The 142617-nt window shown below is 40.6% G+C and overlaps 1 protein-coding gene across 6 annotated transcripts; it reads left to right on the forward strand.

Annotated features, from left to right (window-relative positions):
- The first annotated feature begins 241 nt into the window (after window positions 1-241).
- On the forward strand, window positions 242-110648 carry arhgap12b (Rho GTPase activating protein 12b). Of its 6 annotated transcripts, XM_041814217.1 has the most exons (20): window positions 242-381; window positions 9455-10224; window positions 84478-84750; window positions 87535-87675; window positions 87801-87881; window positions 90437-90559; window positions 94045-94119; window positions 94537-94611; window positions 96749-96810; window positions 98667-98748; window positions 98905-99027; window positions 99546-99650; window positions 99740-99838; window positions 101733-101835; window positions 101921-102040; window positions 102178-102276; window positions 104282-104359; window positions 104474-104608; window positions 104759-104864; window positions 109157-110648. In XM_041814217.1, exons 2-20 carry the CDS (start codon window positions 9547-9549, stop codon window positions 109329-109331), a joined length of 2733 nt encoding a protein of 910 aa, XP_041670151.1. In that variant the 5' UTR covers window positions 242-381; window positions 9455-9546; the 3' UTR covers window positions 109332-110648. The 6 variants fall into 6 exon arrangements, with proteins under 6 accessions (XP_041670151.1, XP_041670153.1, XP_041670152.1 ...); XM_041814219.1 differs by lacking the exon at window positions 98905-99027 and having other exon boundaries at window positions 99549-99650; XM_041814218.1 differs by lacking the exon at window positions 94045-94119.
- Window positions 110649-142617: the final 31969 nt, after the last annotated feature.

Here is a 142617-nt window from a genome sequence, read left to right on the forward strand (position 1 = left end):
ACCAGAATCCCTCATGACCTGACTAAAAAGGCTATTATGAGCCGTGTTTAATGATTACATCAGTCAAACTTTGTCGATAAGCTTTATCTGGAAAATGCCTTAAAGAAATTCACTCTATGTGGTTAAAGATAACTTTAAAAAGTTGATTTAAAAATACGAAACCTGGTTTTATTTTGTAGGTCTTAAACGGATATGCCGTATGTCGCAAAGGCTAGCCTGACGTCGTGCGGAGAGGCGGGGGATTGCGAACAGACCGACTGACTGGAGGTCTGCTGCGGACTCAGGCGTAGCGGCAGACAGCAAAATAGGTGGGAAAAGTTGTTGCGAACTACCTCCACGGTTTACACGGAGCACAGAGCGGCAGCAGCTGAGTTTTAAAAGGTCAGTATGTTTTCTGTTACTCCGCGGCGTTTTCGTCCTCTGGTCAGCGCGAGGCGATTGGCTTCTGCCGGAGTTACTTTGTTGCTATGCACGCTGTTGCAGATCGGAGGGTTTGTGAACCTGCAGTGCTTTTGTCCAAGCGTGGAGCGGCTGGAAAATGTCACTGAAATCTTGAGAACTGGTCATTTAACGCAAACGCGGAGCTGCTTTGTATTAATGGTATTTTTACAGGTTGGAAAATTATCACTCCACGTGATAGCATCAGCTTGTATGGCAGACACCCGCAGATTTGGGGAGCTTATTTCCTGGCGGTGTGCTTGGCTATTTGTCCCTGTCAAAGGGGGGGTTTCTCCCCGGCAGGCACGATCCAGCCCCATCCCTCAGTCCTGCGAATTCTTGGTGATACCGAGCCAGATTCCTTTGTTATGAATGCACATGGATTTAACTCCTTTGTGTTGTTTTTCTGCAGTCCGTGGAGGGCTGGAAGGGACCCTGCCCCCCACCTATGCCCCCCTCATCAACACCACCCGCCCCAGGCATGCTTTGGACGTTCAGTGCACACAGTTTACAGACCCAGGCTGCTTGTTTTGAGTGCATGATTGCCGAAGAACGCTGTTTTCATGCTCTGCAGATGCACATATGCGGCATATAACCCGCAGAGATGGAGGGAAATGCAGCAGCAGCAGCAGCAGCAGCAGCACATGTTTGAGTGGATGCTGCTTGCCTGGCCACATCTGTTTTGAATGAAACACAGGGACAAAGGCAGTTCCAGTCTCAGGGTGTTTTGCTGCTTCAGTGGCTGCTCTGCAGATGTATGCAGAGAAAAGCCCAGGTCGTGATCTCTCTGCTGGTGCATACCATGAGTTTCAGCCAGTTGCAACCCAGCCGAGTGCTGATTTTAAATCGCATGCTGGAGTGTTTTACTAAAGTGCATGTTTAAATGACCCTGTTATCTACATATTTGTGTTATGCAACAGCAGCAGTTCACTATAGAGCTTTGCATGAAGGGGCACAAATATTGCCATGAAATTTCTACTGGTATATTCACATTTGATGTCAGTTTTTCTTAGGAAATCACATCCATTGTCATCATCTGTTTTTTCTATCAGTTGAGATTGTCCATATATCTAGTAATGTTCATATTTGTCTTGGAATGTGAATGTCTCATAGAAATGGGCCCTGCTGTGCTGCAGCAAATGTGCATATTAATTAAATGAGTGTATCCAGTAAGAATACATAAAAATGTATTAAAAGGCAAACTTTCTGGCACTGAAGTCTTATGAAAACCAATGATCAGATCCTGAAGAACTGTGGTGCTTTTGAGTCTTTCATACCCATTTTAGGTGTTGAATCACTGCTGCTGTTCCATCATGTTTCCTCACATTTGCGGCTGGCATTGTTTGGGCTCAGAGCAACAAGTTGGCCAGCGTACTCCCTCTGAGACTTCACTGTGCTCTGACACCATGCAGTGACTGGGATTCAGTTCCAGTGAAATTTACTCGGTCTGGTCCTCTGCCAAAACGCTCCAAGACACAGAGGTAGTCGAAAGAGAGAGGGGAGAGTGTGGTTGTAAATTTCTGCAGTATTGTGACTAAAGAGTCGGGTTGAATTTATGGTTAACAGTATGTTTTGTGGCACTGAGTCAGTTGTGAGGCCCTGCACAACCAGCTGGGCTTTTGAGGTTACTCAGGGTTTTACATGCCTCTAGTTACCCCACATTTGGTTTTCTATTTACACTCAACAAATCTTATTTTTCTGCCTTAACAATTATGACAGAATATGATGCATGTTTTTTTATGCATGCTTTCCTAAATAAAGCAATGTAAAATGGGTTTAATTTAACACATAATCCCAAAACAAAGCTTAGTTTGTTTTAGGGATGAGTTTAAAACATGTTTGATCATCACTTAATGATGCTGTGTTATGCTCCTCTGCTCACCTGTATGTTCTCTTCGCTCTCTATTATTAGTGTGAACACATCCATTCAGAAGTGGGTGACATGACCTTGAATTCATATGATGATATTTTTGAAAAGGATTGCACTAGCTGAGATTTAGCAGAGCTACAATCAACACAGAGTAAGGATTCACAATTAACGATGCCCTGTATTATTGGCATGATATCAGCATTGGCAGACTAGGAAATCCTGCCAATATTTACAGATGATAAAGAAGCTGTATAGATCATATATTGGCCTTTACTGTCGGCAAAATGTACAACACAAGGTGCAGATGACTTTTAATTTGTCCACCGACCTCTCTGTGAGGTTTTTATTGCGCAACAGAGCAGGCTTCTTTAACACAGCTTTTCCAAACAGTTTTATTTTGGGTGCTTATATTATTTTACTTTGCACACAGAAACAAAATTATATCACAAAACTACCAGGATCTAACTTTAGCCCCCCTGATGCTGGTAGTCAGTTGTATCTCCTTTTTGCTGGATAACAGCCTGCAGTTGATTGTTGTCGTTTTTAACAAGTCTCAGGCATATTTTCTGAGGAATCCCGCCCAATCCGTCTTTGGCAAATCTCTCCATCTCCTCTAGTTTTGATGGCCTTCTGGCATGGACCTTGGTCTTCAGTTCACTCCACAGATTTTAAATGAGATTTAAGTCAGAGTTTTGTGAAGACCACTCAATAACACTCACTTTGGTCTTCTGGAGGTAGTCCTTCACCAGGAGTGACGAATGTTTTAAGTTGTCATGTTTGAAGACAAGGCGACCACCCAGACCCAGCTTAGCTGTTGTCGGCTTGAAGCTTTCTTTCAAAATCTTCACATATCCTTCTTTTTTCATGATTCCTTCCACCTTTACGAGATTCCCAGTTCCAGACGCACTGAAGCATCCCAGCTGCATACTCCCACTGCCATGTTTCACTGTGGGGACAGTCTTCTTTGGGTTATATGTCTCTCCTTTCTTTCTCCAAACAGAAGTAATGTCTCAGGCTAAAGAACTCTAGTTTAGTCTCATCTGACCAAAGGACATGCTTCCAGTATCTTTCTTCAGGTTGTCCTTAGCAGATTTCAGTCTGCAGAAGTAGACTTGCTCTTGGTCCATTCCTGTTCAGGGCTCTAGTGATGGTCTTCTTTGAGACTACAATCCCTGACTTGGCTAAGTCCTTCACTAGTGTCTTGGCAGTTGTTCTGGGTTCTCTCACTAGTTTTCTTTCCAGAGCCTTTGAAATCTTCCTACATCTGCCAGGCTTGTTCTGGACTAGGGATGGGAACAATTAACTGATGATCAATTAATTGGTCGTTAAGAATTTGGTCAATCACAGGGAATTTAGTCGATCTGATGTTGGCATTTAATAAAGACTCAACACGTCTTACTCTGCACTGCACAACAATATCTACTGTCATGACATTGTGAGTGGGTTTTGTTTTTGTTTTTTGTTTTTTTTAATGAGGCCCACTCTCTGTTATATGATTGGCTATTCACTTTAGATTCCTTCTAACTTTATTTTGTGAAAAAAATGGCAGCCAACTAAGGCTCTTGTTTGTTGTGGTTGTTTTGGGGTTTGAATAATTTTTTGAGATGCTTTCATACTTTTTTACGCATCCCCGCAATGGGAAATACAATAGACCATGCCTTATATTTAAGAGCCCTAGCCTTTCGAAGGGTGAAAATAAATAAATCATTGAGAAACACAGTCGTTAGTTACCTGTTTTTGTTATATTGGAAAATGTTGTGTGTATATACATATATATATATATATATATATATATATATATATGTACACAAACATACATACATATATGCCCATGTATGTATGTTTTTATACATACATAACGATTAATCAATAAATTGATCGTTAACATTATAAATGCTCGAGTTGGCAGGTTTCTTCCAAACGCCCATCCCTATTCTGGACTGTGTGGCTCTCACACTTACACAGCCTTTATTTTACTATGGTACAGAAGAAGAGGCTGACCCGGTCGCTGTCATGCAACATCCTTTACAGTGCTGTTATCATGTGCGTGACTTGGTGCTCTGACAGACGCCTGACTACATCGCTGGCACCTCAGCTGATGGTGTGAACTGTAGATAGTGTGTGAGTGGCGTTAGAGGTCGGGTTACATGAGGATTGTGCTAACACTCATTCAAACAGAATGCGTCTGTTTCTTGAGACTCGGTCATTCATAAAGGCTTGGATTTGTGAGTGTGACATCATGGCTGGAGCTCGTACTGGGACAGGCCTGGACTAGGCTGCTGTCACTAAAAGCTCTGGTATGATGTAACGCTGTGAGTGTGCGTGATGGTGCTGTACAGATGAAACCATTTTAGCTCATAATGAACACGTCCATCCATGTCTCATGGGGTTCTACTCCGGCCCAGACAGCTCTCAGCACCGTAAATCTATTCTGGGTGCATATCTGTCAGTCTGAGCGTCACAGTCTGTGTACATATTCCTTTACATAAGCACAGACCCCTTATAGGCCCAGCCTCGTGCTCTCACGCCTCACTAAAAGCACCTGCTACTGCCGGAGCTACCAGGATGTCAGAGCGAGGCGACTGCTATTTTAGGGAGGAAGAAGGAGAATTTGATATGAGGGGAGCAGCGGCTCAGTAGCCGCTTTTCTGCTGTGGGACCGCTCCTGTTATTTATTTAGGTTGACCGATGCAGGGAGACTCTCTGACGGACAGATCAATGACATGCCTCATCCCAAAACAAACCGTGCAGGAGAGGAGAGGGCCCAGCTGTCCTCTGGCTCACACTCTGACTGTGTTTGATATATCTAGAACATCCCCTCGAGCTTTTAAAGATTTCTGACGCTGTTTTGTAAGAGCTTTTTTTTTTTTTTGGCTTTAGTGACGCTTGGTGATGGAATACAAACGTAATCGTTCCTGTGGATCATAACACAAGCAGTGTCAATTTTGACACAATTTTCACATCAGAGGTCGTGGTGCAGTTCGTACCTCAGTTTTGGGGGCGTGGTTCAGCAACAAGAAGAAAGCCAACCAGAAGTCCTGGTTGCATATTTCTAAGTTTCTCTTGTTTATTATTTTGAACTGGCATTAGGGACACTTACATAACCATGACATCCAAACCGTGATGTTTTGAATCATCACTACAAGTATGCTTCAGAAAACTTGTTGACAGAGTTTGTGGCTGTATGAGCTTCACTGTAGATATCTGGAGTTCTGATGTTACCACATATCTAAAGGCCTAAAGGCAAAAAACCTTCCACAGACGAAACACCACCAACCTGATTTCAGGTGCCATCAAGGGAAAGGCTTTTTCAATAAACTAAATTGTGCAAATTTTAAAAGATGATGCTCTATTGACTCATTGCAACTGGGATATTATCATTAGTGTGGACCTTGTAGCCTATCATATCCTCAAGTTTCATATGCTTAAGTGCTGTATTGTATCACCACACACAGATGTGTCCAGGAAATGGGCTACAAGTGTCGTGCTCCCAGTGTCAATCCACTCTTGAACCACAGACACATGATAAGCTTCTCACCTGGGCTATGGAGAAAAAACTAGAACATTGCTCGCTGGTCTAAAGTCCTGTTTTCAGATGAAAGTAAATTTTAAATTTCATTTGTAAATCTAGGTCCCAGAGTCCTGAGGTGCTTGAAGTTCAGTGTCTTCAGTTTCCACAGTCGGCGACTGTTTAAGGTTAATGTCATCTGCTGCTGTTGGTCCACCGGTCTTTATCAAGTCCAGAGTCAACTCTGTCAGCCGTCTACCAGGTGCTTTTTAGAGACCTTCATGCTTCCATCTGTTGAGAACCTTTATGGAGATTCTGATTTCCTTTTCCAGCAGGACTTGGCACCTGTCCACAGAGAATCCAAAACTACCAGAAACTGTTTTACTGACCATGATAGTACTGTTTTTGATTGACCAGCCAACTGGTCTGACCTGAACCCCGGAGAGAATCTCTGGAGTATTATGAAGAGGAACAAAGATTGACATCTGAGACCCTCACACATCTAAAGACAATTTGTCAGTAAGCTGTTGAGTTTTTAGTCTCAGACTGAGATTTTGCAAAGACTGGTGGTCGCTAACTACAAGACTAGACTGCGATCCCTTTTGAGATTATTTCCCATCATGCATCTGGTGGAAATTCACAACAATTTTTGAGTAGAGAACAAGATGTAGAAGGAGATGGAGATCGCATTTGAGTTAATATCTCTTATAATTCGATGTTTTGAAATCATTTACACAGAGTAGAAATGAAAGTAAAGTTAAACACCAAAGCAACTTTGCATTTTCCTGCAACAACTGAGGAACCGTGTCACTGAGAAACAACAAAAGACTGAAGAAAGACCGCCTTAAAACTGCTAAAATCAAGTCTTATGACCACCTTACATGTAACGACAGAGACAATGGGAGCGAGCTGCGACTTTAGCAAGACTCCCATGATGTTACTCCGACTTTGGAATTTTGTCTGTGACTTTGAAAAGTTGTCAGGTGTAAGGTCGCCTTTATGCTAACAAATTTAAACAGTAACACTAATACAGGAAGTAAAGGCTGTGAAACAGTTTCCTGGTGGAGATTGGTTTTAGCTAAAGTCAGAAAAACATCTTTATTGTCAGATCAGACAAGAAAAAACTGAAAACTGCAATCAGGCAGTCAGATTTTAATCAGAACACATCTAGTTTAATTACTACAAGAAAACTGTTTAAAGATAAAATTTCCACGGATTAAGCCTCTTTATTTTCCTCTAAATGCACAGTATTAGTGTATTTTATTTTAAAATTTCACAATTTTTCTCCTAGGGGAGCATGCCCTGGAGAAGGTTCAGGTTGCCCCAACAGTAGTCCCCTAAAGTCCTCTGAGAATCTCTGTATGGTATTACCATACTACCACCCAATCCTATTGTACATTTTCTTTGGTATTGTTTTGGATTCTTTAGTATCATATCTTATCATATTTTATCCTTTGGCATCTAATTTGATCATTTAGTTATGTATCGTATTGTGTCCTTAAATATTGTTTCCTTTTGTATCACTTTTATTGTATTGTATCTTATTGTATCCTCCTTTTATATCCTACAAGCTTTATCTCTAATCTTTTAGCCATTTTCATTATCTTAAAAATACTACGCTACCCAAATCTTGATATGTACTGAAACTAACAGTCGGTCTAGTCACTGTATGAATGTGTAGTGAGTCTAGAGAGCAGAGCAGATCTATATATAATGAAAGAACTGTATTTTAGGGTGCAGTCTCTGAGGTAATATGAGCTCCAGGGAATTGTTGTAGTCACTGGATCGCCTGCAGGATGAGTGTGTGTGGGGTCATGTTGTCATCACCCTTAGCTCTGCAGAGGACGGTTGGGTTACCAGGCTGGATATCCTGAGCGGTGGTGTCGGTTAGCAGAGCAATCAGTGTAGACTGTCTGTTGTGGTTTTTGATGATCAGAGGGAGGAGATGGCCTGTGGTGTTTACTCCACTCACCAATGGAGTATGTCTGGAAGTAGCTTCTGTCAGAATATGACTGTGTTACAGCGGTAGCACTTTGTGGTTTTGGTAATCAGGTGAGTAATAAGGCAGGTTATGACAGGGTTGGAGGTTTGTACAATGTCATGTTAGCATGTTTGTGTGGTTTGCTGGGTATATTTTCATTTCCTGCACATTTATAATATGCCGTTTATGCCTCTCTTCTCTTTTGAATCCATATTTAATAAGGCTTAAGCTGCTTTCACACTTGAACAAAGTCTTGAAGTTTAAGGGATGAGCTATTTTTATGAAAGCAGACAGCCACGTTTCTTAGGAATGCATGATATTTAATTGTTTTCTGTATCTGATATGCTTTTCTGCTTCTGCGGAGCCGGGATTCATGGCTGAAAATAAAACTGAAACATAAGTCCTGAAGAAGAACTCTAACTGGCCTATATGGAACTGCTTTGATTTTTTTCTAAACTGTCAGGTTGCAGTTATTTTGATCTGCACAAAGTTTGAGGATCTCAAAAGATCCTTAGCTAGTGCTTTCAGACAGACACGGTTCTGGTTCTGGCTCTGGATCCATTCTGGAGTCTCAGAACCTTGTTGCTTTCTGGCAAACCAGCCTGCCTTCACACCAGTTTAAGCAGAACCAAAAGCTGCAGGACATGATGGACATGTATCACCACATCCTGCTCCCCTTTTTGCCCCAAGTCTTTCTTGCTGTTCAGTATTCCTTCTTCAGTTTCTTGAGCTAATTAAGCATTTGGCCTGGTGTTCAGATGAACCCAGCCTTCGCTATCTCTTCCGCAAGTTCACAAGTGTGCTGCTCTCGAGCTTCCAGTATGCAAAAACTTTCTCCAGGTTGTCCTTAGCAGACTTCAGTCTGCAGAAGTGGACTTTTTCTTGTTCCATTCCTGTTCAGGGCTCTTGTGGTGGTTTTTCTTTGAGACTACAACCCCTGACTTGGCTAAGGCCTTCACTAGTGTCTTTGAAAACCTTTAATTATACTTCTCACTCCAGCTCTTGACACTTGGAAACACTGTGATAACTTTGTATGTCCTAACCCTGCCTTGTGAGCATCAACAATTCTTTTTTTCCAGTCTAAACTAATTTCTTTTGATTTTGCTATGATGCTTTCTGAGTGACAGCTCAAGCCCGTACATAAGTTTTTATTCTGAGTGTAAATGTGTACATAACTCAGTTTTAACTTGATTTTACAAGCTCTGAGCGTTACAAAGTTAAAGCACATCAACAGTGGTTTGTGCTGTGGCTCAACAAAAAGGCCCATACTAAAGGGGGCTAATAATTTTGACCCTGATAGTTTTTTTTTTTTTTTTTTTTTAATGGTTGTGTCTCTCTGTGCACAGTACAATAATGTAAGCATCCAAAATAAAACTAGGATGTTTGGAAAATCTGTGTTAACAATTCCTTGATCTGTTTAACAGCATTTAGGAACTACTTGGGAAAACTGACATTTTCATAGGGGGGCTAGTTATTTTGTCCTCATTTGTATTTACTTACATGCTACTTGAAATCATCCCAGTCTAAAACAGCATCTCTGTCAGCTCTTCTGTTGATTTTACTGACAGATTCTGGTTTGAACTTGTGGAAGGTTTTGTATCTTAAATTGTACCTTGTGACATTTAACAGAAAAATCTCTCTGCGTTTCCTCCTGTAGGTCAAACGTTCCTGCAGTCAGACATGAGGAGCCCTCCAGGCCTGTGTTGTTGAGCTGCTGAGGTCAGAGATCAAGCACTTGTTCCGGCAGTCATGGCTGACAAAGAGGGGCTACCCGTCGCCCCAGGCCAGGTCTACATTGAGGTGGAGTACGACTATGAGTACAAAGCCAAAGACAAGATGGTAACCATCCGCCAGGGGGAGTGGTACATGCTGGTTAAGAAGACCAACGAGGATTGGTGGCAGGTGAGGAAGGAGGAGGGCACAAAGGCATTTTATGTGCCGGCACAGTATGTTAGGGAGGTACGCCGGGCACTCATGCCCCCTCAGAAGCCCGCTGTGAGGGCCAAGCCTACTGTTCTGGATATCTGCCGTGCGTCTAATGAAAACCTTAACAGACCCCAGCCGGAAATGTCCAGCTTTGGGCGTCCGTCACCCTCCTCCACCCCGTCCCCATCCTCTGATCGGGTCACTCCACCAGCTTTGCCAAAGGATTCTAACCAGAACCTGGGGAGTCCTCTTCACTGCAAGGTGGTGGCCGAACTGGTGCTTCTTCACAACAACAACAACCATCACCACGCTAACAACTCGACTTTACCAAGGACAAGGGCAGACTCGCCTCCGCTTAAAGTGGGGAACAACCACAGCAAAAGTCCAGACAGTGATAAGGCGTCTTCACCAAGCGAGCTGGTGGGAGACGGGCTGAACAAGCTCCACAATGACTCTGAGTCTGGAGATGAGCTCAGCAGCAGCTCAACCGAACAAATGCAGGTAAGATGCTGTTGTACGGTTTGGAGAGATGGCTCAGGTTTCTTTTATTGGTTGTGTCGAGTTTTTTGCTTTGCTTTTAAGTGACCTAAAGTCAGTCTCTATACTTTGGGTCCTTCTCTGCTGCCATGCAAACAGGAAATTTGAAGTACTGACTCCCATGAGAAGGCTTGGTTTTGTCCATCTTTGTAATCTCAATCATGTCTTCAGTTCCTCTCTTTGTCTCTTCCACTGTATTCAGTTTATTTCTCTCCCTGTGCTCATTTTGCTCCCCTGGGCTGGCTGCAGATAACCGCCCTCGTCCCCATCAGATTCTGAGATATTGGCTGTTCAGAGATTGCATGTTCGTCATCTCCCGTCCCTCGCAGAGCCACATTCATCCATCAGCCCCTACACTGCTCCACCTCAAACAATTTTGTGCCTCATTTACCAGATTTGAAGAAAGCAGCAACAGTTGCAGGTGCTTATTAAATCTTCTGCTGTTGCCTCAGGACTGCAATTTGTCTGGATTGTACAGATGTGCTTTTTTGGTTGGCGGCTGCTGCAATTGGGTCATTAGAGACTAAATGGTACATTCACAGCTCACTGTTTAATAGAGGGCTTTGTAATTGAGAACCATTAGCCACATTTAATACAAGCAAATGCCAAAAACAACTCATTGGTTATGTGCTTTTCTTGTGTTGCTGCCACTTTTGCTTTTTGGGTTTTAAAACATAATGTAATGCTTTATTGCAGAAAATGTTGAAGGAGTGTGCCCTCCAACACAGGCATAGAATAAGTTCAGTCAAAGGGCTGCATGTGAACTAATATTCCTTCTGACATTGGCATTTACATTTGTCATGCATGTTAAACCAGGTGCACATAGATAAGGCGTTGGATGTATAAACTTGAAACTCCAATTCCAAAAAGTTGGAACGTTGTGCAAAATGTGAATAAAATGTACTCCTTTTTACTTATGATTAGCTATTTCCCCCACAATGAAAACATATTCAATGTTCAGTCTGATCGACTTTTTTGTTTTTTGGATATATATAGGTTATATGAAATTGATAGTGAAATTGAGTTGAAGTTCAATGCATTTCAAAAAAGATGGGACAGGATGCAGGAGCATGTTTGCCACTTTCCAATCCTGTTTGATGTGCATCTTAAGTTGCTCAACAGCGCAGGGCTTCTGTTACGGTATTTTGTGCTTCATACATCTTCAATAGAAGACAGCCCCACCCCTGGCACTATACTGGCTTTGAACTTTGCATTGATAACAATCTGGATGGAGCTTTTCCTTTTTTAGGCCAAAAGACTCGACTGCTGTTATTTCTAAGACACAATGTGTAATATGGACTTGTCAGACCACAGTGCACCACTGAATCCTCTTGTGATACTATAGACTATAGGTGATGAAATATCTAAATCCTTTGCAGCTGTATGTTGAGGCACGTTGTTATTAAATTGTTGGACTATTTGTCAATGAAAGTGGTGAACCCGCACTATCTTTGATTGTAAATTACAGTCTTTGCCAAAGACCATATTTTGTCTTTAACATGTCCCAACTTTTTTGGAATTGGTGTTGCTTGAGTAACAGCTCCCCTAATGCCCTTTGAAGTATTATAAAATGTAAAAGTTGCCCCTTCAGAAAGAGCAAACAGAGGCTTCAAGGACATAAAATCATGCTTATCAAGTAGAGCTAACAGCTGCGAGTCAAGGCTGATGTCCTTTGTTTTCATACTCATGAAGAGCCATGTGATAAGGGCCAGACGAATCAGGGAACACTTTGTGACTATCCAAGCAAACCAAGGAAACGTGGAAATAATCAGTGTTGTTTCCAGAAACTTGTTTTCCCTCTAAAAGAAGGTCAGCAGTACCTTTTTACCTTGCCATTTCAGGGGCCTTAAAAAATGCTAATAAGGGTGAAAGTGAGGTGCTTAACCAAAACAGTAGTTGTGGGCTGTAAAACAAAACTTAGTAGTATTGATGTTGCCCCGCCCTGTCCCTACACATCTAGTATTGATAACTAAGGCCTCCTCCCACCTCCATCGTATTTGTCTGAGCCAGGAGAACAGGAGAGTGAGAGGAAGGCAGCAGGAACTGGGACGCATCCTCCCTCGTCTGCAGCGGAGGAAGATCAAACAGAAAAAGGAGGAGATTTCCAGACAGTGGGAGTCCGAGCTGCACCGCTCTTCTGAGCCATTTTTGGGGGTGGCTGTATCCAGGCAGGGTCAGCTTGTTTGAAGGCTCCAAGTGCTGCTTGTGTTCTTTGTTCCACAGGCTGCAGCAGCCTCCTCCACCGTGGAGCGAACAAAGAGATGGGCTTGAATGGAAAGTAGGTCATATCTGCTGAGGATCAGTCTGTTGCCCCCAGTCGCCCCGCCGTGGGGACCACGCTGTGAGGAAGCGTGAATGCCATGTGTGATGCGCCAAGTGAAGGAAGGGAAAGTGAGAATGGACTTATGCTAACACGGTTTACAACTTCAGAGCCTCACAAGCAGGACAGCTAAATGGTTTGTAGGTTAGAACTGACGTACCTTCAAAAAGCCCCCATCAAGGCGAGAAAAACGGTTGTTTTCTGTGTTAGCGCCTGCCTTCGCCAACCTTTTTGAATTCATTTCACGCTTGTCAAACCACGCAGGCCAAAATAAACGAACATTTCACTCTCAGCCATTTACATTTGCATGGACAGCTCTTTGCAGTGTTTTGTGACAGGCTACAGTATGCTGTAGGGGTGGATAAGAAGCAGACAGCCAGCAGGATTCAGGGAAACCTACCAGTGAAGTCTGTGGTCGCCGGGGCAGGTGGACACCCACTCCCCTCGCTTTTTGTGCCTTTGTGGTGTTGTTTTAGTATGTCCTGTTTGGCCTGTTGCCAGGCAAATGAATGACCCTAGAAAAACCCAATTCTTTCAACTCCTGTACTTCCACAGCTTCCTGTCAGTGCTGAGCTGCTGACAAGCTGAGCCTGCATGGAGACAGAAAACAAGGGGATCAATTGTGACGTGCTGTAGTGAGCAAACAGGTTTCTGAAACTTACTTTTACAAGAATCTGGATGACGCTTAAATCATTTGATAACCAGGGCTTTTAGGATTAATTGCATCAATTGCAATTAAGGTCCACAATTAGTGCACACATTTTAAAAAAAATCGTGACTACTCACATGCTTTAGGGTCCATGACATTTTCGGTGGTAGCAAAATACTGCCAAGAAGATTCCCAAATTTTGGTGATAAATGGTTGCAAACTAAAAAATTATTAAACCAGGGTATGACAATGTCACTGCTGTAAGAATCAAATTAGAGCTGCTTGATAGGAGAGGAGCAGGAAGTAACAGTGATGTTCAGGACAGCAGAATGGAACAACAGAAGCATGATGCATAGCTGCACCCACATCTCTGCTTGACACTGCAGTGCTCTCAACACTGACCAGTGTTATCAACTGAAGTAATTCTCGAACAGACCAGGGCATCACATGTTTTTATGTGAAAATACAAACATTTTAGTGTTTAATTCAGCTCATCCAAACAAAATACACTGATTACATGTTGTATGTTATTGCTGCCTGTGTGTTTAGGGATGTCATGATAGCAGAATTTAAAACTTTAAGTCTGATAGTAAGAATGATACTAAGCAAGAAGTTTGTCACAACTAGGACTCTTCCAAGAGTTGGTTGCCCAGCCAAACTGAGCAATCAGAGGAGAAGGGCCTTAGTAAGAGCCGACCAAGAACCTGATTGTCACTCTGATCCGGGCTTTATGGCAGAGTGGCTAGACAGAAGCCTCTTCTTACATGAAAGCATGCTTGGAGGTTGCAAAAATCTTCATGTGAAAGCCGGGCATGCTTTCATGCATTCTAAAAAAATTGAAGGGGGTCATGAATAATTTCTGAATGCACTGAATATCCAAAGAAACCTAGCTCCTCCCTGTATTTTCATGTCACCTTGTTTCCAGGTCTTTTATAGTGTAAGCCCTGTGAAATTATCAAAACATGTGATTTGTCGATGAGCATTTACTCTTTCTTTCTTCACTGCTGCACATTTCCCATCTTCTCTTTCTCTCTCTCTCCCTGGGTTAAAGTTTTATCAATGAGATTTTGATCAGATGAGAGCTCATCAGTGAGCTAATCTTCAGACTGACTGGAGGTTGCCAGCCCTGTAATAGACTGTTATATTATTATATTATTAAAGCCAATTAATTTGAAAGAAGAGATTTCACTCCTTAACAGGCAAATCAGATTTAAAACTTTTCTTTTGACTTGTATTAGCAAAGTGTCATACATGTGCTGTCCTTAAGAAATGAAAAATATGATAAAAACATGTATTGCAAAGACACCAGAATTTCAAAATTTGATGGAGTAAATCAACAATAATATAGACATCTGTTGTGGATAATTAACATTTGTACTTAAATTTTTCTTGCAATTCTAACACACTATTCATGCTGCAAAGATACATCACATCATCAATGCATTTGTGCAATTTTAGCATCACTTAGGAGCTTTTTTTTTTTTTTTTTTTTGACGCACATAGTCTTTCTTAAGAAAAAGGGTCAGAGTATCAGAGTATTTGACAGGCAAAATTATAATTTCTGTATGTTGTATAGCATTCAAAACAAAAGTTAGGAGTCACTGCACATTCAAATGTCCTCTCTGGAACAGCTTTTTGTAGAACACTAGAACCTGGACTGTGTTCTCTGTGACCAACAACCAGACTAGATGTGTGCAAATCATTCAATAATACGATAAATCACAGTGCTGTTTCATGTTTCCTGTATGCTTCTTGGACCAAAACATTGGCCCCTCTCTTCCTTCTTACACAAGAAGCTCCTGGATGAATGGACCGACAGCCGGATTGATGGATTTGTTGCTGTCATGCCTCCGCTCGAGTGCCAGCTGGCCACCTCTAATTGATTAGATTTGATCTCTGGGTGACGATTAACGCCTCTGTGTGTCTGCATGCTTTCCATATGTAATTTGCTTATCTCTGGGACTCTGGCAGCAGCAGATTGCCATGGCCCACTCCCCTCCTCTCCTCCTCAGCACCATGAGAGGTAACTGGAGTCTGCTGACACCCCTCCCCGCTAAAAGCACAGCTCCTATGCTCTTAAGGGATTGGCAAAATAAACCTCTTTCCACACTTCTCAAGACCCTGGCAGAGGGATTCAGTGTTTATTTTCTAAAAGAATGTGGAAAACCATATGATTTAAGCCTGTTTTTCACGTAAACATTCTGGGTTTCTCTATGCAGATTCTCTTTTAGAGAGATGTTTTCCCTTTTTTTTTAAATTCAACACTCCGGTAAAAACAAGCCCACACAGAGACCTAATCCTTACAAAGAAAGTTAGTCTGAATTGTGCTATTTTGAAATCCATTTACTCATATCTACTGGTGGGAAAAGACCTTTTGAAATGGCTCCATTTCTTTCCAAAACACAGGGACTTAATGAGTGGCTCCTCTTTGGGGTTGTTGTTTTTTTCTCCTGAGATGTGTCACAGTGGGGGAAGATGCGGTGGCCCGGGATGTGTTTGTGTCTGTGGCTTTTCACTGTGGAGCCATGCGGGCTGCCCTGCACTTGCTCACTGTCTGATTAGATGGACCTTGAGAGGCCCCCACATCCCTGCTTTTATACCACACACTCTAAACAAGGCATCCTTCACTGACGGCCCTCCCTTTCTTTCACAACTCTGTCACATTTAGCTGTTAAGAAACGCCCCCAAGTCTGTCATGTGAAGCACTACCAGTGCTAATTTTGACAGCTCTTTTAAAATGTGGTCTAAATTTATAGATTGGAAAGCCTTTTAGTCTTAGTTGACATGTTGTCGTTTCTACTCTTGATAGTTTTAGATCATTAGAGGTCCTTACATTTTAGTCTTTACTTGTAGTCATTAACATTTATTGTCTTTGCATGACTGTGGTGCATATCATACTTGTGGGATTTAAAAGGTACTGCATATCTGGCACTGATGTATTTTGAGCACATGAATTGATTAGCCTTTGGCCAAAGGGCTTCTTAGTTCTACTCGTCCATGCTCTGAACCCCGACAGACCGGGATAGTGGGTGTTGTAGGTGAGAGCAGAGCAGAGAGACAGTGATGTCTCCTCCTCCCTGAAATTTGTATTTATGTCCCCGGTTGCCCTGTGGACATTTTTTCCCATTCACCACAATAAACAAATCTACAGTTACCAATAATACTGGTAACTGTTCTGTCTCTAGTTTATAGGAAAACCAGGGATTTCCATAGAGTTTAAACCCTAAATTCAGCCATCTACCTGTAAGGTATTTCATGCTTCTCAGAAATCTCCTGCCTATAACTGCAGTGACATAACTGGCCTGTAAACGTATCTGGACTGAATCTCAAAGGGCTTCAAAACAAAAGGAAACAGCTGAGTGGAGGCCAGAGTGTGTCTGAGCCTGCTGTGTGGTCTTCCTGTTAGCTGGCGGTGCCTACAGGAGGAAGGAGAAGGAGGAAGAGGGAGGGGGCCGGGGGCACGGAGAAATGGGTACATAGTGTGAGAGCCCCAGGCTCTGACAGAGCCGCCGTAGCCCCGATGGGATGGCAGAGACCCGGGGACAGAAGGCCAGACAGATATGTTTTCATGTTTGGGTGAATCTGAAGATTAACTGAAGCAGTAACCCTCTGAATGACTGCAGCTAGGGGTGCGCGATAAGACGATCTCAGATCGTGAAGAAATAGAATGTACTGACAATCTGCTTAATCTGTTTTATCGTAGGATAGGCTCTACTACTTCTTGCTCTTTGCTTCAAATCAAAGTGTCAAAATGTGCTTAATAAACAGTAAAGTAGATTTTAAAACACAGACAAAGACACATAATAATTCTAAAGTGGTGCAGAAAATTTAGAAATTGGTTCCAGACAGAATAGATCAGAATGCAGGAAAACAAATGTTTTGAATTTTAATATATTGTGGGATAAGACCTCTACACCCCCCCCCCCACACACCACCACACACACACACATATATATATATATATATATATATGTGTGTGTTTATATATATATATAAACACACACATATAATGCATTGGCCAACAGGATGGTGCAGAGGAATTAGAGAAAAATCAGAGAAAAGGTTGTTTTTTCTGGTCACTAACTTGCAAATTTGTCTTAGAAATTTAATGAAAAAAATTGTGATAAAATCGAGATCGTCATCTGGCCATAAAATAATCGTGATATGATGTTTTTTCCATATTGCCCACCCCTAACTGCAGCTCTGAGATGAATGACTTGAAGGAGCAACATTACAAGGTCACCATTAAAGATGGAGGAGAGCATTAAAACTGGATGTCTTGAATGTCTGAGTGTGTGTTGGGATGAACATAAATGTGGATAGACTGTGCATTGTGTGTGCTGATGTTGCTCTTAACATGGCTTGGCTCTGCAAAGTTGTATGTTTGCTGACTTGTGCAAGAGAGCAAAGGCTGAGTGTGCAGTGGGGCTTGGCGGTGCATTGAAATAGATGAGATGTGGGGGAGAATGGGACTTCTAAGTGCTCTGTGATATTGTTCACTCTTAGAAAGGTTTGATCAGGTTTGTTCTACTTTTTCATTATTCAGTGATGCAAGTTTTCCTTGAGCTCAGTGTTTGAACTTATCAATACGCCATTCAAAAGCTTACGTCTGTTATCTATTAAGGCTTGTGAATTAAGCCAACCAACAAGTACATTGCATCATACATAAAATGAACCAAAATGCAGCTGGGTTAGAATTGGGTTAGAAAAACTCAGTCAATTATGGCCAACTCTAGCTGCTGCTGCAAGTAGTATACAGACAGATGGTATTGGCTGCTGCTGTGAGACAGTTATTCTCCTCCTCACCTCAAATCAGCCATGAGCACCCAAACTTTGTAGCAAGTCTCGTTAGTTAAAAAGAGTTATCTAAAATTCAAATCTTTGCTGAAATTGTCCCCTTTAAAAACTATTTAGTTCATTTAACAAGGTTGCAAAAGGCACCTTATGACGTGTATCAGGCAAAGGTAAGGCTGAAGAAAGTTACCAAAATGTGTTCAAATGTAATGCAAAGAAAAGGGAAATTCAAGGTTTTGCAGAAGACTTTTTAGATAGTTGGTTGTTAAGTTTTCTCCCAATAATGTAAAGTAGAAAAGGTATATTGTGCTTGTATAAGTTCTCTAAAAGAAAATAATTGATAGTGGCTTTTATGAGTGATGTTCCTGGGGTGTTTTTTTTTTTTACCTGGCTAAATGCACCTTTAAATTGTTTTTAACTTACAAGTCTAAAGCAGAGAAAATGCTCAGAAAAGACTCAAATTGATCACAGGGTCGTTGTGTCAGTGGTGTGATGTGAGGCTGGTATGTTGAGTACAGTGGGGCTAATGTTAGCAGTTAGACTTCACTCCTTTGTAGATTAATATCATGCTTAATGTGTTTACTCATCACTTAGTATAACCCTCAACATCCTACATACAACTATATTTCCATTTTCTAGTTCAAAACACTGCCGTGCCACAATGTTTCCACAAGATGCTACCCATTAAGCTCCTCGTGTTTATGTCTGGCAGAGAGCTGGCTCTGACAAGAAGGCCACAGCCATCAACTGAAGCAAAACTGGTGGCAGGAGGCATTCAGATCTGTAACACCTAGCACCGAGCACCTACTGCTAACATAACTTTAGAGTCATGCAAGATTGGAGACACTTGGCCAGAGCATGGTGGAATGATCTACGACAACAAGCAGTAAACCCCGAGTGAACTGATTTCTAATGTTGCAGACGTGCATTGATTAATTTGTGCATCATTTTCTTATCCAAGGATCTACTGACAGATGCACTCAGATCTTTGACATAAAGGGTGATTATATGATCAGATCAGATTAATGTAACACTGAGGTTGTTGGGATTCCTATACCAGTTTGGAAATACATGCGATGTGAGAAAGTACACATTTATGCACTGATCTGCTTTATCAGTTTTAATGAACTTTATGTTTTGCTTTATTAAGCAGTGCTTTATGTTAGCATTATAAACCAGAATCAGTTCTTCTTCACTGCCTGGAAGCACTCTATGCATAAGCTCCCATTTTTAGAATGGCGAAGAAGAACCAAAGAAGAAAAAAGTAGCTGATGCAGTTTCAAAGTTTAGAGCAGTGTGACATTCAATAATCTCGGTATGTATTTGTTAAAAAAAATTGCCCGACTGGTGTTGTTTTTTATAACAAGAAGTGACACAAGTTGTTAAAACTTAAATAACTTTTGACTGATAAATCGTAGCCCGGAACTTTTATCCTTTTGAAGCTAGCCATTGTGCCATTCCAATGATACTATCCATGCTATCATTGCCGTTATTCAAGCTTTTCTAGTGAGCCTGGAACTTGGGTAACTTTTCAGGGACTTTAAAGATTAAATCCTCACCAGTAGTTATGATATTGAACGTCTTTTTATTCATTTTTAATCCGTTTTGGATAATATCTCGTAACTAGCTCAAATGCTAACAAATGCTAATTGTTGCTTTGTGAGAGGCTTGCAACCAGTGGCAGCTGTTCCATCATCACATTAGGTTTTGTCAAACATGAAGTGTCACAGAATGGCTGTACATTACAATTCTATTTGCTGAGCCATGTTCTGAGTCACCGTAGGGCTCAAATAATGTGTCAGTTTTCCACAGCACAGCCTATCAAGAAAGTTTACACCAGTTTCGGATTGGTACTCTGTATCGGCCGATACCCAGTACCTTATAGGAACACCTCTGCCCCACACTACAACTAGTAACAGTCAAAGGTGTGAAGTTGAGGCAGTCCTAAGTCTCAGGGCTGACTGTCAATTCTATGCTGTGTAGCTGTCAAGACTGTTTTTTTTAACTTTGTAAAAAAAAAAAAGTCAGAATTCTGATGTTTTTTCCCCTCAGAATTTGAAAAAACAAAGTTGGATCAAATTTTTTTTCAGTTGCCCTACTTTTCCTCCTAACTTTTACACATTAAAACATTTATTCTTTATCTACTCTATCTGTGATGGGCCCCTATCGCCCAGACAAAAAAGGCCAACTGATAGCTGTCTGGTTTTCTCCGGTGTGTAGCAGAATGTGTGCATTGTTCAAATAAAGGACAGCAAACTGGCTGATTGCAGGACCTTTCTCTCACTCTTTAAGATCCCCGGAAGCTCTTCAGAAAAGACCTGTTTCCTAACCTTCTCACACCACAATAACCTGCTAATTACACGTTTCTTAGCCTGCAGAGTCTAAAATCTGTCACAGAGCTGTCTTTACAACCAATCTCCAAAATCAGCTAAAATCTTCTGAAGTAACTACAAGTGAGTACGTGCTTTTATTACATAATGAGCTGGTAAATACCACCACATATGAGCGCAGGCAGAGCTGTAAAGAGTCTCCTGTTGGCCGTGCCTCATAATCTGGAGCTCCGCCGAGAGTCTTACTCCCGGACCGGCTGAAAAGGAGGCCCCTGCTTGTTTTCCAGTGCATGCTTGACATTCCTGCCTCTGTGCCTACACACACAGACACAGAGAGGCTGGATAAGTCAATGAAGGTCTGCTCTCCGTTCAAAAGCAAAGCGCCGGTCCTTTCAGTAATCTAATATTAAACCTGAGCCAATAGTGCATCCCCTGTGCTCATGTGAGAGTCTGTCAGCCTGTGTTCTTTCTACTTCTCCTCTCTTTCCTGTGTCTGGGCTTTTTAGTTTCTCTTCTACTTTTCTTTTTCACCCTGTCTCACTGGCTTCCTCTTTTGCTGTCAGCCTCTGCTCACCTGTCTCTCCCTTTAACCTTTGAACTGAATCGTGTTGTCAGATGTGGTCTCAGTGAGGAAACTCTGGTCTGCACTTCAACCTGTGACCACCACCTTTTTTTTCCCCTACATCCTTCCTGATCCATGCTCCTATGATATAACAAGAGGATTAAACCCACAAGCCCCCAGGGTCTGAGCCTTCAAGACGACCACAAGAGCCATTTTTGACATCAGGCTGGAGGTTTAGCAGAGTTGTGTCTGTTGTGTAAGGTGGAGGATTACACCTTGGTAATTCTTCCCAAAGTGGTGGATAACAGTTGAGCTGTTCTCCTGTTTTAAAGTCATTTCTATTTAGGTTAAAGGTGCCTAGTTCCACGAATTCCGGTGTTGAGGTGAAGCATCCGATGATGCCAACAATATGTGATAAAATATTCACCTCTTGTTTATTTTAGGAACACGGTGGAAACCCTTTTGTAACAGATCATTATTTATTTCTCCCATTAGAGCTGGAGTGACTCATCTGTCATTTATTATAGAAATACTTCACTTTGCGTCACCACATCGTAACGGATTTGCCTGCTTAAAAAAGGGTTCTCCCCTTAAACTGGGCTGCAGCTAAAAATAATCTCCCATGATGATTTTTCATCAAACTGGGAGAAGGTTTTAGGCCAAATAATTCTGTGTTGTGTAATTCCTCTAAAATGAAAATTCTCATCACAGCAGTAAAAATGCTCTGCAGGAACAACTGAAGACAAAGAATTCAAGACCTCTTTGTCAAGTTAGTAGTGTCATGCCATATATATATATTTTTTACTTTGATTACCAATTCAGATCTTCCAATTGGATTGCTCTCTCTTCCTGATTATACCTGATAGTGCAGTTTTTAAGGCTGGTATATGATTAATACTGCAAATATGTACCGCTGATGCTATAAATACTGGCAGAAACTTTCATATCTGCAGATACTAATTAACTTAATATCTGCTGATACTGATATCTTGCCAAGTTGAAGTTACAGTTGATGCAAATGACAGTCAGTATGATTTTCAAGTCATCAACCATTAGAGCATAATTCAAATTTTATTGAACAAACCTCCAGATGGTAACTATTTCTTTTCAAAAATAAAAAACTCAAAATACACTGCTCCAAATTATTATGCACAACAGAGTTTCAAAACATTTTATAGGTTTTAAAGAACTGAAAATGGTCATGTTTTGAATTTGCAGCATTAGGAAGTCATATTTACTGAAATAAAAAGCTATTTCAATCAAAAGCATCTTAACAGGCAAACTTACATGTTCACATAGGCCCCCTCTTTGATATCACCATCACAATTCTTACATCTTTTGAACTTATGAGTTTTTGGAGAGTTTCTGCTTGAATTTCTTTGCAAGATATCAGAATAGCCTCCCAGAGCTGCTGTTTTGATGTGAACTGCCTCCTACCTTCATAGATCTAGCTTGAGGATGCTCCAAAGGTTCTCAATAGGGTTGAGGTCAGGGGAGGATGGGGGCCACACCATGAGATTCTCTCCTTTTATGCCCATAGCAGCCAATGACACAGAGGTATATGAGATGGTGCATTGTCATGCATGAAGATAATTTTGATATCCTGGAGGCATGGTTCTTCTTTTTGTACCATGGAAGAAAGTGGTCAGTCAGAAACTCTATATACTTTCCTGAGGTCATTGTCACACCTTCAGGGACCCTAAGGGACCTACCAGCTCTCTCCCCATGATTCCGGCCCAAAACATGACTCCGCCACCTCCTTCCTGACGTCGCAGTCTTGTTGGGACATGGTGGCCATCCACCAACCATCCACTACTCCATCCACTACTCCATCCATCTGGACCATCCAGTATTGCATGGCACTCATCAGTAAACAAGACTGTTTGAAAATGAGTCTTCATGTATTTCTGGGCCCACTGCAACCGTTTCTGCTTGTGAGCATCGGTTATGGGTGTCTGAATTGTAGGTTAATGCATGACTGAATGCCTCTGGAGGATCCGACACCTTGAGGTTGGTGGGACTCCAAAGACACCAGCAGCTTCAAATACTTGTTTGCTGCTTTGTGATGGCATTTTAGCATCTGCTCTCTTAATCTGTTTAATTTGTGTGGCAGAAACCTTCCTCATTATTCCTTTATCTGCACAAACCTGTCTGTGCTCTGAATCAGCCACAAATTTCTTCACAGTATGATGATCATGCTTAAGATTTTCGTGAAATATCTGATGTTTTCATACCTTGTCCAACGCATTACACTATTTGACACTTCTGAACAGCAGAGAAATCCTTTTCTTTCCTACATTGCTTGAAACCTGTGGCCTGCTTAATAATGTGGAACGTCCTTCTTAAGGAGTTTTCCTTTAATTGGGCTCACCTGGCATACTAATTATCACAGGTGTCTGAGATTGGTGTCAGTGATCCACAGAGCCCTGAGACACAATACCATCCATGAGTTTAATTTAAAAACGAAAAATTAAATTTTGATGACACTAAAATCTAATTTGTATAATAATTTGGAACGTGGTATAGAAGTCATTAGGCATTTTGTAAAGACTTTGAAAAATAAAGTTTGTTTTTCTACCCAAAAATCAGCTTGTAAGCCCCTTCATGACTTGTGCTTTTTGCAGCTCTACCTACACAAGCTTAAAAGTAACCTTTGAGGTATTAATCTTTATTGTTCTATGACAGACCAATCACAGCTCACTCTACCAAACAACACAGCTAACAGTGGAGTAACTTTGTGGTTTTGGCCTCCTCCCTCTCTGTCTTTCCGCTCCAGCATCCATAAAGCAGCTGTGCCTGTCAGCCCGTGACGCTGTGTGGCGTTCATTCACAGAGCCGATGACGGGGATACATCACCTATTTAATTTGCTCACTCTCACCCTCTCCCTCACCTTCTCCTCACTCCGTCACTCGCCGTGCTTTATTCAGTCCCTCCCCTGTCGCTCAGTGTCCCTCTCTCTCTGGGCCCCGGCTCACTGCTGTAGCTCGGTTGACTGGGACAGCATGTACCCAGAAAAGGTAAGAACACCTAAGCTGGCCTGCTTTTGGATAGCACAATGATTTATTCTCCTCCTGCTTCCTCCCTCTGCTTCCCTGCCTATGCCAGAGCCAAAAACATATCTGGATCGCTCTGTGCCCTGGCTGTGTTTGGATCTGCTGAGACTTCATTGAGCCCCTTCTGCCTGTGACATTTCCACTTTAGACTGACAGCGCCAACTGTTGTGTGAACTATTATGGGTTTGATATGGTGTCGGGGCACGTGTGGGTGTACTTATGTGGGATTTATTTAGCTAGTAACTTGACCAACCCTCTCTCTGTTATCCACAGAGGTCTGTGTTTGCATACAAGTGATGGAGGCACAGGGCTCTCAGTGCACAGTTACATAACTGATGCTGGCTGCATCCAGAACCTTTTAAACAGCTGCTAGTCATTTTTCCCCTGCAGCCTGCTGCTCTGGATGAGCAGACAGGTCAGACTATGCTTACACGCAACCCTCTGAGGACAGGGACCACAGTCTGGGGAACCATTTCCCTCAGTATCTCTGTATAAGATGTATGTGGCTATCAGCACTAATGTAAAGTGAAGCCATTTAGGTATCACTTTCTGTGTGTAAAAGCGTTTTTGGCCTCTGTGGTGCTCTGCAGTGCTTTCTGTGTGCTGTGCCCCATTTCCGATTTCTCCTATTACCTTTGAATCCACCTTTGGGGGATCAGAGTCAGCAGAGCGCTAAAGTGGAGCACCGTCGTTTCCCACAGCGCTCTGCTTTGTGTTTATAACCCTCTCCCTGTTTCCACCCACGCTGCTGTTTCAGCTGCTTAGGAACTGACAGAAATTTGAATGTTTCATGGATTTAAAAATGGAGATTTGGGTAGAAATGTCTCTCATACTTTTGTCTCTACTTTCACATCTTTTCTGTCCAAAACACAGAACTAAAGACGATAAGGTGTTTAAGACACTGTGTTCATTAATGGAGATTCTGTGCAGCTATGGAATTAACCCCATTGTGGCAAAATCAAATTATAACTGAGTGCATCACTGGAGCACATGTGATCCATTGTTAAAGATCAACTAAACCTCAGAAACACAGTTTCCAGCTGCAAACCCTCCAGTATTTAGTAGTGTTGTTGATCAGCTGGGGTCTTTTTCCATTGGGTGGGCCACCTTTATATATTTGTATCAGGGCTGTTTTAATTAATCTGGATTAATTAAGGTCCATAATTAGTGCATCATATTTTAAATCATGCTTAATCACATGCTTTATTGTCCCTTTCAGCATGCTTTAGTTAAGCCATTGCAGAGTCTCCCTGCAGCCACAGTGATTTAAAATAAGTCCATCACTGCTCCTTAATGTCTAAACTCAGACAGCTCAGTGGACAAGCCAAAAGTCATCTGCAACTTGGGTTATCAAACATTTACCTTTTTTCTGTCCCCTTATTTAATTTTCAATCCATAACAAGGTCCTTTTTCATGGTTAAGCTCATCTTTTTTATTATCTTCTCAGGTCTGTATCCAAACAGCAAGTCAATTACCCTTAGCATAAGATAGTAGAAAAATGACACAAAAACACTTTTAAATGTGAAATAGTGCAATTTTAAAATGCAATTAAAAGGATGTAATTAATTGTCCAATATTAGTCCTCATGAACTGGTGATCCTGACTGTAACCACTACTGAAACTGTGAAATCCAATCATCGTTTATTTGTAGTGGTCATGTAAGAGAAGAGCGTCCAGTTCAGTGCTGTCCTTCACTTGTAGATAGCTCCTCCTGCAGCCAAGGCTATGGTTACTTCTACTGCTGATTACCTAGAAGCCTCAAGCTAGTACTCTTAGCTTTGGGTAACTGAGTTGGTGCTCTTGCCATTGGCCCAAACGATCCATACCTTTCTGCACAATGTGATTCTGCTTTAAATACTGTTACACTTTATCGATTGCGATTGACAGCACTTAATTATGGCCACCCAAGTATATTTGCTGACCATTTTCTGTCTTTTCTCCCCAATTGTACAGTCACCAGCTTGACAGAAATGCATCCACTTGTAGGTCCCTCTCATAAATGTACTTATCTAGGTGCAATCTTATTCAAAAGTGAAGCTAAATGTGCTGTTGGTTCAACATATTTCTGCAGCTTTTGACTGCATCCATACTACATTCTAAGATGATAGCTGCAAAACACTGTCTCACTGACAATAAGTCTTTCACACGCAGCTCATCTACCAGGATTTTGGAATATTAACTGAAACACTTCAAAAGGCGGGAGATGTTATGTGAGCATCTTTATATAGCCTACTATTGATGAATTCATCAATAGTAGGCTATATAAAGGGAGCTTCAACAAAATTTCACATACAGAAAAAGACAGGGCTAGTTTGCTATCTCTACCACCCAATGACAATGCCATTTTGTGGGGAAACCCTGAAAGTCCAAATCTCTGTTGTTTATTACAGAGTTTTAAAATTCTGCCTTTCTTTAAAAAAAAAAAACATACACCCTGTGTAGGTCACAACCAGTCTACTTTTACAGAGTTTTTCCACTGACTGATCTAAAGGCTACAGGCTCCAGCCCCCCCTTGATAAGCAGTATAGAAAATGGATGGATGGATGGATGATCTGAAGGCAGGTGATGTATGTGGTGGAGGCTTTCGTTGCCACACAACTTAACAGTAACCACCCATTTTCTTCAAAACTGTTAACTGAAGTAGTAGCTAGGGATGGGAATTGATAAGATTTTATTGATAGGGTCGCCACTATCGATTCTTTTTGGAGATAGTAGACTGTTTAGCTCTTCTATGCAGCACATCATTAGAAACGACCATGTTTCTCCTCTTTGCTGCTTTCCCCAGGAGAAATACAGCTGTTGCTGCTTGTAAGTGTGTGTCAGGACCGGTGACAGAATCAAAGCGTAGGCGTTTTTGAACATCAAGGGCCACGTATTGTCTCCGTCATATGCCGATGCTATCACTAATTACTTTGTGTGGCTGCCAATGAGACAAAGGATGAACGGTAAATTTATCAGCTTTGGAAAACTTCCACTAATGGCTGTCACTCTGAGTGGGAGATTAGAAGTGCTAGTTATATGGTGATAGATGTTGTAAAAACTGTAAAGGAGAGACTGAGATGTGGTTTTAACCCCTACATTCTTCTGATGACACTGCCACTCAGTTTATTACCCTGTTTATCTGTGGAGATTGTTTTACTGTTATGTTTTCAAGAAGTTCTGTGGGAAAATGAATAGCAATGTATAAATCTCTTGAAATACCAACATCAAAAACACTTGAGCATTTACTTTCAGTTTATCTTTATTCAGGAGCTGAAAAGAACACAAACCAAGCACCAAATTAAGGCCAATTTCTTATCTGTCAAATAAATTTCAGAGGACTATTCCATCCAGTTTACTTTTTCGGCTCTGGCCAAAATGACCGCCAGTCCTCAAGATTTCCAGCCATAAAGAGCCACTACCGGACACTTGCTTTAGAAACCCATATGTGACTAATAACCTTCATTTAACAGCAATAAAATGCACAAAAACAGGAACATCGTGCTTCAAGTCTGTGCTGAAGCGGGCCTAAGGACACACATTTCTGTCCAAATCTGACCCAAGTCCAAGACAGTAGAAACCAAGCCCATAGTAACCCCGAATAGTTGTAACCCTGTTATAACAACTTGCACATTTATAACACATGACCAGACTGTGGAAATGACTGACAAAAGACATTCATTTATTTGTATATGTGTAAGATAAACAAACATAATGACAGCTGTGAGCTTTTCCGTGCACACAGTCAGACGCACAATGAACACCTACGGTTAACACATTAAAAGCACTTATCCTCACATTTATTAGCTTCATTAGCTCTTAGTTAGCCCTTTAGCTGGTTCTTAGCAGCTCATGTATTGGTTGTTGATAGTGTTACATCACTGCATCACTGCATCCACTACGAACAATTCAGTGCTGTCCTCCACTTGTAGATGGCTCTTCCTGCAGCTGTAGCAATGATGTAACACTATCAACAACCAATAGATGAGCTCTGACAAAACCGGAAACAGGAAAACTGCTGGTCAAAACAACCACAAAACCAGCAGAGCGGCATGGACGAACAAGAAACACTGGCAGTGAAACTTCAAAAGAAAGAGGATCGGCTGGTGGAGCTGTGGGCAGATCAGCCCAGCCTGTTCGATGTGAATTGTCCAACATATCATGACAGAGTGGCGGTAAAAATTGCATGGTAGGAAAAAATTGCTAAAAGAATCTAGTAGTAGTCTTGTAAATAGTGACCCTGCAAGATTCACAGTGTTTGTAAAATCTCAATCTGAAACCAGGCTGTGAATAAAAACTCTAATAACTTGTCTTTGGATGTGAGCAGGTGTGAGCTGATAGTTTTCCAAGAATCTTTTCCAGATTTTTTCAAAGTCTTCTGATGTATGGGTAGCTTAAGTTGTGCAGCTATCTGCGGTTTCCTTTGTTTTGGCTCTCTTATTGCCTGCAATGATGACTGATTCAAAACCCTTCCATAACGTTGCATAGTTTTTAGTACGTCTGAAGTCACTCAGAGATAAGATTTGGTGGACACCTTTCATGTTGATCACATGAATTTTCACTGCCTAAATTAGCCATGTGCTGCCTACACAGATAAACAAACCCCAGGACAGAACAGGAAGTAGGTTGTAGTACAATTATTTGCTATGTACTTATTTAGTAATTGGCATATTTTTTAGGCTGACTTTTTGGCTGTGATTTTACCTGGTTTTTTACTTCATGGCTTAGTTGCTGTTGTTCCTAAATGCTTCCACTTTCTAATAATATCACTCACAGTTGACTGGAATATCCAGGACAGATGAAATGTCTTAAACCGTCTTGTTGCAGAGGTAGCATCCATGATAGTACCACACTTAAAGGCACTGAGCTCTTCAGGATGACACGTTTTGTTTCACAAATGTTTGCAAACAGAAACTGCTTGGCTAGGCGCTTGATTTGAAACACCTGCGGCATCAGGTCTGATTCAAACACCTGAATTCAGTTATTAAGAGGTGTGGCCAAATTTGGCAAATAAATACCTTTAATAAATTAATAAATACCTTTGACAAAGGTATTTATACCTTTGTCTGTATAGTGGACCACTTAGTGGATAGTTCGAGATACTAGATAGATCTGTTACAAGTGTCCTATGGCAGTGTTTTTTGGTATCTTTCAGCTGCCTTTATTGCACTCAGGTAAATCTGTATCCAAAGTAGCTGTGAGGGTTTGTTTGAGGGAGCTACATCTATCAGCATGTTCTTCATTGCCTGTTTTAAGGTCTTTCTTTCTGATTGTTGCTTACTTGTCTTGTGAATGGCTCTGAATTGTTTCACAAAGACTAGGTTATATAACTGTGTGAATTAGAGTGCATCACATTTCACGGGGAAAATATAGAGAAAAGAACAGCATGTGGCAGGTAAGGATGTGTCGCTCCTTCAGCCCAGTGACAGCTGGATGATTTGCACCCCTGAACTGACTTTCCAGAAGCTCTGTTTTTGTCCTGAGAACTTTCCACTAGCAGCTGTGACTGCACAGAGATACTACAGAGGAAACAAAGGGGATACAGAGAGTGAACACAACACCACTGTGGATCAGTCTGGATCCTTCTTCCAGCTCCACAGCTCTGTACCCAAACAGTCATTTCAACAGCAAATCCAATTATAACTCCGCATCAACACACGTCCTATAATTGCACCCTGATGGGATTTCAGCTCAGTAGGGAGTCTGCCAACGAGCCCTGCCTTTTGGGAACATAGTACATGTCTGTGTGCATCTCCTCAAAGCTGGTCAGAAATAGCTTAGAGATAAAACAGAAGCAGGAGGCTGATCAGCGTTCACTCCACCACACAGGAGGCTCTCCAAGGCCGGCAGCCTTTCACTGCCCTTGTTTTTGATTGGCAGAGAGGCACTCCCAGTGTCCATTAATGAAATGGATATGCCAGAGGTAGCGGATGTCTCAGTGTTCCCTTCATGCTCTGTTGGCTCTGCAACACCATTGGCTGCTCTGATCACCTCATTGTACAGTTGATTGACAGTTTGTTGATTATTCTGTCAAGGAGGGATCACAAAGTTTGAGACATAAATGTGAAGACAAGTGCATGCTTCCTGAAGGGTTAGCTCTGAAACCTTAAACAAGGGCTGTACAACATCTTGCAATCATTATTGCAATGTCATGATTCACAGTAAACAAAAAGCTGAATTTATAGAAATAAACATGAATTATTAATGAAAAAAAGCAATGGTTTTTCACAAAGTGTATGCACATTTTATGTGCCTGAGCAGAAGAGCCATGCTGTCATATCATTATGCTGAGTCAGATGAAAATCAAGCTATCAGCTTCCCTCGGAGCAAAATCAAAGCTGAAGTGGGTAACTCTTACACAACTTCACCAACTTCCAAGGTGCATAGAGGATGCAGAGAGTCTTGAAGAGAACAGAAATCTCCAGCAACACTTGTAATTTAGTGAACAACTTCATTAGACCGAGGCATTTCGGCATGTAGCCTTCATCAGGGTTATCACCCTCTCAGAGCCAAATCAGCCAGGTTGGAAGAGATGCCCCAGTTGTGAAAATTGTGAATTGTGATACTAGGGGTCGACTAGTATTGGTTTACTGGATTACAAGTTATTAGTAGTTCATAAGACTGATAACCAATGGCTACGTTTACATGAGAGCTTTAATTCCACTTTAATTCAGAATAAAAATTAAATCCTCTTTAAAAAGATTAAAAATGACCTTGTAAACACCTAATTCCAAATGAAAATGATCATTCCGAATTAAACTTAAATCCGAAGTATGTGGCTGGTTTATTCTGATTTTAAATCCGAATTGAATAATTCCTCGATCATGTATACGTTCATTCCGGTTTAAATTAAGTCTTAGATTTTACGGCGGTTGGCATCCATCACTTTGGTGCGTTACTGCCCCTCGTTCCCTTGTCCTGATGACGCACATATTCCGTGCTAGCGGGCAAATATTCCAGGATGGCTTAAATAGAAAGCTTTGCCTTCTGGCTCAGCTCCTTATTCACCACAGCAGTCCGTTACAGAACCTGCAACACTGCTGATGCAGCACCAATCCACCTGTTGATCTCACGGTCCATTTTACCCTCACTTGGGAACAAGACCCCGGGATACTTGAACTCCTTCACTTGAGGCAACGACTCACTCTCCACCCAGAGAGAGTGCTCCAGCATTTTCCAGCAGAGAAAACTCTCAAAACTACAAATCTCATTACCTTCTAGTGTGTACCAGGCTTTAGGTAGAAAATGGTTGAGCCTTTAAAAACTCACTGCACTTATTTGGAATCACATTCTGATTTTTTTTGTATTGCAATCTATATTGCAGTAAGAAAAGATATCATAATGCCAGCTACTCCCAGTATTGTTCAGACCTACCATACACTATTAAACACTCTAACCTTGTAGTTAGAGTTACTCTAATTCCGATATCATACCAGTACCAAAAATATGTCCAATACCGCTGAAATGTGGGTATTGGTATAGCTTTTGATCCATAATCGCTTTTGAATTCCTTACAGAAGCATTTCTAGGATGCCTGGAATTAGGATGACTTTCCAGGGTATTCAAAGATAAAATCCACACCAGCGAATCAAATATGTAACGCCTTTTTATCCATTTTTTCATCCATCGTTTATGTCTGCTGCTATCTTTGAATGCTAACCACCACATTGTATCCCACAATGCTTTGTAACAGGCTGAAAGCCAATGGCAGGCTGTTGCCGTCATCATGCCATGCAGTGTGCATGACTAAAGACAGATCATTTTGGAGATGTCCTGAATAGAGCATAATGGAAAAAAAGAGAGATAGAGAGCCTGTGATGTGGCCCTCCATGTTACCGTGATTTTGATATTCAGCAGTAAAACTCACAGTTATTAGCATAAAAAACAACTCTAAGTGACATGGAGAGGGTGTTCATTACGTTTATTGAGACATGTTCTGAGTTCACTGTAGGGCGAAAACAATGAGCCAGTTTTCCACAGCACAGATGGTTCAGAAAGTTTACACCAGTATTGGATCAGTACTTGGTATCGGCTGATATCCAATGCTCTGGTATCCGACAAGAGAAGAAAAAATGTATTGGAACATGTCTACTTGTAGAGGATCTTCATGATTGTTCTGGTTGTTATATTCCCAATGCACCAGGGGTGTCCAAACTTTTTCCACTGAGGGCCACATACAGAAATAAGGATGTTTGGGCCACTTTAATATCCACAAGGTGAAGTATATGAAAGTTTGTAAAACCAAAATAATGTAGGTCAGGATATGCTTAGTGATTGAGTATGCCTAAATGGCTTATTCATTCAGGAAGCAGCAAAAACTTGGAGAAGAGCAGGCATCAGTGACAACAGAGGGGCATTGATCAAGTCAGAAGCAGAATAAAGGAGGAGCTGGGGTAGAGGAGGGTTGCAAGAGCAGCTTCTAGAGAGAACAACAGAGCAGAGCCGATGAGGGCTTGTGTGATTATGGCAGTCCTCGACTTCTGAACTATGATATACGCTCGATTCAATGGCTGACAAGGCAAATAGACAATCAATTCCTTGCTTTTGGGGAGGCCATCAGATTCAGGGGGCCCCGTTGAGCCTTAACTAACACTGGCTCCGCCCCTGAAATAATATTGGTACTGCTATTTGCTGTCATAACCCATCACAAAGTTAGAAAATAAGACATTGGTGTTATTTTGGGTGGCAAAAAAAAACATCAATAAATTCTTCTTGTTGAAATGGTTGTTTACAAAATTAGCATGGTAGCGCTTGCTTGGTAACGAAACTCTGAAGTACAATAGAGTCAAGCACCCGCTCCATGCTTAAATGTGGGACATGTTTCATTTTATTTCTTAAATTTGCTGCGGGCCAATTACAATTGGACTGCAGGCCATATTTTGCCCCGGGCTATAGTTTGGACACCCCTGCAGTACACCATTGCCTCCTAACCTTGGACATTGGTCAGGTCAGTGTTATCTATCTAGCCTGGGCAGAAGAAAAACAAACCACTCTTTTTGCTCACACTGTGCTTTAGTTCCCCGACCTGTTTTGTAGAACTAACACATCAAATCAGAAATCCTGAACCCAGATGTAGGACCAAATGACTTGACTAATGGTCTAAAGGTGGCAAGTTTGTAAGGTTCTCTCTAGTACAAGTATTCAGTGTCAGATTAAAGCACCTCATCATAGATATGTCAAACTTTGTTCACAAAAGACTAATAATTTAATCATGTTTGGTAATATAGATAGATTATACTCAACTCACTGTATCATGATTTATGGAACTGGCTGAAGCTTGCTTCACTTCTCCTGGAATTTCTCTGCTTTGTCTCCGTTTGTGAGCAGACCGTGATTGTTTACCTATAATGGAGGTTACGTAGACTAAATCCATTCTGCTAATGTTTGCACAGTGAAGGGACACCAGATAGCTGAGCTCATTTGACCCCAGGCCTGTTAACCATCTGCTCAGACAGACATACCCTAATTAATAGGTGTTTACATCTTTTCACTTCATTTCCTTGTTGTAAGCACAAATTTTTCCCTCAGCAGGGGGAGTTTTACTGGCATGTTTTGCCACTAAACTTGTCTTCATGGTCACCATCCAGATTAATTTAGAGTAGGAAACATTACAGTTGAGCATAGACATAATTAGTGGCATTTTCTATTGGTAAAAATGTCTATTACAGAAGTCTTTTTTTCTGCTGTTAATGTAAATTAATTAACATAATTATTAACTGACTGAAAAAGATAAAGCCTGTCCAGCGAGCTAAACAGTGCAAATAGTCTGAAACACAAGAGGTTACAAGTCTCAGAACATTAATTCAGTTGCATTATGCAACTTCTCACCAAAACCTACATTTTCTACATCAGAGCACATTATGATGATGTGTTGTTGACCCTCACGTGATAATCCTTTTGCAGTCCTTAGCTTTAAACACAACAAAGTGTAACCTTATGTCACAGCTAGTGGTGTTCCTAGGTGAATAATGTCACATCTGATTAAATGCAAATCATAACAGTATTTAGCCCTGTTACAGTGGCAACAAAAACCTTCTCTATTATAGGGCAGGAATGTCAAGCAGACCAGTCTCATGCTGACAACCCTTTGCTGAAACTACACTGGGGTAAGGTTGGGAGAAAAGCAGGGAGAGGAGAGGGACAAGAGAAACAACAAAACAACAAATTAAAGACAAACTCTTGGCAGTTTCTCCTGTTTTGCTTTAACTTTATTGATGATAGAGGCAATGTTTGGAAAGTTAGCATTAACAGCTTTGATCTATAGAAAACAGACACATAACAGCAGCACCTCGTGGAGGTGGCTTGCAGAATGTAGCTAATGTTAGCAGTAGTAGCTATCAGTCTTCACTGCAAGAAAACTTCCCATGTCTGTGCTGAATGCCATGTTGTTGGGCAGGTCCATACATACATCATTGTGTCTATGGTTTTCTTTGCCCTTGATTTCTCCACATTCTGTGACTCTTTGATGATATTATGTATGTATAGACTTTATGCACTGTATGATCAGTCTTCAGCTGAGTCTGTGTCAAATTCTGTGAAATTGACACTAAATTGCAGTGAATAAATTGAGAAATCCTGCACTTGACCTTTTTACAACTGTTTTGTATTCTCTGGTTAGCCATATTTTGTGATGTATTGTTATACAATTTTCTTGCAATATATTGATCGCAGTATGGCTGCATCGTGATAATATTGGTATCGCGGACCATATTGTATCGTATCTTATCATATCGTATTGTGAAGTACCCTGTGATTCCCACCCCTATTATGTACTAGGGATTAGGAAATACACCTGATACTGTTTAAAATGCAGGTATTGGTATCAGCGAGTACACAAGTTTATGCAACAATCCCAGACTGTTTGGTTTAACTTTATATTTGCTTCCTTTAGCCATGCTACATGTTAGCGCTACATAACAGAAATCTTCTTCGCTGCTAGAAAGAACTGCATGCACTAGCTACCGCTTTTAAAACAGGGAAGGACAGTCAAAGGGCAGCATCAAAGAATGGTGGCTGTGTGACATTTTTTCCCTAAATGTGATCGTTAAAATGCCTTCCCGATCAGTGCTGTCATAAAAGACGAGAAGTGACACAGTTTATCAAAAGTTAAATAACTTTTGAACCTTAAATTGTTGTCTCTTACTTGTTTTTCCACTCGAAGCTAACCATTGTGCCATCCCATTGATGCTAATGATGCCTTTGAATCACTTGCAGCAGCATTTTCAGTGAGCCTGGAACTCGTGTGACTTTTAGGGACTTCAATGATTAAATCCACACCAATAAACCTATATTAAATGTCTTTTTATCCATTTTAGAATTGACTTCCTTGTTCTATCTGAGAGTCTGTTCGCTCTGTGAAGCAGCAAACTCTCACATGAGTACGTGATTTTGGGTTGAAATGACTGCCACTCGAACATTGTTCTATATGGATTACAGCACAGAAACACAGACCAGGCCAGAGTGCCTTAATCATCTAAAAAGTGTTGTAGGCTTCGCTGGGGGAGCTTAACGCACCAGCAACTGTGGGACGGAGGGGCTTACAGGTCAGTCGTGCCTGGACAGACTGCCCCCGCCTCTGCACACATACTAGAATGCAATCTTCTTACATATCTGGATTAAGGGGTTGTGTACGGTACATTCCTGTGTTAAACCCCCTCAGTCCTCCCCCCAAACTCCTGTTCATCCAACATGAACATGCTCCAACAGTTCTCATCTTGAACATTGCGCTGATTTCCCTGGTGCTATTTGGGTTTTTGACCCTGATTTTCATTGGTGGGAAACAAAAATATCCCAGGGCTGCAGCAAGTGTGCTATATTATTGTTTCTATTGATGTGAACAGGAGGGTTTACATGTCTCTGTTGTTGCTTAATTCCCAAATTCATTCTCCCTCCTTGTATTCCTGGCTTGAAGCCCCTGATGGTAATTGAAAGGCGAGTAATCTGTCTTTCTAAGAGAATGGAGGTGATGGGGCTACTCTGTGGCCCTGCGCAGAACCCCCGCCCGGCAGCCAGTGGAGAGGTTTGTTGTTGATCTGCCAGCCAATCCCCAGGCCCTTTAGCCCTTATTGATCTGGAATGAGAGGGTGTTTGCAGCCTTGGTAACATATTCAAATGAGGCTGCAGCCACTCCAGTGCTTATTTTGGCTGTGCTACTCTGGATTACTAAGCAAGCTTGGTTTGAGATGATGTTTGAGGATCATTTGTAAGAGAAGAAAGGTTACGAACAAAAAGATCCTTAAGTTGAGTATAGATTAAAGAGGATAAAAGGGAAATCATTATTTCTCATCAAAGAAGAACACCTTTGGAAAGCTCTACTTTAAAATAGATTTGTATACATACTAAACTTGGAGGGCCACCTGCTTCTAGAATGCATGTAAATTTATAGGGCAGGAATGTCGGCCTGTGGCTCTGTGACCCACTTTTGGGTCCTGACCCACCAGTTGAGAACCATTACTTTACAGTGAAACAGCTGTTAAACAATCAGAAGATAGCATCTTTTCCCCCTGTATCAGCGCTTTGTTTGGGGCTCGGTCTCTCATCTCAATATCATTGTTGATCGCTCTCTTTCTCCCTCTTCTTGCAGCAGTTTTTGTTTGAAAATATGACTGTTTGTGTTTACCTTTATAACTTTGGTTTTTATTAAAGGTGAAAAAGGCAGATACTGCATTTTTTAAAGTGTGTTATGAAAAATCAAAATATCAAACCTTTTGACAGCCTTAGTCTAAGCTTTTTCAGTGATGTGAAACAGTACCAGTTGGGTTAAATCTAGGGAAAGTGATGTTTTTTTTTTTGCTAAATTCATAACTCAGTGTTGACTTGAGACTAACATGGGAAACAACAACAGAGCCATTCTTGATTAAATATGACAGATTTTTCACAGAAGGCTCTGAAAGCTTAGTTTCAAAACACTGAGTACGAACCCATCACAGCTCAGCAGGATGGGACTAGACCGGCCCTTAAAATAAAAAATAATGCCATCCTAGACATCTGAATGATGCAAAAGGTTAATCTTGCATAATTGTGCTCTTGTTTCTGAGAACTCAATGCTCTTATTAAATTTGAGCACTGAATTTTGTAATACCCTTGAGCTTCTGTGGTTATTGTTGAGGGATAGCATAAAGTCAGAGGCATTAAACAAAACGGTGAACACAGTTGCCAAATCCATTCAAAACTGATCCAGAATCTGAGAGGAAATTGATTGAAGCAGCTGACTGTTTCATCTGTCCCCTAAAAGCACAGTTATAAGGCTCTGCTCATTGTTAGCAGTGCATTAAAGGCATAAAAGGATATCAGTCAATCTCATTTATAAAAGTCTTCTATCAAACTTACAAAGTAACTGTTGAATGTACTAATGAATTTTGTTCTGCACCCTTAAAAAGATCCAGACATCGTCTGGCAGTGTTGTCTGGATGTTTTTAAAAGAACCAAAAAGAATCTATTGTCCCTCCAAGCCTCAGAAGTGAGCACCTGTCTGTAACAGAACACTGTTAAAGCAGGAAATTAACTTAAATAAACCCTCCTTTCAGTGTGTTGTTGCCACCGTTGTATTTTAGAAGTAGAAGCTCTCATAGTCAAGAATCATTCTCATCCTGTCTCTTCTGAACCATCTCTGAGCCCACTAGACCCTGGTCCAGTGTCCTTTTGTTACCCTGAAACAAACCCACTGACCCTCTTTGTCACTATCCCTCCAACTCAGAGGCACCATTGCTCCCTATCCCTGTCAGCATTACTCAGCAGGAGAGGACCACCTCGTGGCTCAAGGTTTCGAGCGCCCCAGTTCCTGCACTGCCCAGTGCCCATTCTGTCAATGGACCGTGGACAATTTGGCGAACCGAGTCGCCTTTACGTGCCATTGCCGGATCGACAAAACAATAGCACCATTCTAGCTAATGTGGCAAGTCGTGCCCAGTGGAAATTGAATTGCTTTCTACACAAGCAGCCTTGTGACGATCAATTACCCAAGCAAGACCCTTTTATGGGTCATTCAGAGGACGAAAGGAACAAGGCGGAGACATAAGAGCCTGGGAAAGTGGGCGGAGGTGTGATTATTTACAGAGTCCATGTCTTTTTTTCCCCAGTGAAATTAAAGCCTTATGTTTTCAGACACTGGTAAGTTATTTTATATGTATAAAGAGCCATATTCCAACTTAAGTTCCCCTGTTTTCATTTCTTAAATGCACCTGATGAGTAAAGAGCAATTTTAGAACAACAATGTGAAAAAATAATGTGGTGTAACATTACACTTAGCATGCAGCAACAGCAACATATTCTTTTTAATGAGGAACATTTGAATACATTTTGTTCAATTGGGGAGAAAAAAGTTGCGATGCCATTTGGCTCCCGCTGCCATGTGTTTACTTTTATGGTGCTCAAGCATAGCAGTGGAGCTGCTGTGATACACCATTCCTACTCTGCAGAGCACCATGTTGTTGGGGTTCTGTTTACAAGTGTAAGCAGGTTTTCTCTCCTTCAACATGCTCAACTTCACCAGTGCAAACCCTCTGACAGGGTGCAGCCATCTTTTCTCATCTTTCGTGCAACACGTCACTGCATGGGCCGTTAATGAAGGTATTTACTATTGATGCACCAACGCATCAATAGAACGTTGGCATTGGCGATCGATGGTCGCCTTGTGAGCGCTCATCGGCCCATTGCCAAAAAATGTTGAAAGTGCTGCTAACAGTTGCCAGTGTTTGTCAGATGTGGAAGACAGGCCAATCTGAAGTGCACGCTGCTGTGAGTGCCGGAGTTAAAATATGACAGAAGCAATGACTAACCGAGGTCTGGCAAGTTTTGCTGCGTTGTGCGCACACCCTCCTCCTGGCTGTCCAGGCCAGCCAAGTTTGCAGTGTGCAGCACTCTTAGACGTGGCTGCAATTAGCCAAAAATAGTGGGACATTTCAATCACTCACCACTTGCCTACTTGCGTGCAGGCTTTGCCTGTTGAGTCGGGAATGAAGCTAAAAAGACTGCAGCAAGATGCCTCAACCCAGTGGAACATTAGGCTGTGTTTTACATGATACAAAGCCTCTTGGAACACCAACACACTCTTGCCAAAGATAAACTGCGCACTACAATCCCCTTGCAACTTTAACTGCACAGTAGTTAGTTTGAAACGTCATAAAACTTCTTTCTCCAGTTGAACAGCTGATGAGAGAACTCAGCACTTCGCCAGACGAGATCCCCTCGGTAAGAGCCCTGAAACGACTTGTTATGCTTTAAGACTGATTGTGGTGTTAAAAATTTTTGGGGAGATTTTTGGTACCACAACTGTTAGATTATTTGATTGGTGTGTCTCATTTGATTGACAGATAGCTTGACAGGCAGACGCTACCTCCAGAAGGCCAGGAAGTAAAGCTTAGTGGGCGGGCTCTTGTCTGCTGTTAGGTTGAGCCAAAGTTTGGTTGAGACAGTGATTTCAATAAAGAGCCTGCTGTGGATTGGTTTCAAAAGCTCATTGTCGATTGTAATCAGACATCTGACAGAGACTGGTTCAGCCACCAGTGCTGCTTCACATCCTGGATAAGAGGAAAAACAGACCGAGCTGCAACAAGGCAGAGATTTATCTCTGTAAAGAAAAACTTGCATCTAACCAAAAGTAGATTTTGAGATAGGGTTGGGGCTATATATATTGCCATCTTTTTAAGAATTAGCAAAACTTGCGTTGTTTACCAGCTGATGCTGTGATCCTTTGTTTAGTCATGCTAAAAAAGTGTTATTTCTGACTGTTTACTGAGTGTTTTCTAACTTTAGCTAAGTTAATAACTCTAGATTTACATTTGCTCTTAACCGCCTTTGAAATTGGTCACTAGGAACATCCCTAGTGTGTGGTTCAGTATGTGGTAATGTTTTCAGCTGGACATGCAGACCAGCGGCCAGCTGATGATGCAGTTCATATTTCTAAAGAGGCCGAGCATGTGACTGGGCAGTATAGATGACAAGGCAGCCCTCTCTCTGGCAGGGACAGTACACAACAATGGCTGTACAGTGGCTGCTCCGCTACTGGAACTTTTCAGTGAACTGGTACAGAGAGGACTGGGGGGCACAGAGAGGGGACGGGCTGGCTGGATTGGCAGTCTCTGGGCAGTGGGCTGAACGACCCATGACCTGTACGCACAGGACACAATGGATCTCTGTGAAGGCGACTCCACCACTGACACACGCAAAACAGCCTGAGTCATGGTATGTTGGCCAATGGGTTGATTTGGCTGGATATTTAAATTTGCCCTTTTAATTTTTTGTCGCTTTATACTCTGTTTTCATCTTTTTTAAGCATTGAAATCACAAGGCCAAAGTCATAATTATTCCTTAACCTAAATGAAGAATCAGTCAGAGCCTAAGGGATCAGATTCTCATATTCATGAAACCAAGGCTGATGGATTTTTGTTATTTGATGGTGACACATGAGTAATATGTTAATCATTTCCTGTCAGATGTACACCAGCCAATATATTGATTTGCTGTTCATCAGTAGTAAGGTCACAGAGTTTAACCAATGATCAGGGATTAGGCTGCGTTATGTAGAGACATGCAGCCTTTAGTTTTTCCCTGGAAGATTTCAACAAAAAGAAAAGCGCCTCTATCATCTCATTGACTGTGTACAGCAAGTGTTTAGGTTTGCAGTTTTTTTTAAATAAAGCCATCTAATCAGTAGAGTTGAAAAAATGTGGTCAATCTATTGAATCAGTGATATTGGTTATATCTTTTTTAAGTTGAATGTTGCCAGAATTTTCAATTCTTATATACTCTTCAATACAAATAGTTTTAAAAAGATCTAATTCATTTTATTGAATGATCAGTGATATCAAAATGTGATTGATCTTCCTGTATATGGAGGCTATGACCAGCCAACACAATCATGTTTTGTGTGTTAATGCACATTATATAGACCAAAGTATTCAGCCAAACCTGTTAATTGCTGAACTCAGGTGTCTCAATCAGACCTATTATCACAGCTGTGTAAAGTCAAGCACCTACCCATGCAATCTATATTTGCAAACATTTGTGGTGCAAAATGAGTCATTCTGAAGCGTGGTGCTGTCATGGATGTCAACTTTGAAAATAACAGTTTGGGAAATGCCATCCCTGTTGGATATTCCACAGTCAGCTGTAAGTGATATTAGAAAGTGGAGGTGTTTAGGAAGCCTCATCACCAAGTCCAGTGCCAAGCGTCGGAAGGAGTGGTGTAAAGCACACTGACACTGTCTGTTTGGCAGTCAGATGGGCAAGTCTGTTTGCTATTGAAGGGATAATATTATGGGGCTGTTTTTCAGGGTTTGGGCTTGGCCCTTTATCTCCAGTGAAGACCAATCTTAATGTTTTAGCAAACAAAGACAATTTGGACAATGCTTTGCTTCCAACTTTGTGGCAAAAGTTTGGGGAAGGCCCTTTTCTATTGCCATATGACTGTGCCCCAGTGCACAAAGTAAGGACTATAAAGACATGGCTTGATGAGTTTGGTGTAGAAGATCTTGACTGGCCCCCACAGAGCCCTGACCTCAACCCCATGGAGCATCTTTGAGATGAACTGAAGCAGAGCTTGCAAGCCAGGCCTGTTGACCAAAATCAGTGCCTGACCTCATAAATGCTCTGCAGAAATCTTGTGGAAAGCTTTCCAAGAAGAGTGAAGGCTGTTATAGCATTTTAAATAAAAGTCATGATAGACTTTTGAAAATCAGGGCATCCCCAATTTTAACACAATCCACAATCCTTATCTGAGAATGAAAGGGTACCTTATATAAGAGCATTTGGAAGGGATTTAAAATGTAAATAATTACCATCAGTCATGTTTCTTCTGTTGTTAGTTGACCAAAATTGTGGTCTTGATTGAAATAAACCGTACAGGCCTAGTTAAGGAATTAAGACTTTATTTATAATTTATAATGAAACATTTAAATCAGGTTCTATTTTTCCTGTTTTAATCTGTGGTTCTGTTTATTTTGGAGAGGAGGAACCTCTGTGGATAATCCGGATCACAGTGAACACTTATGAATAGTTCACACTGAGGGGTCATTATGAGATTTTCCTTGTAAAGTTTACAGCCTGACCCAATGCTGCTCCTACATTTCTCTAGCGAAGCTGCATGACACAGAAAAACAGAATAGCTAGGTAATTTGCTTTACTGAGGCTCTGTGCAGCCTCACAGTTGGACACTAAGGTATGACCGTGTTTGGGTGTTGATTTGCAGGAGCTTTGGTTGAAATAATCGGTCAGATTAATATGATAGAGATAGTAGACAGACCCATTGATCCTAAACTGCCCTGACCCATTTGTCTGATGCCTCTGTGTTTCTGTGCTGTCATTTAATTAAGACCTACATTTAGAAACACTAATGACATCTTACATTATTTGCTCTGCTTCCCCTCAGTCAGTAATTGTTTAATAATTTTTAATTGGGACATCAGAATATGAATTATTGTTGTAAACATTTGTTTAAATCCTCCCTTCAGTTTCCTTCAGAGCTGTTTGTGAAGTGAAGGAAAAAGATGAGCTGTTCAAGCCTCCTGCTGTGCCTTTGCTTTTATCTCTCCGCTCAGGTAATTCCATTTCCTCTTTGCTGATGTGCTTTCCTCTCAGCGGGGTTTCCTGCTGTCAGTCTTTCTCAGCCCAGATGTGCTGTTTACTGTCTGCAGGCTCCTAAAACAACAGCCTCCCATCCACCTCTCTGCTATCGTCTCTACTTTTTATCTGATTGTGTCCTTACACAGATGTCTCTTCGCATGCATTGTTCCTCTTTTAGCATCATTCTTTCGCTGCTGTTTCAAAGCCACTTCTGCTCTGTCTCTAACCTGTTGCTAACATCAGTGTTAATTTTGGCAGCTGTTTTTAGATTTAATCTTAGTTTTAGTTTTAAGACAAAAATAGTTTTAGTTTTAGTCACATTTTAGTCCTATTCACCCTTCAAAGTTTTAGTCTAGTTTTAGTGGACAAAAACTCTGAAAACATTTTAGTCCATTTTTAGTTGACAAAAAGTCTTTACAATATAGTCTTGGCCTTAAGTCACATCATATTTTCTCTCTTAAAAAATTAGGCAAATTGTTAAAAATTAAACACTCATTTTATACAATTAGTAGCCCACATGTAGTTGTCAAAAATAAACTGCTGAAAATACTGACATACATTGGATAACAGACTTTTGTTGATTTTTGTTCATAATGGCACTCTTACTAATGCACTTTAATGATCAAACTAGTAATATTAGACCGTCTGTGCACCCGGAAACCATGTGTTTTTAACTGAACTCATGCTTTATATCTATTTTACGATACTAATTAAACAAACATTTCTCCTTTAAAGGCTACATTTATTCAGATTTCTCACTAAAAACTAAAATTCCAATTTCTCCATGTGACTTTGAACACATTTGAATTACCAAAAGTCTGAGCCATCTTTAAACACATCATAATGTAACTACATTGCTTTCTCTGACTCGCTAATTAGCACTTGTCTCGCTGATTTTAACCAAATTTCAACTATGGATTAATATTTTTAACTAATGAGACATAGTACAAGGTTTTTTATTTTTTTTTCAATCACTGAAACTCTGACCAACACAGAAAAGGGTTACTGTACAGTAGCAACAGAAGCTAATACTAGGAGTCTATGCTACTAAACAGCTGATGGAGTTTTTCAATGATTCAAAGGTAGGCTGGCTGCATTTAGTTTAATTTCTTTATAAGACTACCACTAGAATAGTTAAGCTATGTTCTGAGTACACTGTAGGGCTAAAATAATGTGCCAGTTTTCCTCAGTTCAGGAAGCTTACACCGGTATCAGATCAGTACCCGGTATTGGCCAATACCCAGCGCTCTGGTATCAGAAGTTTAAAAAAATACTATGTCATGCTCTCAAAACTTTAAATGTTCTCAAGTTTTGCAGCAATAACGACTTCATAGGCTTAAAATCTTTTGTTTGAAAAACTGTGAAAAAGAGATCCTATTGTGAAACATGGGAGTGATGCAGGCTGACCCCTGAGTTTCGAGTAAACTTGTGTGATTTCACTGAAAGCTAAACTAGATTACAGATCAGCCATCAGCCTGTTTATTTGAAAAAATAGTATCTTTTTAAAGAACACGCTACCGTCATTGTTTACAATTTGCCACCTTCCGGTTCATGTTCTAAGAAGCTTGTCTTTCACTTTGGGCAGAATCACACTTCCTGTGTCTGTCTGTGTTTGCAGGCTGGTTGTGTTTTTACAACGCCTTGTTGGTTTGAGGGTTATGTCTGGGAGGAAGTTTCCATTTCCCTTGCGGGTGACTGCCGCCTGTTGAAGCGGTCCACACCGCCCCTCAGCGCTCAGCTTCACCGCAGATTCACTCTGTGTTGTGGAGAGTTTGATTCCAAACGACGTCCTGAATAATTCAGCGTGTGTTCACATGCTAATTTGATCTCATGTCCTTATATCTGCAGAGCGTTCCACAGAGGGTTACAGAGTTGTGAAGCAGAGGAGGAACGAGGGAGAGAAGTGTGAAAAAAAATGCCTCTGAAACCTCAGGGCGGCAGGGTGCGATTATCTGGGTCACATTCTGAGAGGAGGATCATTAAATCAGAGTGTTAGGAATCAGCTACATGAGAGCAAACACAGTCTGATGCATATGTATGATTCAAACACAATCAACATGAGTGACATGAGAGTGAGGAACACACTTTTGCACAACCGTTTGCCATCCATGTCCCTCTTTTTCTGCTGTACCTAAAGCAGAAATGACATTGTGATGAAAGCGCTCCTTGCTGTGTGTTTGATTTTCAATTAACCTGATTCTGCGGGGTTAATACCCTGATGCGCTGCAATCAGCCCGCTCAGCGTCTCAGAGGCAATCCCACTCTGTTTTTAGCAGAAATGAGTCATCATCTGTAGGAGACATGCACACTCTTGTCTTTGTCTCTGCTGATGGGCTTTATGAAGGAATTATGCAGAAACAAACTCACAAAGATGATAGTCACATGTGTTCTGTATTCAAAAAGTTCCCCACTTTTCACTGAGCGATAGAGGTCAATAATTTTTATCATAATGATATCCTTGTTGGTACTCATTAGCCATACCACTATCAAGCTTTTCTTTATTGTTTGTTGGAAAGACAAAATGATGATACATTTTAGCAGAAGTGGTATAAAAGTCATGAATCCACCTGTTAAATCTGTATTATATCCCTGAAATAATAAATTAATAAAAATAATTTAATTTTTTATTTAATTTTTTTCTGTCAAAAAATAAATTTTTCATTATTTTGATGTGATGTTTTGAAAACAGGCTACACAGTGGAGCAGGGGTTTCCTCACAGCAAGAAGGTTCCTGGTTGACTGCCTGGTCAGGGCCTCTCTGTACAGGTTTGCATGTTCTCATATACAGTGCTTAACAAATTTATTAGACCACCTGTTATCATAACAAGAAAACAAATATTTTAGAAACCTTTCAAAAACTTTTTTAAAACTAAAAATGTTGTTGTTATTTATTTGGCAAATAACAAACTGAAACAACTAAATAGTCCTTTTTCACATATAATAACCAAAAAACTTAATATTTTGTCTGGCCTCCTTTGGGCTTCGTAACAGCTTGCATTCTTGCTGCCATTGTTTTTATGTACTTCTCCACAGTCTCTTTTGTTATTGAATTCCAAATAGTTTCTAGCTGTTCCCACAGACTTGCTTTAGATGAAACTTTTGTGCGATTAATCTTTGAATCTACTAAATCCCAAATTTGTTCAATAGGATTCAAATCTGGACTTTGACTTGGCCATTCCATCAGTTCCAGTACTCCAGATTCCTTTTTCTTGGTCAAGTAGTCTCTGCACAGCTTTTAAGTATACTTGGGGTCATTGTCTTGTTGGTATATGAACCCACGACCAATAAGATTCAGTCCAAAAGGGATTCCATGACGCACTAAGATGTTTTGGTAGACGTTGTTGTTCATGATATCGTCAATTTTCACTCATTTGCCCACGCTGTATCCACAAATGGAACCCTATACCAAAATGAAATCTCCACCGTGTTTCACTGTGGGTGCAATGCATCTGGAATCATAATGTTCTCCAGCTTTTTTGCGGACATAGACACGACGATGCTGACCCAAGAGTTCAAACTTGGACTTGTCTGTCCAGAGTACCTTCTTCCAGTCATCAACAGTCCAGTGTTTGTGCTCCCTGGCAAATCTGAGGTGTTTCTGGATGTTTGCAGGCCTCAATAATGGCTTCTTAGCAGCTATTCTTCCCTTTAAGCCTTGTTCCATCAGTCATCTGCTTATGGTCATTCTGGAGACTTTTTCAGACTCTGATCTAGAAGCATTCATCTCTGCCTGAAGATCAGCAGTGGTCTTCCTTCTGTCTCTAGTACTTAAAATCTTGAGGTGTCTGACATCTGCTTCAGTTAACTTCCGTTTCCTGCCTCTTCCTTGGCGCATTTTGTAAGTACCAGTCTTGGCAGTTGACTCCAAAACATACTTGACCACACTGTGAGAACACTTTATGTCTTTTCCTATTTGTCTCAGAGACCATCCAGCATCATGAAGTGCTTTAATGCGGACTCTTTTATTTTCAGTGAGCTCTCCACGTGTTACCATTTTGAACAGGAATGAGGAATTTCAAACTGAATTCACCTTTTTATACCCAAATTTGAGCCGGCTCACTGGGCTTCTCTGAGAACTCAGAAATTAATCAAGCATAACATTTAACCACTAAAACTAATTTTTCTGTTCAGGAATGCAGGTAAATAACTATAATTTGACATATTAATCAAGAAATATTAATGTGCTTTCCTATTTTTTCAGTTTTTTTGTAAATCAGTAAATTTGAAAATTCATGGATAACAATAATAATTATATTTTAGCATTAAAAATATCTTTATCTCCTGGTACTCCAGTTTTCTCCTACTACCAGAGACATGCTTGTTTGGCTAATTAGTGACTCTAAGTTACCCGTAGGTGTGAGTGTGAGAGTGCCTGGTTGTTTGTCACTCTATGTCTGCACTATGATTGCCTGGTAACCAGTCCAGGGTGTACCCCGCCTCTTGCCCAGTGACAGCTGGAATAGGCCCCAGCCCCCTGCAACCCCAAACAGGATAAGCTGTGATAATGGATTGATGTGATGTTTGAACACATCATGAAATTGTATTAACATTTGCCAACTGTCATTTTTATTGAGCCTGCCTGAACTCATCAACGTGAAGTTTTTTATTCTGACAATTTCACCATGAATTTAAACACTGGATAATTATTTTTAAATAACAGAAATTATAACAAAGTTTAGGAACATGTTTAGTGCTAATCTGATGATGAAGAAAATTATCATGTAGCAGCTGAAGCCAGTGTTATGATTGCTACTCCCAGCACAGCTGGGGTTTTTCTCTCTTTGGTCCTCGTTGGCCCAGTGTTGTCATATATGACAAAAAGCCATCCATATTGCCTTTCTAATGACACTCTCTATGCCATTGTAGCCCTTAAGGATGCTCATCGAGAGAGTGTAAAATATTTCTAAGGCTAAAACACAAATGCACTGTAAGAGATAGTGTTATGCCTAAGATGTGAAGGTTTAGGTAAGCTTGTACAATTGAGAGAGGCATTTAACACAGAAGGGTTGCACGCTTACAAGACAATACATTGTATTTTCAATATATAGTTAACATTTTCCTCTGCTAAGGTAAGAGTTATAAGTGAGTGGCTCTTTTTGTATACAGTGAGGAGAACAGCTAAGGTTAACGTTAGTGAGACCACTCTTTGTTACACACTGAGGAGGCCACACTGGACTGGGAAGTGTCGTAATTCACAGGGCTCCTCCTTACCAGGAAGTGTAGGAGAATGCTCCCCTGAGGATTCAAAGAGAGACACTTCTCTGTGCTCGGGAGCTTCCTTCTCTGGGAGCTCACCTTTTCCTATCTCTGCGCAGAGCGAGGGTGAAGACACACAGATGGGTGATATTTGTGACAGTTGTAACTTTATATGTAACCTTTAATAAACTTTGGGTCGATGACATTTAAGCTGAAATAAATAGAAATAATCCCCCTCTACTGAATGTCTTTTTTCCCATTTTAATCAATGTTTCCATTGTTTCCTCTGCTAGCTTGGCATTAGCCACCATATCCTACAGTTCCTACAGTGGTTGTCACATTGGCTGGGACAACCAATAGCAGGATGTTCCATCATCGCATCATGCTTTGTCAAACTGTGCAGGTCTTAACAGTGGAGACGGCCTGAGTAGCTCATAATGGAGAGAAAGAGAGAGCCTGTGATGTGGCCCTCTGTGCCACTGCAGACAGGAGCTGCTTACTGCTTTCAATAATGGCACAATTAAAGTCAATTCAAAGAAGTGCAAGTTTTTTATAGTAAATTTGTGAATATTTATAAGATTATTTTTCACAGAATGACTATTTTTACTGTTTGGTCTGAAGAGATGGGACAGCAAGTCTGTGCAAAAAAAGTCTTATTCATTATTGTTTACTGTGTCACACATGAAACTCTTTGTTTTTGGGGGCTTTCACACCTATGTCATTTGGTCCGGACTTTCAGACTTTTCTGTTTGGTCCGAACCAAAATGATAGGTGTGAAACCTGCCCTGGACCGTGGTCCAGACCAACTAGCTGGACCTTGGTCCGACCAAAAGAGGTGGTCTCGGTCCGGACCAAACAGAACCATGATCCGGTTCATGCCCAGTGTGAAAGCATTATTTTGAAAGGTTCAGACCTTTGTATCAATGACAGGAAATTACAACATGGCTACCGGCAAAGGAAATCCATCACTATAACAAAATGAGCCGCCGAAGATCCCATAACAATCTCACGCTACCGAAATTAACCAGCAGCCCGGACAGGGTGGGCTAACGGTAGCTGCTTTATGTTACGCGAGAAGTAGAAGTGTCCGTTATTATGTTGAATGGGGATTTTGCATGCACGGAAAATTTCATAAATTTGTAGATAAAGTTATACCTCACTGTTGAAAGCTCATCTTCTCAAGAGTTTTACAACACATACCTTCGCTCCCGAGTCGGTGTTGCAGTGGCTCGCAGGATTGCATACTTTCTTCTCCTTTCCTATCGATGACGATAAAGTCACAGCTCTTCAAGTTTTCGCTTTTGGTCGCAGAAAATCAACAATAATATGAGAGTAGGAATGACAATTTCATTCATTGTTTACAACATTCAAGACTCGCGTTATTCAACGTGTTGACGCCCGCTGGCCAAATGGCCAATCAATGTAAACTACAGAGACATGCAAACCACATAGTTGATGACGATATCATGTAGGTTCGTCATGTAAAGTCTGTTAGTCCGTTTGCAATAATGACAGTGTGAAACCCAAACCGAATGAACCAAATGTATACAATGTAACAAAAACACGGTCCTCGGTCCAGACTTTCATTTGTGAAAACACCCTTAATTTCTGTTTAGTGTTTTCTTTTGTCTTTATAGTCCCATAACCTTTTTCAAAATTCGACTGACATTTCTGCAACAAACATATTCTTAAAGCTCAGGTTGTCCTGAGAAAACGCCTGCTCAGAGCTTAATGTTTGATGTTATACAAGCTCTTTAAGACATAAAGTCCACGGAAGACAAAAATTAACTTAGGGCTCAGAGAGTTAAGCTGACAGTTTAAGGTACCACATTTAGGTTTAAGTCGATGAATAATGCTGATGTTGGCCAATGTGTTTGCACTGGAGACAAGATAAAATGATGTTATGTCACAGAATCCATGAGACTCTATAGCAGTGTCAATAAGCCGAAACCTTATTGACTCCCAGGTTTTGAAATACATCGTGTCAGGTTTTTACATGTGGGTTTGGATCTGCATCCCTGCTTTCACCTGGACTTCATACCGCTGTGAGGTGAATGTGTGAAAGGCTAGTTTATGAAATACTAGTGCCTGATTGTGCTGAAATGATCCAGAAAATGTCAGAAGTGGCTTCAGTTTTACTGTCATGCTTCATTTTCTGCTTCTGAATAATCACAAGTTCATTTCTGCTCTGGAAAAAAAGATAGTTACTAGTGAATTCCCATGTGTCTGTATCACAATTTAACTGCAGACACAATATCTTTGAGGCTCAGAAGTTTACATTATGACTCATACATAATAATCACACTGTTCTGCTTCATTGTTTACCAACTCTTGGAAGCAGCTCATGGCTATAGTCAGAAATTCATTACTAAGCTGCAGTCGTGTAGAAGAATATAGAGTGTAGACCTTTTACAGTGTTTATAGTCAGTGTTTGACTCATCATGGATTCAGAAATACATTCATTTCTCTAAAGGAAATGTGTCACTTATGCATATAGGCTGTATATTGAGGCTTCTTGAGTTTTTAATGGTTTTATCTGCATGATTTATGCAGCCTAGATATGATTCATAGCTCATTCTGCTATCCATTATTATTGATTTATGTCAGCTACCTCCATTAATGAAAAGTTGTTTTGTTTATTAAATGTTGGAGAGTGGTTAATTTCCAGTGTGACAAACTCAGAGCTGCATAGAGTTTATGATTTAAAGTAGAAAGGCTGTGAGTCTTAACTTGAAAAAGCCAACAGCATAAGAGATGTCTGCAGCAAGGCTGTGCCCAGTTAGGGATGTTCCCAGGTGACTGCTAAACCCATATTTAAATTGTGTTTACCGACTATTATAAGTGGAGAAAATGCTCAGAAAACAGTCAAATTCTCTAGGGATGTTCTGTCAGTGGGTTTATGATGTGAGGCTGGGATGCTGAGTAGAATGTGGCCAAAATTAGCAGCTAATTCCTCCAATTTCTTCTATGCAGATTAAAATCGTGCTTAATGTAACTACTCATCATGTCGTTTGAGTAGTTACATACAAATTTTTTCATTTTTCAGTACAAAACTCTGTCATAGCCCGCTGTTCGTACAAGATGCTAACTGCTAAGCTTCTTATGTTGACATTCGGGGAGGGTTCGGGGGAGAGCTCTGGCAAAATGGCAGCGGCTGAAGTTACGACTACTACTTTTGCCTCACTGCAGTTTTAAAAATAAATTGGACTGAGATTTCAGGCCTGTGCTTTTATAAAATGATAGATCAGGTATGGGAGCTGGTTCAGCCCTTAACCCCATCATTCTTGGTTCTGTACTTCTCTGGCCTCCTGATGACTATCAGTTCTGCACCAGGCCCATGCCCCATCTCTCCAGGTATCCTCCCAGCTGCGTCCTCCACAATGCATGTGGTCGCACCCCGCATCTGGACTAGCCCACCTGGTCCTGGACACAGAGTATGCGGTGAGCTGGATCAGACCTGGGAAAGCATGCCAGCTGCTGTTCCCATATCAAGCAACTGGTCCTTCCCATCCTCCCTGTCCTGAGCATGTCAGCATCAGTCACATGGTCTTGCCAATGATACCCAAAGATGCGCCAAAGAGAAGTCATAAAGGAGTCCTATCAGCACCTCTGGCCATCAGTAAACATCCAGGCCTCACAAGAGATGGTAAGACCATTAGGAGCAAGGACTGAAAGGCAATCACTGTAGTTCACACGTCAGATTCTGGGATGAAATGATAGATAATTAGCCGACTCAAAATCTTGTGCTGATTTGATATCTGAAATTTGACCGTTGAGCCGCCTAACCGGGTGTATTCCTGTAGTCAATCTTTGAATCTTTATTTCTACTCTGCATCTGAGCTTTTGTTCATGTTGCCATGGTTCCTGCACTACTCTTATCCTGCCCAGCCTTTGTTTTTTTTATGTCTTTCCATGCACGCTCCAGCCATGACTGAGATCACTCCTGCATCTCCCCACATTTAAAACCCAGCATGCACAGACTCTCGATGAGTCTCTATCTCACCTGGCTCACCACAATGAAACGGTGACGTTCCCATGACACAGAGCTCCTCCCACCAATCTGCTGCTCTACTAACGAGGCAGATAATGGCTGTAATCTGTCATCATCCTCCTCTATTTTGGCTGACCTTTCCATTGACAGAGTGAGAGGAAGCGCCAGCATCAGCTGGGATCACTTTTGTTTTCACACACAGCTGTTTTCTCACCACATCTCAAAATCTTATCACAATAATCTACTTCCCAAAAAGCAGCAAAGCAGACAGCGGATCCTGAAGAGTGGATGTCATCTGCTGGGCTTTAGTTGAGCTATTATTGTTTTAGCTGCTCTGAAGCTGCAGAGATCATGCTGTCAGAGTTGTTTTTGGGTTATTTTTCTGTAACATGCAAAGCAGATTCAGAGCTGTCTTCACTGGAGCGTGTGAACCGCAGACTTTACGACCCCAGGATCACCAACTCTGACCTTTTATGGCCTTTTGGGCGAGCTCTGAGTACGGCCACCCGTCAAGCAATCCACTGCCTCTTTCTCTTTCACTTCATCTGCTCTGGGCTCTCGCTCTCTCTCTCTCCCTCTCTCTCTCGCTCGCTCTCTCTCTCTCTCTCCCCCTCTCCCTCTCTCTCTCTCTCTCTCTCCCTCTCTTTCTCGGGTCATTCAGCTAATGAGTGCTCCTATTTAAGGCGTGCACCAGGGCCCTAAATAGATCTTCTAAGATCCTTTAATCGGCCGCTGAGGCCTCTTGTGTTCTGTGTGACGACACTACAGTAGAGATGCAGTGAGTCATAGTTACAGTAGCCACCACCTGCCGCAGCCACATACCTGGCCTGCTCAGGACCCCCCTCAGCCCTCGACTGGACTCCCTTTTTCTCCTGTCTTGGACCATGTTTTCCTACCTGAGGAGCCCACACTACATTGTGAGTAGTTGTTGCTGTCTGAAGGCTGGCTGAGTGAGTGTGACTGGAGGTGTTAAGGCTTAGACTGCTTGGCAGAGGGGAGAAGTGGAGCAGGTGTTAGTGGGTCTTTGCTCCGTCCATGGCCTCAGGTAGTGGCTGTAGGGCTGCAATGAGAATTTTGTTTCTGATGTATCGTTGTTTTTTCCTTCTAGGAATTATTTGGATATTGCAATTATTGGGAAAACAGAGAATTGTATTTATTTTAGTGCTTTGCTTTAGGAAAATGTCTTTGGAGTATTAACTTAAAACTACTTTACACTTCTGCATTTCTACATTTGAAAGGGAAACACAGCAGTGTTGTTTCATTAATTTTGTTTTTGCTGATACTCCTGGTTATTACAGAAGTTTGATTGAATATTACCATTAGGGACACTATGTTCAATAATACTATCAGGCTACTACTATGAATATTAGTTGATTAGGAAGGACATATGATGTTGGATATTAGGAGGTTTTGATGTCTTCAGCCTGTGTTGAAAATTTCCCCCATATTTTGAAAATCAGATTTTTCTTCTCTACTTTCACTTAACATAAAACATCTAAAAACTTGTTCACATTAAAAACATTAAATATGTGTGTTGTCACAGTGCCAGAATTTTAAACTTCAATATGACAGGAGGAAAGATAAACAAAATAGAAGCCCCTTTGCGTACAATTTTAATTAATTCCTTACTTTAAGTCACCAGGAATTTAGAAAAAATGTCTAAGTATTCCTAAAATGATCTCTTTTCAAAATTTCTTAAATTCAAGTTTGGATTAGGGCTGTTCCAATTTGGATACCAGTATTGGAAATATGTCCCGATACTGCTTAAAATGTGGGTACTGGTATCAGTGAGTACACGAGTTTATGCACCTATCCGATACAGTTTGGTTTAGAATTGTATTTTGCTTCATTTAGCAATGCTAAATGTTAGCGCTATAAACCGGAAATCAATTCTTCTTCGCTGCTGGAAAGCACTGCATGCACAAGCTACCATTTTTAGACCAGCGGAGAAGAACCAAAGGACCCACTGCAGCAGCAAAGAATGGGGCTGCGTGACAGTTTTTCTCTGAAAGTGATTGTTAAAATGCCTTCCAGACTGGCACTGTCATACACGACTCAACAAGAAGTGGCACAGTTTATCAAACGTTAGATAACTTTTGAACTATAAATCATTGCCTCTTACTTGTTTTCTCCTAAAGACATTATTTTCAGCAAGCCTGGAACTCGTGTGACTTTTGTAGACTTCAATGATTAAATTGCTAGTCTGCACAGTCAGTCAAGAAAGTTCACACTGGTATCGTATCAGTACATGGTATCTGCCGATACCCAACACCTTAGTATCGGAATCATATTGGAAAGGAAAAAATGGTATCGGATAGGGCTGGGTTCAAAAAATCGATTTCCCGATTCAGGTCAATTTTTTGTTTGAATTTTCGATATTGATTCACTTTTTTCAAAGACCGATCTTTTATTACTGACTGTTAAGTCTATGTTGCACTTTATTATGTTGATTGATCAAATGTGTTGGTCAATAAAAAGTATTTTCAGGAAACAAGTTTGGGGTCAATTTTTAGTTTGAACTTTAAAATTTTAAATATTGGGCCTAGTTAGAAAGTTTCTTATTTATAATTCAACTGAAAGTATAATTTCTGCCATTAGTTCTCTTAGACCCCCTTGCATATTCAAGCAAAACAGGTACTGTAGCTGAAATATCCCTCAATGAATTGATATTGAATTGAATCGAATCAAATTGGAAATCAAATCGAATTGAATCTGGACGTTGTGAATTGAAATCAAATCGATTCTTGAAATCAGTGGCAATACCCAGCCCTAGTATCAGAACATTCCTAGTTTGAGTTATTTTCAGTTAAAGACTGGCTTAAAAATTTACATATATTTCAACTTGCAGTGATTTTCCCTTTTAAGACTGCTACTTTGAAAACCGTTTTTGTAACGGAGCTATAACAATATCAGCTTATTTGTGCATAAAGTTGTCAGATACTTAATAAAATCAAATGATATTTTTCCATTGCACTGGATATTGTTCACATTCATCTGGGAAACCTCCCGTGCAAAGTATTTGCAAAGGGCAGTACTTTTCACAAAATTCTAGCAAAGTGATTGGACAAATGGTCTGTCTGTCAGAATCAATACAGGCAAGCGACAATACAAAATGAGGTTAAAGGCATGTGTGTCTCTGGTAACTAAGGTGAGCTCAGCAGACAGGTGCTGTTGTTGTTTCCAAACAGTGGAGCTTGTTGGTAGATCAAACACATGCCGAGGCCGGTAGGGAGAAGAGCATAAACATCTTCTCTGCCATGAAAAGCTTTCAGTGTGGTTCTTTGCTCCTCTTTCAATGAAGAACTACTGTCCAGATTGTATGAAAACTGCTAATGCTACATCCAAGCTAATCACTTCACCTGCTACTACCAGCTTGTCATACAGCTAAACCCTGTCTGTAAATATACACAGACTCACGCCAAAGCAGGCCAGGAAAAGAGCAAAAACATATTTCCTGGCATGAAAAACTTTGAGTGTGCTTCTTTGCTCTCATTTCAATAAAGAAATGTGGTCTAGTTTCAATAAAACTGATGCTGTAGCTACATCAAGCTAATCGCTCCACCAGCTTCCAGTACAACTAAACCCTGCCAGTAACTATCACAAACTCAATGGAGCAGATGAGTAGAAGAGTGAAAACATCTTTTCCACCATGTAAAGCTGTCAGTGCTGTTCTTTGCTCTTTCTTAAATAAAAATGTGTTCCAGTTCTGATAAAACTGTCGCTATACCATAGCTACATCCAAGATAATCGCTTCACTAGCAGCAGCCACTGCTACCAGCTTCCAGTACAACAAGAAGAGGGTATTTTTTGGCTTTTTTCTGACATCGAAGCTAGATCAATACTTATTATTGTACCGGTACCTAAACGTGGCCCAATCCATATTTTTGAGGGGAAAGAGTGCATTGAAAGTCAGCGGAAGATTAAGTGTTGTCTAGGTATCCTGGGTATCCTAAATAAATCACAGAAATATCTAATATGGGATAACAAAACGGAAACCAGTGTAATTTAACATATAAATCACACAGATTCCATAACAATTATCTTGCCTTTCATTTGGGGTGGGGGTATTGAAAAAGGTTGAGTTTAAATTCCTGACAGCCTTAAAGCTGAACACTTTATTCGGTGTTGCTGGTTGTAAGTTCTGTATTTTTGCATCAGGAGGCATCGATTGACCTCAGGATTGTGGGCAAACCTCTGTTGTATATTGTTCACTTTTTGGGTTGCATAAGAGGGAAGAGGCTGATGGTTGTTTTCTCCTCTCAGCATCAAAAAGAGTTCATAACTGACTCAGAGACTGAGCAGAAAGAGGATCTGACCTTGACTTAACTGCAGGGCAAATTCAGTTCAACTCGAACGCCCCGCTGATGAGGATTGAGTCTGTCAGTGAGCAGAGCTGAGATTGTAGGAAGTGACAGAAGCTCGAGGTTGTTTGTGTCAGTGCACACAGGTGATTGTATTCATGGAGAGAGATTTTCCTCGATACAGAGGAGGTGAAAGGCTCTTTATTCCTCAGCTGTGACACACCTGCCCTCCTTAGAAAGTAAAGACTGAATGGTTTAAGTCACGTTAGCTTCACCCCCTCAATCACAGCAGTAACCACAGCTGTCAGAGTCTACCTACTGTGCCGTCTTTATTCTCTTTCTCTCTGGTTCTTTTTGTCTTTATGCCTCCTTCCACCCGTGTGAATCTCTCCACTCCCTTCCTCCACCTCTCTCTGTCTATTGTTGTCAGCTGTAAAGACTAAACGCTGACTGACCATTGTGTTCCTCTGTACCAAGAGCTCTTGTGTCCCGCGCCGTCTCTACACTTCATGTGGCACCGCATCAATAGACCTCAGGCCTGCAGCCACCAGGCCTCCTGAGCCTGCTCCATGATGACCGTTAACCCTCTCTGATCATTGGGACAGTAAGGAATCAAATAAATGAAAGCCTGGTTTAACAGGTCACTTCACGTGAAGTCCAATTAAACAGGTCCTCTTACCTGGGCATCCTCTGACTACACCTGCATGTAGAGGGACGTGGGAGCCTCGTGGATTTGAGTCAGTATCAGGGTGGTTATGTATTTTCCAAAGAATATGGTGCTATTATATGACTGTTACTCTTCTTTGTTTGGACCAAACAAAACAGATTTATTTACTTATGTTGCTCCAGAAAGTGTGAGGACAGGCTGCTATTTCTTTGTAGATAAAAATGGAAAGCCACATAGTGGCATGTCTGCTAGCAGAATTTGTAAGCACTGTGACTTTTTACAGTGTAGCACACATTTACCTCAACTTTTTTGCTCATATTTATTTATTGGTACAACCATGTCATGTCTGATGACTATGTACAGTGCTTAAAAAAATATTGACCCCCTTGTATGTTTTACTCTTTTACTGAGTTTATTTATAAATCATGTTCAATAGAATTTGGCTTTTTTGACAGCAACGACCTCTGTAATGTCAAAGTTAGGGATGTCCGATCTTGGCTTTTTTACCGATAACCGATATTGTCCAACTCTTAATTCCCGATACCGATATAAACCAATACCAATAATATGCAGGGTTTTTTCCACCAAAACTAATGTAAGGTAACAACATCACATATACCCTGTTGTGAAATTAACACATTATGCCTAATTTAGTCACTTTATTGTGATGCCCCACTGAATGCATTCATAAATGTAACAACAAGGCTTTCAAATGCAAACATTTGATTTCCCTGTGCAAAAATGAGAAACAACTTCAACTTAAGTCATGGAGAAAAGTGCCAACATGGCACTGTCATATTTATTATAAAAGACAAGTGCTCCTTTTTTCTAATTTTTTTACATGCTTCAAACAACAGCTTGGATCATGCTCTCCCTGAGATAATCCTGACAATACCCGGCCACTACAACTAGGGCAAAATACTTAGTTTTGACTTCTTCACAAATGGCAAAACTACAACAAAAACATTGAAGGCAAACAGCTTCAGTCCAGACTAGAGTAGTACTAGTAATTGTAAACAAAGGAGTAAAAATGTTGGCTGATCTAGAGTTAGGATAAAAGTTTTTTGAAAGAACTTTTTTTTTTAAATGAAAATCCGATACCAATAATTTCCGATAATACATTTTTATGATATTATCGGCCGATAATATTGGGAGGCCAATAATATCAGACATCCCTAGTCAAAGTGAAAGCTGGTTTCTAAAAAGTAATGTCAGTTAAATGTAAAATAAGTGCATAAATATTTACACCCTTCAAGTCAGTATTTAGTAGATGAACCTTTGGCTGCGATCACAGCAATAAATTTGTCTGCATAGGTCTCAATCAGGCTTGCACATCTTGGCATAGCAATTTTACCCCTTTCTTCTATGCAAAACTGCTCAAGCTCTGTCAGGTTGTCTTTAAACCATTTCTGTGTAACTTTCACTGTATGCTTTGGTCATTGTTTTTCTGGGAAAAAATCTTCCCCCAAGCTGTAGTTCTCCAGCAGACTGGATAAGATTGTCCTCCAGGAATATTTTTTTTTGTAGCATTCATTTTCCCCTCTACCTTTACAAGCTTTCCAGGGCTGGCTGCTGAGAAGCATCCCCACAACATGATGCTGCCACCTCCGTGCTTCACAGTGGAGATGGTGTGTTTGCCATATATAGCGTAAGAACTTTTATCCACTTGAACATGGAGTCTCCCACATGCCTTTTGGTGAACTCTAGAACAGATTTACGGAGTTGTCTTTAACAGTGGCTTTCTCTTTGCCACTCTCCCATAAAGCTTTGACTGGTGAAGAAACCAGTCCCTCCCATCTCAGCTGCTGAAGCTTGTAACTCCTTCAGAGTAGTCATAGGTGTCTTGGTTGCCTCTCTCACTGGTCTCCTTCTTTCATGCTCACTCAGTTTGTGAGTACGGCCTGATCTAGGCAGACTTACACATGTGAGCTATTCCTTCAGTTTCTTGTTGATGGATTCATCTGAACTCCTGGGGATGTTCAGTGCTTTGGAATTTTTTTTTCATCATCCCCTGACTTGTGCTTTTCAAAAACCTTTTCCCTGACTTGCTTGGAGTGTTCTTTTGTCTTCATGGTGTAATGGTAGCCAGGAATACTGATTAACCAGGTGACTTTATACTACAATCACCTAAGACTGCAACCTGCCTCTACTCTTGTATTATTTTACTGGGGTGGTTTTTGTTCATTCTCAGATAATGAGCTGATGATTTTCCCAATCAATTAGTCCATTATTTTTTCTTTAGGACAAGCAGGCCCTGGACTTTAACCTCTCTGCTGGTGGTAACGCCACATTTTTCTTGTCTGCTTCAGCAGCACCACATTCATTCCTCCTTGATTGACAGATTCTGTACTGATCTATCACAAACACACGTGATCAGTGTGTTATCAGTGTGAAGGCTTCAGTAAAACCGTTATCAGCAGTGAGGAAATGTTAGCAGGCTCTCTCTGTTATCTAATATGCTGATGGCTCAGCTCTGCTGCTGTGTCTCTGATATATTTGACATTTCGTACTGAGCAGACAGTAACTTGATCTGTTTTTGTCACGTCTCAGCTGGATGAGTCTACAGTGGGAGAGTTTCATGATCCTGAGATTAGCGTGGAGGAAGGGAGCGTTCTCTGCTTGTTTAAAATGACTGACCCTGGTTTTGTTTTGATCTATGATTTACATTCTTTTTCTTTTATAAATGTGTTCAAGTTGAAACGGGCTCATGTCTGAAATGCAACATCAGCTTGAGTCCGTCATGCCGTGTAATCACATCCTATTAATTTCCTCAGCTGTTCAGCCTCCAGGAACTTGACTGGCTGCAGAAGATGAAGGCATGTTAACAGTACTAAAAACAACACCGTAACATTAACAAGGTGTTTACAGCACTCTTTAAGTCAAGAGTTCAGCAGAAACTCAACATGTAATCTGCTTCTTCTGACACATAATCCACAGAAACAGGAAGTACTGAGGCTCTTTGTTCCCACAATGAGGGACATTTTACTCAACATGATGAGGCTTATGTGTTGTAATGGATTTATTTAATGTGTGTGTTGCACGTGTGTAAAAACTGCCATGTGAACACGTGTTACTTCTCCCCGCATCGGCTCAGAGAGGTCTCATTGATGTTTCAAAGCTGCAGATTTGACTACATCGGCGGCTTAATGAGATTTATACAAATGTGGAAACGTTTAGCTTTGTTGTGCTTCATAATAAAAGTTTCATGTTAAACATGAAGCAATCACTTTCTTAAGAAATGAAAACACAACTGAGGCAGACAAAGCTGTTAGACGTGCTGATGCATGGAGTGAAATGCAATAAAGAAAATCATGATAGCGAAGATGAAACGGTTACCACAATAAATTTTCTCCACGGTTTTCCTACTGTTCATATTTTAATTATCATTAAACAGTTAGCAATAACCATGCTGTAATGATATGGTAAGTAAGGTCCAGATATCATGCTACATATAGGTTTATTTACTAAAGTGAAAGGGGAAAAATGTCCACAGGTCGACTGCAGATGTAAAGAAAATGTCAGGGAGGAGGTCTCACTTTCTGCTGAACTGAATACTGATGGTGGCGAAGTGCTCGTGGAGTAATTTTGCTCTGCTTTTCCACTGAAATCAATGGCCGAGTCACAGGCAAGAAAACACTTCATCTCATCATAAACAAATTCTACACAGGGCCGAACACTGCCGTAATTCCGCCACTGAATCAACTTCTCACTGAGCTGAGAGGCGGAAGCTACAGCGGCCAATAGGAACGCTCCCCCTGACCTGAGCCTGATTGGCTGCGAGTACTAGCCTCCTCATTGGCTGGGGCACCCCCGTCCCTTGCTGGTTTTCTCAAGTGAGATAGCAGCGCCATGCCCCGGTGCAGTAAAAAAAGAAAAAGTACGACATTAACTTTAAACTGTCTTCAACTTTGTGTTTGTTTAGTTCCTTACCAGTATTTAAAGTGTTTAGAGAGTGTTGAGTTGACAGAAGAAGACAAAAGTATAACTATGGTACTGTAATCTTGTCTTAAAAATGTAAAAGTGATATTCATACTGGTGTAAATAAATACTTTGATTAAATTTATCATATTTTTCCAGTTTTTGCTAAGCAAGATTTTGTGAAAAAAGGAATTAAAACGCCAGTTCCAAATAGCCGCCTGGTCCCAAATAAACGCCTGGCCCACTCAGGGATTGAGACAAATAAACTCCCCGGCTATTTTTTGGTATTTTACGGTATAGGCAGATTTTTATAGACAAAATAACAAAATAAATATTCATATCTGCTGATACCAATAATTCAACTTTTAGCAAATATCTCCTGATACCAATACCATGACAAATATATCATGCATTCCTTCTAGGGCTGGGAAATTAATCACAAATTAGATTAAATCACAATATGGCCTGCTTCCATTTTCAAATTACATATAGTGAAATATTTCCCTAACCTGCAATGTGTCAAAATACCAGTTTGATACTTTCTTCTTCTTCTTTCTAAGTTTTACACTTTACAGGAGATTTTTTGCTGTAAACAATTAAGTGTCTTTTTACAAGAATATTTTACTAAAACCCAAATTTTCCTGTTCATGTTAAAGGTTTTCTTAATCAAAAACGAGAATAACATAAAAATTACAAATTGCAGTAGTCGTCCTTAGACTGTTGGCTTCAGCAAAAACAAACCAAAGAAAGGACAGATAGACCAAATTTTGCCACAGAGAGTATACCACTCGTTGTCCAATGGCCTCTTCAACCATTAAATAACTTCACCCTCATTTTCACGTCCATTTACTCTGAGCTATAAGGTATCTTATCATGAACGTTTTGCATGCAGTTCAGTTTTAAAAATTTAGTTTTCATTTATAGTTTTAATGTTCCTTGAGCTTAATTCAGTGTATTTTTATTAAAGTTTATTCCCTTTTTTGGAGAAGAAGTGAGATAAACTGTCCTACCCTCCTATGTCCTCCTCTGGCCTCGTCCAGCTCCCAAAGACCTCCAACGATTTTTGTTTCCACATAAACAGAGCAGCAAGATTTAAGGGAATATTAATAACCCACCACAAACCAAAGCCAGCTGCCTCAGAGTCAGAGCTCTAATAAAGACAAGAGTTATAAAATCAAGTAATGACACGCTTCAGTGAGGCAGGTTTACTACCATTCAAGTTATGTATTACATAATGTTAATTAAATGTATTGTTTCTAGTTTAAAAGAAAGCTGCAAGTCTCTGCTGTTGAGTGGCATAGTATCATCCTCATTCTCTCAATAACACTTGGAGAATAAACACTTTTTTAAAAATAAATGTTTAATTTATTCAGGAGTGACCCATATAGCCTCAAACGTGTTTTGAGCTCAGCTCTGTTTATTTGGGTGTCGTCCCTCTGATGCTGCATGAAAGAGACATGCTTACAGAAAACTGGAGTTTTGTTGCTGCAGAAAAAAATGCACAAGATCTGAAAAGCAGAAAACAATCGCAACTCAACTTTTATCATGGCAATGCCATAACATTTAAAAAGTTTTTGGGATTTGACACTAAAAGGGCAGAATTTAATGGGGTCGTCATGAGTAAATGTTAGATAAGAGGGACTTCTTTACCTAATCCTAAACATATGGCTCAGAACAAATAAAGATACAGTCTGCTCTCTGTTCTCTAGTGAATGCCACCCCAGTTGAGCATTGCTCAATCATCAGTTTCTCAAATAGTCAGTTTGATATTCCTGAAACTTATCTAGCATGGCGTTATAGTGTGACTGCTCACTGAAGAACGAACAATAGTCCCATACTGCTGATGAGACAACGAGGCCTCCAGTAGGTCGTGTTGACCTGTTTGTGCACAAGGCATCTCTTGTGTAGATCCTCTGGATCTGAGTTTGTTCCAGTGATGATATAACCTAATCAAATATGCAGTTCAACAAAGCAGAGCCAACCTGATTGAGGACACCAACACTGGCAGAAGCACAAAGCTCCAATAATAGAGAAGCTGCTGTGATTGTTCCACAATTGAGTCTGTGTGTTTCATCAGAATAAAACAACCTTTTTGTTATGACACATGAGGTAATCAGATCTAATAGAAGGTCTGTTTATTAATTCAATGTCAGCATTAATTATACTGACAGATAGAGATCAGACTGAGCCAGCAGCCACAGAGAAGAACCCAACCAGACCAGAATAAGTCTGCCTGTAGCTTAGACTGAATAGACACACAAGCTAATGCTGCAGTAAATATTTTATTCAAATCTAGATTTTTTTATGGCTATTTTGTTGTTGAAAATGTCCAAAAATCATCAATTTCTCTGAGTTTGCTGTCCTCAGTTTGCTTGTAGTGTTTCCACAAAGCTGTCTGGTGTGATTCAGTTCATCTTGGTGCAGTCTGGTACAATAAACCTTGATCTTACTTGCATTTCCATAGAGGGCTGTCACCTTGCTTGGTAGACAGAGGTGGTAGATGGCGATAGCAGTGGGAAACAGTTTATCCTGCCAGCAAATGTGATAAAGAATGCAGCATAGAGCATGAAAGTATTTTCAACTGCCAAAGGGAGGCAGAAAAGTCAGGGAACCACTGCACTACATCATCGGTCCCCTGTAAACTCTGTCTTTGATTAACAAACAATCAACAGATCATTTCACAGTTCACACGCTACACATCCGTACTGATTTTCCCCCTGCCCCGTCCTGACTGACCAGCCATTCAGCACCCAGGGGAGAGCTAGCCTAATTAGCTTACACCAGTCGCACTGAAGACATGAGGGGGGGATTAGTCATTAGTGGTGGGCTTAGCTGTGAGCTGTCAGCCACAGAGGAGCGCTGCTAAGTCTCTGCTTCGGCCCCTCAGTCCCTGTTGGAAGAATCTGAGAGAAATAATACAGGAGGAAGCAGAAATGTGAAGTGTTTGGTAGTAGCCAGAGCTAAGGGGGGAGGGATTAGGGGCCAGATGTGTCTCTTTTCATGAAAGCCCATTTCAGCTAAGAAATCAAAAACACACTTAGTTAATTATTTTATAAAGACATAAATATCTAGAATAAAGAGATAAAAAGTTTAAATCATGAGGTACAAAGTCAAAATTATCAGATAAAAGTTCAGATTGTAAGATGGAAAGGCAAAATTACATGGTAAAAAGTCAATATTATGAGATAAAAAGTTGAAATTATGAGATGAACTCATAATTAAGAGTAAAGTCATTATCATTAGATCAGTCATAATTATGCGTTAAAAAGTCAAAATTATTAGTTAAAAAATCGAAATGATGGGGCGCAGGTGGCCTAGTGGTTTAAGGTGCACCCCATGTACACAGACGGCCTGGGTTCTAATCTGGCCTGAGTCCCTTTACCCCATACCCCTTTACCCCCATTATTGATTGAAAATCAAAATGATTATATAAAAATCAACATTAGAAGATTAAAAAGTCATAATTATGATATTAAAAGTCAATATAATGTAGATAAAATGTTGATATTATGAGCAAATGTCAAAATCATGGGATATAAAGTCAAAATCATGAAATAATAACTTAAGATTATCGGTTCAAAATCAAAACTATGAGATAAGAGTCAAAGATTTGGAATAAAAGTCCAAATTGCTTGAGTAAAAGTTGAAATTATTAGACGAAATTAAAAAAAAATAGACAAAATGTAAAAATTCTGACATAAAACGTCAGAATTAGGAGATAAAGAGGAAATTATGACATAAAAACTCAAAATTAGTGATTTAAAATCATAATGATTTTATACAGGCCAACGTTATGGGATGAAAAATTAACAATTATGGGCTTAAAAGTCAAAATAACGTAAACAAAATTTTGAAATTATGACAAAAAGTCAAGATTGGGTGATAGAAATCAACATTATGGCATAAAAGGTACAAATTTTGGGATAAAAATCAAAATCATGGTATAAAAAGTCAGTATTAGAAGTTAAAAGGTGGAATTATGTGATTAAAAAACTTGAAAATTATTAGTTAAGACAAAATTATAAAAGTGATTAATATGATATAAAATTACTAATGAATTAAGTCATTATTATTAGACAAAAGTGTCAAAATTTGCAGTCAGAAGTTGACGCGAGATAAAAAGTTGAAATTTTTAGATATTTCTTCATGAAATGGGTACATTATGAGATACAGGTTTAATTTTGACGCATCTCATCGTTCTGACTTTTTGTCTCATAATTATGACTTATTTCAAAGTTATGACTTATTTTTTCATAATTTTGACTAAAGATTATTTTAAAATGATTAATTAAATTTTATGTTTTTGTTCTTTTGTAAGTGGTGTAAACGTGTTTTATAGATATCCTGGTAGTTCTGGTGGAAAAGTGTCCTGATACTGGTCTGTTGGCACTAACAAACCAGTTTTCATATCCCCAGCTGTTAGAATCAGATATGTGATGTTAAATAGTGTCAGCAGCACAGAACAGAGCCTCTGTTTGTTTTGGCCCGGCAGTGGGAGAAAACCTGGTGGCAGCAAGTTTGCACACAGAGAGTGTGTTGTCCGCTGAGGACCACTCGAAATGAGTAATAAGAGAGACATTTGGCTGCACAGCTTCCATTAAAGAAATTGAATTTTCCTTCGGCGTGTCGTCAATATTTTCCCCCCTAAAACCTGTCTGTGACTAAACAGAACAAAGTGATGCTGTCAGGACTCTGGCAGGTCGTTTGACTTCTGCAGCCAGAATTCATTTATTGGACCCTTCCTGCTCAGTGTTCTCTCTCAGGAGCAAACGCACAATCCATCACATCCTGCCCTGCTTCTTTATTGGATGGTTGTGCGGGTAACAGATTGCCCTGCTGCTCCGTCATCTCCGCTCACAAGTCTGCCCGTGCGTCTCACACTTTGATCTCAGAGCGCAGATTGTTGTGCAGCTTTTAGAGAAGAAATGAGTCCAGGGTAGGCAGGAGAGAAAGAGAGAGAGAGAGAGAGGGGAAAGGGTGCCAGGAGGCGACAGACTGGACAGGCTGCTGGGGGTCTGGGAGTCAATCCTGCTGTGTGGTTCTGCGGCCTTTGACCCCCACAGAGGAGAGAAACGTAGGAGTCTGCATAGTATGAACATGTGCACATGCTGTCTCTTTGTCCGTGTCCCAGCCTCTCACCCACACAGGCGGTTTCTCAGAGGAGGGATCTGTCACAGCAGCTTTTAGGAGGCTTAAACTGTGCTACAAACTTAATTTACTCCAACAGAAGTTATTCAGTCAGCTTCCATAAAATCTGGCCTGCAAATCATCTCCATTTACCAAGAGCAAGCTGTCTTGAAAATGCTGACTTTTAAGGGGATGAAGACCAGGGTAGTCAATAATTTAGTAGATGTTGTAGCTTTAATGGGTCTTTCACAGATTATTTTTGACATTTTCTTAAACAGAGAATCTGAAGATGAATGGGGAAAATGAGTAAGAGAGTGGGAAAGAAGAGGGGTGAAGGGATTTCATGCACAACCACGAACTTACTACCGATCCTTCTGATGAAATTGATGGTGATAATTAGAACAGTATCAATGCTGATAGAGAATTCACAATGACGCTTTTTTAATTAATTAATTGAATAATCAGAAATCCTGACCCATCCATAGTAATTACCAAACTTTGCAAATGATAATAAAGTAACTGACAGACGAAGACGGAAATTTAGGGAACAATAGGATAAACTGGAACAATCAGGCCAAATAGAGAATATGAAAAGTCAACAGTGTTCCCCACTAGATTTTTTAACACTGTATTGGGGGCAGGGTCCGACATTAAGGTTTTTGCCTACTTGCCCTTCAGGGCAAGTGCTTCCCAAATCTACTTGCCCCATCTAAATTCCTACTTGCCCTGTCCAGGTGGTACTTTTTCTGGCTGTCAAGTGCGTACATTTTGCTCACAACATACTTACTGTATGTTGTATTAGCTGTATTTATTAGCTATGTGTTAGCCTACTGAAAATTATATTTAACTTTGTACAGATCAGTGCAATGTGAAAGCTGCACCAGGTTGTTTTCTGAATTTCATATTCACAATACTAATAAAGTAATAATACAAACTCGGAAATATTTTTTTCGTAACTGATGAAATCAACTATTCTCAGAGGAAAATGAGGTCAGCAAAACACTGACACTTGAGAGGTGGTGAGGTCTGCTGCATATGCACCAAGTATAAAATGGTGCTTTACTTCTGTTTCTATTTGGTTTATTCATCATGCAACAGAAAAGTTCTGCCGACACGTGAAAATCAACCAATTAAGATTTTTTTTTATTAAAAATGTCTCCCCCCAAACTACATAGTGCTCCTTTAAAGTGCTATTTCACAGTTCCACCCTGTAACTGTAACAGTTAGACCAGTGGTACTCAACCTTATTCTACCAAAGAGCCACATTGTCTAAAAAAATACTTTAGTGAGAGCCACAATACAAACCAGGAATGTAAGGTAGATAATAGATCAGTTAATCTGTAGATGAAGTGAAATTAAACAGTGGATTTGTGGATAATTATGAGGTTAAATGGGATGCAAATGTCTGCATAATGTCAGAAGAACCAATATGTCACTGATAATGACCATATATTTATTTAATTTAACATCAGGCTGAATCCTTGTATCTCAATTTTTCATGATTTTAATTGGTTTTTATAAATCATATTTATGTCATTTTTATACATTATGAACTTTTCATTCCCTGAAAAGTGGTCATTTTGGAGATACCAATCTTTGGCCTGACACCAGTGTTATGAGAATTCCACCTGGCCTAAAGATTTTTTAAGACATTAGAACGTGCTGAGTTTGAGCTCTGAGATGCTTTTCAAAGAAAATGATGAATGATGGTTGGATATTTGGGTATTTATATCTCACATTGGGGCATTTACTGGAGTTCTGTGCCTTTATAAACATAAAAGAGATGCTTTCTCATTTGTTTCTGCTCATTTTTAATTCCTTAGTTAAAGGGGGAGGGGCCTCATATTTGTCTTTGCTCTGGGTCTCCAAATGACTAAAACCAGCCCTGCCTCACACCTGCAGCTCTCCAGACACATCATTTCACCCTGCCTCATTCTGAAGCTTTGGTTTTATATTTCTGCTCTTTTGACAATATTTATGATCATTAGTGTATTAAAGATCAAATAAAACACCCACGTTTGGACAGCTCTCACTAGATACTACGTTATCTCCATGTGTGATCCATGATACGTGTGTGTTATGCTCACTGATGACACGCATCGGCATAATTGTCAAAAGATATGGGTGTGAGAGAGCAACGGCAGGATGTGGCTGGAGAATAAGTTTAAATGAGGAAATGGGACACTTCAGATTAAACACAACAGCAAACCTCAATAAATGAGCAAACTGGACCGACTTCCTCTGTTCTCTTCTCTTACACATGCTCTGCTGTCGGGCACATCTGATGGTAAAAATATACGGATTTAAAATAATAAATGTTTAAATTTGGAAGTTAAAGCCTGTTGTCTTTATGTGGGTAACAGATCTACTGATGTGACCCACCGTGAATCTTTACTGATGACAGTGTTAACCTTCATAAAGGGTTTTAGTTAAAGTTTGTGCAGCTGTCTGTATGTCAGCAGACACGCTCAGCCAATAGCAGCAGTGAAACACTGCATCTGGCTCCTCGGGGGCTCCGTAGTAACAGAAACAAGAGCGGAAAACAATAAAATTAATGAATAGAAAAGCTCAGAGTTGTGCTTGCCAGATCAGGCAACTCCTCACAAGTTTTGCTTGCCCGTCGGCTTTTTGAAGTTGCCCCGGGCATTCAGGCAACTGTTAATGTCAGACCCTGCTCTCTCTTAAACTCAAGATATGTTCTAAAGAGAATCACTGGACCAAAAAAAGGAGATGTCTGCCTCATCCTGGCCCATCTTTTCCTGTTCACACTCTGACTGAAACCAAACTCTGTGATCCATGTGGTGCTTGTAAAATCACCATGCATGTGTTGTCCCAGATATGAACTGTTTGATTCCCCCCGCTCTACTTAAGCTCTCTCACTGGCACATGCGTTCTGCAGAATCTGCAGGCCAGCATGGCGGGCTGGTTCTTGGCCAATGGCTGCATCTCCCAATAAGCACAAGAGAATTCACATGAGCTGGGAGGGCTGCAGTCTTCCCCCGTTCTTAAAATCCACCACTCCCTCGCTCATTAACATTTCAAGAGGAAAATGTGATTGGAGAGGCGGAGTGCAGCAGAGGCCTTCTGTTACTCACACACAGGATTGTTCAGACAGCATATCACTTGTTTTAATGTTTCCTGAATCTGACAGCATTAAAAACAATGTAAATCAGATCAGTGTGACACTAAAACTGTTGTTAAAGGCTTGTTTGCTTCTCAGTGAGAACCATTTCCTGCTCTCATCTGGTAAAAAGTGCCCCTTTTTCTGCAGACTTTAAGCTTCTTTGTCTGCAGTTTCCAAGCAGCAGCAGCTTCTTTCATCCTAGCTTTTCTCCATCACACTAGTAGAAGTTTATCAAGACCAGGGTGTTTGCCCACATGCTAACTGACATTTGAGTTCAGTGCTATCAGCTCAGATCCCAAAGGTTAATTGCGCTTGTGTCTGTCAGGTTGGGAGCCCCATTGGATCCTCTGATCTGTGAAATGAAAGTCGCCATCGTCATCCTGATGGGTGAAAACATGCTGACTCACTTGCACCCCTCAGGTTTTTTTGTGCTTCACTCACAAACCCTGCTCATGTTTTGCTGACCTGTTTACAAAGGAGAGTGAGTTCATTAATACGCCTGGGTACCTTTTTGATTTTATTGATCCTAATTCAGCTTATCAACTGAGGTTCTAATCAATTCTTGATTCTTGTCCCAGGTTTTTACTTTTAGAAAGAAATAAAAAAACACTACAAGTATCTCAAGCCAAAAAAATCTATTACTTTAGCTGTTTCTGATGAACCCTGAATGGCACATGAAAATAGAGACCTAGGCTTAAATCTATGGAAATCAATGAATAGCAAGATATTAAATATGTGTTTTTGCATATCTACATGTGGGTGATTCAACCATAGTAAAAAGGTGTCAGCCCCTCACCTTCGGTCTAGTCAGTGTTGGGTCACATTCCTCTGTCTAATCTCTTCTCATTCATTCGTAGCTAAAGTGAAATTAGTTTCACCAGTTCAGGGTCTATCTGCAGAAATGGGATAGAGTGGTGCTGTTTAAACTGGAATGAAATGAAATCATATCTAAAATATGTGCGGACTGATTTTTACAATCTGTGCATCTCTACTTTAAACATTAATTCTGGCATTAGCCCTGACTGTCGCAACCAGTGCATCTCTACTTAAAGGCCACATACTATGCTAAATATACTTTTTCAGGCTTATCTAACAAAAATATGTACCCCTGGCCTGTCCACAATCCCCCAAAAAATCAGAATCCCCCCTCTTTCTCCACCTTTCAGAAAATATGTGCTGAAACAAGCCATTCTCAGATTTTCTCCTCATGATGTCATGCGGGGAGTTGGCCCTGCCCCCAGGTTTGGTTGGTCCTTCCTGCTTGGTAGAAGGTTCTGCCCTCCTTTCCTGAGAGGAGGATCAGGAGAGCCACATCCTTTAAGCCATATCCATTTCGTAAGAGGGGCAGAGTCAGACAGCTCGTTAACATTTAAAGCCACAGACACAGAAACAGCTCAGCAGGGCTGAAATGGGGTTTTTTTAGACATGCAAAAATCCAATACTGAAGTTTTTTCAACAACAAGCTTCAGAGGCATGTTTTGGGGACCTCTGTGACCAATATAAACTTGTCTTAAAGGGTAAAAATATATGATCTTTAAACATAATTTCGGGCTTAGTACTCTGGTGGAAACTATTGCAACTTGTGAATTTTTTTTTCTTAAAGGATGCATCTGTTATTTGGCTCCTTATATGGTACCATAGAAACATGCAAATACAATCCAAGATGGTGGAATCTGTGAATGGGAACACTCCCTATGTATAAATAAAAGGTTTATTCTGAGTTAATAAAAAACATGACTTTGGACTTAGGGCTCAAGTGCACTCTGATCTGGGACCAGGCCCGGTATTGGCCCTGGTTTTTACAACTGGTGCATGCATCTCTACTTTAATGGATGTTTCTTATAGCAGTTTATCCTGAAATATTTATATTGCTGTTAGGATCTGAAAAGCTGAAATTCATGTGCCTTATTGAATTCCTGACTCTTGATACCCATTCTTTAGTTGGTGTCTATTAGCATTTCCTTTCAACACACTGGCTGTTTAACCTTTGCATCAAGTCGGTTTAAACATAACGCTTTACTAACCACAAGGTTGGACCTGGTTGCTATGGGAAGTAAGGAGCAGTATGTGCGTTCATGTTGTTAGACTTGTGTGTCATGGGGGGTGGGGGGGTGTCTGGATGTGAAATGCCACAAATGTGATGATGGGCGGATGGGCAAATGTGGCCTGATGCCCAGTGAGGTGGAAATGTAGGTTAATCTGGTCATATGGATTCAACCATCATGATCAGCAGCATACATCCTGGAGCACATGGAGACAGGGTGATGTAGGGAGGAAGGGGGTGCAGTGGGGCGTTGGCTGAGGTTTGGTCGGTGCATGATTATCAAAGAAGGATGCAGCAAAGGAAAAAAAAAGGCTGAGAGTGTTTGCTGTGTGGACAGAAGTGAGAGATGAAAGAGGAGGGCGGAGGTCATTGCTGGAAGATGAGCAGAGTAAAGAGCAGAAGGAGACAAGTGGATGGATGTATTTTCTCTGAGGTGGTGTAACCCCCCTCCTAACCCCACGGTCCACCTTCAAAACTCCTCTGCTTGATTGGCTGGGTGTCTCCATGGTCATGGATGCAGTTTCATCAGTCACTGTGCCAGCCCCTCTTCCCTTCCCTTGCACCCCACAACACTTCCTTTAGTCTGCTTTCATGTAATTCAATTACACAATCGCTTATGTAAGAGTTAGGGGAAACGCACACACGCTCTGAGGTGTGACATTGATGCAGTCGCCATCTGTGATGGGAGGGAGACAGACCTTTAAACTCAACACACAGCTATAATTTTAGCAGAACTGGCAGCTTGTTACCATGGGAGACATACATTTCTTCAAGCTTTATTTGTGTCTGCAGCCTTTAACATGAAATGCAGCACTGATTGATATTAGCTAGCTGTCTTAATCATATTAGAGCTGCATGTAATCATTACAGAGTGGCTGCTCCATTCACATAGGCCTCAGCTAGGCTCTTTTCCTCCCTTTGCTGACAGCTTGTGAGTGATGCATCTTCCTTTGGTTCAGTCTTTGCAACTTTTATAAAGAATTTTCAAATACTGAAGGTCTGTTGTTTCTCTTCTTTAATCAAGACTAGGAGCTTTAGCTGACATAGCATACACCGTCTTGACTTGCACTTTAAACTGTTAAAGCTTTCTTCAGTCTTTGCACAACTATTTGTTTGAATTGTGCAAGTCCGATGTCTTTAATTCTGTAGTATTGCTGGTATAATGCTAGGGATGGGTAGGAGTATTTGATTGCACAATGTGGCTGCCACTCAAATAGAGTTCCATTACTCACCCACAGGTTCATTTAACTAAAAATACCTGCTCATTTCTCTTCATAAGAAGCAAGAGAGATGGATTGATCCTTTTTTTTTCTGTTCCATTTAGGGATGCATGATATTGGATTCTTGCTGATATGTTGATATTTATAGATTGATTTTAGCTGATATTGATTCTGATATTTAAATATGCTTTTCAGACAGTCCTTTTGGACACAATTTAAGGTTTGATGATACCAAGGAAACAAACTTTAGTCCTTAAAACACCTTAAAGTTTAAAGATTAGGATAAATAAAGAAAAAGACCTCAACTGGCATAGGTCTGTTTTTTCAGCCTAAAACTCCACTAATTTATTAGTATATGGACAAAATTTACAGTTGATAGTATATGCTGAAATACACAGGCAAAATATCAAATGTAGATATTGGGAGAAATTTTGATATCTGCCAATACCAGACCGATAATATCGTGCATCCCTAGTGGCCATCTGATTCCGATACATCAGACCTGATACTAGATATGAATTCCAGTATTTTCTAAATCATAATTATTACCTCCGCCAAGGAGGTTATGTGATCGGCAGGGTTTGTTAGTTTGTTTGTTCGTTTGTTAACTGAAAAATACTAACTAGATAATAATTATAACTAGAAAAGCACTTGGAGAGCGTAGACCTCTGCCATTAGCCCTATCTCCCAATAGTACAGAATCCTTTAAAAAAATTCCTGGATCCAGACGGTGATCTGGATCATTCCCAAAATCGAATCAGTTCTTTCTTATGCCATTTCTGACATTTCCTGAATATTTCATCAAAATCTGTCCATAACTTTTTGAGTTATTTTGCTAACAAACTAACTAACAAACTAACTAGCAAATCCTGCTGATCACATAATCTCCTTGGTGGAGGTAACAATCCCCATCCCTACAATAAAGTGTCTGTCTCTAAGCTCTCAGTGTAGTGTAGCTTTTGTCTGTTTCATAACCCATGATATCATTCTCATCTCTTATTGATTCAGTTTGAACTATGAAGCACCGATGAGAAGCAGACCACAAACACATATAGGCTAACAGTAGCGCCATGTGTGATGCATTTCTTTTTTTTTTTTTCTTTTTTTTTTTTACGGTAGTTACGACTAACAAGTAGTCAGTAATTGCTCATAAGGCCCCGTGAATACTAGAGTAAAGCCTAAAAAAAGCTTATAAAAAGACAGGAAGTTCATGAGAGGCAATACATTTTGACCATTTTGGACTATAAAGGGTTTTTAAAAAACCCAGTTAAAGCAAACTAAACTCCTAAAAGCAGTTTTATAATGTACATCAGGTTGATTTATTTAGAGCTTAGCCATTTTCCTGTACATACATGAATATCTCCCGCTTCATGACTCAATGGAGGCCAGCATGGATCTGGACAGCTGATATCATGTGCTTCTGTTTTCTTTGTCTCAGTCAGCATCCTTGCAGTAGCAGCAGCAGTGTGGTGAATAAGCTGCAGAATCTGAATCAGCTGCAGTAACATCACTGAATCATGTTTCAGCTCTGTCCGAGTAAACAACTCTAACATCTGAGCTCTTTCTAGGTGCAGCGAAATGAAGTGGCTTCATGCACCAGGCTGCAAGGACACCAGTAATGTCTCAGAGAGCAGCATGGATGCTGCAGAGTGCATTACCATGTGTGCACCCAGAGAAATCCCTCCTCCTCACGCTTCTCCCCTCATGGCCTGATGCATCTGAAAGACTCACACCCACTCACAAGCACCGCGGCTCTCACTTCTCTCCCTACTGACACAAGAGAGGCACCTAGTGGTCCCAGGGTGCAACTGCATCCTCACATCCAGGCTGCCCTCACCCTGACCTACACTCCTTTACACACAGAATAATTTATGGTGCATGGCATTTTTCTAGTGATTGTACGAGCACAGTGGGATGGGGCGGGGGAGTAGAGGGGTAGTATTCCCACTCTGGTGATAAACAGAGAGGCTGCAGTGAGCTGTATTCCAGCAGCAGAGCATAATCTCATCAAGCTACGTTGGAAAGCCAAGTCTGGTCATTTCTTTTGCTGTTTCTCTGTTTCACCCTCTGCCTGTAACGATGCTCAGAGACCTCAAAGCTGAATTAATCTCTCTCACACATGCTGGGTGTGCCTACACACCGTCCAGGCTGCATAATGCATCCTGATGCGGTTTATAGGGATTCTATACTGTACTGGCTGTAGTCTGAAGCTCATTTATCATGACTGTTCTGCATGCAACAGCACATTTCTACCTCTCTTCTCACTCCTGCCCTCTGTTTCCCCCTCAACCAGCGCCTCATAAACACCCCCCTACTCCCCCCTGAGCTTTACCAGTGATCGCTCCTGCTCCCTCAGGTCCTTTCTATTTTTAATTACCTGTCAAAGACCCCGGGTCTCAGTCCTCTGCCTCAGAGCTCTGTGCCACGTCTTATTCACGTCAAAGTAGTCAGAAATCAGCTGATGTGAATTCAGTGAGGGGTGATCACCAATCAGGCAGAAATCAAGAGGACTGATAATGTGATGTAGGAGAGGCTTACCTCCACTAACCAATGAATTATTACTGTGTTCATCTGAGCATTTTTTCACTGGTGATTGTTGATATGAAGGAGCACAAGACTTAAGTGTTTGTTATTTGCCTGTTTTACGCCTGTTGAAATAATTTCTGCTGCAAAATTGATGTTTGCAACATCATCATCACCAGTTTAAATGCATGCCCTGTGTTGTAGTGCACATGCTCTTTAATTTTGTAATAGTGTGATGTAATGCTGTTACTGTAAAGGACATAAAATATATCCTGGTATGATATTTAGTCCATACCACGGCCCATGGACAACAAGTGCTTCCTGCTCCTGGTATATTGAGTTAAAGTGCAATATCAACCATTAATTTTTTTTCCCAAACATCTGCTGTGGAGGTTAGAGGGGCTGGGAAGGTTTGATATTTGTTAAAACCAAACCTGTTTTGCTGCTTTAACAATCTCCACTCTTCTTGGAAGGCTTTCTACAACGTCTTTGAGTGTTTTTGTGGGAATCTGTGCCCAAACACTCTGTAGAGTATTTATGGCATCAGGCACCGATGTTGGAAAAGAAGGCCTGGCTCACCATCTTTGTGCCAGTTCATCCCAAAGGTGCTAGATGGGGTTGAGGTCAGGATTCTGTGTGGACCAGTCAAGTTCTTCCACACCAAACTCATCAGACCATTTATAGCCCTTGCTTTGTGCACTTGGGCACAGTCATGTTGGAATAGAAAAGGGCCTTCCCTAAACAGTTGCTACAAAGTTGGAAGCAAAGCATTGTCCAAAATATCTTGGTATGCTGATGTATGAGGATTTCCCTTCACTGGAGATAAAGGGCCTAGCCAGTTTATTTAAGAATGTTACGCCAGTCTTATCCATGTTTGATCGGTGTCTTATAAAGGTATTTCTGTAAATCATTTATGATAAGCAGACAAATCTGATTCTCCTGCTGACTTATAACACACTTTTTCTCAAAGTATCAATTCATGCACCATATAAAAAGAATAGATTTTGCACCAGTATCAGAAAAAAAACAAATGATACCCAACCCTAGGTCTCAGTGCTGTAAGATGAATGTCTTCCCCAGTCTATCTCCTTATGTTTCCTGTGTTTCTTCAGCTGTCCGATTTGAATAATGGCAAAAAACAGTCTTTAAAAGAATGCCCCATACTATTATCTAGGGCTGGGGAATTAATTGCAAATTATTTTAAATCGCAATATGGCCTGCTGCAATTTAAAAATTGCAGAAGTTTCAATATTTTTTTTAACTTGAAATGTGTGGAAATACCAATTTAATAAATCAATTTTTGCAGTGGCAGAGATTTTATGCACATTATACAAACATTTAAGTGTCATTTTTTTTATAATGGTTTACCCAAGTCTTCCTTTTTGTGTTTTATCTATGTTTTTCTAATCAAAATGAGTGACATAAAATATTAATGCCCTTAAAAAAAGCAAATGACATCGCATTTGCAATATTAGCAAAAATAGTCAGCTCATTCTATCTAAAACTGATGAAGCCTAGTGTTGCTTGACTTGATTCATACCCCAGCTGTGATCAGCTTCACCTCCCCCACCCCAGCCGCCTCCTTTTAGCTTAAAACTTGTTGCACCCCCATATTCACATTCATGCTACTATGGATAAATTGCTTCTGAAATATTTTAATTGTTTTCAACACACATGGCCCTTATTTATGGAATTATTTATTGCTTGAATTTGTTGAAAAATACCTAAGATTAATCGCATATTAAATCGCAATCGCAATATTGGGGGGGGAAAAAAATTACAGATTATTTTTCCAAATCGATCAGCCCTACTATTTTTCCTCCTCCATCGAAGTTCAGGCAGGTAACATTTACCAGCGTTTTCTGTGCTTTATACCACTTCATCCTATGCTTAGCATTTGATTTGGTGATGTGAGGCTTGCATGCAGCTCCTCAGCCATGGAAACCCATTTCTTGAAGCTCCTGCTGCACAGTTTTAGTGTTTACATTAATGCCTGTCGAAGTTTAGAACTCTTCAGCTATGGAAGCAGCAGTGTTGATGACTTTTACCCACCATTCACCTTGGCTGTCATTGACCTCGCTCTGTGATTTTTAGTGGCTGAGTTGCTGTTTTTCCTAATTGCTTCCACTTTCTAATAATATCATATCACTTACAGTTGACTTTGGAGTATCCAGCAGGGAACTGTCCTATTGCAAAGGTGGCATCCATCACAGTACCATGTTTGAAGTCACTGAGCTCTTCAGAACGGCCCATTTAGGTTCACAAATGGAGACTGCATGGCTAGGTGTTTGATTTTATACACAAGTCTGATTGAAACAGCTGAATTCAATAATTAACAGCTGTGGCCAAATACTTTTGTCTATATATTGTATTGTAAGAACGCTTAATTCAATTTTCAGTTAATTTAGCCATAGAAACAGTTTTCATCTAGATTTTCAGTATTTGTTCAACCATCATTACTCTTTCACATATAGGAAGAGGGAAAACCAATGCAGTAGACCTCAAAGAAAGCAGAGCAGAGGCTTAGATCTTATATGCAGTGCAGATATGATACGACACGTGTTGCTTTCATTTGGATAAAAAGGTGTAAAGCTTTTAAATATTTATCAACGTATGTCTCAATAAATCAGCTTCAACCAGACTCTTATGCAGAAATGTTTCAACAAGCTTTTACTGTCTGGAGCCTGAATGAAAGCAGAGATGATTATATATCCTATTATGCATGGATTTTTTTGTTTAGTTATATAAATAAGAGCTTGTCAGTGATTATTATGAAACTGATTATGAAAAGATTAAGAAATCACAAAAGTAGAATCTAGTTTCTGCATGGCAAAGTTTAAATATCATCAATATCATGTCTATTTTCAACCACAACAGAAGGCTATATCTCTTCTTCAGGCTGTTATCATCAATGTAAATGTTCTTTTGCTTCCCATTGCAACATTTTAAGCCTTCCTTCCTCTTGCCATCTCCTTATGTAACACTCTAACTTTTATGTCGTTCCTCAAACTCATAGCTTTGCACACCCTGCTGCTCAGAGCATCACCTGCTCATCAGTGCAGGTGAAAGATGAGAGCAGGAGGTTTGCACAGTAGCTATCAGCGAGTGCATGTATTGTATTACCTCAACACAGTAGGTCATTCTACTCTGGTGTGTTGAGAGTAGCAGCCAGGTTAAATTTAGAGGCATTTGTCTGTGAACACGTCTGTCACTGGCCTATCTGACTCAAAGAGAAAGCTGCTCTGATAGAGGAAGCTCTGTCTTTTTCAATGTCATTTCCTGTTGTGTTAGATGATTTGCTGGTTTGTGAAGTTGAGAGATCCTGTTCCCCTTTGCCTCCGTCACATTCGGTCTCAGATTCCCTCACGCTGTCAGCTGGACCGTCACGCTGATAGACGCAGGAGAAAAAAGGGCAGAATAAAGTTTGTGTTGCAGGGAGTTGAAGCCTGATCGTGTCCTCAACAGTTGATGACCGCCGTGCATCGCCATGCGCCGTGCGTTCAGTGTATTCAGAGGTTACAGGAGAGCCAGCGAGGACGATGACGAGGTGTTTGTGTGCAGCCCTGGATCCAAGGTGAAACAACAGAAATGACACATGATGGACATGTTTGTCTTTAGTGGTCAAAGAGGTGATATTTTGGCATGCAGATACATTTTCTCTTTGTTTAGTTTCAGATTAAAATAGAACAGAAGGTGTCTGCTTTACCAACAGATGGATTTTGTGTCCTATTAATTTAATTTTCTTCAAACTTTCTATTTCTAGTTTGGGAGACTTTCCAGCAGACGCAGCAATCTTTGTTCCGTCTAACTGTGAAAATTAATTTCAGGAAACTTTAATAATGTTCTAATAGGAGTTTGCCTTGCAGATACAATGCGGCTACAGCCGGCCAGTAAAACACTTGATCTTTCGTTCAATTAAATATTTACTGTGGTGAAGTTCCTCTCCCATCTTCCTGCTTTCCCAGCCCTGTGTTGGACTTCTGTCTCAGCATATGGTGCAAGTTACATAAGGCTTTTTCTGTCTGGTACAGAACAGTCCAATTTTTGCAAAGAGGGCACCCATTGTCTCTTGACATCACTGCTATTTTGGGTTGGTTGCTCAGTTTCAGGGGAGCTGTTAGTCATCCTTTCTTCTGTAAAGAGGTTTTTAAAGGTGAAGTGTTGGAATTGGAGTGACATGTTGACTGGATCGGAGTTTCTGGAATGTTTTCTCTCTAAAATCTGCATTATTTTTTCTCAGGCATCATTAGATCAGCCTGCATTATCTGCTAGCAGTCACATGGTTTTTATGTGTAACACTGTACAGTTTAACTGTTTGAATAGGCGAACTGGAGATTTTTGCATGCTACCGATCATAAAAAATATGATTTTTGTAAAACTGATTGATTTCAGGGTCACAATTATAAACACAATCAATAGCTGATTTTGCAACATCTCTGTCTTTGCTTATAAGTCAGTGGATTGTCCAGATTCCATGTCCATCATTGGGCGAATCCATCTCGCAAAGCCTCAAGCCGATGCACTTGTTTGTGGGCCAATCAGCATCATTTGAGGAGAAAGAGGTGGGACTACAGGTGTGGTTCAGTTGAACTGCAAGCCTGTAAACATGGTTGCCAGTGACGCGAGAAAAGAACTATACTGAAAACTTTCCTCAGTGGAAATGATGTTTTTGCTCTTCTCTGGACTGGACCTTTTAAAAGGTTCTAGCCTTACGAAACACCATCTTTGAAGTGTTGCACATCTGGATGTCAAATATATTATATACCGTGGATATGTGCAACAGTCTATCTGAGGTGTCACTATGAATGTGCAGGGTTATTTGGCTATATGGATAAATTTGGATATCAAATTAGGCCGTCGCAAAAAGTTAAAGTAATTATAAATTTTATGAACACAGGCTGCCTCCCACCACTAGTAACAGCCTTGGCTGTCTGCCTCCCTGCCAGAGCTTTACTCCAGCGCTTCGTTAAGCATTAACATGAGAAGTTAATGTTTAGCATGTCGAAGGAACTCCGCTGTATAGCACTACTTAGAATTCTTTAATGGAATAGGGTTGTTCTGATACAGATACCAGTATCATAAATACATCTGCAGCAGCAGAGAATGGTGTTTGTGTGACAGTTTTTCTCTGAATGTGATCGTTACAATGCCTTCCAGACCAAACACGACAAGAAGTGACACAGTTTATCAAAAGTCAAATAACTTTTTAACCATAATTTGTTGCTTCTTACTTGTTTTTCCTCTTGAAGCTAGCCATTTTGTCTTCCCATTGACCCTAATGAGAACTTTGAATCCCGCGTGGCAGCATTTTCAGCAAGCCTGGATCTTGTGTGACTTTTGGGGACTTTATTGAACATCTTTTTATCCATTTGAATTGAATTACGGTCATTTATTACTGCTAGCTCAAATGCTAACTAAAATGCTAACCGCCATATTGTTTGTCTGTCAGCAGTTGGCAGGCTGATCAGTAATCACTCATGCTGCTCGAATAGAGCATAATGGAGAGACAGAGGGAGAGAGAGCCTGTGATGCAGCCCCCTGTATTATTGTTATTTTAATGTTTAGCAGTAAAACTCAATAATCTGCAGAAAAACAACTTTAGGGTCACAGAGATGCTGTACATTATGATTTTATTTGTTGATCCATGTTCTGAGTCAGGAGGGGCCGACACAGGAGGGGCCGAGTGCATGCTGCATTGTAACACAATCTATGAAGAAACAGGGCAACACAGCTTGCAGTAAAGTTATTTTTTATTTAAGAATATCTTGTTTTCATTATTGTGGGAAGGTAAAGTGTAACTGAAACTAAAACTCAACAATGACTCAGCTTGTCTTTGATGCTAGTCTATTTATGTGAGATTTGCAAATAGTCCTAACAGCATGCAAGCATCACACATCATTTCACATGGCATTGCATTGCACGGCATTACACGCTCTCTGTCCACACTGCATCTATTAAAATTGTATTCCCTGGCTCCCCTTGTTAAAATATGCACTTTTATTGAATGCAGTTGACACACGTCAGAGAATAACATTTCAAACATATGGATTTTATTAATGCACAACTAACAAGCAAAGAAGCTCTGTTGAAGGAGTAAGGGAAAGAAAATATTCCTGTGTAACTCTCCCGATGCCTTGTCATCCACTTCTTTTCCTCTTCCTCACCCAGAGGAAAATAAGAAGGGGCGACCGGGTTAAAACATAGTTATGCTGAATTTGTCACTAATGCTTGCTTGCGTCAAGTCCAGTTAGGACATGGAGTGTGGGTGTCATCTGTTCTGCAGGTTGAGAGTTACAGCCATAAAGTAAAATTTTGGGAAAAGATTGAAATTGACTAAAGTTTTGGAATTAAGATTCCTGCAAACTCCACCAAATTAATGTGTGATACTATGTTTCTAAATGTCCACTTTAGGTACAGTTAGTGATGCATTTGTAGTAGAGTAAACGTGAATAATTTGAAGTTTAATGTATTTTATATGTAATATATGTGTTTTTCTGCAGAGACAGGAACTGAGTGTAATCTGCTCAGTCATAAGTGATTGTTCAGTTATTGTCTGAATCAGTGGTTCTTAACTGGTGGGTCGGGACCCAAAAGTGGGACGTGGATGTGTGCCAGGTGGCAAAAATGTGACAAAGCCTCTATCTACAGAAACCCTAAGTGGACATACAGTAATTTCATACATTTATTTTTTTAGGTTTTCCTATGATTACAAGTAAAATACAGTATTTTTCTCAAGATTTCTACCTATTTATCTCCCTTTTGTTAGGAAATAAAGCTGGTTCACCCAAGTTAACTAGGAAATTCTTAAAGAAATTACCAAACTTCCATGCTATCCCAGGAAAATGGAGTAAAATAAGATGTACTCATGCAAATCCTTCTGTAATGATGTGCTTTTCTAAAACGTTTGTTTTGTCCCGTCTCTTTGTTCAATACGTTTTTCTATTTAGGGTCCAAACATGAACATTTTTTTGGAGTGTTCTTTTGTCTTTATGGTGTAATGGTAGCCAAAAATACTGATTAATGAAATAAATTAAGATTTTTTTTTTTTTCAATTTGGGTGGTGCTTTCTCTTAAGGAGGAGGTGGTGATTCCTGATGACTGACCAGTTGAGAAACACTTATCTGAATCACAGACAACTCTGCAAGAAAGTGTTTTGCTTTAACCTGTTTCCAAAGGAACATTACTGCTTATTAATTCCTCTGGCAGATGCAGATTGGTTCGTCCAGCCTGAGTGGAATATAAATAGATTTGACCCCAGCCTCTATCTCTCAGGCTGCTCTCCATCAGCTGCAGTTAGACTTGATCATTACCACATTATTCCCTAAAAAGCCAATTAAAGCTGCAGCTCACCGGCTCCACTCTGGTTGTGACTGATGAGTCTGAACCCGAGTCCAGCCAAAGCCTCCTCTCTCTCAGCAGTTTGCCTCCATGCTCGAGCACTTGCTGCGTGTTGAAGTTAAAGTGAGAAACAGCGGGTGAAGCTAACTGAAAACAGCAGGTCACCGCTGAAACCTTTCCTCTGCTGCTGCATGTGTGCAGGATATTAAACAATAATTTATGTGAAAAATATTCCTGTTATTCCAAGAATGGCAGGAAGTCCCATCTGTGTCCTGAAAACGTTTCAAGTTGTCTGACTGAAGTGCATTTCCCCCCCACATTCTTCACCTGTAACAAACGGAGGGGGGGACGGGTGCTACTGGCACAAACCCTGATATCTCGTTCTCTGTACTCGGCCATTTATCTGCTCACTGTTTCACAGTGTTTGGTGCTGGAGCTCCTCTACAGAGACACAAAACTGGCATCAGAGATTCAGCTCCGCTCCAAAACCACAAAATATTTTTCTGAAGCATTCAGAAGCGTGTTAAATGCCCAGAGCTGTAGCCATGGAAACGTAGCTTTCTGGCTTTGTGTGCTGTGACCTTCGGATGCTGCCAAGTTTTCAAAGACCACTGTTAAAAACTGACTTTGAAGTGTTTCTGAGGAGAAACTCTGGAGCCACAAGTGCAATCAAGTTTATTGTGTTGACTGTGTTGAGAAAAAAATCACTCCAGCAGAGTTTATTCACCCTCCAGTCATTAACGTGAAAGAAGTGGAGCACATTTTGTTCCTTGCTCTCGACTCAAAGCGTGCTGTTTAAACATTTTTCACTTGGTAACCCGCTTTAGTATGAAATCAAAACTTGACATCCGTTCGTTATTTAACAGGGAAGTAATTACATAATATCTTCTTCCACATCCTCTTTATGTGTACAAACATATGCTGATCATATCTTTCTTCATGCAGTTTCACTCATTATGTCTTACAGTGAGGTTGCTAAGGTGATTGCTTTGTTTGGTGACAGATTGAGCTTCAATCCCTTCAAAATGATTCATGTCAAAATATTCAATCTACTGTCTGCACCCTTACTGCAGGTCTGTGCATCAGTATATCAGAGAAATGAACTCTTGGAACCAGGATTATTTTCTTATTTATCAGTGTAGAGAGGATTTAAACATACATAATAATGTATGGATGCAGACATGTAGGGTTATTCTGTTTAATCCAGTGTCAGCTAAAAATCTCTGGATTAGATTTGATTGAAACATGAAGTTTGAGCTTCATCTGAAAGTCAGGTTTTGGTCATGCTTGTGCAACCAGTGAAGGCTGCCCTCAGCATGACATTAGGAAATAGGCAGGTTATTTCCTGTTTATACTGACTGACACACATTTGAACTGCATTATAAAGTGGTATCATTATCAGCTAAAATGGATTTGGAAATATCAGCAAAACTCTTATATTGTGCATCCCTTGTAACTAGTAGTTCATGAGCCCAACAACCAATATTTGGAGCAAATAAGCATTTACGGTGCCTGATGACTGTACAGAGGTGTTTGTGGGTTTCTAACTTTTTTAACCGCTATGAAAAAATTAGGAAATAACATCTTACCAGTCTGTATCACCACAGTTTTAGCAACAGGACCCTGCCATTTGTCCTTGTTTGATCACCCATCACTGATACTATCTCTCTCTCTTCACTTGCTGTTTCTATGGGTAAAAAAATATAAGCATTCTTCTTAACTTAGGTTCTTTCTTTACTATCACTTTAAAATGATGGATATTGTTTACAGGGATCCACTACTACAGGTCAAGCTCACACTGACAGTAGCTCTTTGAGAAAAAATTAACAGCCTAATTTTTTTATTGCCCACATGGTCATCCAGGAGGAAGAGAGGATCAACCTGGCTGCACTTTTCCTACATCAAGTTGTGGCATACTGAGCAAATAAGAAGATTTTGACTTAAACATTTTAAAGCTGTGGCATCTGTGCTTTGTTTTCGTAGCCTTTGTCTCTGGGCTCAGAGCAGACACTTCAGTGATTATGCAACTGTGCTGAGTCCATCTGGTTTAAGGACCTGATTAGCATCAGCCTGATATGGTTCTAAAATATCTGCAAGCCACATTTTGTATCTGATAGGATCAGCAGCTGCATCCTGCCATGCAGAGCGTCAAACTCTTGACTCACCTTTATGATATTGGAAAGAGAAGCCAGTGCACAGAAGCAGGTTTGCTTTTGCAGCTCAGTGTGAACATTTGTGGCTTAAACTTTACAGCTAAGCTTTTTGCATTCCATATCCCAGTGCACAGTGTGATGACTGCTGGTTTTTGGGCTCACTGGGACCAACATTCCTACAGATAGTTAGATCACTGTGAACTTTGGAGGAATTTCAGGGATCCTTCTGGTAATGAAATTCCTGGAATAACATTAATGTTCAGGGAAAAATCAGGACACTCATCTGGAGAACTGAGGGAACAAGCTAACAAGAAATCGTAGAACACGTGGAATAAAACCTGATTTCTCCTTCTTTCTCTCCACCAGACCACATCACCCACAGGTCAGGGCCGGTCCGACTCGCCCGTTTACACCAACCTGCAGGAGCTGAAGATCTCTCAGTCCAGCCTGCCACCCGTCCCCTCCGGATCCCCTCTCCACATCCTGGGCGACTGGGAGACCCACAAAGACCTGAGCGGCCGGCATTTCTACTACAACCGTGCTACGGGAGAGCGCACATGGAAGCCGCCCCGCACCAGGGACACCAGCGGCAGCACCAGCAGTGTCCGGGGAGACAGCCAGGGAACGGTGGAGAGTGAGGTGAGGGATGCTGCAAGAAAACCAGCTTTTGTTTTATCTCTGTAGCTTTCTGAGGCGTAGTAGATTTGAACACATTCAGAAACACAGGATTCAGCCTAGAAATGCAAACTAAGGCATATAAACAGAGTAAAATAAAGGTAGCTGGTCTTAAACAAACAGGCTGTGGGAAAGGTGGTGGACCGCAGAGGACTTTTAAAGCTGTTGTAGTTACTGTAGGTAGGAAACAAGTGTGTCTTTGATGTTGGGAAGTTTTGGTTTCCTGTCAGGCTGAAGCTTCCTGAGTAGCTATCCAACGCTGCCCCCATCTGGTGGTTTGATTTAGTAGAATAGCTGAATTTACAGTATTTAGTGTTTACATATTTAAGTAAAATACAGTCAATGATCTACTGAAGAGTCAAACAATTGAAAAAAAAACAAGTAAATGAGGGAAATTTAATTCTACTGTCAGTCTAATATCTAGTTTTGCCATTTTTGGTGCATTTTTAGCTCCATTGCTAAAGCAGCTGAATAGAAAATTTATACCCCTTGGATGTTTTACCCTTTTATTGATTCCATGACTCAATCATTGTCAATATGATTTGGCTTTTTTTGACCAAAAAACAAAAATCCAACAACCAACTCTTTTAAGTCAAAGTTATATCATAGTTCTACAAAATACAAAGCATGTAATGTAAATAAAATAGTGATTGCATAAAATTTTAACCCTTTACCTACTGAGTCTAAAAATGGTGATTTGGACATATTTTGTTATTATGGCTGTAAAATAGTCAGGAAATGCCCTAAGTCCGAGAGCTTTGGTCCCTTTTCCCAGGAGTACTTGAACTTGACTCTTCACTTTTTCTGGTTAATGATTATTGCACATTATATGGAATTGTCAGCAGTTTAAAAGAAGAAAAACACAAAAATGGCTTAGTTTTTCATGGCTTTTATGAGAAGGAATTAAGTTATTGCTCATGAAGTTTTGATTTGACATTTGAAAAGTGAACCTATACATGTTTAGAACAATCACCAATCACTTTTTGAGTCTAGGGCTGTGGGTGTGCAAAACACAGTGCAAAAGATAACTATATACATAGGCGACAATTAGTGCAAATAAAGGTGACAAAATGCATTCTCAACATTCGCAAGTAACATATTGTTATTGCACATGACAGACACGCACAAATGCCACTATGTAACGCAATTTTTTGAAAACAAAACACCACTCTCGCTTGCTCTCCTTTTACTCTCTTCCTTCACTCTCCTTTCTCACTCGTCTTCTGCCAAAGCTGCCGTTTTTGCGGTGCTGTTCGACATTACCGTAATATATATACCACACATCACATATTGCCAGAAAGCACAGATTCTCAGCTCTATGTCAGCGTAGGAATTTTTTAGATTGAGCAAACTTTCAAGGAGTTACAGTGTTGAGACTCCATGTAGCAGTCTCATGATACTTCTGGTGTTTTGCTATGGTGTTTTGCTATGAATGTCTATGATCAGACAAACTTTGATAGAGTTACGGTAATAATACTCCGGACATATAAAACACAGCGCCGGCTCAGTAGTTAAGGATTAAAGTGACTGACCTAATTCACAATTAGTGAAATTGGCATCACCTGGAAGGTCGAGTCGCTGATTAATCAGTATTCCTGGCTACCATTACACCATGAAGTCAAAAGAACACTCAGAGAAAAGGTTATTGAAAAGCACAAGTCAGGGGTTGGATACAAAACGATTTTCAAGACACTAATCATCCCCTGGAGTTCAGTGAAATCCATCATCAAAAAGCAGGAGGAATATGACACGTGTAAATTTGACTCTCTGGTCAAGTGGAAGAAAGTTCTTTGGTCTGAGTTGACCAAAACCGTCCTTTTTTTTGGCCATCAGACAAGACGCTATGTTTGGCGGACACCAAACACTGCACATCACCACAAACCCATCATCCCCATTGTGAAGCACAGTGATGGCAGCATCATGCTGTAGGGATGCTTCTCTGCAGGACCATCTTATTCAGTCTGCAATAGCACTACGACTTGGGGGAATATTTTTATTTTCCAGTGAGACAATGAGCCACAGCATACAATGAAAGCTACACAGAAATGATTTAAAGACGAGGTAAATGTTTGGAGTGACCGAGTCAAAGGTCAGACCTCAATCCAAAAGCAAATTTGTGGCTAGACTTGAAAAGGGCTGTTCATGTCTGATCACAGTGCAGCCTGACAGAACTTGAGCAGATTTGCAAAGAAGAATGGAGCAAAATTGCAGTGTCCAGATGTGCAACCCTATCCAGACAGACTCAGTGCTGTGATTGCACAGGTGAATCTACTAAATACCGACTTGAAGGAGGTGAATATTTATACAGTCACTTCTTTTATATGATATATTTTTATTTAATTGACATTTTTTGTCGAAAGGCCAAATTGATCACCAACTGGTGAGTGAGGACACTAAGTGAATTGTGAATTTGTGCCTGGAGCAAATTTGTTGCATAAAGTCCATGATGTACAGAAGCCCTGAGTGGACATAAATCCATATTTCTATTTTACTTCATTGTTCTTTGATAGAATGAGCAAATTTTGTCCTGACTCTTTGTTCAACCTTGTCTTTTGTTTCATCAAAGCTCCAGACAGCAACATTTTCATTGAATAGATTCAGTGATTGTTTGTTTGTTTGTTTGTTTGTTTGTTTTTTTAGTTACTGATTAAGAAAATGTTGTAGGATCCTGAGGCTGAACCACTGCTCTAATGATCAACATAAGCCCATTATGATATTATTACTAATTCCTTTTTCTGTCCTCTCCAGCCTCTGTCCTCAGAAGAAAACTGTCACAGCACCCACTCAAGTCAGTCTGACAGCCAGTACGGGTCGCCCCCTAGAGGCTGGTCGGAGGAGCTTGATGAGCATGGACACACACTTTATGTCTCTGAATACACACAGGAGAAGGTACAATACATTTATTTATGTGTGGCTTTATTTTTTTAAATCAATCCCTGTAAATAACATCTACAACATATATACTTTTCCACTTTTTTTTTGCGCTGACTCATGTTTTTGTGTTTTGTTGTCAGTGGATCAAACATGTGGATGAGCAGGGCAGGCCCTACTACTACAGTGCCGATGGATCCAGGTCAGAATGGGAACTTCCCAAGGTAAGGAGATCCAAGTGACTTAAGCCCCAATCTTCTTTCTTTCCTATTAAATCAGTTATGTAGGGCTGGATGAGAGAGACAAAGCCACTTTATTAGGTACACCTTGTTCTAACTGGGTAGGACGGCTTTTGCCTTCAAAATTGCACGAAGACTTCATGAGACCGAGTTAGCAAGATGCTGTAAATTTTGGTCCATATTGACGTGGTAGCATCACACAGTTGATGCAGATTTGCTTGCTGCTCATACAGTGCTGTGAAAAAGTATTTATCCCCTTTCAGATTCCTGATTTTCTTGCATATTTATCACACCTAAATGTTTCAGATCAAACCAATTTTAATATCTCACAAAGACCACCCAAGTAAACACAAAATGCAGTTTGTAAATGATGATTTTATTTATTAAGGAAAAAAAATCCAAACCTATCTGGCCCTATGTGAAAAAGTAATCCCCCCCCTGAACCTAATAACTGGCTGTGCCACCCTTGGCAGCAATAACTAAAATCAAGCATTTGTGATAACTGATGATGAGTCTTTCACATCGCTGTGGAAGAATTTTTGGCCCACTCTTCTTCAGAGAATTGTTTTTACTCAGCCATATTGGTGGGTTTCTAGCATGAACTGCCTGTTTACGGCCACACCACACCATCTCAATTCTCAGCTGGATTTTAGTCTGGACTTTGACTTCATCACTCCAAAACCTTTTTTTTTTTTTAAGATTTATTTTTGGCCTTTTTGCCTTTATTAGATAGGACAGTGGATAGAGTCAGAAACAGGGAGGAGAGCGGGGAGAGACATGCAGGAAATAGTGCCACAGGCCGGATTCGAACCCGGGTCGCTTGAGGGCACAAACTGATGGCCGGGCGTTGGCCTTCAGGATTTTCTGTTAGACAGCAGAATTCATTGTTCCATCAATCACAGCAAGTGGTCCAGGTCCTGAAGCAGCAAAGCAGACTCAGACCGTCCCACTACCACCACCATGTTTGACTGTTGGCATGATGTTCTTTTTATCAAATGCTGTGTTTTTTTTACGCCAGATGTAACGGGCCGCACACCTTCCAGAAAATTACACTTTTGTCTCGTCAGTCCACAGAATATTTCTACAAAAGTCTTGGGGATCATCAAGATGTTTCTTGGCAAATGTGAGATGAGTCTTTGTGCTCTTTTTGGTCAGCAGTGGTTTTGGCCTTGGAACTCTCCCATGATACCATTTTTGCCCAGTGTCTTTCTTATTGTTGAGTTATGATCTCTGACCTTAACTGAGACCAGTGAGGCCTGCAGTTCTTTGGATGTCACTCTGGGTTCTTCTGTGACCTCCTGGATGAGTCGTCTTTGTACTCTTGGAGTAATTTTGGTTGGCTGACCACTCCTAGAAAGGTTCACCACTGTTCCCAGTTTGCTCCATTTGTCATAATGGCTCTGACTGTGGTTTGCTGGAGTCCCAAAGCCTTGGAAATGGCTTTGTAACTTTTTCCAGACTGACAGATTTTAATCACTTTGTTTCGCATTTGTTCTTGAATTTCTTTGGATTGTGGCATGATGCATTTCTTTTTGAGATCTTGTAGCCTACTTCTCTTTGTCTGATAGATAGGTTTGGCTTTTTTTCCCATTAATATATAAAATCATCATTTAGAAACTGCATTTTGTGTGTACTTGGGTTGTCTTTGTAAGAAATTGGTTTGATGATCCGAAACATTTAAGTGTGATAAATGTGCAAAAAAAACAATTGACTTTTAAAGCCTGCTGTACAAGTGTGGAAAAACACATTGATTGGTGTGACTTGCAGTGGCTCATTTCTTAGGTCAAAATGTGCTTTTTCTTAAGGTTTTGGGGGAAGTATTTTTTTCAAGCAAGACTTAGAGAGCCACAAGTCTTCACAAAAGAGCCACATGTTGAGTTTCACAAAAGAGCCACATGTTGAGTTTCACTAAGTTTAGCCAACTGACCATTTAGTTCAGAGAAGGGATTTAGTGTTTCAGCATTTGTAAAAGGCTGTAAGTTCTTCTGAAGCTGTATTCCTTTTACAGTAACAAACACCCAAAATTATTGTTGCTATGGAAACAAATTTAGTCATGAAATCCCAGTGAACTTTCTATATAGCCTAGCCTTTGTCGTGACAAATTAAAGTGATCCCCCCCTTCTGAAAATGGAAAATCTCCCAGCATTACATCACCCAGAGCCTTTACCCCGTAGCACACTTTGCACACGCTTCCTGTCCTCCCCCCGCTGCAGTGGTCCTGTTAATGTAAGTGGATAAGAGTCTGAGGCGCTCACAGGAGCCAAGTTAGCGTGAACTGTGGTTTACAGACTATTAGCGGCTCTCTAACTGCTAATCTGGATATCTGATGGAAATAGAATCTCACAGTCACATCGAAGAGAGTATGGACAGGAGTGCGGACATGGATCTGTTCACGGTAATAATGGCTGGTCTGTGGTAGGAGTACCTCTGTCCAATGGTGCTGTGGAGAATCAAAGGAGAGGTGAGGATGCTAAAGGTGTGTGGATTATCTCCATAATTTCTAAACTCGAGCTCTCGCCCCTCTCTCTCTGTTTCTGCAGTACACTTTCTCCCCTCAGTCTGGAGAAGTTCCCAAGAGTCGCAGTTTGGAGAGAAAGCAGCCAGATCCCATCGTGCTCACCAAGTGGAGACACAGCACTTACGTGTTAGACCTCAACGACAAGGTAAGATGCCACAGAGACAGCTGGTTTCAGAAGGAAGATGTGGATAAAGATGGTCTTATTGAGTCTGGGTTACCTGTCCCATGAGAGAGGTGTGCATCCCATGTGCTTTCAGACCCTTCTTTATGACGGTTAATGTTTTTTTGAAGAAAATCAATATACATAGAAATGAAGCATTTACAAAGACCAGTAGCATGTTTTTAGACACATGAAATATAAGACATAATTGCCTATAAAGTATTCAAGCCAAAGAAATCTTAGCTGAATAATCAGCATAGAGCTCAATTAAATTTAAATTTAAGCGGCTTACGTCAATTAGATTGGCCTGAAAACTGTAATCTTTATTTTGAGCTGCCAAAGACTCAGCAGTAAAATGAATGTGTGTCCTACTGATCAGACAAAGCTCCTCAGTAATTCTGAAACTGCACTTGTTCCAAAAACTTGTTTCATCCTCTTCATTGTCATGCAAACTGTTCCATTGACAGCAGAGTTAATTTATTTATGCTGACATTTGTTTTCCTTGTCTCATTGTAAATTATTGCATTCTTCAGTGACACCTGCTGGGCTTCATAATTGTCCAACTCCCTGGTCTTTACTGCAGGTTTCTCAATCCAAACATTTAGTATTTGAAGCCAAAATTAATATATTAGCGATGAAATCACAGTAAGACTTGGCAAACGATGTCAGAAACTGACTTACCTGCTTGTTTGTTGTCAGGGATAAACAATGGATCCAAACCATGAATTTTAGGGTGATATTCAGGGCTGTCAGCATTAAAAGTCTGGAATTAATGCATCATATTCTGTGTTAATTTCAGTGTTTGCATGCTTTTTTGTGGTCATAAAGTAAGTGTAGCAAGGCAGCAGTCAAGTCAGAAGTAATATGCTTCTTATCTTATCAAATATTTACTTTTTACTGTTCCCTTTAGCTACAACCCCAATTCCAAAAAAGTTTGGGCGCTGTGTTAATTGTAAATAAAAACGGAGTGCAATGATTTGCAAATCTCACAACCCCATATTTTATTGTCTATAGAACATAAACAATGATGTTGAATCTGACACATTTTACTATTTTAAGAATATTATTATCTCATTTTGACTTTGACAGCAGCAACACATCTCAAAAAAGTAGGGACAGGGCTATGTTTAATTGTGTAGTAGCGTCTCTTTTTTTTTTAAACGGTCTGTAAACATCTGGGTAGTGACGAGACCAGTTACTAGAGTTTTGGGAGAGGAATGTTGTCCCGTTCATGTCTGATGTAGGATTCTAGCTGCTCCTGGGTCTTCTTTGCCAGATGCACCAAATGTTTTCTACTGGACCGCAGACAGGCTGCAGGCTGACCTGTTGCCAGTTAACCCAGTTAGTTGCAATATGCTCCTCCAGCTGTTTTTCATTAGTACCAATTATTTTTCCAGCATTTTGTTGCCTCGTCCCTGCTTTTTTGATATGTGCTGATGCCATCAAATTTGACATGAGCTACTATTTTACATTAAAAGGAAAAGGTGGGAGCAAAAATTGATTCTTATATGCATCTTGATGTGGAGGTGTAAGATTCTGAATCGATTCATAGATGTCCCATGATCGATAATAGTTTAATACTCTGGAATAGCAGGAACAAAAAGGTGGAACTCTGACAAGGTGCGCATAACAGCAAGGTTTAGATTACCAGTTTTTTATCTGTGAAAAAGGACATTTTCATGTGTGTAATTTCAGAAATGTTACAAGGAAAGGATGCTGCTACCTTTGGTTCAGTGCGACTGTAAATTTCCAGTTTAGACACATCTTCCATTAGAGGGTAGTGGAAATCTAATTTAGTTCTTTTTTATAAACACAAATGTAATGTTTTTATTATGTTTGACACAGTAAGAACAACAAAATTGTTTTAAAAAAAAAAACCCAAGTGCATGAAAATGCATCAATAATCGATTAAGAATCAAATTGTAGCCCCATGAATCGTAATTGAATTGAATCGTGAGGTGCCTAAAGATTCCCATCTCTATTAAGAGGTAGTATGTCTAAGTTTCAACATCTAGTATATTGTCTATGGACAAATGAAGCCATCTGATGATCTCTCCTACAGTTCGGTTTTTCAAGTCACAGGCGACTGGTTGAAGGATGTTGTAAGCAGACAAATGTCAAAACTCGTATTGAAAGGCTATAGATATTCTGAAACACAACAGCAAGTCCACCACTGAAGTAGGGCTGAACGATTTGCAAAAATAATCTGATTGCGGAGGGGAAATTCATCACACCCATTGGTTTCACTTGTGGTCCTGGAAAATCTTTGTTTCAAGGGCTATGTAGCCATTGGCCCTTAGCCCCACCCCTCAATTCAGAAGAGAATTGGGACACCACTTCACCTGACGTGAACGCACAAAACCAAGGGGTAGGGCTAAGATAAGGGCTAAGGGGTAGAAATGGGATTCACCCTTAATCTAATTTGCCCAGCCCTACTCTGAATGGCATAGAAATTAAACAAAAGGAAGGTTTTGGAGTGGCCTAGTCAAATTCTAGACTTAGATTTGATTGAGATGCAGTGGCATGACCTTAAACAGGCCCTTTATGCTGAAAAAACCCTCCAGTGTGGCTGAATTAGGACAATTCTACTAAGGAGAATGGGCAAAATTTCTTAAAAGGGATGTGAAAAACTCATTGACAGTTATCTCTCAGCTATTTCTCAGGTTAGCACAACTAGTTCTTCAGTTTAAGGGGGGAATGCCTTTTTCCACATTGGGCCAGACATTTTGTATTTACTCGGGTCATCTTTGTTTAATATCAAGATGATATAAAACAAATAAGTGTGACAAATGTGCAAAAAATAAGAAACCAAGAAGGTGGCTAAAACTTCCGCCAGTTAAAATTCTTGTCTTCTTCATGAGCTGTAAGCAGGACGTGTGGCTCTCCACGAGCCAATACATGAGTAATTCACAATGTTTGTCCCTAGAAAATTATAGATACTTTTGTTATAAGGTGGCTGAGCTGGGGAAGCATGTTGTGTTTATATGTGGTGTAAAATGTGATGCCACCCTACGATAGTGATGACAAGGTTATTCCATGATGAATCACTCTTATGCATCCCTGTATGAGCCAATTGTTATGCATTATCACAAAGACACATGCATGAAAATCGGTGCATGTGTCGCTATTGTAGAAGCAGTTTCATTATGCTTTAACAATGCATTGTCTCATCACATATCTCTAGTCTGAACCTCCTTTAAGTTCATCCCTGTGCTTTCTACAGGTTTTTTGTAATGTAAAATCATGTAAAAAATTTCTTGCCAGTTTTCTTTCATGGAATAGCTGAAAAACAGTACATACTTGTCTACATTTATTTCATAAGTATGCTTCATATGTTCTGTAGTTATCTGACATTTTGATGAATAAAGGGCTTCTTTATTAGAAACTCATCACTTCACAAGCTTTAGGTACCAGTTTTAAGAATGAGGTAAAATAAAACAAAGGCTTACTCTCTCATGGTATCGTTGCAGTTCTCGTTCAAACTGAAGCACTTCTCCTCCAACCATCACAAGAGGAGGTTTCGTCTCTCTCTTTACAGTGATAAAGTTTGTACCACACAGATTGTCTGTTCTCCGATCAGCACATAATCTGTTTTGATTTGCTAGTTCTGTAGAACGCCATGTTCAATTGCTGTAGATGTACACCAATCAAAGCTACACGTTCAATCAGTCAAAGATGTTTGATTTGTTAGATAAACAGGAAGGAAGAAAGCTCTAACCTGAAACTGACTCCTCTTTTCTTCAAAATCAAAAGCATGTTGTTTCCTAACTTTATCCTGATTTGCTTTCTCTTAACCTTTGTTTTTTGATGACTTCTCCTAACATAAACAGAACCTAACGATTCCTCTCCAGGTTGCTCATCCATCTTCTTCTCCTCACTAACCTCAGACTGGCTTTCTCCATGTTTCCTGTAGTTAGCTGGTAGCCATTAGCGACTCATCATATTGTGCCTCTTGTTGGTAGGAGTGTGCTCCAGCGCCCAAACAGAGCCCTCCAGACTCTGACTCCTGCCCCTCATCTCCTAAGCACCCCTCAACCGTTAGTATCCCAGCTCGCACTGCATCGCACCAGCATCATCATCACGCTGCTTTCACCTGCATCCAAACACAAACACGTCTCTCTCCCTATCTCCTAAACCCTTAAACTCTGCATTGCATTCAGTTTCTCTCATCTTCTGCATGGCACATCCCATGTCTAACTGCATCACATCTAACACATAGGGCATGTTTCCACCGGCAGAAGTCTTTGATACCTCACAGCAGAGTTAGGGAGCCCTCTACTGGTGAAATTTGGACATAACATCAGACTGTACTGCCACTTAAAGTCTCCAGCATTGTCATAAATAATCAGCCTTTGTTAGGGATTGGTATCAAGGACTGTTGCCTTTTTGGTTCTAGGATTTTAGGCTATAAATAAGTTTAAAAAGCTCACAGATGTCTTTTTCCCCTTTATTTCTTTGTCATTCTCAGTCTGTTTTAAATTAGTACTGTGTTTGGATTTTACTAAATGTTTACAGAAATAGTCGGCATTGTTAGGTGTGAGATGTCCCTGCGTTGAGTCATTAATGTGAACTGTTATAAGTCTATCATGATCAATATAATTTGGCATTTATCGACAAAAGAAAAAAGAACTCTTCAATGTCAACGTGAAAACAGATTTTTATGTCAGTTAAAGAAAAATATGTGAAATAAGTGACTACATATATATTTACCCCCACAAGCCAGTTGGTGCTAGTAGTCTCACAATTAGTGAAATGTGATCACCTGAGTGCAGTGAATGTGTCTCAGTGATTGTAGAATAAGGACACCTGTGTCTGGAAGGTCCAGTCACTGGTTCATCAGTATTCCTGGATACCATTACACTGTGGAGATAAAATAACACTTTTCAAAGGTTATTAAAAAGTAAGAGTCAGGGGGTGGGTACAAAATATTTTCAAGGCTCTGAACATCCCCCAGAGTTCAGTTAAATCCATCATCAAGAAATGGAAGGAATATGGCACATGTGTAAGTCTGTCTAGATCAGGCTGTCCTCTCGAACTGAGTGAGCGTGCAAGAAGGACACAAGTGACAGAGGCCACCATGACACCTATGACTACTCCGAAGGAGTTACACGCTTCAGCAGCTGAGACGGGAGAGACTCTGCATACAACAACTGTTGGCCAGGTTCTTCACCAGTCAAAGCTTTACGGGAGAGTGGCAAAGAGAAAGACGCTGTTGAAGAAAACACATTAAATCTTGACCAGTGTTTGCCAGAAGGAATGTGAGAGACTCCACAATCATGTATCAGAAAGTTCTTTGGTCTGATGAGACAAAATTGTGCTTTTTGCCATCAGACAAGATGCTATGTTTGGCAGACAGGGTAGTATGGTGGCATGGTGCTGGCAGCACCACCATCACCAGTGAAAACATAGAGAACATTTATTTTCCAGCGAAGGTTAAGCAGAAATAGTTTATTTATGCAGTCACTTATTTTACATTGCATATTTTTATTTAATTGGCGTTACATTGTAGAAACCTGTTTTCACTTTGACATTGAGGAGGGGCTTTTCTGTTTTATCCAAGGCTTACATCAATTACACTTTGAGTCTATGAGTTGAAATATAGCAAAAAAATTCTGTGCGTTTTTTAGCTTTTTAGGATTAAAAACATGCCTCTGCATAGAAGTACAACAATTTACCTCCATTTTTAAGGCCTTTGAAACCTACCTATGAGCTTTCTAATCAAGGTAACAAAATAGTTGAAGTATATAATAGTATGACTAGACCGAGTCAATGTTGTGTCAGAATTAGTGGTGGGGAATGCAGTGTTGCCCTAGCCTAGCCTACAATGCTGCAGACCTGCAGATCTTAAACTCTGAAGTAAAGGGCAGAGATGTACTTGATTTTTCACCTGTGTTTGCATTCATGTAGCATTAGCATGTAGCATGTCTGACTACAGACATACACGTTTGGACTTTGGATCAACAGGCCACCAATTCACCAAGCCGTGGCTAAATAATAAAAACATATATGCAGTGTTGAATCATTTTACATCTTTTCATCACAAGAAGAAACACCTATATATTAAAATGGCTAGATTAAATCCTCATGATACCCGTCCCTTGTGATTGTTTGTGTTTGAACATGCATGTTTTCCTCTAGCAGGTTCTCATCAGTTTGTTTTGTTTTTCTCCTCAGCCCTCAGAAAAGTGTGGAGTCCTTAACGTCACCAAAATCACAGAAAATGGAAAGAAAGTCAGGTAGGAATCTAATCATTATATTTATAATACTATAATTTTAAATCTATGAACATGATGGCATATAAAGACTGTCAAAAAAACACAGAGAATCTGTTAAGTTTTAAGAAGAAACTCAATTTTTTAGATAATGAAGTCAAAATTCAAAATGGACCAAACTCAGAATTTTTGATTTTAAAGCCGTTTTTACACAGAGATTCTGCAATAAAGGCAAAAAGGAATGCCCGTCTCTGTTCCGCAACGAGCAATTCACAGAAAAGTGTAACAGAGCCGTGCATGCCCGAGCTTACACACACACCCCAGAGTCCCGTAATCAGATGGCAGCCGCTGCTAGAGCTGCTGCTTTCAATGAAACTCTGAACTCTGGATTTCTCGGTTCAAAACGTATTTTCTAAATGAAATACGGGGAAAATAACATGAACATTCATTTTGATCGATTAGATCCAATAGACTTTTTTCCCTCCATGTTTCTGAGTTGGAGGTCCGACTTAAAGCAGCCTCACAGTGCACATACTTACATCGGAGGTTGGAAACTTCAGAGCTCACTTGAACACATCATGGAACTTTTCAGACGCAGCTGTGAGCAGAGATGTGTCTGCTCTCTCCTCTCCTGTACAGAGTGTGATCAGCTCTCTAAACTTGCAGTGTCTCCCGTTAATGCCCATTATTCTTTGTTTTATTCCCCTGTTGTTTTCTCCGATGAAATACCGCTCAATTAAACTGCGCGGGTTTTTAAATCTCCCGTTTATGGAGACAGCAGCACACACTCGCTTTTGCAGAATGCAGTGACATCCTTTGACGCTCGTTGCGGAAAAGTCTGTTACGGCTCTGATACTACCTCTTGATCTGGATTAGAGGTGGGGCGAGATCGACCCCCCATTGCGGAACGGTCGCTTTCATACAGAACAATGTTGCGGGATGAAGGCGTAACAGACACGGAAAAGAGAGGCAGTGTGAAAGTAGCTTAAGTCATAAAGAGTTTATGCAAAAGTTTTTTGTCATATCGGCGTTTCATCCACATGGAAATGACGTTTTGGGAGGCCATAAACACTCCTTTTTGATACCGGGTCCCAGAATGAACAAATCTGTAAATGCTTACTGTTTCGTCTCCATGTGGACAGCCAACCACATCTTTCTTGAAACGATTACGTCACACATAGCGTAGTCCACTTACTCCACATGCGCATAATAAACCAAAACAACAATGGCTGATTACGGGGTTGTGTTCATGTTGCAGAAGCTATTGAGCTTATTATGGCTGTTACAGCAAAATCTGATGCTCCTTTACCACCACCGCAAACAACATACACCAGACATTCGTAGATCCAACGCGGGGAACAACCAGGAGGGCAACTATAGAAGAAAGTTTTTGTCAGGTTTCTGTGATCTTCTCTCTTCTAGTGCATTTCTGTGGCAGCAATACAGCGCCACGTAAGGCTTGGCATATACACTACGTTTTCAGTTGTTTTCAGTAGGTCTGAGCTTACGCGGACATTTCCTGAAACAATCCCAAAACGAAACAGAAATATAACATTTTAGTCTCTGTGTGGACAAGGCCTAAGAGTCTTCCTTCTAGGTACTCTGCCTTGAAACTGTAAAATTTAAAAGTCAAAATTTACGACTTTATAAACTAAAAAAAGAAGAAAAAAAACAAAGAAAGAAAATCTCATAAATGTCAAACTTCTTAAACACAGAAATTCTGGGTTTGATTTATGACTTGATGAACTTGAATGTCAAGTTTTTTACCGAAAATTAAAATACACTCGTTATTATACAGATTTTTTTGAGTGACCATGATCGGCTTCTGTATATATAAATATTTTTTGAGCCCTAATGTTTTTTTTTTTTGTGACAAACAGGAAGAACTGGACCTCCTCATGGACGGTCCTGCAGGGTTACTCTCTGCTCTTTGCAAAGGGTCAGGGAGGCAGCACCAGCTGGGTACGTATCCCATCAACCCCTAAAGGCTGACTCATTATTTCACTCATATCTGTGTTATTTCTCTCTCATAGTCTCCTCCATTCTCGTCACATGTGCTGTTGAATTTTCCATCCTTAGTTTATTCCATCTCCTTCTTCTCACCTTTCTTTCTTCAAGTCTTACTATCGCAGCGGCTCCATCCCTGAGCTGCTCCTCACTCTCCTTAGCAACTGGAAGCGTTCAGTAAAGCCCCGTCCTGCTGTCTCCTATGTGAACTGTAGGCCTGTGCAGGCTGCTGCTGTATGTCCCCTCTCTCTCTCTCTGCATGTGTTTTTGCTCCTGCTTGTCTCTCATTCTTTCATTTACTCCTGCTTTATCTCACTGAGTGTCTATGTGTTTGAGTGTGATACTGGATTCAGATGTTACGGTTGCACTAATGATTACATTAACAAGCATCAAAATGATTGTGTGCAATGTAAAATAAACTTACAATTAAAGTCACATAAAGAATAAAGAATCACAACTAACAGGGATTTTGCTTTATCAACATCATACTGGATGTCTGTTTACATAAGCTGTTCTAAAATCAGGTTAACATTGCAAAATGATATGACTCCACCACCATCAAGCTTTTATATACATTTATTGTCTGCATTGAAAACCCTGAGGATGTCTAGCTTAAACTTTAATACTAAATAGTTCCCCAACATTTTGATTTTAAACTAACATGGAATCAAAAATCCCTGTTAACCTCCATTTTGTCTCTCTTTTACCACCTGTATTTGACATGCACTTTAATGCTGTTTCATTGATTCCAGAAGTTCGGCAGCAACCAGTCAAAGCCGGAGTTCACTGTCGATCTGCGAGGGGGGTCAGTGGACTGGGCCTCGAAGGACAAGTCGAGCAAGAAGCACGTTATCGAGGTATCAGACACAGCTGAGCTTCTTTCACTATGGTTCAACACCCTTTATCCAAATTCACTTAGAAATAATGTTGACTTTCCCTTGCTTAGCTGAAGACGCGTCAGGGGACGGAGCTGCTGATCCAGTCAGAGATCGACAGCGTCATCAACGACTGGTACCGGGCCCTCACAGAGACCATCAACACTCATGTGAGGACGCAGCTTTGATTTATAAACCTTAAGAAGGATTTATATCTTTGAATACATGCATGATCTGTTTTAGGTTAACTTCTTGACCTCAAATCATTAACAATTCACTTGTCTGAGAAATAAATAAATATGAGGGAGCAACTGTCCTGACCACGTTTCACCACTTTTAAGTTCATAGTTTTCATGTCAGACTTAAGGAACCGCCCCCTAGTGGACAGGAAGGCTTACTTCCCTTCAAAAGTAAATAAAGCTATCCATATTATTGTGGATTTTCATCCTAACATGTAAGAGGAAGGATTCTCCACTGTTATAGCTGAGTTTTGCTGGAACTTTTTTAAATTTAGTAGTGTCCCAGGTGTGAAATATAAACATACAAAGTAAATTCTGAACCTCCACATGAGGACAAAATTATTAGTCCTCCTATGAAAATGTAAGTGATTTAAATGTATTTCTCAAGTGCTGTTAAACTAAGAAAATAACTTTTAACACAGCCTTCTCAAACATCCTAGTTTTATTTTGGGTGCTGAAATTATTTTACTTTGCACACAGAAATGAAAATATCCCCAAAAACTGAAAGCTACAAGGGTCAAAATTTGTAGCCCCTTCGTGCTGATAGTCAATAGTGTCTCCTTTTTGCTGGATAACAGCCTGCAGTCGTTTGTTGTAGTTTTCAACAAGTCTCAGACATGTCTCCTGAGGAATCCCGGCCTATTCTTCGGCAAATCCCTCAAGCTCCTCCAGATTTGATGGCCTTCTGGCATGGATCTTTGTCTTTAGTTCATCCACAGATTTTCAATGGGATTTAAGTCAGGGCTCTGTGCAGGCCACTCAATGAGGCTCACTTTGGTCTTCTGAAGGTAGTTCTTCATGATGTATGTTTTGGGTTGTTGTCGTGTTGGAAGAGAAAGCAACAACCTAGACCCAGTCTTGTTGCCGACTGCTTCTGCTGTTTCACTGTGGGGGCTTTGTTCTTTGGGTGATAAGCCTCTCTTCTTTCTCCAAACATCACCAGCGTCTCTATGACCAATGAGCTCTAGTTAAGTTTCATCTGACGAAAGTACATGCTTTCAGTATTAATAATCCTTCTCCAGGTTGTCCTTAGCAGACTTCCGTCTGGCTTGAAGGTGTCTCTACTCTAAAAGTGGAGTCCTTCTTGGTCTTTAACCTTGCAGTCCATTCCTGTGCAGGGCTCTAGTGATGGTCTTTTTTGAGTCTACAATTCCTAACTTGGCTAAGTCCTTCACTAGTGTTTTGGCAGTTGTTTTGGGGGCTTTAGACACACCTCTCACTAGTTTCCTTTCCAGGGTCTTTGAAAACTTTCTCTTCCTACCTCTGCCAGGCTTGTTCTGGACTGTGTGGCTATCATTGAATTTCTTGTCTTTACTCCTCACTCCAGTTCTTGGCACTCTGAAACACGGTGATAACTTTGTATATCCTTGTCCTGCTTTGTGATCATCAACAATTCTTTTTCTCAAGTCTAAACTGATTTCTTTTGTTTTTGGCATGGTGCCTTCTCAAGTGGTAGCCTAAACCCTCTCTGAGGCTTTTATACTGTGTGTAAACTGGGAAATAACTGTTGGTTTTAACTTGATTTTACAAGCTATGACCATTGCAAAGTTAAGGCACATCATTGACCAACAGTGGTTTTTGCTATGGCTCAACTAAAGGGTCCATTTTAAAGGGGGTTAATAATTTTGACCCTGGTAGTTTTTGGTTTTGGTGAAAAAATGTTGTTTCTGTGTGCAAAGTAAAATAATGTAAGCATCCAAAATAAAACTACGGTGTTCGGAAAACCTGTGTAAACCTGTGGGGGGCTAATAATTTTGTCCCCATGCGTATATATAAAAAATGAATTGATAAAGTTGTGTATATGTGTGTTTCTCCTCCTGTGCAGGCCTGGGAGTCCGATGAGGCCATTGAGGAGGACATGCCGGAGTCTCCAGGAGCTGAGAAACAGGACAAAGAGAAAGACCACCGAGACACCAAGAAGAACAGAGGTGACACAGACAGACTTTCAATACACAAATGTTTTTAATTCTAATTCTTAGAGAATTACACTGACATCCCTCCTGCCTCCCTCAGTGATGAAGAACTCTGTGAGTATGGATGCCTCAGACCAGAAGAAAACCAGGCTGAAGCTTAAGAAGTTCCTGACACGTCGGCCCACCTATCAGGCTGTCCGAGACAAAGGATACATTAAAGGTATTCAGGCTGAATCCAGAGAAACAGACCCATTTTAGATTATTTCCTCTCATGTTGATGTGAAACTCTGTTTGAAAATACATCAGACAGCCTCTTCAGACAATACCATGCTCATGAGTGTTAATTTTGTTTCACAGATCAGGTGTTCGGCTGCAGCCTTACCAGTCTGTGCCAGCGGGAGAACACGTCAGTGCCCAACTTTGTTACAATGTGCATCGACCATGTAGAGAACACGGGTATGAGAACGCCTCTGCGACATGATCTTTGCTTCAATATCATTTTAGGAGTATTTATTGAACTTACAATCATAACAGCTGTTTTTGATCAAAAGCCAGACACCTTTATCTAACTCTTGTATTTAGAAAATCCAAGCACTGCATTCAGATTAATTTATTCTGATTCTGATTTAATTTCTTATGCAGATGAAGACTGGATAGAAACAAAACACAGAGAATACAATTCTTGCAAATTGGATCAGTCACATTCAGTTTGTTTAAAATCAATTTTCAACAGGAGCCTTTTGGACCAGACGCTCTTTATGCTGAAATTACATTTTAGAGTGTCTCTTGATTCTCTCCCTTCACAACACACAAGAAGAGATCTGTTTTAAAGTAAAAGATGAGTGTTAGTGCCAGATTATTTCTTTTGCTTTTTCCTGGCATACACAACAAGATTATTAAAATCTAAACTGATTATGAAAATGCGAGAGAGCCTGGGACAGCTGAAGAGAGACAGTATGGTGCATTTCCAGTGACTTTTGGCGGCATCAATCCAGACCAAGCCATGTTAATTTACTTTTCCATCACCATTCCAGGCAGCAGTTGTTGTATGCAACACTGGTTGAGATTGATGTTGTTTTCTTCAACAGTGTCTTCATTTTGACACTCTCCCATAAAGTTGTTGTATGCAGAGTCTCTCCATCTCAGCTGCTGAAGCTTGTAACTCCTTCAGAGTAGTCATAGATGTCTTGGTGGCCTCTCTCACCAGTCTCCTTCTTGCACGCTCACTCACTCAGTTTGTGAGGGTGGTCTGCTCTAGGCAGATTCACACATGTGCCATATTCCTTCCATTTCTTGATGATGGATTTAACTGATCTCTGGGGGATGTTCAGAGCTTCTGAAATGTTTTTGTACCCACCCCTGACTTACACTTTTCAGTAACCTTTTCTCTGAGTTGCTCAGAGTGTTCTTTTGTGTTCATGGTGTAATGGTAGCGATAAATACTGTAAACAGTGACTGGACTTTCCAGACAAAGGTGTAGTTATAATACAATGAGACACATTCACTGCTCATGTAAATCCCATTTGGCTAATAGTGAGACTGCTAACACCAGTTGGCTGATGGGGTGAATATTTATGCAGTCACTTATTTCAAAATTACATATTTTGATTTCATCAGCAATACCCTGTAGAAGTCTGTTTTCACTTTGACATAAAAGAGGGTTTTTGTTATTTTTTTGTGGAAAAAATACAAATTATTTAGACCAAGATTGTTTTATGGAAATAACATAAGGGGTAAAACATCCACATTTTTATAGGTCCCTTATTTTACATTTAGCCTTAGTCTTTATATTAAAATTATATATAATAAATTATATTGTCTCTTGTTTTAGTCACATTTAAGTCTCTTTCACTCATGAAAGTCCAGTTTTAGTCCATAAAAAATCTCCCCTCTAATCATTACTTCAAAATGATATTATTTACCATATATAGTCAAATAAATGTAAATGTAAAACACTCATACCAACTATAAAATTTATTGAAGATTTTTTTTTCATGGATTTTAAATGCTCAACAGTCCAGCCCTTACATTTTAATCCTGCTTGATGGAAACTAAACTTTTCATCAGAGATTTCCTCACCAAAGATCTAATTTTAGCTAGTAATAGTCTAGTGTTCCTCATGGAAAAAGGTAGTTAGCCATAGTTTTAGTTGATAAAATTGATACACCACACAACACAGGAAAATCTGTCACAATGATCTTCAAAACCACAAAAATGGGCCTTTGCAGACTTTAGTTGTTCCCAAAGCAACACCCTCTCTCTGTAAATGAATTGTAAGTGTTGCAGGTTTAAATATCACATGAAGAAAATCTCTGTACTGTTAGTTTGTAACTAGCATCATTAACTGAAGAAAATTCAGCATGGTTGATCACCCGGCTGTTTTTTCAGCTCTTTGTGTGAAGTCAAATCAGCAAATTTGTCATTGACACTCTGTCCATCACTCTCTCCTCTTTACCTGCAGGTCTCAACATTGACGGTCTTTACAGAGTGAGTGGAAACCTGGCTGTGATCCAGAAACTCCGCTTTGCTGTAAATCACGGTAAGAGAGTCCAGCTGACCTCCAAAAGCCTGAAAACTTACACAGAGCACTGATTCTACTCTGCTTGTTCTTCTTGACACTTTGCCATCATCCTTGTCTTTTGGATTCCCTCAGACGAGACGTTGGATCTGAACGATAGTAAGTGGGAGGACATCCACGTCACCACCGGAGCGCTGAAGATGTTCTTCAGAGAGCTTCCTGAGCCTCTATTCACTTACGGATCCTTCAATGACTTTGTCAACGCCATCAGTGAGTCATTTCTCCTTCATTCTACCTGAAGATCACTGTATTCTTAATATAGATAAGGTGTATAGAGTGCATGTGTTTCTCTGATGTCACCACAAGATGGCAGTGTGCACATGTTCATTCACTGATTGTCCGTCCGTTCCTCTCCTGCAGAATGCTCCGACTACAAACAGCGAGTGAATTCAATCAAAGATTTAATTAAGAAGTTGCCAAAACCGAACCACGACACAATGCAGGTCCTCTTCAAACACCTCAGGAGGTAAGATGTGCAAAAGCATCATAGTCCCATCATGATCATTTATGTTTACAGTAATCACTCCCAGATATTCCCATAAGCAGACACAGTTCAAGCATTTTGTTCCTCTATCTTGGCAAAATATGCACCAGAGTGTTTCAATCAGATTTGTATTTCTGGGATTAAAAAGCAGTAGTTCTGTTATGTGACTTCTGCTCATGGTTTTATATCAATATTGTATGCAGCACTGAAATATGATCAGATCATGGCTCTCAGTGCATTTAATAAGATTCTTGTTAATGACCCGAGGCCTTTTTCATGTAATATTTCTTTTAAAAAAGTTTTTGTTTCTTTTTTTTTTTTTTTTTTACTTTTAATTCTCTCTGATTTAGGGGTATTAAACTTAACAGAACATTAGTCTTTGTTTCAAAACCTCTGGTTGGTTTGACCATCAAGACTTTTGGATAACACCAAGAAAATCATTGTAAACACTGACAAAACAGCTGCTGACCAATGCCAAAAAAATCTGCTATTAACAGTTCAGATTAGGCCTGCATGGTACATTTATGCATGATTTATTTGTTAGGGAAAGGTACAGTATATACACAGTGCACTTTAGAGAGTATTCAGACCCTTCACTTTTTCCAGTTTTGTTATTTTGCAGCCTCATGCTACAGTCATAAAATTGCAAATTTATTAAAAATAAAAAACTGAAATATCACATTGGCAGAATCATTTCGACCTTTTGCAAAAACACTTGAAATGTAGCTCAGGTTCCTCCAATTTCTCTTCATCTTTGATAAAATGTTTCCACGCCTTCATTGGGATTGGGATAAAAATTGGTAATATATTGATAAATATTGGGATAAATAGATTCAATAAATAGATCTGTGGTAAATGAAATTGACTGGCACACACCTCTATAAAAGGCCTCACAGCTGACAGTGCTAATCAGAGTCAAAAACCAAGCCATCAAAAACTGCCTGTAGAGCTCAGACACAGGATTGTTGCAAGGCACAGATCTGGGGAGGACTACAAAAAAAACCTCTGCTGCACTGACGGTTCCAAAGAACACAGTGGCCCCCATAGTTCCCGAATGGAAGAAGTTTAGCACAATCAGGACTCTTCTAAGAGTTGCCTGGCCAAACTGAGCAATCAGGGAGAAGGGCCTTAGTAAGAGAAATGACCAAGAATCTGACGGTCACTCTGACTGAGCTCCAGAGATACAGTGTGGAGATGGGAAAGAGTTCCAGAAGGACAACCATCATGGCAGACCTCCATCGATCTGGGCTATAGGGCAGAGAGGTAGCCTCTCCTCAGTGCAAAACACATGAATGCCCGCTACGTCAAGGACTCTCAGACTGTGAGAAACAAGATTCTCTGGTCTGATGAAACCAAGATTAAACTGTTTGGACTCAATTCTAAACATTACGTTTGAAGGAAACTGCTTATCACCTGCCCAGTGCCATCCCAACAGAGAAGCATGAAGGTGACAGCATCATACCGTGGGGGTGTTTTTCAGCAGCAGGGACTTAGAGACTTGTCAGGGTTGAGGGAAGCTGAATGGAATAAGTACAAAAAAATCCTTGGTGAAAACCTGTTCTGCAGCACTCAGGACCCCAGACTGGGCTGAAGGTTCACCTTCCAACATGACAGTGACTCTCAGACAGCACAGGTGTTTGCAACAAACTCCACGTAAAAAGCCAAGAAGGCTTTCAAGTGTTTTGCTCTGAGGAAAGGCTTACATCTAGCCACCCTGCCATAAAGCCCAGAGGGCTGCAATGATGGTTGTCCTTCTGGAACTTTTTCCCCTCTCCACACAACCATGGCCCATTTAGAATGCCCTCCCATAGCCCCTGGCTTTTGAAAAGTACTACTGCTTCTACCCCAGGACTAAATATAAACCCGCTCGGTGTACCATATATGCACCTGTGTGCCTGCTCCAGCTCGACCTCTTGTTTAAGTGTTCAAATTAACTCTTAAACCCTACATGGTCTCACCTCAGTTTCCTGCAATCTGATCATAAATGGCATCTTCTACCATCTGCTGTGTTTACCTTTCCTCTTCCCGCTCAGCCTGTGGGCAAACACAAACTGCAGCCGGCTTTAACGTGTATTCTTAGCCCACTGCAGCCAGTGGCAACATCATATGTTCACAATGACATTTGCCTAGCTTTCCAATTTGCATTTATATGGCGCTGTGTTTGCTGTAATTCAGTACCTATGAAGTGGTGTTTCTTGAGGAAATTTACAGCGTGACATTCAGTGTATGGAGGTCTACGTATATCAGCAGGCGGATTTAATCTGCTTTTTTTCTCTTCTATGAATATGTTATTGTTTGTGCATCTGCATGCAAGGATGTAGATTCTATTTAAAAAGGCTATTATGCTCTCGCCCGGAGCGTTCAGCGGTGTTACAGAGCGTGTGTCGCCGGGCCTCAGCTCCAGCCTGGAAGATGTGTGTAAAGACGCTGATGTTGTTTTTGTAGATGAAAGCCTGAAGCTGCTCTGAATCAAACAAACACGCTCACCTACAGTGGTAATTTTGACAGATATTTTTAATTTTAGTCTTAATCTTATCTTACGTAAAAAAGTAGTGGACTAACATTTTTAGCCATAATTTTAGTTGACGAACTTAACTCTCAAGGTACCCGTGGTTCCTTTAAAAGAGATTTCAGGCCTTAAAAAGTCTTGAAAAGTCATATTTTTACCAGTGAGAGGTCTTACATTTTAAAAGGTACTTTGACTATCTTTGTTTTATAGCCAACCATATTCGACTTTTTTTTTTTTTATATGCTCCCCCATGTTACATTTAGCAGCATATCCAGCTGTGAAGTGTGAACTATGCTCACAGAGGAGCCTTTGGTGTGAGAGAGATATTGGCAGTAATTAAAGAGAAGACGTTATCCCTTCAACCATACAGACTAGACTCGTTAAAGGCTGCCCCAGAAACAGTGGCAGCAATGTGGCAGTTGTACAGTTAGCATTAAAATTTTTCTGTCCACATGTTCATACTCACTCCCTCATGTCTGCATCTCTTTCCCTCTCTCTGTAGAGAAATGTGCCTTGATATCCTGATATTAAATCGATGTTTAGCACCATGGCCTGTTATTTCTTATGGAAAAAAGCAACCTCACATCAACAAATCAGCATTTTAGTGCAGTATAGCAAAACCCCAACATACTTCCAGAAGCATAACCCTGGGCATTATGGAACAATGACTGGCTAGAAATAAGACCTGAAAATCTATAACACCAGTCACTGATGCAGGAAAAGAGGGGTGAGATGAGTAGAGTTAGTTTGCTACAGTCAGGGTTTCTGAAGTTTTAAAATGTATAAAAGTGGAGTAGGTTTAAACATGTATAAACAGACCTCTTTCATGGGATTTGTGCTTAATGCTTAACAAACCATGTAGTACAGGGGCCATCAACCGGCCCCACACAGCTTCCCATCCAGCCCCCATAAGATTATTAAATTTAGAAAATATGTGGAGGAAATGAAGATGTTGAGGTATTTAGGGAATCTTTTTTTCCATCAACCCCTGCAGTTATTAAAACAGCCTCTAATACAGTTGAGATTGAAAGAAAATATCAGCAATGACTTAAAATGTACCCTATTTCACAGAAATCTACCTGTCACCTAATAATAGCAAATATACAAAAAAACACATACTCATTAGTCCATTCTTGAATAAAGCTGCAGTTTTTTGGTTCAGGATCTTTCAGGGTGAGATTTTCTCTGCCCAAGAATCAAAACAAAAACCTGTTTCCTGTACATGTTCTTTGCCAATCATGACAAAGCATACTGAGTCAAACCCAGTGATGGAGAATATAATAATGCTAGAAATATATGGCTCAACTACTGCGATTACCACCTTGTTAGCCCCGACCCCAGGTTCAGCTGGCCTTCCCCACTTGGAAGATAGTTCAGCCCTCCTCTCCCGAACTTCCCCTCAGCTTGGCAGAAAGATCAGGAGAGCTAAATCCATTTAATGAGAGGGGCGGAGTCAGACATCTCATTGACATTTAAAGCCACAGAACCAGAAACAGCTCGTTCTGAGCAGGGCTGAAAGAGAGGGGTTTTTAGACATGCAAAAATCCAACACAAGAGGGGTTTTTTTTCAGCAACAAACTTCACAGGCATGTTTGGGGGACCTCAGAGACCAATATAAACTTGTCTTAAAGGGGTAAAATATGTGACCTTTTAAAATGTCTTAAATTGGATTCTAAAAGTGTGGAGGAACTCTGCTCACTGAAAACCCTTTACAAAACGATCCGTCTTTACATCTCATGTTCTCCTTCTCCCGTTCCTCCCTCAGGGTGATCGATCATGGAGAGGCCAACCGTATGACCACCCAGAGCGTGGCCATCGTGTTCGGGCCCACGCTGCTCCGGCCTGAAACCGAAACGGGCAACATAGCGGTCCACATGGTGTACCAGAACCAGATAGTGGAGCTCATACTAATCGAGTATGAGAGCATCTTCGGCAGGTAGAGACACCCGCTCAGAAGAGGACGCTGGCTTCTGTTTCCTTTTCCCCCTTTTCTTTGACTGAGCTGAACATTGCTGTGGACCAAGCAGTCGGGAGAGAAATAAAGTATTTCATTCATTGATGGGACAGTTTATGAATATGTTGCACTTACAGACAAGCTTAAACAGGTGTACAGATCTCACCCGCTTCCACATGCCGAGAAGCGGGCTGGACCACGGACAGTGTTTCAGAGTGATGCCGTGGTGACGTCCGTGTGATTTGGTGGATTTTGAGTATTCAGGTGTTTTCACATACACTGGATCCCTGCGGCCAGTAAATAGACGTTCATGGGCGATTTTTGCCTCCTAGTGAAGCCGACCAGACTCTTTTTGTGGCATTAGAAGTCAAAACCGGCAACCTCATCACCTCTCTGAAGGCTTGAGCTGAATCAGAACTGGATGGTTTTTCTGCGTCGTGGAGCTTTTGTCTGTGATGTTGTGTGGTTTTGGATCAGACGGAGTAAAATAATCAGTGTTATATTAACAGACTGTCTTTTGGCACTTCATGATGATGTACTGGAGTTACAGATCGTGTCTCCAACTTCCCACAATCCCTCTTATCGTCATCACCCTCCCCTTTTTGACCTCTTTGCCTCCTTTCAACCAGTGTTAAGCATTAACCCTGTGACATGAGTGTCTTGTGACTTGTATGATGGAGGACAAACCTTCTACGTGTGAGTGAGTGCGAATGAATTACTGGAATTAAACCTGAGCAGAAGCACCCTCGTCTTGCCACTTTGTACAAACGTTCGTGTCGTGTAGTCTTCGTGCTTTTGGTAAAATTTGGTTCAAGCTGCCGGGGTTCATCGTCTGTGCTCCTTTATGAACTTCAGTGTTTGTGGGAAATGTCACAACGTCCTGGTGTTACTGGAAAGTGGAAGTCCTGAAGCTGCAGTGTTTTTACATGAATGGTCTCAGACTGGTCTAAGCTAATATTAAATAGTATTCAGAGAAGGGAACCGGTACAAAGATCTCACAGGTTGATGTGTTAGAAAGCAAAGAAGAGCCTTTAAACCCTTACAGAGCGTATGTACAGAAACTAGCTGTTAAAATGTGTTCTAGTGACTGAGGTATGTATGCTTTGATGGTGAACTAGTGAAAGCTGATTTTGATTTTGTAAATTTGAAATAAAAGATGAAAAATACACATTGTGAACAAAACAACCACATGATCGACTGTTACTTTTGTTTGAAGGTGTATCTGGAGTGTTTGCGCATGGTCAGCTGCACATTTTGAATGTAATTTTCAGGCTAACTGCTGTTTGTGAAAATGCTACGTCTAATAAAAAAGACAAACTAAATACTCCAGAGTGTGTATTCTTTGTCAGAGAGTGAAATATTCTCATTGAACCGAGACGACAAAGACCTAAAGGTGAGTCTGCTGTTTAACCTTCAATCAACTCTAATGCTTCACCTTTTCCCTCGGCTTTAATTACAGAATTGGATTAATCTACTCAACTGATATCCTGCTTATTGAATTGAGTGATTAAGCTTTCATGTCTCAATCAATTATATTCCTACCTGTTAATTATGAAATGAACTGCACTATATTTCTAAAGATTTCTCAAATGCAGCACAACCTCTGCTGCTCGGCCCTCCATTAATCTGATTTCTCTGTTCTTCGAAGGCGTTTTTGTCATTACTCCTCAGGTCAAACTTGGCCGCCGACCTGAAGGGTGTGGATTAATTGATGTCTAATTAGGTAATTGCCGCGGTGCCAGTTTTGATTAAGAAGCACAAGGCGGAGCGAGTGCTGAGCAAAGCTGCTTGCTGCAGGCAGCACAGAGCAAGCAAAAGACTTCATTTAGCGTTCACTTTGCTTTTACAGCAGCCAGTGTTTGTGCAATGGGATACTGAACTGCCCTCTGCTTCAGCATACATACAGCGCCTATAAAAAGTATTCATCCTAGTGGATGTTTTACCTTTAATTGATTTTATAAATCAATCATGGTCAATGTTTTTTGGCTTTTTTTTACACCAAAAACATCGACCAAAGAGACCTCTTTAATGTCAAAGTGAAAACAGATTTCTACAAAGTAATGTCAATTAAATTAATGCAAGTAGTCTCTATTGGTCAAATGAGGATCACCCGAGAGCAGTTGTCTGGAAAGTTCAGTCACTGGTTAATCAGTATGCCTGGCTCCCATTACACCATGAAGACAAAAGAACACTCCAAGCAACTCAGAGAAAATGTTTTGAAAAGTATATGTCAGGAGATGGATACAAAAACATTTCCAAGAGTTCAGTTAAATCCATCATCAAGAAATGGAAGAAATATGGCACGTGTAAATCTGTCTAGATCAGACCGTCCTCACAAACTGAGTGACCATTCAAGAAGACTAGTGAGAGAGGCCACCAAGACACCTATGACTACTCTGAAGGAGTTCCAAGCTTCAGCAGCTGAGATGGGAGAGACTCTGCAGACAACTGTTGGTAAGGTTCTTCACCAGTCGAAGATTTATGCAAGAGTGGCAAGGAGAAAACCACCACTGAAAAAAAAACACTCAGTTTGCCAAAATGCATGCTCCATGGTCAAGTGTTACAAGTTCTTTGATCTGATAAGACCGATGGCTTTTTGGACAAAAGACAAGACACTACACTTTTCAGGGTCAAGGAAGGATCTGGGATCAGCTGTTTATGAAGGATACTATGTCATCGGCTGACTTTTCCAATGTTGAGGACACTCAAAATTCTTAAAAGCAGTGGTTCGGGACCCAAAAGTGGGTCACGGAGCTCTTAACAGTGGGTTGCAAACACATGCCCAGAAAAGAAATTGTGGCAAAAAGTCTCCAATGTGTGGAAGCCCTAAGTGCCCACTGCCCACACATCCATACTTTCATTTGACTTAGTTTTCTGATAACAAGTACGTTTCAGCCTCAGTCTAATTTTTCAGAGATTTCCACTTATTTATCTCATTTTTTGGGATAACAAAACTGGTATTGCCAAGATAACATGGTACTTCCCCTTGGATTTACCAAAATGCTGTCTGGGGAAAAGGGAGTAAAAAAATCAAATGTCTGCATGCGTGATCTTTGAAACTATGCAAATTTTAAACATGTTTGTTTTGTCCTTATTCTTCATTCAATCATGTTTTGTGCCATTTAAGGTCGGAACTGCAACATTTTTCATGACTACATTGGAGGTTGGGTCACCATTTCTGATAAGGAGGTAGTGGTGGATCCTGATGCCTGAAGAGTTGAGAACCACTGCTTTAAAGGACTGAGTCCTTCAAACTAAAGGATGCATATGCATCAATACACTTTTGGGCATTAGTACCATTCCATTTCAACAATAAAGGGTTATGCCATCATGATAATTTTATAGCATCAAAGTAAAGCTGGATGGGTAAAAGCAGCACCATAGATTATGATTATACTATATGATTATATTATGTTAAATATGAACGTGATTATATTATTACACTTTGTATATAAAATGTTGGCATATAAGATGGCTCTGGGTAAAGCCTGTGCACTTTTGTTAGTACCATCTCCATATATGGGCGTGACCCATACATGGACTTTTCAATCATGCACACTCGAAACCTTACAAAGCAGATGAATACGCCCGTTTCCGTGTTTCTCACTGGCAAATCCATCTTGCAAAGCTCCCGTCTGAACCGTCTGAACCCGGTTACAAATTGACAGGACCAATCAGCATCGAGGGGCAGTACTTTATGGCGCAGCGGAGTCATGACGTAAGCAAGCAGCAACAAGAGGCCAGTGCAATTATGGCGGAAGACATTAGCGTGGATTCTGCTAAAACGGCAGTTTTATCAGAACTTGATAACATTTCATCATTAAAAGAAGAACAAAGAACAGAATTGAGTTGTTTTCTTTTCAAAAACAAGTACTGACATATTACAGTTGCCATGGTTCGTGTTATGCAGTTCTATATTGAGTTCACTCCTTCGATAGGGGCGCAGTTAGGTATGTCATGTGCTTTGTTGCTCTGATTGGCCTGTAAAGATGTGACAGACAGAGCGTTCATCCAATCTCCCTCTGAGTTTTTTTCAAAGGCTCTGCCCTTTCCCAAACGCTGTCTATTAGTGGTTTACCAGATGAATGTGTGAAACACATCCATCTGGTGTGCCAGGTTAGCACACTCGTGAACCTGTTCCAAATGTGTGTTCAACTGAAGCCAGGGAGGACTCGTGCCTCACCTCCATAGAATCAGACTCAGAAGGATCCGGATCCTAGACTTTGAGAATCAGGATGTTTGGCAGACACCACAAACTCACCATCCCCACTGTGAAGCACAGTGGTGGCAGCATCATGCTGTGGGGGTGCTTCTCTGCAGCCAGCCCTGGAGGGCTTGTGGCAATATATAGGAAAATCCTGGCAATCTTATTCATTCTGCAGGAGAATTACAGCTTGGGAAAAGATTTATTTTCCAGCAAGACAATGACCCAAAGCATACAGAGAAAGCTACATAGACATAGTTTAAAGACAAGGTCAATGTCCTGGAGCGGGCGAGTCAAAGCCCAGGCCTCAATCCAATAGGTGGCTGGACTTGAAAAGGGCTGTTCACAGTGGATCTCTGTCCAACCTTACAGAGCTTGCAAAGAAGAATGGAGTGAAATTGCAGAGTCCAGATGTTTGAGTCTGATTGAGACCAACCCACACAGACTCAGTGCTATGATTGCAGCCAAAGGTTAATCTACTACCACTGTAGCATGACATCTGAAGACATGTTTAAATTTTACATGATCAAGTTCTTTTCATGTGTACAAGGCATCAACTGTGTGCAGCGCTCTATTAGGCTTTCTTAGAATTTGACGCAGTGACTCATAATGTTGACTAAGTGCCTCATAATATTCACTCCCCATGAGAATTTCACTTTGGTCACACTGAACTTTACTACTATTTTTCCTTTTGCTAACATTAATGGGTTTTCAGGGATTCTCTGGGGATCCAGGCTGAAGGTTTTCATCCAGTCCCCACATTTGTTTTATGTGTATTTACCACCACACGGGCCTTTCTCCTCCTCTGATCACAACCGCTCCTCTTTTGAAGACAAATCAAACCTCCTCCTCTTAATTTACTACAACAGGTTTGACTTATACCTCAGCTCTGGCTCTGTTTTGACACGACGGACCACCTTGGATTCAACAAACGTGTCGGAGGTAGGCAGCACTGAATCATGTGCCCCGTTGGAAACCACAGGCCGTTAAATGTGAGACGCAGAGAGGAGGGCCCCCACTATTTCCAAATGAGAAAACAATTAGATCATTTCTATAATTCATGGGTGCGACCACAGCTCAGGCCCGGGGAGGCTCTGAGTGTTTGAAGTGCTCCATATGCCGGTGGTTTTTTTCAGGCCTGCTCACTGCTGGGCCAACCCGCTCACTGGAGGCTGAGGTGTGGGCAGGTAATGTGAACAAGCCATTATGGAGCATAAAAGATTTATGGGGCTTCAGTGCTTCCCTCCGCTTCATTTGCAGGTGGGCTGTCGGCAAAGTGGCTGTATGAGGAACAAAATGGTTGGGAGGTTTAGCCACTGTGTGGTGAGGATGCTTGTACTTTAGCCACTGCATTTTACTCTGAACAAATGACTACTTATCTGAGGGAGGGAGGGAGATGTTTGTTTGGGATTAAGAGACACTTTAGGTGCAGAAACTTTCTATTAAATAAGACACTGAAAACTCCAAAAGAACCAGAATTAAGCCTGTGTTTGCAGCTTGAACAACAAGGTATTTTTATTCATTTTAAGTTGTATATCTTTGAAATGAATATACTGTACGCCTAACTGCAAATGCACGTTCTGAAGGGAAGCTACAAGCCAAATGGCACTTAAATGCCGCATCCAGCAAGGGAACAGTACAACTGCATGATCATTTTCTTCAAGAGTCTCACTTTAAAAGGTTGAAGGCCATCCAACTTATCTTATATAGCTAACTCAGCTACTTAGGCTTAATCAAATCTTAATCAAAAATACACATAAATACACATAAATCTTAATCAAATCTACGTTAGCTATTATGCTACGTCTGCTAAAGCTAGGCGGTAGCTGGCTTTAGCTAAGACTAACGTGGCTTGCAAGTAAAATTAACCACATAGCTAGCAAAGCTATGTTAGGTTTAGCTAACACTAACAAAGCTAAAGCGGTTCGGTACGTTTTCGGTACGGTTACTGAAGCAGATAAATAAAATTTCATTTTAATTGTTTAAATTGAATTATATTAAAAATAAATAGGCTAAATAAATTACATTTAGATTATAAATAATGTTGCGACCTCCCACCAAAAGTTCTTCAATGATTAAAAATATTAATACATAAATACATTTTTGAATAACTAGGTTTTTTCATTGATATATTTACATATTTATACCCATTCTTTAAACACCAAAATTTCCCAGCTAACGTGAACGCATCATCACACAACCGCAAGTTAGTTTGTGAAGTATGCAAATTAGCGTCTTTTTTTGCCAATTTCAACACAGACTTCAGCACTGGACTACTTTTTTAACCAAAGGGACCCACTACAAAGTTTGGAAGACCTTTTCACAGCCCATCTTAGAGGATAAAAAGGTTAAAGCCGTGTGAAATCTGAAGATAGCTTTACCTATGACACAGCAGCAGAGTCCCTCTCTCACTCCTCCGAGGTTGATAGCTGAAGGTAAAGTTAAGATGATTCACAAAGCCAGAGTACCATTGCTATACGGGTGTTTTAAATGAAGCCGGCGGCTCGTTAACTCCACACACGCCACCATTCTTCTTTGTTTGTTTTTGTAACTGCTCCTTCTTCTGTAATGACGGTTGCTGGCAGCTTTTAGGCTCATTGCCGCCACCTGGATTGAAGTGAGAACTTACTTTTTAATACTCACTCAGACGTATTCGTCGTATTACTGCCTGCACCGCACCGGGACGGCCGTACAGTGACGTACGGGACGAATACAAATACAGTTACATCCCTAGTAGCTAGCAAAGCTGCATTAAGTTTAGCTAAAGCTAACAAAGCTACAGCAAGCCACTTTGGTGAAACAGCTTCTCAAATGGGTTTATAATGGGTCTATACATACTTTAATCCCAGATTAGACATCAGACTTTTTTTCTGTTCTATTCAGTAATGTTTGCAATGTGGTTATTTCATGAATTTAACCACCAGACTTTGTTTATGAATCAAATTGAATTTTGAAAAACTTTTGAAAAAACTTTGTACTTTTTTTTTTTTTTTAAAGATGTACTGGCAAATTATGCCCCTTCCATTCTGACAGATGCAGTGTCTCACAGTAGAGGTCTGCAAGAGGGAGGGTCTGAGATCAGGGGTCTGCAGCCATACCCTTCTCCCCTCATTCGCCCTAAGCATAGGTGGAACTTCTTTTGATGTAGTAAACACCTATATCTGAGAAACAAGAGCAAATTCTAGTGACGGTGTTTATTTGAAATATTTCCTTGAATTTTTTGTTTAATTATACTTTGCTGCAAGATGCACTGAGTAAAAAGAAGGCAGTGTCTACTCCATGCAGATTCCTCTTCCTGTTACTGAACACATCTTCATCACCTGCATGTGTTATAAGTTAGCAAAGTGAGTAAATAAAGCTTGGACACACCTCATACAATCATAATAGATTCTCATAACCATTCAGAGTTCATGCGGAGCTTGCCAGAGTAAAAAAAAGAAAAGTAAATAGCCTACTTTCATTGTTGTTCTTTGCTTTTCTTTTAATAAAGGCATGTCCAGTTTTAATCAAATTGTTGCTTCAACTGAACCATGCCTGCAGCTCCTCCTGTGCAAAAAACATGGACTGGCCCTTTAAATGCTCCACAGACATGTGGGCTCATGAAATGTTCCCTCATTTATCTGTTATATCAAGGGCAGAATAATGTAAAAACTAGATGCAATAAAGCTCCACACACTCTTATTGTTATGTAGGGAAATATGTCCTATTATATAATTTGGACTGCTCCTTTAACTAACATTAACAGATTTATTAGTGTACCAGGCATGTTAATGTACCTGTAAACGAGGGAATGAAGCTGTTTCAGTAAACATGAGGAAGCCTGGCCTTCTCTCTCTGCATCATCAAAGACTGTGTGAGCACTTACATACCCAACAAGAAGAACTAGCTCCAGCAGCTGAAATAACTCATTTACTAGCACGCTTTAATTCAGAGCCATCCTTTGTTCCAAATATGCCGTCATAGCCTCAGCACATGGCAGCCCAGCCTGCGCTCCTGCATGCATGGCAATGCTAAGTAAGCGTGTAAGTATTCCAAATGTCAGGCCCGGCCCGTCGTTGTTATTAATGAGCTTCAAGCGGCGGGAGTGGATCATTTTCCATGGAAATTCAATGCATTTTAAATAGCAGTGGATCAACATTCCAGGCCAGGATTTACATAAGGTAATTGCAGGATGCTGAAAGCACCTTCGAGCTGGCAATGGATTTTTTTCCCCTTCTTACCTTCAGTAATACAATCAAGTCCATTAAATAGGCAATAAATACAAGGCAGGCCTGTATGAGTGCTCCATGACAGATAATGGCCGCTCTCCAGAATATCTATTTGTTTACCCTCACACGGTTACAGCTGCTGTTCTAACAGGCACACTTCCTTCTTTCCTCACCTGCTAAAGATCTGACAGCGATGATTGACTATTCAAACTGTTAGAAAAGGAGGCTGTGTTGGAGAATTGAGATGCGGCCCTGTCTTACACCTCTCTGAGGTCTACCTGCAGCAGCTGCTATGGGGGTCTGGGGAAATTAACTGTATGAAGAGAGTGGGAGCACAGAGACAATAGTGGCACGCTGTATGTATGAAGAGGTGGAGGGGGACTTCAATCAGCTCTGCATTCTCCTTTTTCTTCTTCAGCTTGTCAACCAGTGGTTATAACATCTTCCTCCAGGCTGGATTAACAACATCAAATATACTGTCCGCCTCCTCCATGTAGACGAGTTCCTGAGGTACTTGTTAGCCTCTGCAGGTCTCTGACATGGCCTGTTCAGCAGCTCATTAGAGAGATGGGCTGAGCAGCGTTCCCCTGCACTAACATGCTGCTCTCCCAGAGACCCTGGATCATGTGTTGGTGGTGTGTAGGGGGTCTTGTGGGTCCAGTGATGATTACAGTGCTTATGAGTGCTTTCTTTTGAGACTAACGGAGAGGAAGAGACGCAGCCAACAGCAGGAGTGGTTATTTGGAAAGATCAGACAGTGAAACATCTAACCTGGATGGAGATATGAGGTTGAGTTTGGCCCATGCAGTACCAGGGTCAGAAAAAAGTGCAAAACTAGAATGGCTGTCTGAGGCAGCAGACCCACGTCTAAGCAGCGCCTCCGAGGAACTGACGCTCCCATTGATTCCTATGGTGTTCAAAATTTCGAAGTCTGAGAAAAACCGAATAGGTGCGCAGATCATCACCAAACTCTAATCGATTCTTCCCTGTCACTGTCCCAACATTCCCTAAAAGTTTGGTGAAGATCCCACTTTCCGTTCTGGAGTTATCTTGTACACATACAAAGATACAGAACCCTTCGCATAACCCCCTGCTGATTTCATCGGTGTGGGTAAAAAAAAAAAAAAAAAAAAAAAAAAAACTGCGATTCCAGGAATGGCCACTTGAGGCTGATCCGAAAGCAAGTCAGTGCTAATTCCCTGTCTGAGAATGACTGGACCAATCAGCTTTATTTGAGGAGAAAAAGGGCAAAGCTACAGGTGCAGGGGTGAGATTACAGATGCTGGATGAGATGCTGGATCAAACTGAGTCAAGGTGGAATCGCAAAATCAATCTCTAGGTGAATGGACGAGAAGAAGTCAGCTAAAGAATGTCTGTTGGCCAACACTAAACCTCCACAAACTTGAATGCACACTCAGGCATTATTTACACAGAATATAGACTAATATTACAGTAGATTAAAGCTGATATAGGCTATAATTTAGGTCAGTAAAAGCTGATATTTACTGCCAACATTGGCTATTGTGTACAGCCAGTTATATACAGGCCGATATTAACATCTGATTCAAGATGATGTTTACATTTACTACAGGCTAAATATACATAGCTGATAAAGATGGATATATACAGCTGACATATGGGCTGTAATCTACTGCTGGTTTAGGTTGATATTTTCAGCTGATATAGATAAATACTTATGGCAGATTTAGACCAATATATACAGTTGATATAGGTTTGAAAGTAACAGCTGATACAGGTTAATATTTACTGCTGCTTTATAGCCAATAGAGGCCCATATTTACAGCGTATACATGCCAACATTTACAGCCAATTAGGCTGATATTTGCAGATTATATAAGCCAATATGTACAGCTGATATAGGCCAATATTTGTACCTGAAATAAGCCAATATTAACATCTGATAAAGGTTGATATTTACAGCTGATATAGGCTGATATATACAGTTGAAATAGGCCCATGTTTACTAATGATTTAGGCTGATACTTACAGCTGATATTGACAGATATTTGCAGCCTATTAGGCCAATTTAGTATATACAGTCAATATAGCTGTGAAATCTACAGCTCATAGTTACTGCTGATTTGGACTGATAGTTACAGGTGATATAGGCCAATATTTCGAGCCAATACAGGCTGATATTTGCAACTAATAATGGCTTATTATTTCAGCATAAAGGCTGATATTTACAGCTGATATAGGTTGATATTTACAGCTGCTATAAGCGCATACTGACATCAGCTATATTTATTTCAAATACAGATATGTCATGATGATAACATTGAGCATCTCTCAGAAAAAGCTTTATTTGTGGCAGACATCACTGTTTTAAAAATGCTTTTCCCTGCTCTGACTGTATCAGGGATTCAGTTCAGAAACTGTTTCATCATTCTGGTTTTACCAGCCTAAAGAGATGACACACCTGTTAAAGAGTGACCAATTTATGAAAACAGCACCAGAACATCAAGAAGGAAAAGTGTCCATGCTAATACTCCTGTTGAGCTTTAACATTTTTGAAACAGAAAGTGGTGAGCTATGTTAGCTGCATGTGTTTACTGCATATGTACTACAAAGCATGACGATACACCAAAAAGCCACCAGCTAACAGCACTGCAAACAACACTTTAAACCCTGGAGAGGTTAAGGCTCTACTGTACGGTACTGGAAGTCTACTTTGAAGTAAGTAAGGTCATGTCTAACTTTGAAAACTTTCTCTTTGCCAGCTCTCTACCAAACATGGTCACTCGTGGCACCAAAGTAGAGGATGTCACATGGACTGTATTATTTATAAGACCTACAGGTTAGCTTGATGAGAGCTGACAGTGAGACAGGAAGAAGTAGGTGATCTGATTAATGGAGAAATGAGGAGTGGGCTCCTGTTTTTTCAATGTCCTCATTAACACTGTTGGCTTCAAAATGTGTAAGCTAACAGCGCATGTATTCCCCTGATGGAGCCTTTCTCCACTGGGTCTGTAATTAGGACATTTCCTCCAACACAGCTGTCTGATTGGAGGAAAGGCGCTGTGTAATTACAAACGCCCTGGGCCCCTGACGCTGCAGGAGGGGGGCCCTAAACAAATCACAAACAAGAATTTAATTAAAGGATCAACAGCCTCACACATGAACATTTACATCTGATCAGACGATCCTCGATCATGACTTGAAGTAAAGTCGAAGTTTCCTCCTCTCACTGCAGGTAGACCTTTCTAATGGGGGGGGGGGGGGGCTGTTCCTGCTCTGCCAGCTCTCTCATAAGCTCATTGGATTTGCTCCGGTGCCAACGTCTTACTTAATTAGCCTGCACATTTTTACGGGCATAAATCGCTTTTACATCACTGCCAGCGGAGCGCACCGCAAAGTGGGTCGATCATATATTATGTTGATCCTCCTTGGCGCAGTTAAAGCCATACATTACATTTGAATTTGTCGAAGAGCGGAGGGCCCCCCTGGCATAATTCTTCTTTGTTGTGCTGTCAACGCTAATCTCTCCCCAGGGGTCCCAGCATCAGCGCTCTCTTTCTCTCTCGCCACTGCCCCCAGATCGGATGAGTAAAGGGACGCAAGGATTGAGAGGAGCCAGGAGGGCACCCACTCATCTCTCCATCACAACCCCCAGCCCCCCTCCCAACAAGAAACCTGCCTCCACTTCATCATCAGCAGCTCAAGGCCTCACGTACATGACACCTTTCCCAGAACCATCAGAATCAAACTCTCTCCTGTCGCTTTTACACCTTTAATCTCACAGATGCTTCAACCAGAGATGAGAAATTACTTAAACATTAAATCTGCTGTCATTAACATTTCACTACATTTTCTCTATATTGAAGCAGCACATCATGCCACCATCTAAAGAAATTCAAGAAAACATGAGAAACAAAGTCACTGACATCTTTCAGTCTGGAAATGGTTCCAAAGCCACAGTAAGAGCTATTATCCACAAATGGAGAGAACTTGTGAAAAAACAAGTGACTCCAAGAGTGCACCAATGACTCATCCAGGTGGTCCCAAAAGAACCCAGAACTACATCCAAAGACCTGCAGGCCTCCCTTGACTCAGTTAAGGTCAATGTTCATGATTCAACTATAAGAAAGAGACTGGCATCCATTGGAGAGTTTTGCCGTTCTGACGGCCCCTCTTTTACTGAGTACTAAAAATGGTAACCAGAACTTGAATGTTAATTTGGTTGTTAAAAACTCAGTTGAAATACGTGACCAGTTCAGAAGAAATTTTGTCCTTAAAGGTATAAACAGACTTTGCCCTATTATGTTTAACCATCTCTTCAGGCCATCTCAACTAGACTCAGCATTTTCACTGTGGCGTACAAACAGTCTTGTTTTCTTTAATTATTTGTTTATTGAGGAAGGCTTCCTACCATTTTTTTCGCTTTGCCGGGTTTACAGTTAGCCAAGCTCTCACTTCTTTAGATATCTTCAGGTGCACAGCTTTGCCTCCAAGCATTTTTCAGGGTATCCTAACTGCCCCCCAGAAGATATATCATATGTAGTACTCAACATTGACCCATCCAAGAGAGATTTAATTTCTTAATTATACATCTTGATCCAAAGAGAGCTTTGCCATAAATGGGAAAAATCTAAAACTGCAGGGAGGCTGATATTGGGAACTTTGGAAAACATTATTTCTAAAATACACACTTCGTCCTTTTGTGTTCGTCATGGAGTCATCCAATTTAAAGTGGTGCACCGTCTCCACTACTCCAATGATAAATTGGCAAAGATATACCCCAATGTTGACCCAGCTTGCCCCCGGTGTCAGTCCTCCCCTGCTCCCCTTTGTCACATGTTTTGGTCTTGTCAATCTCTATCCAGTTTCTGGACTCTGGTTTTTCGCTCTCTCTCAGCAATAGGGAATGAAACTATTAAGCCCAACCCTCTGACGGCAATTATTGGAGTGGTAGAAGAAGGCATAAAGCTCTCCCTTTCCTGTAAAAATGCTATACTTTTGCATCTCTGGTTGCCCGTTGTCTCATTTTGCTTAACCCCTCCTACTTTTACCCAGTGGATCAGTGAGGTCATGATGTTTTTGAACTTTTTTTTTAACTTGGAGAAAATCAGGTATTCTGTATGTGGATCAGCAGAGACATACAATAAGACTTGGTCCTTATTTGTAACACATGTCAAAACTTTAAAAGTGCTTTTAGATGTTAGACTCTCCTGTTACTTGGTCACTGTATGTATGAGATCTCAGCTATGGGAAATTGTGAGACATGGTGTCATTCATGATCTGGTAATACTGTGCAGACAGTACAAATCTGAGCATCGGTTTATTTTCATTATTTTTTTTCTTTTAATTTGTTGTATTATTTATTCTTTGTAATTTATTATTTTCTTCTTTTTTCTGTCTATTTAATTTTTGATTTTTAATTTACATACTCATGTATTCAATCATTGTATGCATCTATTTATTTTGGTGGACTATATTTTACTATAGTTTTGAATGTATACCCTGTTATTTACCTCCTGAAGGGTGAGGGTTCTGTTTTGTATATGTTAAAAATAAAAATAAATGAAGTTTTAAAAAACTAAATTAAACTAACATCATAACAACAGGGCTGCTTTGAGGAGAATATCCAGCGACAGTCTGTGACCTCAATCTCAAGTACAGTTGAGATTAGCAGCAGGACAATGATCCCAAACACACCAGCAAGTCCACCTCTGAATGGCTTAAGAAAACCAAAATAAAGGATCTGGAGTGGCCTGGTCAAAGTCTGGACTTAAATCTGATTGAGCTGCTGTTGCATGACCTGAAAGCTCTCCAATGGGGGGGCTATTACTTCTTCATGTAAGGCCAGGTACGTTTGGATAGCTCATCCTCATCGTCATCTATGTCTAATATTAAAATTTGTTTGATGATCTAAAAACTACATTTTCCAAGCATATTATCAGGATTGAGAAGGCCCAGACAAAACAGACGCTAGACTCACTTACATCCTCTTTAGCCTACCTGTCGGGCCTAATTCTCTTTAACATGTCATAATTAACACAGGTCTGAGTTTTTGAAATGTGTCTATAATACCCTGTTTTTATCATGACCCCTCCTCCAGCAAAACTTTGGTCAGAATTCAAGAAATTTTAAGTGTACCCAGTTTTCTCTTCAGATATCTGGTCACTTTAACTTTTCCCTGCAGTACCTCTCCTCTCCACTAGGGTGTAGTGAAGAACATAAATTCACCCTCATCTCTGCGACCCAGATGCATACCTGCTCCAGGCTGCGCTGTTTATTCTCCTTGGATTAACTTCCCAAACGTCCACCCTCCTCCTCCTCCTCCTCATCTTCCTCATCCTCCTCTCCCACCTCCACACAGGGAAAGAAAAACAACCAGAGACACTTGGCTCTTCAGTGCACGGCAAATCTGCTCTGACTGAGCTTATAAACACAGAGAATCAAGCTCCTGCCACTGTTCTTCTCCTTCTTCTCCTCTGCATTAGCATGGAAGTCATCCATATTGATGCTAGCTGATTCATGTGCTGCCAGCCTCTTTGTTTTTAATCTGTGTTTTTTCTCTTGCCTCCTCACCCTCTTTACCCCAGTAGAGCTTTCTGGGGATCAGGAGGGTGATTAAGGGCGAGGAGAGATGGACCCCAGGGTGGTGGGGGTGGAGGCGGGGAAGGTTTTGTAGCCCCAGTTCCCCTGGTGATGAGGTGGAGCCTAATTGATTTGTCAATGTGGAGCCATCTGGCACAGAAGGATGGAGCTCCAACCTGTTCTCCTTCCTGAGGTTGGAGGAGGAGGGGGTCATGGGGGGAGACGGACACACATGATATCCTCTTCTTTTGCCTTACCCCTTCACCTCATTGTGTCTGCTTCCTATTCTTCATCTTATACACCTGTACTGAGGCCAGTTTTCCTTTATGCTGTCCTCAAGGTCAGAACAAATAAAACATAAAATCACAGACCTTTTTAAATGATCAGTAGGAATCTTTAACAAAGCTGTCTGAAAAAATGACTGTCCACCAGTTAGTTTAAGACCACTGAGCAATCAAAACAGTCACACTATATTCCAGTCATCGGGGCTGCAGGGGAAATGAACTGTGAACCTTTTTAGGCTGAGATAGCGTCTCCACTTGGATGTAAAATTTATGATGACAAAGTCATCCACTAACAGATCCAACGTGTCTGGTTTACTTCGGATTAAAGGACAGATCATGCAGCAGAAAACAGGATGTAGTGGTTAGAGAGGTCAGAAAACAAAAATAATCCTTGGCACACAGAGCAGAAGACTAGTCAAACATCTCCTCTGTTGTTTTTTTTTAGCTGCAATTGAAACTTGCAAAATCTGCCTTATTCTCACAGTCATTTTTCCTTTTGTCTTTCTGTGAGGTATTTTCTAATCCACTGATGATTAAGAAAAAAAAATTAAAATACTTTAGTGACTCCTTTTGCATGCAGAGAATGATTTTTTTTATTTGCTTGGGCAAAAAAAAAAAAAACTGCAAAAACTCAAACTTTAGATGTATCGATTTCTGAAATCGATATTTCTGTAAAGTGTAAGTGTTGTACTCATTGTTTGTAGAAATTTGTATTTGATGATAATCATAGCAAATAGGTCCATTTAGTAGGTAGTGGTTTCAACTGATCAGGCCTCAGAACCCACTTTCACCTCCTAAATAAGCTATTGAAACATTTTCACAAATCAAATATATTTAACATAGAATACTGAATTTAAAAAATAAAAAATTGAAAAATCTCAGCATTTTTTCTTTTCTTCTGTTGTCTTCTTTCCCACCATTTTTTGAGTCATTTTTGGCTTTTTTTTTAATATATCATTTTTTCATCATTTTTACCCATCATTTTTAATCATCTTTTTTTTTTTTTGCTCATTTTTGTTCATTCTTTGTTTTTTGTTTTTTTTTTGTCTTTTAATTTCATAATTTTTGTCATCATTTTTTTGTCTTTATTTAATAATTTTTGTTGTCATCTTTTCTCAACATTTTTTTATCATCTTTTTCTTGTCATTTTTTGTGTCATTTTTCTCATCTTTTTTGTAATTTTTTGGGTCATTTTTATTATCTTTTCTTGTCATTTTTTGTGTTATTTTGTCATCTTTTTTTTATCTTTTTTGGGTCATTTTTATCATCTTTTTCTTGTCATTTTTTGTGTCATTTTTGTCATCTTTTTGTCATTTTTTGGGTCATTTATTTCGGGATTTTGGTTGTCACTTTTTCCCATATTTTTTATCATCTTCTTTTTTTAATTTTTTTTTTTGTAATTTTTCTGGTCAATATTTTTCATTTGTTTGTCATTTTTTCATCTTTTTTATCGTCTTTATTTTAGGTCATTTTTTTGGGTCTTTTTTCATCACAGCTCGGCTGCATGGAGACAAACCCAGATTCTAACATGTTAGCACCGGGGACTCCAACTGACAAATAAGTGCAATAAAACTGTGATTTCTATCAGTAAAATACGACTAGTCTCTCGTGTTATCTGGTTTTCTATGAGCATAGAGAGCTGCTTTATCATTAAACAGCGCTTACTTTGATTGGGGAGTGTGGATCAGGTGTATCACTTCATTCAGGCATGCCAAATACATTTCCTTATAAATACTCTTACGAAAATTCATTCTGAGACTGGCATTGCTGTGTTTTTGTTTTATAAGAATAGTCAAAATCCTCTAAGTCAAGTCATTTGTTTAGTTCCATCATAGTAAACACTTGATTTTCCTTACAAAAAATTGATGTTCTGGGACTTGCAGCAATGTCAAAACGGGCCACTCCCGCAGGATTTGTGTTGGGTCACACGGAACCCACGAGGGCATGCAGCCCTCTAATGCATGCATGCACAGTATTTTGTGCCATTTCCCTTCATAAGGAGTAAATTTTGGTTGTTTTGCAGAAATCTGGAGGAACAGAAAACAACCTAATGTACTCTTTATCATGGAAAAACAGAGTAAAATGAAATAAACGGATGTATTCCAGCTTAGGCTTTCTGTACCTTGTGGACTCTATGGCACAGTTTTTTCCAGGCACACCTTCATGACCCACCAGTCTACTGTACTAACTTTCCTTCATTCTCATTCACTCCGAAGAGCTTTCTCTCACTTCCTGCTCCCCATCTGGTATTCCCACGTCATTGGGATCATTTGACTGCAAACAACCTGTTCGTGATGTTCCTATGTATATTTTTTTAGACCTGGATGAATTTGCTTTAATTTCAGTGTCATTATTCCTGACAAGTAGCACTTTTACTTTGAAAGGCAAAAAGCATTTTTGTTTCATTGTGTAAAAAAGTACTGACTACTTCTCCCATGTGGTTCTCTCCAACAAAGCAAGATAGAAATGATGGCTACTTCCTGAATTCATGGCCACATGACAAATTCTAGCACAGTTGCCTTCATATAGGGGAGGGGCAAACATACCCACTGGCTCATCTTACCACACTCTCCCCTATAAAGCTCCTCTCTACCCCCACTGGACCCAAAACGCCCCGACATTCACACACTGACAGATGAGTGGGTACAGACAGAGCCTGGAGGTGAGGGCCCACAGCCAAAAAAGGAAGCAAACACATCTCTTAACCCTGGAACTGGGGCCTCAGCAGGGGGATCAAAAGGTCAGGGGTGCTGATGGACGCCGGGACAGAAACTAGGCCTGTGGTGTCTTAATGAAAAGATCAGGAGGAAATGGGGACAGACAGAGACAGAAGGAGAGAATGGATGCTGCCCACACAGATTAGGATCCCTCCTCATCATCTCCTTTATTCCCTCCTCCCCCCTTTCTTTCTCTGATTTCGTCCCGTCCTCTGACAGGGGGCATTCTTTCTCGGGTCATTGTAAAGGTGATGATAAGAGAAGCAGAGGAGAGTGTGATCAATACGTCAAGCGATGATAGCATGTAGCCTCTTTTTAGACACAAAAATCTCTGTCAGATCCGTGCAACCAGCTCTTATTAAAAGTGACAGTTCATATCTCCTCTTACGTGTGAAAGGCTCATATTGAAATGCTGGCACTCAAGAAAGAAGGGGGGTGGGATGAGGCACTCTGGCAGCCCTGGGGCGATGTGATGATGTCTCCAAGTAGATTTGTTCGTGTATTTCAGGGTGTTGAGCATCACTGGGAATCTTCAGATTATTTCTAAATTAAACACCCTCAGAAATCTGACTGGATGAAGTCGCCCGAGGCATCGGAGAGGTGTTGCTGAGGCAGAAGATGCTTTAAATAAAATGACTGACATGCATTTACAGAACAGGCACTGAGACATGAGTAACATTAAAGTACATAAGGACGACACAGGTTGAGTATGTGTATATTGATCGCCTTCAAATGTTTGACCCTGATCATCAGTAGTTTCAGGGTCAAACCTGCATATGACAGCACTGTCTGTGTCCAATAAAGCTGTACTATTCTTTAAATTATAATTCACAGGGTTAATTTAGTCAAATATAGATCTTTGGCAATACAAACTCTAACAGAAAGAATATTTTACTTTGGCTAAGGAGACCAGAAGAGACTGAAATGTTATGTCAAGCTGTGAGGCATGCAATAACCATATTTCTCTGCATTAAAGGGCAATAGGCATGTTAAAGGGACATTTCAGTATTTTTGAGGTTGGGTTGCATGAGATACTTGGAAATAATAATGGCATTAGCCTCCAGAAATTTCAGTGAGCATTGGTCTTTTAAACAGGACACTTGGATAAGCCCACCTAAAGAAACACATAAAGAAACACACCTAATTTCTACATTTTTTAGAAATATTTTTAAAGATTCAGCCACAGGCTGCTGTTTTCGGCAATGCATTCTGGGTAGTGGTGTTTCGGGCTGCTTTGTTCTTCCCACATTTTTTTCAGTGGACTCACCTGATCTACTTCATAGTTACTTCTTCTTCAATGTCTTGTTTGCTAAAACTACATTCAGGTTAAAACTGAAAAGGTTTTAAGGAAGAAACTCCACCCACCTTTTCTTATCACACTTTCCATTCCAGTCTTTCCATGAAAATGCTTTGATACAGCCTGCTCTTTCAGCAGTGACCTTCTGTGGCTTATCCTTCTTATGGACGGTGTCAGTGATCAGTCAGCAGTCTTCCCCATGATTGTGGTTGAGTGCACTGGACCAGAGTGAGAGAATGAAGACTCAGGAAACTTTTGCAGGTTTTACACAATATTCCAATATTATCTATTCCAAGTATGCATAGTGTTCAAACAATCAACTTGAGATACAGCAGTGGGGGTCAAAGAAAAGTGGGAGTTGGAAATACTATAATATCAGATGAACAACTGGAGGGTTCATTCTAAGCAGGACATAAATTAACAAATAGCCAAATGTGGTGGGAGTGTGACTGGAATGTCAAAATCTCTTATTTCAACACTCCTTTTTCACTTCACAATACAGCAGTATATCTGAGCTGTACTGGAGGGGCTGGAAATGAGTAAGGGTCATCACACAGAACTTTCAAGGATGTGCAAAGCTTCCAGATGTTGATGTGTTAAGCAAAAATGTAAAAAGAAATCACCCAAAAAACAGTTTTTTGTTTTTGTTTGACTGTTGGCATGATGTTCTTTTTTATCAAATGCTGTATTATTTTTACGCCAGATGTAATGGACCGTACACCTTCCAGAAAGTTCAACTTTTGTCTCCTCAGTCCACAGAATATTTCTCCAAAAGTCTTGGGGGTCATCAAGATGTTTCTTGGCAGATGTGAGACGAGCCTTTGTGTATTTTTTGTCAGCGGTGGCTTTGGCCTTGGAACTCATTTTAGTTGGCCGACCACTCCTGGGAAGGTTCACCACTTTTCCCAGTTTTCTCCATTTGTGGATAATGGCTCTGACTGTGGTTTGCTGGAAGCCTTGGAAATGGCTTAGTAACTTTTTTCCAGTCTGATGGATTTCAGTCACTTTGTTTCTCATTTGTTCTTGAATTTCTTTGGATTGTGGCATGATGTGTTTCTTTTTGAGATCTTGTAGCCTACTTCACTTTGTCTGACAGCTTCTGTTTAAATGATTTCTTGATTCAACAAATCTGGCGGTAATTGGGCCTGGGTGTGGCCATTGAAATTGAGCTCAGCTTTCCAAGAACTGTGGTTAATCACAGTTAACTCATGATTTAACATGGGGGGCAATTACTTTTCCACAGAGGGCCAGACAGGTGTGGATTTTTTTTCCCCCTTAAAAAATTGAATAATTATCCAGACGCTGCAGCTTTTATTTACTTGGGTTGTCTTTGTGAGATATAACAATTGGTTTGATGATCCGAAACATTGAAGTGTGATAAATATGCAAAAAACTCAGGAATCAGAAAGGGAGCAAATACTTTTTCACGGCACTGTATGTCTGACTCTCCAAAGGTGAACCTTCAGCTCGATCTGAGGTCCTGAGTTCTGCAGAACAGGTTTTCATTGAGGATATCTCTGTACTTTGCTCCATTCAGCTTTCCCTCCACCCTGACCAGTCTCCCAGTCCCTGCTGCTGAAAAGCACCCCCACAGCATGATGCTGCCACCGCCATGCTTCACTGTTGGGATGGTATTGGACAGGTGATGACTGATGCCTGGTTTCCTCCAGACATCACATTTAGAATTAAAGCAAACAGTTCAATCTTGGTGTCATCAGACCAGAGAATCTTGTTTCTTTCAGTCTGAGAGTCCTAACACGATAATTTGACTTTTTACAATATCATGTAAACAGACTGACTGTCAGGCCTGCAGAAAAGCAGTGCAACTACTTGATCTGCTGTCTGAAACACAACAGCCGCTCTGGCTGTGAGTCTCTCTCAGCAGAGGGGAGGAAGACCAAAACTGTTGATAAGCTCTGGATATGAAGCAACAGGTGCTGTCCACGCTGGAGGAGAAGCAGGAAACACATATTTGTGGGTGAAATGTGAGGAGGAGGAGGAAGAGGAGGAGGGGCGAATGGACAGTGAGAGAGGGAGTGAGCTGGCTGTCTGAGAGGTAAACAGAGGACAGAAACTCAGGTAGGTACTAGTGTGTGTGTGTGTGTGTGTGTGTGTGTGTGTGTGGGGGGGGGGGTGTTGTGTATTGGTGACCAGGGTTGCTTAAGGGCTAAACATTCCCTCTGCCCATGTCTGCTCACATGAAACATGCACATGCACATACCATCTCCCAGCGGAGTGAGGCAAAGGCCAAGGTTAAAGGTCCTCAGATTGATGCATGTTCACCTGGGGAGGAAGCAAAGGTTGGACGCAGTGGGACAGACGGAGTGGACACAGTCCAAATAGGACTGCTAATGGAGGGCTGCTCTGCAGAAAAAACTAAAGGAGAGGGACAGAATGAAAATCTCAAGATGTCCTGAATGTGAGAAGGCTGAGAGCTGGATTATCTGGAATTCAGCTGTCGGGTGCTGAGTGAGTCAAATGTGAAGAAACACATCTGGATATTTTCTCCATGACTTTACCCTCTCTGACTGTCTACAGAACATTTCTGTGGGAAGGATCTCAGAGAAACTAAAGATAAAGCTCAAAACAGGCATGAGTTGATTCAAAGAGACCAGAGTACTCTGGAAAACTGTTGTCACATGTCCTGTTTATTTTTGTATTTTAGTTTGTTTTTTTTTACAATGAACTGAAAAGGTGACATTTCAAGAACGTCTTTGGCAAAACTTTTTCCTGTCAGAAATATATTTAAGGAATATTGGGCCTCATTCACCCATATCCGCCAAAGAATTTCCTTAAAGTTGTTCTTAATAAAGTTTCAAGAGGAGAGAAACGATACTCCAAAATACTACTTCTAGGATGGATGTAGAGCTGCTCTAAACGACACCAAAAGAGAAGGAGTTTATTCATTTTTAATTACTTTTTTTCAAATTTGTTATGCCACAGCCTGATGCTATACTTGTTTTGATTCATTTTTATTCTCATTGATCTACACTCAGTACCCAATCATGACAAAGTGAAAATAGAGATTTATACAAATGTGCAAACTGATAAAAAAGAGAAACTGAAATATCACATTTATATATCACATTTATATGAATCACATATCAAATATCACACTTTGAAAAAACACCTCAGCTCAGATTTCTACCATTTCTCATGATCTTTGCTGAGATGTTTCTACACCTTGACTGGGGTCCACCAGTGGTAAATGAAATTGATGGGAGATAATTTTGAAATGCACACCTCTTTATAGAGAGCCTCTGGGCAAAAACCAAGCCATAAAGTCAAGCAGAGCTCAGAGACGGGATTGTTTTAAGGTAAGGATCTGGGGAAAGCTATGAAAAAGGCCTTAGTAGGAGACATGACCAAAAGTCCAATGGCCATTATGCTGATCCTGTGTGGCGATGGGACAAAGACTAGAAGGACAACCATCACTGCAGCCCTCTTCTGATCTGAGCTTTACAGCAAGGTGGCTAGACAGAAGCCTCTCCTCAGTACAAACACATGAAAGACTGGAATTCATTTAGAGTTTTTTGCAAACTCAAAGTGGGTGGTTGTGTGTTTTGCACTAAGGCCTTCCCCAGATCTGTGCCTGTCAACAATCCAGTCTCTGAGCTCTGCAGGAAGCTCCATTGACCTCATGGTTTGGTTTTTGCTCTGATATTCATTGTCAGCTGTGAGGCCTTCTATACAGAGGTGTGTGCCTTACCAAATCATCAGTTGAGTTTACCACAAGTGGACTCCTGTCAAGGTGTAGAAACATCTCAGCAATGATCAAGAGAAATGGGAGGAATAAATTTTATTTTTCAGAAATTTGCTAATTTCTAAAGTTCTGTTTTCACTTTGTCATTATGGGCTCCTGAGAGTAGATCAATGAGCAGCAGCAGGAGGAGGCTACATGTCTGACTCTCTTGCAGCAGGAGCTAGCTTTTCTTCTTCTTATGTTTTGTTTTGCTGGATTCTTCTTCTTCTTTGTTGGTTGTTTGATAGTAGCTAACAAACATGAACATTAATGCCACCTACATTGGTGGGTAAATACTTGTCACATTTGTTTAGCTTGTTTTTAAGCATTTTGGACATATTCGTCATGTGAATATGTGCACCAAACCATGACCCCTGAACCATCCCAGTTCGGGACAAAAAAAAAACGATTACACCCTTAATATTCAGAATTAAACATTTTCAAGATCAAACACTGAATTTTAGATGGAATAAGGAATTCCATCTTATTGCGTTCTGGAGTGTTCTTAGATTTTGTTTTTGGCTAAGAAAAAAAAAATTAGAGATAAGAATACTTTGATGAATGTCAGAATCTTCTTAAAAATGTGTAAGAGGGTTTTAAGAGGAAATTTCTTCTTATTGGTCGGTTGGTAAACGAGACCCATAGATCTGTAAAGAAAAGAAGTACTGTATATTCATGCTATTTTCACCAAAATCTCACGAGGAAGTCAGACTCCTCAGAAGGAGCATTATCTTCTGTGTATGAGAGGAGCAGAGAGGGCGTTTGTCTTATTTGCTTCACAGACATCACTAAGTGAGCGACTCAAAGGCGGGCGACTCTGTAAGGACAAAAAGGTGAACATTTAAAGGAGTGTAAAGAGATGTCACGCCTTTTTATGGGCTTAGCCAATGACCTCCAGCAGCCAATCAGGGGGCAGCTTTGGAGACGACACTTGAAGGTCCAGGCCTCTCTGAGGAGGACGGGACAATGGGATTACACGTACACAGAGAGCAGAGAGAAGAGGAATGGATATTGGTGTGTTGGTGCGTGCTTTCTTTTGGTGTGGGAGGAACCAAAGCATACAAGAGTGGGTGGATGGGTGGAGGTGTGCTCATGAGTGTTTGTGTGCAGGCAGGTGGGTGGTAGCTTTTCAAAGAGCAGACCATTTAATTGAATTCTGTTCAGCTCCTTGTTATTCTAGTCATGACTGAGGGCCGCTCCGTGTTGTCCCAGCAGTGTGGGAGGGCCGGCAATACCTGCAAACACAGCCCGGTTTGCTCAGTGTGTATTTCTGTATTGTGCGTGTGTATTGGAGTGTGTAGAGGCAGGGGTTGTGAGGTGATTGTGGTTGCGCTGGTGTTTTTCTAGCGCAACTCAAGTCCCGATGTGGTAACGGGGAGGGGAAGTGGTGAAAGTCAGCCCTGAACCTCACCCTGCAAAGAAAGCATAAAAGTGCCAGAGCTTAATACAAAATACATGTGAGCTGACGTGTGTGTGTGTTTATGCGAGCTTTGAGTGTGTGTTTCTGAGTGTGAGAGTGTGATTTGAGTTCTGTGCAAAGCTTTAAACTTTTCGGGCCTCTTTCCCCAACTGTTCTTAAAGCACTGAAATATCTATATTAATTCACAAAAGGGACCATTTATATTTTTGGATTGAAGTCGTACTACAGTGATCATCAACTGGCGGCCTGGGGGCCACATCAGACCCCTCACATCCTCCCATCTGGCCCCCAGAGCATCACCAAATACAGAACATTTGCAGAGGAAAAGATATAAGCTCCTCACAGCTATTAAAACAAGTCCAAAAACAATTGAGATTGAAACAGTTTCATCAGGAATGACTTTATATTTCATTATTTTTTTTTCCTAAAAAAACACCCATTACTAGCAAATATGCATGATAAACATTAATTTATCAGTCCATTCCTGATAAAACAGCCTTTTTAAATGTCAACTTTTGGCTTCCAAAACATTCAACTAAAATATCTCAACCGCCCCCTTGTGGCTGGTTGTGATAAATAGGACTGATCTCACTGTTAGAACCTAACGATTGCATATTTTTGAAAGAAATCAAAATATTTAAGCAAAAACATATTAACGAGACCATTTTAAAAATTTTGTTTAGGCACTTTGGGGGAGATCATCCCCCAAAGTGCCTGTATAGGAAAAAGCTGGCCCTTTTCCACATGAAGTTGATGACCCGGTCGTACTGTATCTTTAATATTTCCCAAATTTTTTAAAAACAAAAAAAATCTTAATTTTTATAATTGCAACAGGATGTGTCTCGTTATGTGTGCTGCCATAGGTTGCTAGATTATTTGCCCAAACTCACACCCCAAACACACCACATTACTACAAAGTAATGTCGATTAAATAAAAAATATGTAATGTAAAATAAGTGTCTTAAAGAATTCACTCCCCTAAATCAGTATTTAGTAGATGTACCTTTGGCTGCAAACACAGCACTGAGTCTGTGTGGATAGGTCTCAGTCAGGATTGAACAACTTTACCTTCAGAAGCCTTCCAGGGCCAACTGCTGAAAAGCAACCCCACAGCATGATGCTGCCACCACCATGCTTACAGCGGGGATGGTGTGTTTGTGGTGATATGCGCAAATGTGACATCTTGTATTTCTTCCACTTGACCATGGAGTTGCCCACGAGTCTTTTGGTGAAATCTAGTTCAGATTTCATCTGAGTTTTCTTTAGCAGTGGCTTTCTCTTTGCCACTCTCCCATAAAGCTTTGAGTGGTGAAGGTCCAGACCAGCAGTTGTTTTATGCAGTCTCTCCCATCTCAGCTGCTAAAGCATGGAACTCCTCCAGAGTAGTCATAGGTGTCTTGGTGGCCTCTTTCACTAGTCTCCTTCTTTTATATGGTCACTCAGTTGATGAGGGAGGCCTGATCTAGACAGATTTACACATGTGCCTTCTATTTCTTGATGATGGATTTAACTGAACTCCAGGTGACATTCAGTACCTTCATTTTTTTTGTATCATCCCCTGACTTGTACTTTCCAATAACTTTTTCTCTGAGTGTTCTTTTGTTGTAATGGTGTAATGGTGTCCAGGGATACTGATGAACCAGTGACTGCACCTTCCAGCCACAGATGTCTTTATTCTACAATAACTTGAGACACATTCACTGCACTCAGGTGATCCTCATTTTACCACTTGTGAGACCAGAAGCACCAACTGGCTGGCCCTTTGTTGAGTTAGGCCTGTCAATCTAAAGGGGGCGTTTTTTTTTTTTTTGTTTGTTTGTTTTTGACTTTACAAGCTCTTGTTTAGCTGATATTACTTTGTAGAAATCTGTTTTTACTTTGTCATTAAACAAGTTTTTCTTGTGTCTTGTCTTACTCCTGTGTGTTTGCACACTCTTCTGCAGTCTCATACCCTTATATGGGCATAAAGGGGTGTTTCTCTTTGCTAATCAGAAGAAATGTGCAGGTGCTTCCTGCATATGAACAAAGGTGTAAACAGTTCCACAGTTTAAGAAGGTGTCATGAATCCCATGTAGGTTTCTCTTAACTTAAACTTTCTTTAGGACAAATTTAAGAAATATTGGTGAATAAAGTTCTTTGTTCTTAATAGTACAAAGCAACCCAAAGTGCACAAAAGAGGACAAAATCACCCAGTTCCCAACACTCATTCACTGCAGCAATAGAGACAATCTGCTGTCTAATAAAATGAATAGTGTCTCTAAGCAATTACAAGCTTAAACGATGATGCATAAATTTCATTTATAGATAGATTTCACCAGGGCTTATCTCAGAGAAACACTGTAATAGGATTCAGCTGCCAGGCAGGAGAAGAAAGATGTGTGCACGCTGATGTGTGTGGCGTTGTAAGTGTGGGAAAGCGAAACATTATTTGTGATTGAAGTGATTGGTAAAAGGTGACCAGGATTCAGGATAATGACTCTCTGCTAAACAAGGACACCTGAAACCTCGGTGGATCTCCGCACGCTTAACGATTGGTTTCATATGACAGAACCTGAAGGGTAATTCTCCAGGGAGATGTTTAAGGTACGAGCTAAATACGGCACAATGACAATCCAATCAACCCTTTCCTCCACATGCACAAGGAGATTCTCGGTGACATCCATGGCTGTTGACCCCTGAATACCTTTGACCATTGCCATTTGGCTTGTGTGCATTTTTCTCTGATTGTTTCTTTAAATCAAAATAAACACTGAAACCAAACATGCTGATTATATTAAAATATAATCTGTATTAATGAGAGTGGATGGAAATACCCTGAAGCAAAGCGGATGAGTAATATATGCATCCTTTTATGGTTGAATTAATGAGCAATTAAGGCAATTTGAATATTGGACCCCTCATTTTATCCATCTATGCTTTTCCCCTTGTTTCTCACTCATGTTTAAATCCATTTTTCCAGCAGAAATAAACATTTTTGCAGCCTCGCTAAGGAACACATTTAGTCTGAATAAAAATAACTTTAATTTTGAAACAGAACAAAATAAACTTGGTTGATCAAGTGTTTCAACAAGAACAAAACTACAGAAAGACAAGCTTGTGTTATATAGAAGTTAAGGGTAAATGTAGAAAAGTGAACGTAATAAAAATGCTTTAGCACAACCAGGACTCTTCCAAGAGCTGACTGCAAAACTGAGCAATCAGGGGAGAAGGGCCTTAGTAAGACAGGTGACCAAGAACATGATAGGCACTCTGATGGAGCCTCAGAGATCCGGTGTGGAGATGGGAAAAAGTTCCAGGAGGACAACCTTCACTGCAGGCCTCCACCGATTTGGGCTTTATTGCAGAGTAGCAAAACAAAAGCCTCCTCTCACTGCAAAACATATGCATATGCATATCCACTTGGAGTTTGCAAAAAAACAAACAAACAAACAAACAAACAAACAAACAAAAAAAAAACACCTGAAGGACTCTCAGGCTATGAGAAACAAGATTCTCTGGTCTGATGAAACCAAGGTTGAACTGTTTAGCACCATTTCTAACCATTATGTCTGGAGGAAACCAGGCACCACTCTTTATCGGCAAAATACCATCCCAACAGTGATGGGTGGTGGCAGCATCATACTGTGAGGGTGTTTTTCAGTGGCAGGGACTTGGAGACTGGATAGTAGGGGTGGGACAAAATATCAGTACACTGAAATATCATGTTATTTCCTGGCACGAGACTGTATTGATATTTTAAAAAGCAGTATCGATATTTAATTAATTAATAATTTACTTTCTTGGTGCGATAGTTTGTGGTGTAATTTCACCCTCTGACTGCTAGTTGGCTGCAGGCAGTTGACTATTCCCTCTTCTCCTCTCTTTAGACAATGAGATCATGCTAGACTTCAGGTCTGAGCGAGCCGGTTGCTCGTGCCTACCCAGCAGAGCTACTTCTGCTGCATTCATAGTGGATGTGTGGACTTATTTTAGCTTGCAAAACATTGAAGACAGTACAAACTTAGACAGGAGTCAAGTCATTTGCAAGAGATGCCTGCCAGAGCGAAATGCTCAGGCAACACAACCAATCTACAACTGCAAATCATTGCATTCTGTTTTTAGTTACATTTTACACAGTGTCCTTAACACAAAGTCAGACATGTTCCCGGTGCTGTTTGTGATTTTAATGGACAAGATCTCAAGGCACAGTGGGCGGAGGAGGGTTTCCAGTTTGGGGAGCACAAATTTTTAATCACGAAGCGGATGAGAATGAGCACCTCCAAGTCTGAGGACATGGTCCTCTGCTGGAAAATGGTGGGTTGCTCCCTCCAGGTGAGGAGGTGTCTTTGCCACAAGTGAATGAGTTCAAGTATCTCAGGGTCTTGTTCACGAGTGAGGGTAGATTGGACCGTGAGATTGACAGGCAGATTGATGCAGCGACAGCAGTTTTGCAGGCGCTGTACCATACCATTGTGGTAAAGAGGGAGCTGAGCCAAAAGGCAAAGCTTTCGATTTACCGACCGATCTATGTCCCAAACCTGACCTATGGTCATGAACTCTGGGTAATGACCGAAAGAATGAGATCGCGGATACGAGCAGGTGAGATGAAATGAGATTTCTGGCTGGGCTCAGCCTTAGAGATAGGGTGAGGAGCTTGGACATCCAGAAGGATCTCGAAGTAGAACTGCTGCTCCAACACGTCGAAAGGAGCCAGTTGAGGTGGTTCGGTCATCTGATCAGGATGCCTCCTGGGCGCCTTCCTGTGGAGATATTATGGGCACGTCTTACAGGGAGCAGACCCAGAACTTGCTGGAGGGATCCCATCTGGCCTGGGAGCACCTTGGAATCCCTCAGGAGAAAGGGGGAAGTGTTATGGGGGAGAGGGATGTCTTTGTTGGCTTGCTTTGCCCGCTGCCACTGCGATCCAACCCCAGATGAGTGGAAGAAGATGGATGAATTGACAGTGTACTGACTTTTTTGGAATTGCAGATTTAAAATGTTTGGACAAAGACCCTGCCTGCGCAAATGTATTGTATTAGCTTCAGTCTAATTTGTTGACTGAAATATTTAGCAGGTGAAGGTCAGATCAATGAGCCCACTGATAGGTCAGGAATTGATTGGATTGTCTCTGTCAGACAGCTCAAACAGCTGATTCCCTGTTATTTAATATGATCAGGTTTATATGGCATGTTATGCACAGTGTAACTACAAAGTTGAACACAGATGTAATTCTAACATTAAGCTGTTAACATGTAGTTAGATATACTGGTTTAAAGTTAGGTTAAATGATGCATTTAAGAGTTTTCTGCTGTTTAATGTTGACTCTAATGCTTTTGTTTGACATGTCTGCAGACAGCAGCAGTATATTCAGATGTTTCCTGTGTGTTTCTCATGTTGTATGTGTAAATAAATTGATTTCCAGTTATAATCTGAGCTTCTGCTGACCGCTGTGTTAAAAATGGAGCTCTGAAACAGTCATTTGTCAGGTGAAGTGGCATATTAACCTGCCCCTTTATACTCACACACTCACACTGAATGTCTGTGTGCATGCTCTGCTCTTTAGTGCTTGAGTAAATGAACATGATATTTAAGTGACTGCTATTTCCTGAGCATGGGCTTTTCTTTCCTCCTCCTCCTCCCGGCTTTCCTCTAAATTTCCCCGGGGAGCTGCGGCCCCCCTGGGTTTGGCTCAGTGTCAGAGCCCCGGCAGCCATGATACTTCATCAGGCTTTTGCACCATTATTGGCAAGAGCACTCCATATCCTCTTAGCAGTTATAGCTTTTCAATTTTCCTTTGAAATGCTGAGCCCAGCAGAACATATGGCAATGTCTTGGCTTTAAGTCCTGGATTGGACTGAAAGCCTGTAAAAAGGGCCTCGCATCCTGAACGCGAAGCCACAGGCGATGCATGGCGACCTTTTTGGACTTTGAGAGTGCTGCTGTGAATTTTGTTAAAGACATTTATAATAGGCACAATTACAAGATGCTGTTGGAACAGTTTGACACAGTAATGTTATGGTGTTAGCTGTCCTATAAAGCATTATTCCTCAGCCAGCCCCCTCTTTCAAGAGTCTCTAGGGACTCATTCAACATAATAGCAGGGTCAAAGCTTCTCTGTCACGTCACACATGAACACACAGTCCTGCAGGCTCAGGTAGAACTATTTCTTGAACTGCTTCAGACAAACAGAGAAGCTAAGACGGGATATCTCTAAACCTGCTCACATCAAACAACTGCACCAATTCAGTTATTTACAAAATGACTGTTCATTTACATTCAGACATTAATCAGAACCCCCTTGTGGCCTGATGCTGCGACTGTTTGAATTCATTTTTCTCTCATCAATCTGCACGTAAGTATTCAGACTCTTTGCAACAACACTTGAAATTTAGTTCAGGTTCCTCCCATTTCTCTTGTTGGTTGCTGAGATGTACTTCCACCTTGATTGGAGTCGACCTGTTGTAAATTAAATTGATAGGACATGATTTGGAAATGCACACCTCTCTATAGAAGGCCTCACAGCTGACAATGCATCTTAGAGCAAAAACCGAGCCTTGAGGTCAAAGGAACCGCCTGCAGAGGTCAGAGACAGGACTGCTGCAAAGCAACCAAAACCGACCTGGGCTTTATGGCAGAATGCCTAGATGGAAGCCTCTCCTCAGTGCGAAACGCATGAAAGAGCTTGCTGAAAAGCACCTGAAGGACTTCTCTGGTCTGATGAAACCAAGATTGAACTGTTTGGACTCAATTCTCAATGTTGGGTCAGATGGAAACCAGGCACCACTCATCACCTGTCCAATACCATCCCAACAGTGAAGCATGGTGGTGGCAGCATCATGCTGTGGGGGTAGTTTTTCACCATTAAACTGTAAAACCATTACTCCCACCTTTCCTTGATGCTGTGACGTTTTTCACTGGGGTTAAGGAAAAGTGGGTAGGAAAAGACTTAGGATGTCATTTTTTGGACTTTTCTAACAGACCCAAGAACCTCTGCTGGCCCTGGGGCTGTTTGTCAAAAACACATCAAATTTGAGTGGCTGATGACACTGTCAATCAACATTGTAACCCAATAGGAATGCCCAGCTACCCCTGGTCCCGGTAGAGGAAAGGAGCTGTGTTACGTTTAGGACGTAGGAAATTTCTGTTCAGCGCCACAAAATATAACTATTCATTTTCTGGATTGAGTTGCACACTACCTAAGTAATTGATTCCACACACATTTCAGAATAACTTTTTAATTATGAAAAATACATATCATTTTCATTTTTAACAGGGCCTTTGACTGCATACCTACAGTATGTATATGACCAAGGGTCATTTTTGGAGTCTCCAGTTTGAAAACACCTGGACTAATCCTCATAAAAACAGGTGTCAAATCCTCATTTTCTCTGCTATTGTTATCAACTTTGAACCTGAACTGGCTAAGGCTTCATGCTTTGGTCCAGGTGAGTTCTCCAGCTTATCCCTCCTAGCTACAAGCCTCTGTTTCACCATAAAAATTAAGATGAAAAATAACTCATTTTGTATTACTCAATACCATTAGCAGCTACAGTGAGTCTGACAGTTTGGGAAGAAATTTACCCTTCTAAAGCCACCTTGTATGTGCTTGTACTCCAAATAATAGCATTCAGTTTATTTTGAGTATGTCTGGTTAGACGTTTTCAACCAATTTTACCCAGATTTCTGTGGGGTTTTAAAGGCTTCTCTGGAAACAGCCCCTGTCCTGGAAGCAGAATGAGTTGCTGCTTCCTGGAAGACAAGAAACATCCAAGTGGGAGGCAGAGAACTATCAAATATGTTCACCAGCTATTGTATCATTTTCAGCTCCTCAACAGACTATGGATTTTTAGTCCATTCCATTACTAATTCATGCTGGTGGAGGGGCTGAGGGGGAGCTGGAGGAGGGTCGACCCTCCTGGAAACCTAATCTGGATCAATAGGGCTGACCTTGGGCTGGGCTGCTAACACAGACTGGACTGAAACGGGGGGCTCTGATCCCTGAAAGGGAACGTCAAATATTGGAATACTGGTGTAAAGTTTAAAATAAAAGGCTGACATTTCTAATCAAAGCCCTCTCAACTTCAAAGACATTTTAATGCTAAGTTTGATGACTATATTCTAAAGAAGACGATAGTTAACCACAAAGCCTCTATGATTCTTTAACCTGCAGATATTGTTTGCCTGCATCAACAATTGTCAAATGAACAGGGGAGAGTCTAGGGGGTGATCAACCTGATCTGACTGGCCATCTTAAATTATGACCGCTATGTGCTTTGTCAGAGACAAGAGCTAGTTTGTGTCCATTATCAAATTTCCTTCTCCCTTTTCCCTATACAGTGCCTTTTAAAAAGTACTCAGCCCCTTGTGTTTTACCCCTTGAATGTTTTTTATTGATTTGATGAATCAGTCGTGGTCAATATTATTTGGCTTTTGACCAACCCCCACACCCTCCAAGCCTTCTTCAGTCTTGAAGACTAGACCTCCAGGATTTTCAGATATTTTTCATTATTCATTTTATCCTCTACCTTTACAAGCCTTGCAGGGCCGACTGCCAAGAAGCATCCCCACAGCATGATGCTGCCACCACAGTGCTTCACAGTGGGAATGGTGTGCTTGTGGTGATGTGCAGTGTTTGGTATCTTGTCTGATAGTCAAAAAAGCCCCATTTTGGTCTCGTCACTTTCTTCCACTTGACCATGGAGTTTTGGTGAACTAATCTGAGTTTCTTCAACAGTGGCTTTCTTTTTGCCACTCTCCCATAAAGCTTTGACTGGTGAAGAACCTGGGCAACAGTTGTTGTATGCAGAGTCTCTCCTATCTCAGCTACTGATGCTTATAACCCCTTTAGAGTAGCCATAGG

The sequence above is a fragment of the Cheilinus undulatus genome, linkage group 19 (assembly GCF_018320785.1).
Source record: "Cheilinus undulatus linkage group 19, ASM1832078v1, whole genome shotgun sequence".
Lineage (NCBI taxonomy): Eukaryota > Metazoa > Chordata > Actinopteri > Labriformes > Labridae > Cheilinus > Cheilinus undulatus.

Bases quoted from the DNA above. Each gene is read 5' to 3' on its own strand.
- arhgap12b (XM_041814217.1), top strand. From the start codon at position 9,547: ATGGCTGACAAAGAGGGGCTACCCGTCGCCCCAGGCCAGGTCTACATT. The intron at 87,676-87,800 runs GTACAATACATT...TTTTGTTGTCAG, and splicing joins CTGAATACACACAGGAGAAG to TGGATCAAACATGTGGATGA. The intron at 90,560-94,044 runs GTAAGATGCCAC...GTATCGTTGCAG, and splicing joins TGTTAGACCTCAACGACAAG to TTCTCGTTCAAACTGAAGCA.